The sequence below is a fragment of the Bufo bufo genome, chromosome 1 (assembly GCF_905171765.1).
Source record: "Bufo bufo chromosome 1, aBufBuf1.1, whole genome shotgun sequence".
Lineage (NCBI taxonomy): Eukaryota > Metazoa > Chordata > Amphibia > Anura > Bufonidae > Bufo > Bufo bufo.
Genome location: NC_053389.1, coordinates 426,357,957 through 426,502,135, shown reverse-complemented (window position 1 = coordinate 426,502,135; position 144,179 = coordinate 426,357,957).

The window sequence follows — 144,179 nt, the reverse complement described above, 5'->3', positions numbered from 1 at the left end:
GTCCTTCCAATTCCTTTGTAATGGTGTATTATTGGGAATAAAAGTACAACAGAAAGTACCAAAAATTTTACAGACACCTCCTCTCTCAGCTAGTAACATATCTAGGGCCATCCTGTTCTGCCATGCCATCAGAGAAGTAGGACCCAGTTGGTCTGCTATGCCCTTTATCGCATCTATTGTATAATTAACAAACCTTTGTTGATTATAATAGATATAATTAATCCAGTCAGCATTCTTATTTACTGTTACCCACCAAAAGAATACAGATTCAAACCCTGCTGCAATCTGATTTCGGGCCTTAAACTCATTTGGCACCCCTCTAGGTAGCCCTATTTCATCAATATATACCTTATAGTCAAAGGATCTTCTAGGAAGTGATCGCTTATAGGGATATATATGGCTTTCAGGACTTTTCCTCACCTTCTCAACCTCTGTGGCTGAAAATAAATGGAAGTGAATAAGGATCTGAGCCAAAGTACAGCTTCCCTAGGCCTCAGCTTCCTATCACCACACAGCCACCAAATATCAGTCCTGGCGTTTGTCTGGCTAATAAACCAGCTGGAGGAATAATTCTTATTATCGTAATCAATCCTTATGGTTCTTTCACAGTATTCTTCAGTAAGGTTCCCTAATTTCCTACCTGGTCCGTTTCTCATGAAGCAGGTGTAGTTACCTGGGTAGGCAACCTCTAAAGGAGGAACTTCGTCTCTCCCCACAGGTGGATACAGTAAAGAGAGTGTCTGACATAAACTATCATCTGGATTATGTGAGGCATTATATAAAGACAATATGCATTGCAGACCTTCTGCGCTTTCCTTATCTGATAGCCTGAATGGTATAGTATCTAGATGTGGTCTAGCCTTAGCACAAGCTTATACGACAGTTCAATTATTCTGTATCGCAGTGTATCTCATCCACGTTAACCATTCATTTTTATCACTATATCCTGTTTCTAATGTAAATTTATCCTCATAGGTTAAATTAGACAGGTATCGTATTCCTGGGCTAGGTTTTTTTATCGGGATTGTTAATCTGAGTTTCAGAGGAGGTGTAATTTTTTAAGGTTTTAATACCAATTTTCCCAAGGGATCGGTTCTAGGGATGTATGCACCTATCACATATGTTCCCATATCTATCTCTCCAGGGTCCTTTATAGTTATTACTATAGGATTACATTAATCTTTGATACACCCTGGGTGGAACTGAACCTTTTACCATGGTCATTCTATGTAACAAGTTCTGACCATACCTTATATTCTTTTGGGCTATATGCGGTGCATAGCCCCCAGCTTAGGGATCCTGTGTTCCATCCTACAAATCCCCATTTCTCTACAATTTTATCCAAATCCTTTTGTTGATCCAGTGTAAGAGATATATTTATCAGCCCGCTGTAGCTGTTCCTGCCTATCGTCAGGGCAAATGGCAACCCTACCAAAGTCTATTTCTATGACAAGCGGGTTTATAGTTATATCTACCCAAATTGTGGTTATTTTAGTGTTTTCTATGATCCCGAGATACAGTGCTACTATTACTATAACTTGCTTCATCCTGCCCTATCTCCCTCCCAGGCTCTGGATGATTTTTTCACTGAAATTTGAGACCAGTCACTTCTAACAAATGACCACCCTTTGTAATCAGACTTTTGTAGCCTAGGAGTATATTGGCAGTTCCCTAGCTATCTTGCAGTGTGACAAGTGTGTCCAAGAGGTACGCTCAGCTATTTTTACTGCAGTAGGTGTGGTGAGTAAAACCTGATATGGTCCCTCCCAACGGGGATGATGCCAGTGTTTCCTCTTTATTACTCTGATCAGCACCCAACTTCCTGGCTTCACAGCCTCGCTCTCATGTGTAGGGTCATCTTATGTAGCTGTATGTAGTTCACTTCCAATCTCTGGAACGGGTAATCTGCTCTTGTGGTGCTCTTCCTGGGTACTTGGGTAGGCTTATCAAGGATATGCCTTGCACATGTAAGGCATCCCTATACAAAAAAAAAAATTCAACCGCATTCTGAAACCCTGGGGCAAACTAGTTCTGTAAAGCTATGGCCCTTAAAGTTATGGATCACTGACTGAGACATGGTGATTATCATGGAAAACAAACAACAGGGCGGACAGACCTTAGTCTGTATACACCAGAACCCTCCTAGGCTTACCTACAGTGCTCAAGAAACTGTGGCTCCGCCAAATGGCTCCAAAGTCATGTGCTACACCGAACGCATACCTCGAGTCCATATGGATGTTCCCCTATTTTCCCTTACCCAGATTACACACTGCAGTGATTGCCTTCAGCTCCACATCTTGTGTCAAACAACTAGAAGTGAGTGGTTTCTATATTTTTTGCCTCACCATTTTGGACTAGGGCATACCCGGCGACAAATCTTCCTTGGTCCTTGTCCCCTGTCCCTCAGCAGAAGGGTTATTGAGTGGGACACCAGTAAAATTTGGCAATCCACTTGTTTCCATACCTTCCAATGCTCGACTATCATATTTGTGTGTCATGTTAAATGGGCATTCCTCACTGACTAATTGAAAATTAGACTGGTTTTCACCTTTTCTCCGCCACCTTGTTCTCTGCTTCGCCATGCTCTCCCCCTTTTCTAAATCCACCAGCAGCAAGGTGGTTGTATTCAGAACATTGCAAAACTTAAATATATTGGAGGGTAAGAGAAGTGAAACCTCATATTTGGTGAATCTAACCTTGGAAAAGGTGTCTGGTCTAGCTGTAGACGGGTGTCTGATTTGGTAAAATTTCAGACATTGCATGGGGCTCTTGCAGCTTTTTAATGAGTTCAGCTGCAGCCACAACTGTTCATACATAAATGGAGATTCAATGATTACAGGCTCCAGAACCACTGAATAATACCCCCAACAGTCTATACCTGCCTCCATGGTCTTGGTTAAGGACTCATCTAGCTTGTCCTACTGGTTCATGGCAAAATAATACAAAAAAGTCTTGGCGTTATGGATGCCTAGTGCAAGGGGCTGTGATCAATGCACATTTCATGGTATAAAAGGCATCTAATGCCTCTGGAACAATGTTGGTCCAACTTAAGATATGCAAACAATGGACCCTTGTACTAGAAGCACAAGATCCAGAGGAGACAATGCTGCAGTGGATCCGCGCGACTCCCAAGTACCCAGAAGCCCCACAGTGAACAGGGAGGGGGAGGGGGGGTTAGCTGCTCCCTTTCCTCTATGTTATCTAAGTCCATCCCTCTTGGTTAGGCTTTTGTTACCTTTCTCTACGAATAAGTTTTCCATTTGGCAAAAAAAGGGATGAAAATGAGCTCTTAACAAGCTCTGCCTCTGATGCCACCGGATGTAAGGCAGCTATCCTATAAGTCAATGTTCAACCCTTTATATAGGCCTTGAAACATATATTGGATATTAAATAAGCCAACGCCTCATCTGTAGACAGATGTTTATGGGTGATTGCCCCTCAAGCCGATTAAGGCGCTTGTCAATTGCCGGGGGTCCAAGGCAGACCTCCGGTACAGGGAACCGGTTTACATGAAAATACAGACCAAGGATACACACATATTCATAGGTGCACTACATGGAACAGTCGGTGTGGACCCACTGCGCCACTGACTGGCAATACTCTGGAGGGGCGTGACTAAGCAACACCTGGCATTCACTAGAGCCTCAGATTTTGAGGATAGGCTTGGGGCGAAGGTAGTTGCCAGGGGCTACTCCAGAGCATAAACTGAGTCAGTGGCAGCTGGTCCAGACAGACAGACCAGGAGGTACCTTGAATAGGTACCGGCAGAAAGCATAACATACAAGACATGACACAAGGCAAGGTAAAAAGCATGGTCAAGGTATATCAAGGTGCAGGACATGGATGAGGAAGGGCGTGGAACAAAAAAAGAACAAGGCATAGCGAAATACAGGACATGGATGATGTATGGCATGAAACAAGACATGGACAAGACAGAGAAAGAAAATGGGCATTCCCCTTCCGGGGAACACAGGAACCCTTTTCCGAAGGTAGGACAGAAACAAGGTAAGGCAAAGAACAAGACATGGACAAGGCAAGGCATAGAACAAGACATGTACAAGGCAAGGCATAGATCAAAACATGACAAACACTATACAGGACATGGAACTGGAGCACAGACACTTGATGCAAAACCAGGCGATACCATGCAGAAGGGTAGATGGAAAACCCCCAGGAACAAAAGAGAGGTGCTAACCTAACAGCCAAGCATGGACAAGGTATGGCATGGTACAGAACTGGACCAGGGCATGGCATAGTACAGAACAGCCTTAATTAACAGATCTGATCACACTGCATACAGACCGACCAAGACTCCCCCCCCCAGAACCACAGCTCACAGGACTATACAGGGAGTGCAGAATTATTAGGCAAGTTGTATTTTTGAGGATTAATTTTATTATTGAACAACAACCATGTTCTCAATGAACCCAAAAAACTCATTAATATCAAAGCTGAATATTTTTGGAAGTAGTTTTTAGTTTGTTTTTAGTTTTAGCTATTTTAGGGGGATATCTGTGTGTGCAGGTGACTATTACTGTGCATAATTATTAGGCAACTTAACAAAAAACAAATATATACCCATTTCAATTATTTATTTTTACCAGTGAAACCAATAACATCTCAACATTCACAAATATACATTTCTGACATTCAAAAACAAAACAAAAACAAATCAGTAACCAATATAGCCACCTTTCTTTGCAAGGACACTCAAAAGCCTGCCATCCATGGATTCTGTCAGTGTTTTGATCTGTTCACCATCAACATTGCGTGCAGCAGCAACCACAGCCTCCCAGACACTGTTCAGAGAGGTGTACTCTTTTCCCTCCTTGTAAATCTCACATTTGATGATGGACCACAGGTTCTCATGGGGTTCAGATCAGGTGAACAAGGAGGCCATGTCGTTAGATTTTCTTCTTTTATACCCTTTCTTGCCAGCCACGCTGTGGAGTACTTGGACGCGTGTGATGGAGCATTGTCCTGCATGAAAATCATGTTTTTCTTGAAGGATGCAGACTTCTTCCTGTACCACTGCTTGAAGAAGGTGTCTTCCAGAAACTGGCAGTAGGACTGGGAGTTGAGCTTGACTCCATCCTCAACCCGAAAAGGCCCCACAAGCTCATCTTTGATGATACCAGCCCAAACTAGTACTCCACCTCCACCTTGCTGGCGTCTGAGTCGGACTGGAGCTCTCTGCCCTTTACCAATCCAGCCACGGGCCCATCCATCTGGCTCATCAAGACTCACTCTCATTTCATCAGTCCATAAAACCTTAGAAAAATCAGTCTTGAGATATTTCTTGGCCCAGTCTTGACGTTTCAGCTTGTGTGTCTTGTTCAGTGGTGGTCGTCTTTCAGCCTTTCTTACCTTGGCCATGTCTCTGAGTATTGCACACCTTGTGCTTTTGGGCACTCCAGTGATGTTGCAGCTCTGAAATATGGCCAAACTGGTGGCAAGTGGCATCTTGGCAGCTGCACGCTTGACTTTTCTCAGTTTATGGGCAGTTATTTTGCGCCTTGGTTTTTCCACACGCTTCTTGCGACCCTGTTGACTATTTTGAATGAAACGCTTGATTGTTCGATGATCACGCTTCAGAAGCTTTGCAATTCTAAGAGTGCTGCATCCCTCTGCAAGATATCTCACTATTTTTGACTTTTCTGAGCCTGTCAAGTCCTTCTTTTGACCCATTTTGCCAAAGGAAAGGAAGTTGCCTAATAATTATGCACACCTGATATAGGGTGTTGATGTCATTAGACCACACCCCTTCTCATTACAGAGATGCACATCACCTAATATGCTTAATTGGTAGTAGGCTTTCGAGCCTATACAGCTTGGAGTAAGACAACATGCATAAAGAGGATGATGTGGTCAAAATACTCATTTGCCTAATAATTCTGCACGCAGTGTATAGCTGGGTAATGAGGCACCTGGAAAGCCACACCCAGGCACAGCAGACAGGGGAGTTAACCACATCAGAACTGTAACTCAGAACAGCAGGATAATGAACCAGGTATTGTCCCTGGCAACTGGCACCACTGACAAACAGAAGCATCATGGGGAAACAACCCTCCTGTGACACCGTAGAGAAGGAGAGAGTAACCATACACAGGCAGTTCACAACAGACCCCGCAGCCAGCACGCAGCCCCTAGCAACCGGCCAACACAGGATTTAAGCCTGCAGCCAGTACGCAAGGGCGCATGCAGCCAGCTACACAGAAAAGGTCGCCGTGAACTGCACTGTGACAGCGCTCTTTCCCCAAGGAGAGATAGCACCCCCAAGTCTATTTGGCAGCACATGAGGTCAGAACTCTGGTCCACACAGACATAGCAAGGAACAAACACAACATTCAACCTAGAACAGACAAAGAAACATTATCTGGGGTAGTGATGGACGAACATCAGCCAGGACAATTCTCGAACGCGCATTCGCGAACAAATGTTCGCAAACCTCACGTTCGCGGCGGGCCCCATTCACTTTAATGGCAGGCGAAACTGAAAAACCTTTACTTCATATTTGCAGCCACCAAATACTTACTAGAAGTGCAGAAATAGTCCCACAACATGGACAGTGACATCCCACAAAAAATATGTATTTTAATCAGGGGCCATTTTTATGTGTCTTAAAGGGAAACTCTCAAAAATGTTCCCTGCTGGAGCCTAGAAAATTTTTACTTTAGGCCACGGGAGTACGGGGCCTAAAAATTAGGCATTCACCTGACAGAAAATAACAAGTGATTATGTGGCTGGAGGTATATTAGACGGTCAGTGGATAACAATTTTAATGTAGGCCAGTGGAGTACAGGCCCCAAAAATTATGCATTCACCTGACAGAAAGAAAACAAGTGATTATGTGGCTGGAAGTATATTAGACGGTCAGTGCATAACAATTTTACTGTAGGCCAGTGGAGTACAGGCCCCAAAAATTATGCATTCACCTGACAGAAAAGAACAAGTGATTATGTGGCTGGAGGTATATTAGACAGTCAGTGGATAACAATTTTACTGCAGGCCAGTGGAGTACAGGCCCCAAACATTAGGCATTCACGGACAGAAAAGAACAAGTGATTATGTGGCTGGAGGTATATTAGGCGGTCAGTAGATAACAATTTTACTGTAGGCCCCAAAAATTATGCATTCACTGGACAGAAAAGAACAAGTGATTATGTGGCTGTAGGTATTTTAGGTGGTCGGTGGATAATAATTTTACTGCAGGCCAGTGGAGTACAGGCCCCAGACATTAGACATTCACCGGACAGAAAAGAGCAAGTGATTATGTGGCTGGAGGTACAGTGCCTTGCAAAAGTATTCACCCCCATTGACTTTTTTCGTATTTTGGTACATTACAGCCTTAAGTTCAATGTTTTGTTAGTCTGAATTTGATGTGATGGATCAGAACACAATAGTCTAAGTTGGTGAAGTGAAATAAGAAAAATAGATAAATAAAACTATTGTTTAGAAATAGAAAACAGAAAATTGGCATGTGCGTATGTTTTCTTTGTTAGGAAGCCCATAAAAAGCTCTGGTGCAACCAATTACCTTCAGAATTCACATAATCAGTGAAATGATGTCCCCCTGTGTGCAATCTAAGTGTCACATGATCTGTCATTACATATACACACCTTTTTTGAAAGGCCCCAAAGGCTGCAACACCTAAGCAAGAGGCATCACTAACCAAACACTGCCATGAAGACTAAGAAACTCTCCAAACAAGTAAGGGACAATGTTGTTGAGAAGTACAAGTCAGGTTATAAAAAAATATCCAAATCTTTGATGATCCCTAGGAGCACTATCAAATCTATCATAATCAAATGGAAAGAACATGGTACAACAGCAAACTTGCCAAGAGGCAGCCGCCCACCAAAACTCATGGACCTGGAAAGGAGGGCATTAATCAGAGAGGCAGCAGAGACCTATGGTAACCCTGGAAGAGCTGCAGAGTTCCACAGCAGAGACTGGAGTGTCTGTACATAGGACGACAATAAGCCGTACACTCCATAGAGTTGGGCTTTATGGCAGAGTGGCCAGAAGAAAGCCATTACTTTCAGCTAAAAACAAAAAGGCATGATGTGAGTTTGCGAAAAGGCATGTGGGAGACTCCCAAAATGTATGGAGGAAGGTGCTCTGGTCTGATTAGACTAAAATTTAACTTTTCGGCCATCATTTTCGAGCAGTTTTGCAAGGAGGAATGGGAAAAAATCCCAGTGGTAAGATGTAACAAGCTCATAGAGACTTATCCAAAGCGACTTGGAGCTGTGATTGCCGCAAAAGGTGCCTCTACAAAGTATTGATTTTAGGGGGGTGAATAGTTATGCACATTGACTTTTTCTGTTATTTTGTCATATTTGTTGTTTGCTTCACAATAAAAAAAAAAAAAAACTTCTTCAAAGTTGTGGGCATGTTCTGTAAATTTAATTATTCAAATCCTCAAACAATCCATGTTAATTCAAGGTTGTGAGGCACCAAAATACGAAAAAAATCAAGGGGGATGAATACTTTCGCAAGGCACTGTATATTAGGCGGTCGGTGGATAACACTTTTACTGCAGGCCAGTGGAGTACAGGCCTCAAAAATGATGCATTCACTGGACAGAAAAGAACAAGTGATTAAGTGGCTGGAAGTACATTAGGTGGTCACTGAATAACAATTTTACTGTAGGCCAGTGCAGTACAGGCCCCAAAAATTAGGCATTCACCTGACAGAAAAGAACAAGTGATTATGTGGCTGGAGATATATTACACGGTCAGTGGATAACAATTTTACTGTAGGCCAATACAAGCCCCAAAAATTAGGCATTCACCTGACAGAAAAGAACAAGTGATTATGTGGCTGAAGGTATATTAAGCGGTCAGTGGATAACATTTTTACTGCAGGCCAGTGGAGTACAGGCCCCAAAAATTATGCATTCACTGGACAGAAAAGAACAAGTGATTATGTGGCTGGAGGTATATTAGACGGTCAGTGGACAACAATTTTACTGCAGGCCAGTGAAGTACATGCCCCAAACATTAAGCATTCATCGGACAGAAAAGTACAAGTGATTATGTGGCTAGAAGTATATTAGGCGGTAAGTGGGTGACAATTTTACTTTAAAATTAGGCATTCACCTGACAGAAAAGAACAAGTGATTATGGGGCTGTAGGTATATTAGGCTGTCAGTGGATAACAATTTTACTGTAGGCCAGTGAAGTACAGGCACCAAACATTAGGCATTCACCGGACAGAAAAGTACAAGTGATTATGTGGGTGGAAGTATATTAGGCGGTAAGTGGATGACAATTTTACTTTAAAATTATGAATTCACCGGACAAAAAAGAACAAGTGATTATCTGGCTGAAAGTATATTAAGCTGTCAGTGGATAACAATTTTACTGTAGGCCAGTGAAGTATAGGCCCCAAAAATTAGGCATTCACCTGACAGAAAAGAACAAGTGATTATGTGGCTGGAGATATATTAGACGGTCAGTGGATAACAATTTTACTGTAGGCCAATACAAGCCCCAAAAATTAGGCATTCACCTGACAGAAAAGAACAAGTGATTATGTGGCTGAAGGTATATTAAGCGGTCAGTGGATAACATTTTTACTACAGGCCAGTGGAGTACAGGCCCCAAAAATTATGCATTCACCGGACAGAAAAGAACAAGTAATTATGTGGCTGGAGGTATATTAGACGGTCAGTGGACAACAATTTTACTGCAGGCCAGTGAAGTACATGCTCCAAACATTAAGCATTCATCGGACAGAAAAGTACAAGTGATTATGTGGCTAGAAGTATATTAGGCGGTAAGTGGATGACAATTTTAATGTAGGCCAGTGAAGTATAGGCCCCAAAAATTAGGCATTCACCTGACAGAAAAGAACAAGTGATTATGTGGCTGGAGGTATATTAGATGGTCAGTGGATAACAATTTTACTGTAGGCCAGTACAAGCCCCAAAAATTAGGCATTAACCTGACAGAAAAGAACAAGTGATCATGTGGCTGGAGGTATGTTAGGTGGACAGTGGATAACAATTTTACTGTAGGCCAGTGGAGTACAGGCCCCAAAAATTAGGCATTCACCTGACAGGAAAGAACAAGTCATTATGTGGCTGGAGGTATATTAAGCGGTCAGTGGATAAAAATTTTACTGCAGGCCAGTGAAGTACGTGCCCCAAACAATAGGCATTCACCGAACAGAAAAGAAAAAGTGATTATGTGGCTGGAGGTATATTAGGCGGTCAGCACTTAATACAGACAGAGTCAGGGTCACCTAGAATCAAGCCAGCAAGGAAACACAATACATGAAAAGACTTATCTAAGCAAACAGCAGCAGCAGCCTCAAGCAGTGACCACTTCATCCAGGAAGTAGTATAAACCGCAAAGTGAGGCAGTATGGGAGGGAATATAAAGGGAGACAATTAGTCTAAATAGGTGACACCTGGGAGAAGGAAAGGAGATGACAAAGTGAAACCAAAACAAAGAACGTCATGCAAGAGGTAGAGAAGGATGTCTGCCAGACCTTCTCACAGAACTGGCGGTGACAGTACCCCTCCCTCTATGGGTGGACTCCGGACTCTAAGAGCCCACCTTCTCAGGATGAGACCTATGGAAAGCCCTGATGAGACGAGTGGCCTTAATGTCCGCCACTGGGACCCACATCCTCTCCTCAGGACCATAACCCTCCCAATGAACGAGGTACTGGAGAGAACCGCGGATAATGCGAGAATCCACAATCCTAGAGACCTGAAATTCAAGATTACAAAGAGGAGGGTACAGTGGGTTGGACATAAGGTTTTAATAGGGACCTGTGAAAAACATTATGGATCTTCCAAGTCTGAGGAAGATCAAGACGGAAGGCAACGGGATTGATGACCGACAAGATCTTGTAAGGCCCAGTAAACTTAGGACCCAACTTCCAGGATGGAACCTTCAGTTTGATATTCTTTGTAGACAACCACACCAGATCACCCACATTCAGGTCCGGACCAGGCACACGTCTCTTATCCGCTACACGCTTATATCTCTCACTCATCCTCTTCAGATTACCCTGAATCTTTTGCCAAATAAATGACAAAGACGAGGAAAATCTCTCCGCATCAGGTAAACCAGAAGACCCCTCTCCAGAGAATGTCCCAAACTGCGGATGAAACCCATATGCACCAAAAAATGGTGACTTATCAGAGGACTCCTGGCGACGGTTATTTAAAGCAAACTCAGCAAGGGACAAAAAAGAATACCAATCCTCCTGATTCTCCGCCACAAAACAGCGCAGATATGTCTCCAGATTCTGATTGACGCGTTCGGTCTGACCATTTGACTGCGGGTGAAAAGCAGAAGAGAATAACAACCGAATCCCCAAGCGAGAACAGAAGGCCTTCCAGAATCTGGAAACAAATTGTGTGCCCCTATCAGAAATGATGTCTGAAGGAATGCCATGCAATTTAACAATGTGATCAACAAATGCTTGCGTCAACGTCTTAGCATTGGGTAACCCAGGAAAGGGAATGAAATGCACCATTTTGCTAAAACTACCACCAGAATCACAGTCTTCCCCGAGGAACGAGGCAGATCCGTAATGAAGCCCATGGACAGATGCGTCCAAGGACGGGAAGGAATGGGTAACGGGAGGAGAGAACTCGATGGCCGTGAATGAGGGACCTTGGCACAAGCGCAGGTCTCGCAGGCTGCCACAAAACCCTCAACCGTCTTACAAATAGCTGGCCACCAGAATTTATGAGCAATGAGATCTACTGTGGCTCTACTCCCCGGGTGCCCAGCAAGGACAGTATCGTGGTGCTCCTTAAAAACCTTGTGTCGTAAAGCGAGAGGCACAAACAACATCCCAGGAGGACAAAGATCAGGAGCCTCTGCCTGGATTGCCTGAACCTCTGCCTCCAAATCAGGATAAAGAGCAGAGACGACCACCCCTTCAGCCAAAATAGGACCCAGGTCTTCAAAGTTCCCCCCTCCCGGAAAACAACATGACAGGGCATCCGCCTTCACATTTTTAAAACCAGGGTGGAACGTGACAACAAAATTAAACTTAGAAAAGAACAAAGACCATCTGGCCTGTCTCGGGTTCAGACGCTTGGCCGATTCCAAGTAGGCCAGCTTCTTATGGTCGGTAAACACGGTAATAGGGTGTCTGGCTCCCTCTAACCAATGGCGCCATTCCTCAAAAGCTAATTTGATGGTCAACAACTCCCTATCTCCCACATCGTAATTTTTCTCTGCAGAGGAGAGTTTCCTTGAGAAAAAGGCACACGGTCGCTATTTGGCAGGAGAGGGACCCTGAGATAGGACCACACCCACTTTAGAAGCGTCCACCTCAACAATAAAAGGTAGAGAGACATCAGGTTGTACCAAAAGGGAGCGGAAGCAAAACTCTTTGATACTAGAAAAGGCTTTAAGCGCATCTACCGACCACGAGAAAAAATCTACCCCCTTTTTAGTCATATCAGTGAGTGGCTTAACAACAGAGGAATAATTCAAAATGAACTTTCTGTAATAATTGGCAAAACCCAAAAACCGCATCAGCGCCTTCTGATTCTCAGGAAGCTCCCAATCAAGCACAGCGTGGACCTTCTCAGGGTCCATGCGAAAACCAGAAGCGGAGAGAAGAAAACCAAGAAATTGAATCTCTGGAACCGCAAACACACATTTTTCCAGATTAGCGTATAATTTATTCTCCCACAGAATCAGCAAGACCTGACATAGGTGGTCCCGATGAGTCTTGAAATCAGGAGAAAAAATCAAAATGTCATCTAGATACACCAGAACAAATTTCCCCATTAAATGATAAAAAATGCTGTTCACAAAATGTTGGAAGACGGCCGGAGCATTCATCAAACCAAAGGGCATAACCAAATTCTCGAAATGACCTCAGGGGTATTGAAGGCCGTCTTCCATTCGTCCCCTTCCCTGACCCTGACTAGGTTGTATGCCCCTCTTAAATCCAACTTAGAAAAAACTTTAGCCCCAACAATCTGGTTAAACAGGTCCGGGATCAGAGGAAGCGGATATGGGTCACGAATTGTGATACGGTTCAGCTCCTGAAATCCAGACAAGGTCTTAAAGAGCCATCTTTTTTCTTAACAAAAAAAAAACTGCGGCAACAGGTGACTTCGAGGGTCGGATGTGTCCCTTTCTCAGGCTCTCAGAGATATAAGTACGCATAGCGACTCTTTCAGGTTGGGAGAGATTGTATAAACGTGATTTTGGCAGCTTGGTGCCTGGGATGAGATTAATAGGGCAGTCGTACTCCCGTTAAGGGGGCAACTCCTGGACACCACTCTCGGAAAACACATCCGAAAATTCAGAGAGAAAAGATGGTACAGTCTTGGTAGAAACCTCTGAAAGAGATGCCATGAGGCACTTCTCTCTGCAAAACTCACTCCAACCATTTATTTGCCTTGCTTGCCAATCAATGGTGGGGTTATGTTTAGGACGAAACATGACTTATCCTCAACATGAGCGTCACCCACAGTCAAACGGATATTGTGAACTATGCCCTTTAACGATCTTTGAGAAAGTGGAGCGGAATCGATAGCAAAAACAGGTATATCCTTTTCCAAAGTGCATACCTGGAAACCATGCGTTATTACCCTCAGAAAACTCCATGAATCTCCTAGAGGGGCAAACATTAGCCAAATGGTTTATACCCCCACAACAGAAACAAACCCTCCTCTGAGAGCTGAATCCTCTACTATCAGAGGCAAGCAAACCCAGCTGCATGGCCTCCTCCTCAGAGGGGATTGAGAGAGACTGAGACCCCTGCGCATGGAATGAGACAGCCCCACTGTCCTTGGGCTGAATATGACAGGAAGGAGTAGTCATCTCTCTCTCTATAAGACGCCTGTCAATACGAACAGCTAGAGACATGGCAGATTCTAACGAGGCTGGTCTCTCATGAAAAGCAAATGCATCTTTCAATCTTTCCGAAAGACCATGGCAAAATGACTTCGGAGTGCAGCATCATTCCAACCAGTATCAGCTGCCCATCCCTGAAATTCAGAACAATATATCTCTGTGGACTGTTTACCCTGGCATAAAAGACGCAGTTTAGATTCAGCCAGAGCAATACGATCCGGGTCATCATATATCTGCCCTAGGGCTACAAAAAATTCATCCACCGGAGGGGCCGTGCCACCACCAGCAGCGAAAAGGCCCAAGACTGAGCGTTATCCCTGAGCAGCAAGATGATGATCCCCACCCTCTGCTCCTCATCACCAGAGGAATGGGGAAGTAGGCGAAAATGGAGTTTGCAAGCCTCTTTAAAGCGAACAAAATTCTCACTACCCCCGGAGAACGTATCCAGAAGCGAGATCTTAGGCTCGGAACAAACTCTACGAACGCCAGCAGAACCGGTCACCTGAAACTGAGACACAGTTTTACGGAGATCTGCTACCTCCACCGAAAGACCTTGCATGCGGTCAATCAAGGCTGAAACTGGATCCATGCTTAAGACGGTTACGGCGGTTTATAATGTCACGGATGATGTTGCGGATAGCTGGAACTTATGAAAAAATGTCCGACTGGCTTGATCCCAAACTAAGGAGCATATAGGTGAGCCGTATAAAACCCTAAGAGCTCTCCCTGACTGCTATGCCCATGCAAGGGTCTCAATGGTAGACGATTGCATGCCCACGTACCTAAGACGGTGTGACACCTGTAAACCCTATAATAGTGAGGGGACACAACCACCGGCTCCCTGCACTTAATACAGACGGAGTCAGGGTCACCTAGAATCAAGCCAGCAAGGAAACACAATACATGAAAAGACTTATCTGAGCAAACAGCAGCAGCAGCCTCCAGCAGTGAACACTTCATCCAGGAAGTAGTATAAACCGCAGTATGGGAGGGAATATAAAGGGAGACGATTAGTCTAAATATGTGACACCTGGGAGAAGGAAAGGAGATGACAAAGTGAAACCAAAACAAAGAACGTCATGCAAGAGGTAGAGAAGGACGTCTGCCAGACCTTCTCACAGAACTGGCTGTGAGAAGTACATGCCCCAAACATTAGGCATTCACCGAACAGAAAAGAAAAAGTGATTATGTGTCTGGAGGTATATTAGGCTGTCAGTGGATAACAATTTTACTGCAGGCCAGTGGAGTTACAGGCCCCAAACATTAGGCATTCACCTGTCAGAACAGAACAAGTGATTATGTGGCTGGAGGCATATTAGACGTTCAGTGGATAACAATTTTACTGTAGGCCAGTGAAGTATAGGCCCCAAAAATTTGGCAGAAAAGTATAAGTGATTATGTGTCTGGAAGTATATTAGGCGGTAAGTGGATGACAATTTTACTGTAGGCCGGTGGAGTATAGGCCCCAAAAATTATGCATTCACCGGACAAAAAAGAACAAGTGATTATGTGGCTGAAGGTATATTAGGCTGTCAGTGGATAACAATTTTACTGTAGGCCAGTGAAGTATAGGCCCCAAAAATTAGGCATTCACCTGTCAGAACAGAACAAGTGATTATGTGGCTGGAGGCATATTAGACGTTCAGTGGATAACAATTTTACTGTAGGCCAGTGAAGTATAGGCCCCAAAAATTTGGCATTTACCTGACAGAAAAGAACGAGTGAATATGTGGCTGGAGGTACATAAGGCAGTCACTGAATAACAATTTTCGCAGCTCTCTCCCGCGAGAACTTGAGCTCCTACTTCCTGGCTAAGAGCTGGTCTCTCTGATTGGATGTGCTCGCAACCAGGGGGAAGATAACCGCGCCCAGGAGAAATACAAGTCCACGCCTAGTACAACCGAGTCATCTCATTAGTATATGAAGGCAACAAAAGATACGGGGACCACAGCGGACGAACGGGGGTTCTTTAGAGAAAAAAAAAAGTGCCAAAAAAGTGCCAAGACATCAGTGGGGGCCACACTGTAAGGTAGGATAATAATTAGATTACGGATATCCATGTGAAAGGTCCTCTTTAAGACTGGCGACTAAAACACCGGTCTTCATAAATGTGCCCCAATATGTTTTCACTGTGATGTACATACTTCCATAGGGCAGACAACCACTGCGAAGGGATCAGTTTACTTAGCCCTACTGCACAAACATCTTTCCACTGGTAAGTGAGGACACAGACTGTTCAAATCATACAGATAAATCACATAGGGAGATGTGCTGCTGCTAATTGTGCACCTTTCATCTAGATGAAAGAGGCAAATTAGGAGGAAAAACAGTGTCTGATCAGTGGCTGATCAGTAACACTATTATACAGGAAAATTATAGTCAACAAGTGTTCACATGAAAGCTTGTTTCTCATAAATGGAGCTTGCTTGAGCTGTTGACAACATTTGCAAGTAACAATCATGCTCCGGTGATCACTTATCCACTTATGCAATCATTGTATTTGGGCACCAGATCTCTACACAGGATGATCTATTGTTCAGAAATGATGATATATTCTGCATCACCTATATCAATGGAGCTTAGTACCGAAACTATAACCACAAGGTGTTGTTTGTATATACTAGAGATGAGCGAAGTTTTCAAAAATTTGATTCGGGCGATTCGCCAAAGTTCTTCAAGAAATTCGATTTCTAATGAATTTATTTGTCAAAAATTGTGATAAATATGGTATACCCAGGCACTCTTTTAGAACCCCCATTGATAAAAAAGACAATTCTAAGGCACTAGAGAGCGCACAAGGAAAGATAGTACCCCTCAAATCCTGACCTAGGCCTCTCACCCAGTAAAGCCAGTACTCTCTGTTCTGCAGAGACATCTGCAACATCTGTCTGCAGATGAGGTGCTGGCTTACTTGTTACACAAGTCATGTCTCAAGGCCTATTTAAAGGGCCGAACCTTGACTTACAGGAAAGCTACCTTTCATTTGGTGGCAGAGCTTGCTAAGAGCTCATTTGCATCCATTCTTTCCAGTATTCCAGAGGCATACGTATGGCCTATAAGCCTCATCTTGCTGATTAAGGCTGTCTGTGCAAGGAGAGATAGTACCCCCCGACTTCAGGTTTTTCCAAAAGAGGAGTTAAAAAATCAGGCCTTGTTTAAGACAGTCTGGACTAAATGGATCATAGAAAGTATGATTGAAAGAGTCATTAATGGCAAAAAAAAAAAAACGATACCTAGAAAATGTGCTTCCAGCACTTTGCTAGTGATTGTTACAAATATGATGGTTGTAGAGTTATGTTTAAACAAGGATACAGGACTTCCGATTCCGGCGCCATCAAGTGAGCAGCATGTGTTAGGAGCTCCGTCACTTGGGGCACAGCGGACACAAAACCACAGCTTTACTGGCTGTCAACTTGATTCAGACGGCCAGAATAATCACCCAGAGAGAGAAGAGTTCCTGTTTATGGACCGCTTCCTCATACACATGGGGAACAAATCAAAGAAAACCCCAGCCAAGCCTAATGCTGCATGGCAGATGACAAGATGGCGCCGACGACGGCTGAAGCACAACAGCCTAACTCCTCATCATGTGAGGATCTGATGGAGCACAGCACGGTTCCGGAGCTAGATAATACAGATCTGGACTACAAACACCTTGCGATTGAGGTAGCATCGAGTATCCTTCCGGACCTGCAGGAAGCTTTATCGTCTACCATCGCACAATCGTTTGCAGCGCTACAGGCTGAAGTGACACTCCATTCCAATAAGCTAGACGAGCTGGAGCTGAAAGTGCAAGAGGTAGAAGCGCGAACTGAATGTCTGCAGTCGCAACTACAGAAAACCCTAGCCAAAAACAACAGGTTATGGGACAAATTAGACGACCTCGAGAACCGATCGAGATGCAGCAACTTGAGAATTGTTGGTCTCCCTGATACCATTCTGGTTAAAGACCTGATCGTGATCTGTGAGTCGGAAATTCCTGAGGCCCTGGGCATAACAGTCCGCTGCAAAGCTGAGAGAGCCCATAGAGTGGGCATGAACTCACCTCCTATACCGGACCCCAAAAGGTCTTATAGTGACGCGCTACAAACGCCCAAGAAAGCTAGACCGAGACAGGTCATAGTTAAATACTTGGACTATTCAGATAAGGCTGCTATCTTGAGGGCCTACAAGCAAAATGGCAGCCAGCTCTCAATAAGAAACCAATGCATTCTAATATTTGGGGACTTCTCCGCGGAAGTATCTAGTCGCAGAAGAACCTTTATACCTATTTGTTCTGCGTTGGTTAAACAAGGAACTCGCTTTGCAGTAATGTTCCCGGCCGTCTTGAAGATCTTCAACCTCGATGGATCCACCGTGACATACCTGGACCCGGAGACGGCATCGAAAGAGCTAAAAATCTTCTATCAAAGATCGTCGAACTTACCGGCACTCACTTTCACGGAGGCACCGGACTCTCCGCGGGAGGCCTTGCCACAACGCAGAAGACCAGACCTACGTCCACGACCTCCCAGATCCCCTCGCCCTATGGACAGGGACACTGCATCTGTCCTGGACAATGGAGCGGGTTGATGTTTCTGCGACATGACATCGTTTTGTCGGATAAGTACTTATTTAATGAAGCTATAACTTAAAGGGTGGTAGGGATTTTGTCCCCCCTTTATCGTTATGAATATCTCAGTGAGACTCTTATTCTCTCTTTTCACTTTTTGCGATGCGTTATTTTTATTAATCATATGATAGTAAAATGCTTACAGGCTCGAAATGAGAGAGGGGTAGAGGCGGGAATGTATTTTGGCGCCGGCGGGAATATGCTCACAATCTGCTCATCATTGAAGCTTTCCTAATTGCATTTAAGTAATGTGTATGGGGGATGATAATGCTTAATGATGATGAGATTAACAAGTTTGCTCCCCTTTATTAGTGTTATGTGATTACGACTGGGGTTCTTTGGCATGTGGTTTTACTCACTCAGGGTGCACCTTGCACCGAATTTGGTATAACGATACATGTCTCAGACCCCTGGACAATACGGAATTCTTCATCTGGCTTTATGACATATCTATTGTTGTCCGTTGCCCCATGAAGAATTTACACTTACGAGCGCAGAATGTGCTCCTTGATGGAAAAAAGTGAAGAACGAATTCATGGTTTGGAATTTATGTTTTTGCAATTGAGGGCAGAGGCGAAGGTTATTGCCTCTTATACCTTCATACAGTTACTACTATGTGGTAGTGTTAAGGGGAAGGAAGAGGGGGGGTGGGTGGGGGTTTCTCTTTAGTATATCGGAATAGCATGTCCTATCTCAATTATATATTCTCAATGGCTGAACACGTAAAGATAGTTTTATGGAATATCAAGGGCCTCAGATCTCCATGCAAAAGAATGATGATCCTGAAACACCTGAAACGTCTACACACAGACATCGCACTGTTGCAGGAGACACATCTGACACTCGCTGATTTTCCACGAATGAAGCGCCTATAGGTGGGAGAAGTCATAGGATCACCTGCAGATGGAAAAAAAGCAGGGGTTCTCATTTTACTGAGGAAGGGTCTTACATATAAGGTGGTGAACCATGACTGTGACGATAAAGGCCGGATGTCACATATTCATCTCGCATCCCCATCAGGTGACCTGAGTGTATACAATATTTACGGCCCTAACACTAATGATGCTGGTTTCTTCACAGCCCTAATTCACCGCATATTACAAGACCCGATGAATCAAAAAATTGTAGGGGGCGACATGAATACAGTACTCAACCATTTGGAGGACAGGCAGAGGGGGAATGTTTCCTGTAAGCTTGCATCTCCAGGGGATAACAGATTGGCGGCCTTTCTGAAAAATACTGGTCTGCAGGATATGTGGAGAACTTTCAACCCTGAGGGCAGAGAATACACTCATTTCTCTCATGCACACGGTTCATGGTCGCGCATCGACTACATTCTAACTAACAGGGACAGTATTGGCCAATGTTCCAGACCTACTATAGAAGAGATGGTAATCTCTGATCATGCACCAATATCACTTACTACACAGGAAGTCCCCTAAGGGCACAGATTTTATATGGAGATTTCCCTCATCCCTAATCCAAGATTAAAATTTTAGAGACCTTCTCAGGGGATGGTGGCTTGAGTATAAGTCAGATAACGAAGAATCTACTAGTCCCCAATTGCTATGGGATGCAGGAAAGGCGGTCCTTAGAGGTCGAATCATGGCATATATGTTTAACAAGAAAGCAACCCTTAAAAAAAGAATTAGCCAACTAAGCGACAACCTAAACACCTCATACACAATGTTTAGAACCACCCCTTCTCCAATGCTCCTGAAAAAATGGCAAGCGGCCAAGTTGGAATATGAAACCACTCTTAGAAATTAGGAAAATATAGCCCAATCTAAATGGGAAGCCCATCTCTTTAGACACGGCAATAAAGCTGGCAAACTACTAGCCACCTTGGCAAAGGGTCATAAACCAATGACAAATATTGCCACCCTTAAGGACGACTCAGGGAAAATTTGTTCTGACCCCAAAGGGATTAACACCATATTAAAAGATTTCTATGCGGCATTATATAAAAACCCAGGACAACAAGATCGTAGATTAGGGGAATGGCGGGAGGAGGTTGCTCTCCCCACACTCTCAGACCTAGATAGGGAAGCACTCAATGCACCAATAACAGTAGAAGAAGTCACCCATACTATTAAAAACACTGGGAATCACTCGGGAAAGCCCCGGGTCCAGATGGGTTTACGGGAGAATTTTTTCGAGTCCTGTCCCTTGATATTGCCCCAACGCTATCCCGAATTTTTACTGGATACATGCAGGGATCCGATATACCTCCGCAAACAAATACGGCCCACATAAAGGTCCTCCCGAAACCAGGTGAAGATCCCATTTCAGCAACTTCCTACCGACCAATATCGCTAATCAACGTAGATTTAAAAATCGCCTCAAAAATTTTAGCTGATAGGCTGGCACGCGTCATGCCTTCATTGATTTCTCCATCCCAAGTGGGGTTCGTGCAGGGGAGAGCGGCAGTGACTAACTTATGTAAGGTTTTAACGGTGCTGGATGAGGTGAAACTAAGTCCCCTAGCTCACCCATCCGTGGCCATAGTATCTATAGATGCTGAAAAAGCATTTGATAATGTGAGCTAGGGATGACTGGGAACCGTGATGGACCACATGGGTTTCACTGGTCCTTTCCGTAAATACATCACAGCTTTGTACACAAATCCACAGGCTAGAATTTACACGCCAGGTTTCCTCTCACCCTCTTTTAGTCTCTATAAAGGAACTAGACAGGGCTGCCCACTCTCCCCTCTGCTGTTTAACCTTGCAATAGAACCCCTTTCACATAAACTTAGCACTAGCAACCACGTAGAAGGTATCAAAATAGGCAAAATCTCTATTAAGCACGCACTTTTAGCCGATGATCTATTGGTCTTTTTAGAAAAGCCTGAGAGAGATTTAGCCAATGTATTTAAACTCCTGGAGGACTTTGGCTTAGTATCGGGATACAAAGTAAACGCCACTAAATCTGAAATCCTGTTCTTAAGAAATAACTCCCACAGGAAGAACCCCCGCCAACTTAATGTACCTATTCAAATAACCCTAGTATCCATAAAATACTTGGGAATCCACATTGGTAGGCAGCCAGAATCACTATACCATCTAAACTACCCACCGCTTTTCAAAAAAATTCTCTCTGATATGGAGAGGTGGATGAACCTCCCCCTTTCCCTGGGAGGTAGGTGCCAACTTCTGAAAATGATTGCCGTCCCAAAACTCCTCTATCCCATGCAGACAATACCACTTCTTCTCAAGCATTCAGACACCAAGACGCTAGAGAGAGCTTTTAGTACATTTCTATGGGCAGGGAGAAAATCGAGAATAGTGCTGTCGAAACTGCAGCTTCCCAAACTAAAAGGAGGTATGGCATTCCCAAACTTACGACTTTACAATCTGTCGAGTCTCATGAGACATTGTATCGATTGGCTATTCAATACCAATTTCTACACCAATGGACCATTAGAATCCCAGCTTGTACATCCTTGGAACCTAAAGGCCCTAATGCATGCCAAATACTCAGCTCCGCCGCCATTGATAAGATCGAGTCTTCTAATAAAAGATACCATAGCAACTTGGAAAGAATCCCGCAAAATTTTCTAATTGCCCTTTTTACTTTCTAAACACATGCCTTTGTGGGGTCATCCAGAATTTCCAGCTGGTGTACAAATCAAGCACTTTAATGCATGGAGGGAGGCGGGCATTACAAAGGCTTTAGACTTATGGAACACACAAGACCAATGTTATTATTCATATGCCGAGCTGCGGGAAAGGTTCTCTTTAAGTAGCCCACAACATGTACTTGCTTTCCTTCAGACCAAGAGTTTCCTATATACTAGAATCCGTGATCCAAGGGAAGCATTCTCTGTAAGTAGGTTTGACCATATGATAGGGCAAGGGGCAACTAAGAAGTCATTATCTGAACTCTACCAAGAGATTAGTGAGGCCAAACAAAAGCCTCTTGCGGAGACTCTCTTTTCATCCTGGAAAAGAGACTTCCCGAACATTGAAATACAACAAATAATACCGCAGGGGTGGGAAATGATTAGAAAAGTGGTTTTTAATGAGTGTTGGAGGGAAACGCAGTTCCGACTGATGCACAAAGCAATATACGGCTTTCGCTTTTCCTCTCAAACCCAAAAACAGAATAGATTGACTTGTTGCCCAAAGTGTCACCTGGAAGGGTCTTACATGATACACGGAATTTGGTCATGCCCCGAAGCGACGAAATTTTGGGGAATAATGCAAAAACAAATTAAGAGGCATTTAGGAGTAAACATCCCCATCACCCCTGAGTTTATCCTGTTTCCTCCAGAACATAGGCACATGCACCCAATTGTACACATTACTATTCTGGCAGCCAAGCGGAGCCTACTCAACAGCTGGCTCCGACCACAAATACCTTCAATAAATGAGGTATTTCAACATATCAAAAAATGCTTTGATTTAGAGAGAGTGGAGGCGGATTCCCTTAGAGGTAAACGCATTGAGATATTTTTCAAAAGATGGGAAGATTATATGCAAGTGGTGTATACGGACTTGGAGTTGAGGGAGCTGATGAAACCTTTTCTGTCCTCGGAATGGTACTTAAAACGTAAAATTGCAGGGACTTTAGGGAGATTGCTATCTGATTGAAGTATAGTAACTATTAAAATCCGATATACTGAGAGACATATAAGTTATGTGGGGGGGGGGGGGGGGGGGGGAGGTTATCCTTTAACTGTTCTAGTTTATAAAACTAGCTTTGAACATCAAGATTTGGAAAGAATATGCAGTGATGCATTATATTCATAATACCAGTTGTACTATCGCTATGTGCAAATATATTTATGTTCAATATGCTTCAGATATAATGTATAACGTGTTATTGCCTGTCAAACCTTCCTATTTTTGTGACATCTTATTGGAAGAAAATCGATAAAAGCTAATAAAGATATAAAAAAACAAAAAAAACAAGGATACAGTTCCAACTATTTTTACTAAAGAATCGCCATTTTTGTTGACAAGTGATTCTTCAGAAGTCTTAATTTCAGCTGCTGTGAGTTCACCCAGTACAAGCTCTTATTTCTCCATTCGAGGGAAATGTTAATTTGGAATGTTTGCCATGAGGATTGGACAACCCTTTTTTAGTACTGTTTAAAAAATGTAATGGATTGTACAGAAGTGATTATAGAAAATAGTATGCCAAATAAACCACAGGGGAGCTCTGTAATACTGACTACTGATTACTTTCTGGAATATTTTTCATCATCCAAACAATGTAAGCCTAACATACCGGCAGGTACAGTATCATACACTATAGAGTTGATATCCGACACAGTCTACAAAATCATTCCTACACTAAACACTAAAGAGAGGCTTCAAGGCTTTCTCCCCCAAAAATACTGGTTATTCACTATGTCACATACTTTTTTTTAAGCAAAGCTTAATTTTGATGGCACAGATCCAATGTTTTCCCCAAAAAAATTCTAAATTCAGGCCAAGCCTTTTAATGAGATATAAAACTATTATGCGTTTCTTATTATTACTACCTACTGAATCATCAGAGGAGGAAACAGCATTATATCACCTGAAAAAAAAAACTGGTTATGTCATGGACATGTTTTCTGCAACTATATAAGGCATTGCTAACATTGATAAATGTATAGAATAAATTACTGTTCCTTTGTTAAATTTGACGAACTGTAATAAAAAAATTATTCTAGCTAAGCCAAATATCCAAATACCCTGAACAGCTTTATATTGATGGATATGTAGTTTGGCTATTTTCCTCTGTTATGTACCAAGGCCTTTTAAAAAAGTAGGATTTTGACTCATAGAGAGCCACTGGTCACTGGTGCTGGCGAGATGGTTATCTTTCCTTGGGAGATACCTCTTTGCATATGGTTTTCCCATGGAGCATAGCCAATAAGTCTCCATATTATTGAGCACTTCCAGTAAGTCTCCATACAGGCTTATCTCTTTAAGGAGAGCCAATACCCTACCTCAGCTAATTCTAGCTTCCAAAAGGGAAAAAATCATTGAGGACTCTAATGACTCTAGTTTTCAGATTAGGGATATTAGTGACAAAGAGTCAGATGAAAGTGACTCATACGGAAAAGAAGAAGGTTTGGATGATAAAGATGATTTTTTAAGAATTAGAGCGATCAAATATAAATGCATAAATGCAGTAGATGAAGAAAAAATTTATGTCTTCGAGTCATGTCTGTGCACGTTTCTCCAGAAAATATCTTGTCCAGCTAAGAAAAATGTAGTGCTTCATTGGTCAGTTACCTGTCACTTGATGTTTGTTGCCTTATTCGACAAACCATTTCCTTATGAGAAAGTTAGCCACAGCATGGTTTAAAACCTCTAGGTAATATTTTAATTACTTCCACAATTCTTTTTAGTGGTTCAATCTTTTCGAAAGTAAAACAGATCTTCATAGCAAAAACAACCTATTACAATTATCAAAGAACCTGTTTTTATCTAGCAATCAGTGAACATTGGCAAACTAAACAGAAACAAGTGTTTTAGGATCTTCACATACATTGCAGTGCAGACGCACACCTGTCTCTTTTTGAGCACTGATCTTCCTCTTCTACAACAGCGGCAGATTACTTTCTAGAATATTTTTCGGCATCCATACAATGTAAGCCTAACATAAGCACAGTATCATAGAGTATAGAGTTGATATCCAACACAGTCTACAAAATCATTCCTACACTACCCAGGAAACTTGTAGAGAGGATTCAAGGCTTTCCCCCCCAAAATACTGGTTATTCACTATGTCAAAGGTGAAAATACATACTTTTTTTTAAAGCAAAGCTTTATTTTCTACTCTATTATGTGTTTCTTATTATTACTACCTACTGAATCATCAGGGGAGGAAACAGCATTATATCACCTGAAAAAAACTGGTTATGTCATGGACATGTTTTCTGCAACTATGGAAGGCATTGCTAACATTGATAATGTATAGAAGAAATGATTGTTACTTTGTTAAATTTGACGAACTGTAATAAAAAAATTAAACTGTTACTCACCAACAACATAGTACATCCATCAAGGATACAGGTTTGATCGAACATCAAACATCAACAACAAAAACGTAATCCTACAAATGTTAAAAATTCTACTAATAAGTGGTAATTTGTTTAATACATCACTATCACAAGATTTTGAATTTCCATCCCCAATTACCACTCCCAGTGGACCAATGGTTGGAGCACTGCATCTTTCCTAATCACAGTCTATTTCTAATTCTAGCTAAGCCAAATAAAACAACCTATTACAATTATCAAAGAACCTATTTTTATCCAGCAATCAGTGAACATTGGCAATCTGAACAAAAACAAGTGTTTCAGGATCTTCACATACATTACAGTGCAGACACACGCCTGTCTCTTTTTGAGTGCTGATCTTCCTCTTCCACCTTCCCTAACAGTGGCACCAGTTTGATAAAGGCCAAAATAGGCCGAAACTTAACTAATATCAGCCTCAGATTCAATAAAGCACGTAATATTCATTAAGCAATAAAATATTTTTGGAGTGTTTTTATACAGTACTTGATGGGGTGGGAACCCAACTCCTAGAAATCTAAACAACATATTAAGCAGGGTGCGACTAAGCTACTCTTCAAATTTTGGTACACATATGTCGTGCGCCATAATCGGTGACTTTATTACATCAGTATAGTGGCATAAAACGATTAGTAAATGTCCTCCATTGTGTCTGTGTGACCAGAAATCAGGGTGCATGACTTGCAGAAACACGGAGCATCCTTGGCATCACTGTGCTGATTGGTGGGAGAGTTCAGACCCCCATGATCAGTATTGATGGCCTACAATAGCGCTCAGCAACCTTTGGCCAGGAACAAAGCTTTAGTGTCGCTATGTCCTATTCTTGTCCATATGGCAGAGAAGGACAGGCATTGTTACAATACATCCGTATTTTTTGTGTATCAGTGTTTTGCACATGATTGTATGTATTTTGTGGTCCGCAAAAACCAGATCCGCAAAAAACGGAACAGAACAGTTGGCCTCTAATAGAACAGTCCTATCCTTGTCCATAATACGGACAATAATAGGACATGTTCTATTTTTTTGCAGAACAGACATACGGAACCGGAATACACACAAGGTAACTTCCATTTTTTTTGCGGACCCGTTGAAAAAAAAATAAAAAAACGGAACGAACATGGAAAGGAAATATGTTTGTGTGCATGATGCCAAAGTGTCAGGGTTTGGTCGGTATTAAGGTTCGGGTCAGTTTTAGGGCTCATGCACACAAACGTATTTTCTTTCCGTGCCCATTCAGTTTTTTTGCGGACCGCATGTGGGACCATTCATTTCAATGGGTTTGCAAAAAAAAACTGAAGTTACTCCGTGTGCATTCTGTTTCCATATGTCCGTTCAGCAAACGAATAGAACATGTCCTATTATTGTCCATATTACGGACAAGGATATGACTGTTCTATTAGGGGCCAGCTGTTCCGTTCTGCAAAATACGGAATGCACACGGGCGACATCGGTATTTTTTGCGGATCTGTTTTTTGCGGACTGCAAAATACATACGGTCGTGTGCACGAGCCCTTAGGGTTACGATTAATAATAGGGTTAGTATTACAGTTACCGTTATTAGGGTTGGTATTACAGTTAGGAGTCCGGATTAGGATTAGTAATAAGGTTAGGGTCAGTATTATGGTTAGGCTCTATATTAGGATTAGGGTTATTATTACAGTTAGGGTCAGTATTAGAGTAAGGGGTCAATATTACAGTTTGGATCAGTATTAGGGCCAGGGGTCCGTTTTCGGGCACATGAACAGAAAAGGGAAGGACGGTCTCAGCTAACCTGTCCCAGAGGGGTCACACGATGATCATGCAGCGATGCAGACAGGCCTTTTTTGGCAGGTCTGCTCTGGTGTAATGTCGCAGGCGGTGCAATGACATCACCTATGTCACAGAAAAGCGCCCAGAATGGAGAGACGGTGAATCGTTTACTTCTTCTGCTGGAGCTGCCAGATGCTCAATTGTATTTGCATCTGGTGGACGCAGATACAATTCTGGGGCCCACCCTATAGCTACATGGAAATATTAGGGTACATCATGTCACACTGGACATAAACGCTGTAGATTTTCTGCACACAAGTTTATGGTGGCAGGTGGCAGGACTTCACACACATGAAGACTGCACCACACAGAACTGTATTGTGCACTGCCATATATCAATATCGTAGGCTGGGGATCAGCAACCTCCGGAGCTCCAACAGTTCTGAAACTACAACTCCCAGAATCCTCCTTTTACATCTATAGGGAGTTACAAGAACAGTTGAGTAAATGTGCATGCTGGGAGTTGTAGTTTCACAGCAGCTGGAGTGCCAAAGGCAGTGGCATAGCTAAAGGCTCATGGGCCCCGGTGGAAGAGTTCATGTTTGGCCCCCTTAACTCAGGGACAGGGAAGCACATAGCCTTTGTGGTGCCTGAGGCAAAAATTGAAATGGCAACACCTACCCAGTAGGGTTTGAATTTAACTCTATTTCACGTCAGCCAGGTTTTACTATTGCTGTAGTTATTAGTTTGGTAATAGCACCATCTAGCGGCTTTAAAAATAGTTTTTCTGTTAATAAAGATTATTGTATTTGTGGGTGGTGCATGGCATTGTGGGAGTGTAATGCATTCTGGGAAAGAGAAGCCCAGTCTCCAGTCTTCATGTTACAGAAAATCAGCAGTGCTGTCTCCTGCATATCTCCTTTTCCAACCCCACAATCCTTGTACAAGCATATCTGGTAAGACTTCTACCTCTGTCTCAGGGATATTGTGTTATGCAATGCTGTTCAGCTAGATATATGTGTTACTTAGGGAAAGAGGTTGTAACTGTTAGATGCTTGAACTGTATAGGCAGTCATTTTGGTCATATGCTCTCTCTGTTAATGTAATATTACTGTACATGCCATTCTATATGTTTTACTTATACAAGCTATTTGTATTCTTATAGTTTTACCAATCTTAAATACTCCTGTTTTGCCAATAAACAAGTTAGACTACAAAGAACAGTCCTCTTATTTGGAAGACAGGAACGGTTTATGCTGAATGTCAGACTGCACACTGTGTGAACGTGTATGAAGAAGGAACAGTAAAAAAAAATGCTAGTCACCAGTGATAGTGGATCTGACTACACAGAGCCGCCATCACACACGCAGTCCTGCTTATAAGATTGCAGTGGCTGCCATACAGTCACAAGAAGTGAGAGTGCAGCCCCCAGCAAGTGCAGCATGGTCCAGACCACGCTGAAGTCCGTTTCCACAAAGACTGAGTCCGCACAAAGACATTAAGTAGCCAGAAAAAGCCACATAATGTCCGCTAGCCAGGCATCATCATACAGGACCAGGTCACAAGCAAGCTGCTCTAGCAAGTCCTCAATAAAAGAAATGGCTGCTCTCGCCCATGCAGAAGCTGAGGCTGCAAAAGTAAGGTCTTCCTTTGCTGCACATGAGATGCAACTAAAGAAAGAGAGAGTGTCAAAGAAAAAAGAGAAAGCGTTAAAGAAAGAAGAGACAGCATGCCTGCAAGCATTACTGGAAAAACTAGCCGCAGAGAAAGAAGTAGCAGCCGCAATAGCCAAATCATTGTACCTGGAAGACATGGAGTTCCCCGAATCTGAGAAACACAGTCAAGTTCTTGGGCCAGACCTAGATGAACAAGATCCAACACAGCGTGTCTCAAAATATGTTCATCAGCATCCCAAGACAGATGACAACTGTAATCCAGTATATCAGCCAGTTTATACAGAGTGCCAAAGATCCTACCTTGAACCACAGTACCTAAAGCAGGATGGTATACGACAAGGCGATGCTGACCACAACTACCGCCCTACAGAACAAAAGCTACAACCTTTGCTTTGACTTAAAGGGACACCCTTCGCATCAGAACGGTATTATAGAGACTTCCCTAAGCGAGAAACCCCTAAAAAGGTATGGTGATACACCACACATGCAGCATAGCAACAAATCACAGGGTAGTATTGGCGTCAACCAGGCTTCCATGGACATCGCTAAGTTCTTTGCTAAATGGGAGCTGGTTACCAAAAAACGTATAAAGTTCACCAATCTCCCCAAGAACTATAGGGCATGGCGAGCCTCCTTCCAGAACACCATAAGAGACTTAGATCTTTCCTATAGTGAGGAGTCTCTCTCTTGGTAAAGTGGCTTGGAAGTGAGTCTGCTGAACACGCCAAAAGAATCAGAGACATTAACATAAACTATTCTGCAAAGGCCTAAAGATGGTGTGGGAAAGACTTGATGAGTGTTATGGGTCAATAGAAGCTATAGAAAATGCTTTATTAAGGAGAATTGATAATTTTCCCAGAATAGTGGGTCACCAGAAGCTCAGGGAACTCAGCGACTTGTTAATAGAGGTACAGGTTGCTCAGGCAGAAGGAGATCTGCCAGAGCTAGCATTCCTGGAGGTGTCAACCCGATTGTCCAAAACCTCCCTTATAACCTCCAGGAGAAGTGGGTCGCGCATGGTTTTCATTATAAGCAGGTTCATAATGTACCATTTCCACCCTTTGTGGTGTTTTGTAGACTTTGTTACTCAACAGGCAAGGATCAGAAACAATCCCAGTTTTGACTGGGTGTCAAATCCCCTGGTGTCAAATCTCAAAACACCAGTGACAGTCCACAAAACTAACATTGCCTCCACAGGTTCTCCGTGCAGGTCGTTTAAGTGTTCTCAAGAAGAGAACATACCCAAAAATCTTACTAAAGAACCACATTGTCTACTAAAATGCAGAGCCTTCAGGGAGAAGTCTTTAGAGGACCGCAAAGAATTCCTCAAAGAAAACAACATCGGCTTCAGGTGCTGTGCTGCAACATCGCACTTTGCCAGGAGCTGTAAGGTCAGTGTGACATGCACAGAATGCGGTAGAATAGAACACAACACGGCTTTACACCCTGGACCACCCTCTCAGGTATCATCCCAAGCAGAGGAGCATGACGGAAAGCAGATAGACACTGACAGAGACACCGCAGTAGTCACTTCTCACTGTACAGAGATCTGTAAAGGACTTCCGAGATAGAAGTCCTGCTCAAAAATCTGCCTTGTCAGAGTTTACCCGGCCGCTCACCGGAGTAAGGCGAGCATGGTATATGCAATCTTGGATGATTAAAGCAATCGGTCTTTACTCTGAAGCTAAATCCACCTTCTTTGACACCTTTAACATCGTAGGTCCCGGTTCTCTCTACTCCTTTTTTTAAATTTATTTTTATTAATTAATTTTTATTTTATATCCACAACATATAAATTATTCCGAAAACATAATGTTACACATATATAATAATTATCCACAAAATTTGCACCCCACTTCCATCATGAATACAGAAATAGTATGTATAAGAATAAAGGACCTATTTATTCCTCTGCCCCTGTCCCCTCCCCCTCCCTCATTATCGCTGCCTCGAGACCTCGAAGCACATCCACACCAAACAGGGCCCTATGACCATGTCGACCAGGTTCTATCCCATCTAATTTTCTGGGTCATAGTGGAACTGGTGAATTTCTCATATTTCTTCACTTTATCCACCAAATGATACCATTCAGATACCGACAGGGGACTATTAGAGCCCCAATTCCTAGCAATTACCACCCTGGCCAGCATCAATGACTTAATCCAGAGCATATTTTCCCGTCCCTGCTCATCAAGTAAAGAAGCACCTAAGACTCGGTTATTATATCTACATCATAATTATATAAGGAACACCTCCGTAGCTCAGAAACAACATTAGTCCAGAAATCTTGAATCATAGGACATGACCAGACAAGACAAGGTGACCAGACAAGGTGTATAAAATCTGCTCGATGGGCCTGGCACCTGCGACATCTATCTGAAGCATCCCTATAGAACCGAGAGAGAGAGAGGGGCGTGTAATATAGACGGTGTAAAATCCTAAACTGGATTAACCTATGATTCCCAGATATATAATTTTTCCGAAAATTCCTGTAAATCAACTCCCATTTTAGTGTTTTATTATTTCCTATATCTTGACCCCATTTTATTTCACTTCTAAATTTATTCTTTTTACCCATTTCCAATCTCCCTACTCCTTAAGGACATGAGCAGGTACCGTTGAGACGGCGGGGAGGAAAGAAACTGGGTACAATATGGAGTCCATAGATGGTCAGACCTGCTTGTCCCTGCCAACCATATTGGAGTGCAATCACATTCCTGACAATAGTTCTGAGATACCTACATCAGAGGTAGCAGTATATCACCTCCATCTGAAGCGTATAGCTCACCTGATACCGGAACTGAACCCAGAAGCCCCGATAGTCTTACTCCATGGAAGAGACACACTTGAAAATGGACATCCTTCCCTATTCCAGCCATGTCACAGTACCATAGTTTCCTGATAAAAGAATTGCCACACAGTGCTCCTGTGCCTTATCCTTTCGCACATACCTCCTGTGAAGACCACGCCTTCGATAGTGAGCAAGATCACTTAGGGTGCACAGTCTTCCACAGGACACAAGAAGAAAACAGGGTCGCAATGTCCATAGAAGACAGGCTGTTCTTGGAGATCATGGATCAAGAAATAGTAAAAGACAAGTAAAAAAGCTGGGTCGCACCTTTACCGTTTAAACCCCAGAGACAATGCTTACCTAACAACAGAGAACTTGTCTACAGTCAATTTATCTCCCTCAAACACAAACTTCAGAGTATACCAGAGATGAAAGAACACTTCTATACTTTCATGGTACTTACCCATATTCGACGTGTATCATCCTAAAAAGCCAGGGCAGATAAGAGTAGTATTCGACTCGAGCGCCAGGTGCGAAGGCTTTTCGCTAAATGATGTCTTACTGTCTGGTCTAGATCTCAACAACAGACTTCTAGAGGTACTTCTACGCTTCCGCAGAGATTCTGTAGCATTTATGGCCAACATACAACAGATGTTCCACTGCTTCCTCGTCAAGAAAGAACACAGAAACTACTTGAGGTTCTTCTGGTACCGCAACAACGACCCCATTGAAGACATTGTAGAGTACCAAATGAGAGTGCACATCTTTGGAAACAGTCCTTCCTCTGCAGTTGTTATCTATGGTCTCAGGCATTCAGCCCGAGAGGGTGAAGTAAAGTATGGGTCAGATGTCAGATCCTTTGTGGAAGAAGATTTCTACGTGGATGACTGCTTGAAATTAGTGTTGATCGCGAATATTATAATCGCTAATTTTATTGCAAATATCGGTACTTCTAGAATTTGCGAAAATCTAGAATATAGTGCTATATATTCGTAATTGTGAATATTCTATTTTTTTTTATCAGTACTACTGCTTCTTGCTTGTAGGCCAATGAGAAGGCTGCAATATTTTTGTCAGAGCTTAGCAACATCCCTAGCAACCGATAGGAAAGTTGCCTACCCCTTTTCTATATAAGAAACTTCCCATTAGCCATTTTCTGCTTTTTTTTGCAGTTCTGAGAGAGATAGCAGTGTCATTGCTGTGCTCTGTGCTTTGCAGACTCATCTGGATCCTTATTTAATTACATTAGATAGTTAGCTCATATATAAAATACAGATAGTGTAACGCTCCAACGGGTGTGGACCCGCTGTGCCACTTACCGGTTTAGCTTTGGGACAAACTTGGGAGCGGAATCTAAGGGTTCGCCTGGTCTTCACCCTTTATCCCGCTCCAAGATGCAGAAGCTGGTCTTAGCTGCAGGGAGACACCAGGTCGCTACCGCAAGAGTGGTCCCGGTTAAGTGGCAGCTGGCCGAGCAGGCCAGAACGCCCTGGTGCAAGCACTGGGGATACAGGCAGGTGGATGGAAGAAGCGCAGCAGCAGAGTCAGATGAAGGAGAGTTGAGTTACTGATTAAGAAGAGCTGGAGCTGTTAGAACAGCAGAAGAGCTGAATAGCTCAGGTGCAGCAGGTGTAACAAGCTGAACAGCAGACAGAGGCGTGGTCGACAAAATCTGTCTACCACTACCCAGATTACGGAACAGCCAGCAGAGGATGGGAGATCTGTGATAAAGTCCATAGCGATGTGCTGCCAGGGAACTTCAGGAATGGGTAACGGTAGTAGCAAGCCCGTGGGTTTCGTTCGGGAAGCCTTGTTGCGGGCATAGGAAGTACAGGCAGACAAACTCCCGGACATCTTTGGGTAGGGTCGGCCACCAATAGTGACAGGACAGCAAATGAAGGGTCTTACGCACCCCAGGGTGACCAGCATACTTGGAGCAATGTCCCCAAGAAAGAATTTTCCTCCTTTTGGCCTGCGGAATGAAGATCTTCCACGGAGGAATATTTCTCACATGGACTGGCGCGACACAAACAAGACAAGACTGTTCTATGATATGTTGAGGTTCTTCAATCTGATCCGCTGCATCGAAAGAACGGGAAAGTGCATCAGCCTTTACATTTTTATCAGCCGGTCGGAAATGCAGAAGAAAATTGAATCTGGCAAAGAAAAGTGCCCATCGAGCCTGATGTGGATTTAGACGCTGTGCAGACTGTAGATATGTCAGATACTTGTGGTCAGTGTATATCACCACAGGATGCCAGCAGCTCTCTATCGCCGATGGAATAGTTTCTGTCCGCAGAAGAGAAGAGCTTGGAGAAGAAATCACACGAGACAAATCTCCCTTTGGAGTCCTTCTGTAGCAGGAAGGCACCTGCTCTAAAGAGAGGAAGCATCCACTTTAAGGAAGAACTGTTTGGACGGATCCGGATGATGGAGAACAGGAGAAGCGGCAAAGCAGTCTTTGAGATGCAGGAAAGCAGACTCAACTTGAGGGTTCCACTTCTTCTTTCTTCGTCAGAGCAGAAATAGGAGCTGTGAGGGAAGAGAAGTTCGGAATGAACTGTCTATAGAAGTTGGCAAACCCCAGGAACCTTTGAATGGCATGGAGACCTTGAGGACGAGGCCAGTTCAGCACGGCTGAGACCTTGTCGGGGTAAATTTGCAGACCAGAGCAGGAAACAATGTATCCCAGGAAGGGTAAGGTGGACTGCTCAAAGACACATTTTTTGAGCTTAGCGTACAGACCATTCTCCCTTAATCGCTGCAAAAGCAGGCGCACTTGCTTCCGGTGCAAGTCGGGAGAATAGATGAGAATATCATCGAGATACACCACTAAACAGTTGTACAACAGGTCCTGGAAGATATCGTTCACAAATTCTTGAAAAACTGCAGGTGCGTTGCATAAGCCGAACGGCATGACCAGGTACTCATAGTGGCCATCATGGGTATTGAACGCCGTCTTCCACTCGTTGCCTTCACGGATTCGGATCAGGTTATACGCACCACACAGATCCAACTTAGAAAATATCTGGGCGCTTCGGATATGGTCGAACAGTTCAGAAGTCAGAGGCAAAGGGTACTTGTTCTTGACCGTGATCTTGTTCAGCCCACGATAATCTATGCACGGATGGAGTGACCCGTCTTTCTTGGCCACAAAGAAGAAACAGACTCCCGCCGGAGAGGTAGACTTTCAGATAAATCCCCTCTGGAGGTTTTCCTTAACATACTCGGCCATAGCCTGAGTTTCGGGCAGAGATAATGTATAAACCCTTCCGCGAGGTGGAGAAGTCCCAGGTAGAAGATCGATCGAACGGAAAACGTCCTCATATGCCACATATTGCGGAGGCAGACCAGACAGTTTCATAGGGACCGGACGAGGAGACGTTGGGTGAACCACCGGCAGACAGGAACAATGGCACTGAGGACCCTAGCGGAGAATATCCCCCGTACACCAGTCTAAGACGGGAGAATGCTGCTGTAGCCAGGGCAATCCCAGAAACACTGGGTCTGTGGAATCTGGCAGGACATAGAAAGATATTTCTTCAGAATGTAGCACCCCGACTTGGAGTTTAACAGGAGCAGTGATAAACTGAATAGGTCTGGGCAGGGGTTGTCCATTTAAAATAGTTGCCACTAGAGGCTTCGCCAGACGAGTAGTGGATAATTGGCACTGGGGCTTGACTAACACAATTGCTATCTGTGCCGTAATCCAGGAAGGCAGGTACAGATATACTGTTTTTTCCAGAGGACAAGACAACAGGAACAAGAATTGGGAGAATTGTCTCTTTCACCTAGGGTCACTTCTCCCATAGGGCCTAGGCACAGAAATTTTTCCGCCTTCTAGGGACAGGTACGAACAACGTGACCCTTTCCGCCACAGTAGAGGCACAAGTCTTCTGCTCATCACCGCTGGTGCTCCTGGTCAGAGAGCTTCAGGCGTTCCACCTGCATAGGCTCTTCAGGCGGAACTGCAGCAGGAGTCTGAACAGTCCTCTGGAAGACAGGTGCAAGTCTAGATGTCCGCCTCACCCTTGCGGCTTGAGAGAAACGTTCTCGAAATCGCACTTCAATACGTGTGGCCAATGTGACCAAAGCGTCCAGAGAGACAAGAAGGTCCCTTCCCGCAAGTTCATCTTTAATATGGTCACTAAGACCCTCCCAGAATATGGCTTGTTAAGCTTCATCATTCCAGGACAGTTCTGCGGACAGAGTATGGAACTGAATTGCGTATTGTCCCACTGTCATTGCGCCTTGACACAGACGAAGGAGCGCAGAGGCTGCAGACGAGGCACGACCTGGTTCCTCAAACACCGTACGGAAAACAGTTAGGAAGGTCTTAGGTCCGCTTTGCTCCCATATAGGATTAGCCCAGGCTAGAGCTTCTCCAGAGAGCAGAGAGACTATGAAAGCTACTTTCGCTCGGTCATAATGGAACTTGTCTCCATGTAGCTCAAAGTGGATTAGGCACTGATTCAGGAACCCTCTGCAGGCTTTCGGATCGCCACTGTAGCATGGAAGCAAAGGCAGCTGGACAGTAGTTATGCCATGGTGTGAATACGATGCAACCGGATTTGCAGGAGTTGCTGGCACTTGTGGTACGGCAGGAGCAGGTGTAGATAGCGCATCCAGATGGGCGGATATCGTGTTCAGACATTGCAGCAGGACATCTTGGCATACGCTTTGGCGTTGTAGCTCTTGGTAAAAATTTTGCACCACAGGCTTGGACTTGCCAGCGGGGTCCATGGCCTGAGCAAACTGTAACGGTCCAACGGGTGTGGACCCGCTGTGCCACTTACCGGTTTGGCTTTGGAAGCGGAATCTAAGTGTTCCGCTGGTCTTCACCCTTTATTCCGCTACAAGATGTGGAAGCTGGTCTTAGCTGCAGGGGAGACACCAGTTAGCTACTGCAAGAGTGGTCCCGGTTAAGTGGCAGCTGGCCGAGCAGGCCAGAACGCCACGGTGCAAGCACTGGGGATACAGGCAGGTGGAGCAAGCTGTCGCTGGATGGAAGAAACGCAGCAGCAGAGTCAGATGAAGCAGAGCTGAGTTACTAATTAAAGCAGAGCTGGAGCTGTTAGAACAGCAGAGCTGAATAGCTGAGGTGCAGCAGGTGTAACAAGCTGAACAGCAGACAGAGGCGTGGTCGATAATCCGAATCATACACTTTAGAGCAGCGAGGTACAGGAGGATCAGGCAGATACGAGGTCAGGATACAGGCTAAGGTCGGAAGCAGGAAAACAATACAGGAACTACGAGCTGGAACCTTCACTGTAGAAAACTACAATATTGCTCAGGCATCACAGGAAGGGGGAAGCACCCTTATAAAGGGGGTGCCTGGCCGGCATTGGAGAGAAGGCGGAATCAGGGGCATGCACGAACCCTCAAGAAACAGGACGCGTGAGGCTCCTACAAGGTGCAACTGAAGCTGTAGCTGCCTGCGACAGTGTAGGAAAGCGGGTCCGGTGCCTGCAGTGGAGAGGAGGAGCCTTGTGTGCAGTTCGACTGCAGTTCGACCATTTTTACAGATAGTTAGTGGGAGATAGTCAGTGTAGGTTAGATAGTGATATAGTGTAGCTGATAGGTTCCAGTGCAGGGTGTTAGGTAGTGTGATAGGAATTACTGTGCTGTGATAAGAATTAGTGTCTCTGTTAGACACAGTGCTGTGATGTCACAACAATACTTAGTGCACCAATCAGTAATATCTACTCAGACCTGATAAAATGTGAAGTTGCATGTATTGCGCAAAAAAATGAGCATCATTAGTGCCGATTTGCGCAATCACAAAAATAATGACTGGAGATCACAAATTCTAGAATTCGCTCATTTATTGCGAATATTATGCAAAAAATTAGTGAAATATCGCAAAAACAAATATTGCCTATACTGCTCATCACTACGTTGAAATCCACACCCACAAACGAGACCGCAATCAGTCTCCTGAAAAGGGCTCAAGAGATGCTCGCTTTATCCAATTTGATGTTGCACAAAATCGCCTCCAACAGTCGTGAGTTAATGGAAACCTTCTCACGCCAAGACCATTCAAGTGATCTAAAGGACTTGGATCTTAGCTCTCTTCCCATGCAACGAAGCCTCGGTTTGCTCTGGGATTTAAAGGGACACTGACAGGCCTTCTGAGCATAGTTAGCTCTTTATATGCCCCCCTAGGTCTTATAATAAGTTCCCAATTCATATAAGTATTATCCCTGTGCGCATTATAAAACGTTAAAAATAATCTTTATAATGACCTCTCCTTTCTGCCCAAGGGGCGTTCTTTGTGGCACATTTGTGCCCAGCCGCGTCCCAACTGCCGGGTCCTTAGACACGCCCATCTCATTAGTATTCACTTCGCTGGGCGGTATTTCTCAGTCCCCGACATTCGGAGATCATGCGCATGCGCCCGGCACCCTCGCTCGCCGGGATCACATTGCGCCAAGTGAATACTAATGAGATGGGCGTGTCTAAGGACCCGGCAGTTGGGACGCGGCTGGGCACAAATGCGCCACAAAGAACGCCCCTTGGGCAGAAAGGAGAGGTGATTATAAAGATTATTTTTAACGTTTTATAATGCGCACAGGGATAATACTTATATGAATTGGGAACTTATTATAAGACCTAGGGGGGCATATAAAAAGCTAACTATGCTCAGAAGGCCTGTCAGTGTCCCTTTAAAGGCAGACACATTCACCTTCTAAAGTAGCGAGGAAGAAAAGTCCTTCACACGCAGAGGAGTTTTGTCCACCATAAACAGCTTATATGATCCTCTGGGATTCGTAGCGCCTGTTACCATCCAAGGCAAAATTATGCTAAGTGACTTCACCACAGAGACGTCTTATTGGGATAATCCACTTCCCATGGAGAAAAAGGACAGGTTGGAGGAAGTCTCTGGAAGCTTTGACCAGCTTTCATGTAGCACGACAATATGCTTCTGTGCCATGTATTGAAGTCAAGATGCAAAGACTATACATCTTCTGCGATGCTTCAGTCAAAGCGATTGTTGCTGTAGCATACTTACAGACCATTGACGTCAAAGAACAATGCCATATAGGATTTGTCATGAGCCGGACCAAACTGGCGCCACTCCCCGAACACACGATTCCCAGACTGGATCTCTGTGCTGTTGTGCTTGCAGTGGAGTTGGTTGAACTTATAACATCAGGAATGAACATGGAAATCAAGGAAGTTGAGTTTTACATGGACAGCAAGGTAGTTCTAGGATATATTTGCACCAAAACCAGAAGTTTTTACGTCTATTTCTGCAATCGGGTGCTAAGTATCAGGAGATCCACTTGTCCTAGACATTGGCACTATGTGCCCACAAAGCATAATCCTAGACAAGATTCTTCGCACCAAGCCACTTTAAGGACACAACATGGTTTATGGGTCCTGCATTCCTGTACCGTTCAAAGTCTTACAATATCGGATCCAACACATTCAAATTGGTGGACCCAGATACAGATGAAGTCCAACCTAAAGTATCTGTTCTACATACAGTGACTTCGGACCACCAACTTAAATCCCATCGATTCGTCAGGCTCTCCACCTGGATGTTGCTCTTTTGTGCAATAGCCTATGTAGTCCATACAGCTCAGACATTACCTGTTAGCCAAAAGCCCTGCAAAGGTTGGCATCACTGCAAACATTCCTTTACCGCTCCTAATCTGGAAAGGTCCAAGAACATAATAATTTGCACTGTACAACGTGAATGTCATGCAAAGGAAATAGATTACCTCAGCAAAAGCCAAACAGTCTCTAAAGGTAGCATTTTTGAAAAGCTTGATCCTATCATTGACCAAAATGGGCTGCTAAGAGAGAAGGACCCAGTAGTGGCGTCTGTTGACGCCAGACAGAGAGTGTTCTGCCCAGCAGGGTTTGAATTTAATTCTATTTCACGTCAGCCAGGTTTTACTTTTGCTGTAGTTATTAGTTAGGTAATAGCACCATCTAGTGGTCTTAAAAATATACTACAGCTTGTTTTTCTGTTAATAAAGATAATTGTATTTGTGGGTGGTGCATGGCATTGTAGGAGTGTAATGCATTCTGGGAAAGAGAAGCCCAGTCTCCAGTCTTCATGTTTCAGGAAATCAGCAGTGCTGTCTCCTGCATATCTCCTTTTCCAACCCCACAATACTTGTACAAGCATATCTGGTAAGACTTCTACCTCTGTCTCAGGGATATTGTGTTATGCAGTGCTGTTCAGCTAGGTGTAAGTGTTACTTAGGGAAAGAGGTTGTAACTGTTAGATGCTAGACATTCATTCCTATGTATATGCTATGCTTTCTCTGTTAATGTAATATTACTGTACATGCCATTCTATATGTTTTACTTATACAAGCTATTTGTATTTTTATAGTTTTACCAATCTCAAATATGCAGTAATGTCAGACTGCACACTGTGTGAACGTGTATGAAGACAGAACACCTTCTCTTCAGCCAGAGGAGTGAATTGACCAGCATGTACTTTGTATAATACCGGTGTCTTTTTTTGCAGCACAGGAGTCTTTGGACTCCCTCAGGCTCCTGGGCCCGGTAGCGACTGCTATATCTGCACCTCCTATAGCTATACTCCTGGCCGAAGGTTGATGAGCTGTCACGGCCAGGCCCATGTCCGTGACTTCTTACCGCATGCAGTTGCCGGCGGTTTTGCATGGGTCTTCAACCACGGGTGAGGGCCGCTTGTCTGTGGCCTCACTTGTGGTTGCCGCGGGCAACCAGTGTTGGGGTTTAGCAGCAGAGCAGCCTGAGCGTTGCTAGGCAGCTTGCTGCCCTGGCATGCGGTCACACCTAGCAACCTTTTGTTAGGTGTGTGTGTTGTGTGCACTGTGTTGTATGTTATTGTGTGCACTTTCCCTTATGTATGTGTGTTTCCCTTCTGTGGCATTGGAAGGGTTAACTTCCTTCCCAGTGTGGGTGTGATGTCACTGGGTGTGTCTTACCTTTGGGTGTGGCCACTTTGGCCTATATAAACCCTCTCTCTAGCAGGGCTCAGTAGGTTGCTTCAGTCTTGCTAGCTGAAGCAGTCTCCTGTGCTTTCCATTCCTCTGTGAGAGCCACCACTGTGGTCATAGGTTTAAGTTCAGGTTTTATGTCTTATTAAGTTTATGCTTACCTGTATGTGTCATGTCTGGGTGATGGTCTGTTGGGATTTTCCTATGTTGGTTTGTGCAGCTAATGGTTCTGGATTCTCTGTGTTAGGGATCCAGTCAGCAAGGCTGCGGCAGGTTGGTTGAGCTACTGAGTTCACCTGCCATTTCCGTTAGTCTGTTTATGTTTCCCCTTTTTCCCAACAGCTTGGCCGTTGAGACTCCTGCTCCTCCGTGCCTAGGAGGAGTAGGTCGTCTTACCCTGACTCCTAGCGCAGGGACCGGACGGAGGGTGAGTTAGGGATCCGAGGTTCCTGCGCATGGGTCCTCCTACCTTTAAGGTCAGGAGTTAGGAGTTAGGGTCAGGGTAGGGACGCTGTTAGGAGGTGACCTGCTCCCTATCCTGTTCTCCTGGGTCAAGCAGCCATACCATCACCTGGCTGCACACGGCTGAGGATTTCCCCCATCCTCAGCCGTGACATGAGCGCTATTGTAGGTCATTAATACTGATCATGGGGGTCTGAACTCTCCCACAATCAGCACAGTGATGCCATGGATGCTCCGTGTTTCTACAAGTCATGCACCCTAATTTTTGGTCACACAGACACAATGGAGGACATTTACTAATCGTTTTAATGCCATTATACTGATGTAGAAAAGTCACCGATTATGGTGCATGACATGTGTACCATAATTTGCGACTTTTTAAGCTTCTTGGCACTTTTCTGGAGCAACATCCACCTTGTCCTCACTCAAGTATGGCAGAGAGGATTAACACCATAGATGCTGTGGGTGATTAGGCACCTAAATGAAAATAAGGGGGTAGTAACGTGTTAAAACCTAACTTTTATTAGGATAATTAGAAGTCCCAATGATGGGAAGGGAACCCCTACCAGACAACAAAACACACAACTACAGGGGACCTGATGTGGTAGGTTGCCTGATGGTCAGATACACGTTCACGTCTCTGAGTAAAGCAGGAGGTGAACTGTATGACCTATAGACATGGACAAAAAATGAAGACCGTGGCGTGTCTGCCGTGGTCTATAACATGCCAAAAGGCAGGATAAGGGTGGGTCTTACCGGTGGTGGACGAAAGGACCGTCAAGTCCAGTACCCAGAAGGAGGTGTTCTCACGTGTCGATACGTCCTCCAGTTGGCGGTCACTTTATACAGGAGGGCCACAGGGAAAGGTCTGTCCCTGGTAATGCCCTACTTGGCCTATCAAGCCCTAAAGTGCCTGCTTACACGGGGTCCTATCCCCACAAGGGGATGCCCCTAGATGGCCCTGTGAGGACAGGGGAATGGCCCAGTGGGGCTAACGGACCAGGGTAAACTATTCAGGTGGAGGTGAAAACTAGTATACAGATATGCTCTAAGTCCCAATTAGGCACCACAACATCTATGGGGTTAAGGCACCACAACATCTATGGGGTTAACAGGGCAGCAGAATTGATGATATAATCATAATCCTAGTATAATTCACTCCTCAAAAAGAGTGTGGCATCTATTAGAATCATAAACTTATCCTATGAATTTGGCACAATTCTAAGATTTCAATGTCAATGCACCATCTATTGAAATTGTAAACTTGATCCTGTGTTTGCTGTTGGAAATGTGGAGAAGCACAGCGCCTTCTAGTAGACATACAGAGTCACTGTCTCTTCAGTCAGGAATTAAATAACAGCATTCTTCATGCTGCACCACACCCACTACTGCTCATTTAAATGAATCTGAATGTCAGTACAACGTTAAAATGAAAATTCAAATGGGCTTTATATTTCATTTGACTTTTGGCAGAGAAAATGCCTCCAAGAGATGAAATTTAAATCTCAGTCTATTATTTTCAGCTTCTACATGGTGTTTTCATTTGATTTATGATTTTGACATGAAAAACCCACTATAGGAAGAGGAGAATTAATTGACAAGGTGGAAATTTCAAATGCAAAAGACAATTTATTTTTACATTTATTTTTGGAACTTATGACCCACACTGGAGAATTGTGGCATGCATTTTGCAGACACTAGATGAAATTAAAATGTTGAAATGTTATTTTAATTATAATTTTAGGTTTTTCAATTTCACTTGAATTTTGGCAGGTTTTACCTCCCATAGGTCATCAGCAGCCTCCACTCATACTGGGGATGGACTGCACATGCGCTATTTCCCCAGTGTAATTGAATGGAGGTTGCTGATGGACTTGACCCTCCATCAGTGGATATTTACAGAAATGAGGACTGGCGTTCAGTGAGCCTGCGTGAAAACATGAATTAATCTATTTAAACTAACGGATATCGGTACAGATACTTTAATAATGCTTATTAACGCTAATAAAGTAAACTGGCCAACTCTTTTAAGGAAAACCAGCAGTAACATGCATTCTCCCTCCCAGAGTCAAAAAAGTTTGAAGAAGTACAAAGTCGCATACATATACTACATACATGCCATATTTTATCAACTATGAAACATGGAATGGGAATTTGATTGCCCTTACCAAGAAATCTGTACAGCATGCTGATAAAAGATCTGTGCACAATGAGCCTACAATAAAATATTCAGCCAAGGTGCAAAAATGCAAAAATTGCAGCAATCAGGCCACTGTTAAAATCCCAGAGTTTATTGCATCATCTTAAAATCCATTAGCCGACCGGAGAGCATAAGACTTTATGTCGAAACGCTTAGACCACTTTGCTCTCCTGTCGGCTAATGGATTTTAAGATACTGCAATAAACGCTGGGATTTTAAGAGTGGCCTGATTGCACTTTGGCTGGATTGCTCCCTGGTCTGGGGTTTCCGTGCACAGCCATGGCATGTGAGGGTGAGCTGAAATCATTTATTTGTTTGTGTACAATAAAATATTATTTTAAATGTTTTATTGAACTTGTAAATACATAATTTTTTAAATGTTCTACGTTCATCAGGAGAATGGGGCTAGGTGACTGTTCCCATATTTAACTAGTTTAAGAGCATTCAATTTGTGTGCTGGTTGCAATCAACAGACTGCTTGATGTGAATGTTACACCTGTCAATGAGCTAGCAAGCAAATATACAGGTTGCCATTCTGGTCAGTGTGCCTGAGGAGCCTGTTCTTAACGGGTCTTCCCTCCACTGAGACGATTGGTTGTTGTGACCAGTGTAACTGTCATTATCATCATCCTCTACTTACCACTCCTCCTCCTCCAGTGCCAGCTCTTCATCCTCCAACTCCTCCATGTGAGTTTCTCCTTGAGGGTCCCGAAAAGCCACAGGATAGACAGCAGGATGCTATAGCTGTTCTTCGTCTGCCATCATCCCCTGCTGCATGAGCATCAGCATATGTTCTAAGATAAATATGAGGGGGATGAGATCATTCATGCCACAGTTGTCACTACTGAAAAACTTTGTGGCCTTTTCAAAGGGCTTCAGCACCCAACAGACTTCTCGGATGAGCTGCCACTGCCTGAACTCTAAGCAACACATGCTCTCTGCTGAGGCAGCCTGGTGCATGACAAAATCCTTCACGGCTTTCTGCTGTTTGTACAGATGTTTTAGCATGTGCAATGTTGAATTCCAGAGAATTGGAACGTCACAGATTAAGCAGTGTAGCGGCAGACCATTCAGTCTCTGCAAGTCCAGCAGAGCAATCCTTGCCACAAAAGAATGGCTGAAATGCAAAGAGAGTGTTTTTGACATGAGAAAGCCAGTTTACTTTTTTTTTTTTAAAGCGTTTTGAAGTAAAGACAGAGGGGATGGCACTGAAAGGCTTCTCTAAGGATGCAAGGAGAAAGAGCAGGAGGATTGCTATAACCCCTTGCTTCAAGGCATAGTTTCAGACTCAGAAGCCACCTCCACGAGGAGTGAGCCATCCAATCCACAATTCCATCCTCTTTCTCCTCAATGACAATGTTACGCTTTTCTGAAGCCAGGGAGAACTCTGACTTCCTACTACCACTTCTGGCCGGATAACTGGTGCTGCTACTATCCACATTCTGGCTCTGGGAGAGGAAGGCCTGGCCATTGGTCTTTTGTTTGGAACCCTTCAATTTCCCTTTCTACAAATCCACTGAAGACGGATCTACTGACAATTTACTTTGGGAATAATCCACTATCAACGCTACCAACAGATTTAGACCAAATGCTTATGTGCGTTCAAATATGCAGGTGCCGAAGGAAGCTTTCTTTAGTGTAAAACAGAAGTTATCAACCTATTATGAGTAAAGATGAGCAAATTTCACAAAAATTGATTTGGCTGATCTGAATTTATTTGTAGCGAATCGTGTTAAAAAAATGGCTATTTCCTGGCTGCAGAGAGCCTTTATAGTGTTGTAGAACATTGTGCCTTACAGTAACACGCATAGGGAGTCTGCTGTGGTAGTGAAACAATACTGTGAGTCAGTATGACATGTAGATGACCGGTGTCGCTCTTAGAATCACTGCACACTTCACTTATTTTGGCAGTTACGGGGTAAAAAAACTGACCAAATAACTCAAGTGTGAACTCAGCCTTACAGGTCAATGTTAGCACCAGGTATAAAGAAGATAAACGCCCAAGATCCTACTATAGAGTGAAAAAGCGCACTCCTTTTACACCAATTCACTGATTCCACATAGATTTCTACAGAACCTGTTCTGAGTGTCAGCAGTACGTTTGAGATTAAGGTAACTGACTATTTTGCCCTTCCTCTGATCCATCAGTACAATAACCCCCCAAAAAAGGATCCTGTCTGTGGAGCATCCGCCTTCACTTGGTCAGCATTTTGTCAGTAATCCATCAGTATTGCTAAAGCCCAAAAAAACCAGGAGTGGATCCAAAACAGAGATGACACGTAAATTGAATATTTGCATGTCTTCAGTGTTTTGTACCCAATCCTGCTTTTCGCTACCAAATCATAAACCAATTCTGATGCAAAATAGGGACCATGTCATGCAGGCCTTACAGCTGTTACATAGACAGGATCTGTTGTGCGTCTCATTTTTCCTTACTTCTGACAGATCAGAAGAAAGGTCAAATAAATGATGATGTCAGCAAGGCCGAAAGGCAAAATAGTGGCCCAGTCATGAAGTGGGGAGGGTGGGAACAGCATGAGGAGACCACAGAGTGGTACAAAGACAGTGTGGAGGTGGCAGCAGCAGCATCAGGAGGCAACAGAGTGGCACAATGACAGTGTGGGGGAGGCAGCATCAGCTTCAGGAGACCTGAATGGTGAGGTGGCCGCAGCATCAGGGGACCACAGAGTAACTCGTTGACAGAGTGGGGAGGTGGGTGGCAATACCAGTACCAGCTGAAGATGGTGGGTGAAAGAATGAGAACTTGGCATCAGATGTGTGGCATCAGGTGGGGGGAAGCATCAGAATAGTAGCTGAGGCAGGTAGCCAGAAGAAACCGGTCTCTTTTGTCAAAGTGTTGGTGTGGCACCATGGATGATCTAGTCTGATGCATCAGGCATTGGTGGGTGGAAATCCTGGCTGATCCACACCTGATTCATCTTGACAAAGGTCAGTCTCTCCACATTTTGGGTGTACAGGCGAGTTCTTCTTGGGGTAACTATGGCCCCCGCCACACTAAACACCCGTTCCGATTCCACACTTCTGGCCAGGCAAGACAGCTTTTCCAGGGCAAACTCTGCCAGTTGCGGCCACAAATCCAGTTTGGCTGGGTGCTGGGTGCTGTCCAAATATGCCACCACCTGCTGTTTCAGGCCCTGCTCAAGGTCTAGCTGCTGCTGGTGAGTAGTTTCTTCACTAGGTGGGTGAAGAAAGCTGCTCATCAGTGACTCTAGACTCACGTTGCTGCTGATGGAGCTGGAACTGCTCCTACCCCCCCCCCCCCGCCACAGCAGCCATGGCAGAGAAATGTGAGCGCAGAGGGCCCCCCCAGTCAGACCGGCAAGAGGATGGAGGATGGTGCAGATAGACAGTGGCTAACTGACTACATAGGATGTCTCTATAGTAGTTCAGTTTGTCCTCCCTCTCAGCTGGTGTGAAAAAGGCACTCATTTTGGACCGGTACCATGGGTAGGTAGAGAGCCATAAATCAACCCCCTGCTGAATGGTGACAATTCAGCTGTCACTACGCAAGCAAGTGAGCATGCATCGGGCCATTTGTGCAAGTGACTCGGCGGGACTTCCTGCCTCCATCTCGACTGCATACTGCCACGGTATGTCAGGGTCCTCTGTCTCGTCTTCCTCATCGCCCTGTAGCTCGTCTGGCTGCTCCTGCTCCATCTCTCCTGTAACCTGTGTATAAAAACCACCCATTTCGCTACAAATTGCTTGTTCTCCAATGTCCTCCTCCTCCTCCAGTTCAGCCCCCACAGGGCTCATGTGGCCGTGAAATCTAGGTGCCACATCTCCAGTCCCCTGATGAGCCAGATTTACCAGCATCTGTTCCAGGACACGAAGCAGTGGAATTACGTTGTTCATCCCAAAGGCCTGGCGCCTGACAAATATTGTGTCCTCCTCAAGGGGCCTGAGCAAACAGCAGGTATCACGTATGAGCTGCCATTGGCTGACATCGAAGTAACACAGGGGAGTACTCCTATCCGCTTGGATCATGAAGAAATTGTTTATGGCTTTTCTCTGTTCGTATAGTTGGTTTAACATATGGAAGGTGGAATTCCAATGGGTGGAAACGTTGCATATTAGCCTATGTTGGGGGATGCCATTCTACTACTGCAGCTCAAGGAGGGTGTGTTCTGCGGTGTACAAGTGGCTGAAGTGCATGCAAAGTTTCCTGGCCATTTTTCTTGCAGATGGGTGAAAGACTTCAGGAACCGCTTGTCAACCAGATTTAACACGTGTGCCATGTAGGGCGCTTGGCTCAGCCCTCCTTCTAGCAGCGCCGACACCATTTTCTTCTCGTTGTCGGTAACCATGGTTCCGATTTTGAGTTGTCACTGAAAAAGCCAGGATTCGATTACTTGATAAAGGACATAGAGCAGTTCCTCCCCTGTGGGACCCCGTTCGCCTAGGCAAACGAGGTGCAGAACAGAGTGACACCGCTGTGCCCTGCACATGTGGTATGCTGGAGGGGCGCTGTGAATTGTCCCTGTAGTGGAGGCTGAGGACACGGTGGAGGATGAGGAGGCAGAGGCGGACATTGCATGGAGGCGGAAGTGGTGTCACCTGGCCAAGTTGCTGTGCAGGAACCACATTCACCCAGTGGGCCATAAAGGATATGTATTGTCCCTGATGGTAGTTACAGCTCCACACTTCGGCACTGCTGTGCACTTTGGCAGACACCAACAGGCTCAAGGACTGGCCCACCTTCTGTTCTACACATTTGAGCAGGGTTGGTAATGCCTTTTTGACAAAGAAATGACGGCTTGGGATTCTCCACTTCAGCTCGGCACAAGCCATCAGTTCTCTGAAAGGTGCAGAGTCCACCACTTGGAAAGTGAGGGACTGCAGCACCAGCAACTTGGCCAGGAGCACATTCAGCTTCTGTGCCGTTGGATGAGTGCATGCATACTGTTGTCTCTTGGCAATCGCTTCAGTGATTCATTGCTGATGGAATGACTGACAAGGAGTAGGAGGAGGAGCAGGAGCATCAGGACCAGCAGATGATGGGAATCACAGACAGCTCCCTTCGGCTAAGGTGGTGGAGCCTTGACTGCTTGAAATCGGGTGCGTGCCACTGGGTGATGCAGTGGTTGCTGCGGCAGACTGGACCACCACATTAGAGCCACGGTTCTCCCAGGCCACTTTATGGTAATGCTGCATATGTTGGCACCCTGTCCACGCTTCACCTTCTGCCCACAGATTCTACAAATGGCCATGTTTACCTCCTCCAGCGGCTTAACAAAAAACTGACACACCGCCGAGTAGGTGATTTTACCCCCAACACACCGCACTGACTGACTGCTACCGCCGCTGCTTCCGTGAACCCCTGCATCACTACTTTCCGGGCAGGTAGGCTCCTGCAAAGCGGGTGGTCTACCCTGGGCATGTTTGGCTCCCGAACTCCCACTGCTGCCACCCTGCTGACTCCCGGCCACGCTAGTGACTTGCTGGCTCCACTGCTGCCTCACGGGCAAGCTGCCACCCTCTTCTTCCGATGATGATGAAGCCCCTAAATTAACCGGCTCCCAAGTGCGATAAGCTATATCATCATCATCATCATCGAGTACTGTCTGCAAGTCACAGATGTCCTCCTCAACGGTCTCTGCGTCAGGAGCCTGACCGCTTGCAACACCAGCTCCCACGCCACTCTCCTTATCACTACTTGCCTGCCTACAGGAGGAAGCGGCGGGTGTCTCCTCCGCATCTTGGCTGGCCGGTAGCTGCTGACTGTTTTCTAGTAGCTTGTCCTCGCAGCCTAGTGGAGCTGAGCCCACAACATATAATACTTTTCTGGCTGAGGGAACAGAAAAGGCAGGTTGAGGACAGGTGAGGGCACAGGGCCTGCTCCTGGGCCGTGCCAAATAAGGGTTGTGTCTGACGAACTCACCGACTTTGGCTGGGTGTGTCTGATGTCACTTGGGACGAAGTGGATGACCGCACCATTCAAGAACCGCTGGGTTGCTGGTCAAGACACGACTGCTAGATGACACCGGGAGCTCAGGCCTCTCACTGCGACTCCTGCTGCCACGCCCCCTTACTCTGCTGCGACCTGTGCCTGCGCCAGAAACATTTAGGCCTGTGCAGGGCCTGGCACTTCTCTGTCTGACATACTGTTAGATCAAATAAATAAAAAGGAAATTAAAACAACCCAAAAAAGTCTGTAATTTTCTCACTTCACCACACAAGGGATAATAAGCCCTTTTTTTCCACTAATACATGCCAAAAAAGGCTTTAGAACATATAACTGCAACGCTTTTAAGCAAATAGGCCCTTACTTTTTTCTACTTATACACTCCACAAAAGGCTTTAGAACATATAACTGCAGCGCAGAACAGCAAATAATACACTGCTCAAAAAAATAAAGGGAACACAAAAATAACACATCCTAGATCTGAATTAATTAAATATTCTTCTGAAATACTTTGTTCTTTACATAGTTGAATGTGCTAACAAAATCACACAAAAATTAAAAATGGAAATCAAATATTTTTCAACCCATGGAGGTCTGGATTTGGAGTCACACTCAAAATTAAAGTGGAAAAACACACTACAGGCTGATCCAATTTTGATGTAATGTCCTTAAAACAAGTCAAAATGAGGCTCAGTAGTGTGTGTCGCCTCCACTTGCCTGTATGACCTCCCTACAACGCCTGTGCATGCTCCTGATGAGGTGGCGGACGGTCTCCTGAGGGATCTCCTCCCAGACCTGGACTAAAGCATCTGCCAACTCCTGGACAGTCTGTGGTGCAACGTGACGTTGGTGGATAGAGCGAGACATGATGTCCCAGATGTGCTCAATTGGATTCAGGTCTGGGGAACAGGCGGGCCAGTCCATAGCATCAATGCCTTCGTCTTGCAGGAACTGCTGACACACTTCAGCCACATGAGGTCCAGCATTGTCTTGCATTAGGAGGAACCCAGGGCCAACCGCACCAGCATATGGTCTCACAAGGGGTCTGAGGATCTCATCTCGGTACCTAATGGCAGTCAGGCTACCTCTGGCGAGCACATGGAGGGCTGTGCGGCCCTCCAAAGAAATGCCACCCCACACCATTACTGACCCAATGCCAAACCGGTCATGCTGGAAAATGTTGCAGGCAGCAGAACGTTCTCCACGGCGTTTCCAGACTCTGTCACGTCTGTCACATGTGCTCAGTGTGAACCGGCTTTCATCTGTGAAGAGCACAGGGCGCCAGTGGCGAATTTGCCAATCTTGGTGTTCTCTGGCAAATGCCAAACGTCCTGCACGGTGTTGGGCTGTAAGCACAACCCCCACCTGTGGACGTCGGGCCCTCATATCACCCTCATGGAGTCTGTTTCTGACCGTTTGAGCAGACACATGCACATTTGTGGCCTGCTGGAGGTCATTTTGCAGGGCTCTGGCAGTGCTCCTCCTGTTCCTCCTTGCACAAAGGTGGAGGTAGCGGTCCTGCTGCTGGGTTGTTGCCCTCCTACGGCCTCCTCCACGTCTCCTGATGTACTCGCCTGTCTTCTGGTAGCGCCTCCATGCTCTGGACACTACGCTGACAGACACAGCAAACCTTCTTGCCACAGCTCGCATTGATGTGCCATCCTGGATAAGCTGCACTACCTGAGCCACTTGTGTGGGTTGTAGCCTCCGTCTCATGCGACCACTAGAGTGAAAGCACCGCCAGCATTCAAAAGTGACCAAAACATCAGCCAGGAAGCATAGGAACTGAGAAGTGGTCTGTGATCACCACCTGCAGAACCACTTCTTTATTGGGGGTGTCTTGCAAATTGCCTATAATTTCCACCTGTTGTCTATCCCATTTTCACAACAGCATGTGAAATTGATTGTCACTCAGTGTTGCTTCCTAAGTGGACAGTTTGATTTCACAGAAGTGTGATTGACTTGGAGTTACATTGTGTTGTTTAAGTGTTCCCTTTATTTTTTTGAGCAGTGCATATATTTTTTTGCCAGTAATACATGCCAAAAAGGGTTGTAATTCTCACTTCATCACACAACGGCAAATACTTTTTTTTGCCACTAATACACGCCAAAAAGGGCTTTAGATCATATAACTGCATTGCTGAATGGCAAATATATATTTTATTGCCACTAACACACGCCAAAAAGGGCTTTAAATTTCTCACGTCACTACACAATGGCAAATACTTTTTTTGTGCTACTAATACATGCAAAAAAGTACTTTAGAACATATAACCGCACCACTGAACGGCAAATATATAGTTTTTTGCCACTAATACACACCAAAAAGGGCTGTCATTTTCTCTTTTCACCACACAACAGCAAAAAAAATAATTGTGCCACTAATACACGCCAAAAAGGGGTTTAGAACATATAACTGCACCGCTGAGCGACAAATAGGCCCTTACTTTATTCCACTTATACATGCCACAAAAGGCTATAATTTTCTCACTTCACACAACGGCAAATATATATTTTTGTGCCAATAATACACGCCAAAAAGTGCTTTAGAACATAACACTGCACTGCTGAATGGCAAATAGGCCGTTACTTTATTCCACTTATACATGCCACAAAAGGCTTTAGAACATATTACTGCACCGCTGAACAGCAAATAATATATTTTTTTTGCCACTAATACATGCCAAAAAGGGCTTTAGAACATAACTGCACCGCTGAATGGCAAATAGGCCCTTACTTTATTCCACTTATACATGCCACAAAAGGCTTTAGAACATATTACTGCACTGTTGAATGGCAAATAATATATATATTTTTGCCACTAACACATGCCAAAAAGGGCTGTAATTTTCTCACTTCACCAAACAACGACAAATACTTTTGTTTGTGCCACTAATATACGCCAAAAAGGGCTTTAGAACGTATAACTGGATTGCTGAACGGCAAATATTTTTTTTTTTTGCCGCTAACACAAGGGCTGTAATTTTCTCACTTCACCACACAACAGCAAATACTTTTTTTTTTGCCATTAATACACGCCAAAAAGGGCTTTAGAACATATAACTGCACCGCTGAATGGCAAATATATATATATTTGCCACTAATACACACCAAAAAGGGCTGTAATTTTCTCACTTCACCCCACAACGGCAAATACTTTTTTTTGTGCCACTAATACACGCAAAAAAGTGCTTTAGAGCATATAACTGCACCGCTGAACGGCAAATAATATATATTTTTTTGCCACTAATACACGCCAAAAAGGGCTTTAGAACATATAACTGCACCGCTGAATGGCAAATAGGCCCTTATTTTTGTCCACTTATATGTTCTAAAGCCTTTCGTGGCGTGTATAACTGCACCGCTGAACGACAAATAATATATATTTTTTTGCCACCAACACATGCCAAAAAGGGCTTTAGAATATATAACCGCACCCCTGAATGGCAAATTATATATATTTTTGCCACTAAAACACGCCAAAAAGGAATTTAGAACATATAACTGCACCGCTGAACAGCAAATAATATATATTTTTTTGCTACTGATACACGCCAAAAAGGGCTTTAGAACATATAACTGCACCACTGAACAGCAAATAGGCACTTTTTTTTTTCCACTTATACATGCCACAAAAGGCTTTAGAGCAGGCATCCTCAAACTGCGGCACTCCAGCTGTTGTAAAACTACAACTCCCAAAATGCCCTGCTGTAGGCTGATACCTGTAGGCTGTTCGGGCATGCTAGGAGTTGTAGTTTTTCAACAGCTGGAGGACCGCAGTTTGAGGATGCCTGCTTTAGAGCATATAACTGCACCGCTGAACGGCAAATAATATATATATTTTTTGCCACTAATACACGCCAAAAAGGGCTGAACGGCAAATAGGCCCTTTTTTTTTTCCACTTATACACGCTACAAAAGGCTTTAGAACATACAACTGCACCGCTGAACGACAAATAATTTATAATTTTTTGCCACTACTACATGCCAAAAAGGGCTTTAGAACATGTAACTGCACCGCTGAACGGCAAATAATATATATTTTTTTGCCACTAATACACGCCAAAAAGGGCTTCAGAACATATAACTGCACCGCACAAGGGCAAATAGGCCCTTATTTTCTTATACACGCCACAAAAAGCTTTAGAACATATAACTGCACCACTGAACGACAAATAATGTATATTCATAGCCCAACACAGAATGACATTCTGCTATTCTGCTTGATCCGCAAGGGCACCTCTGCCTGCTGCAGCACTGATTGGTTCATCCAAGCTGTCTGTCAGCCTGTAAGCCAAACAAGGCAAGCCCTCCCCCTTACTTCTACTCATGGTCATTTGAGCGTTCTTCTTTCTCCATCCTGGTATTTCCAGCCAACATATGCAGTAAAGTGACACTGCGTGCCGTTTTACTGAATTTGTCCGAAATTAACCTTGCAGACAAATTTTTGGTAAGTTCATAGCAAACCTGGTTTGTTACAAAGTGATTAGTTCATCTCTACATTGCACACCATTATGTTAATGATATCAACTTAAAAATTATGCTCTCCAGCTTCGTTACTCCCTGTTCTGCAGTTTTGGCCTCTTCACTTTCTGTGGGCAACTTGTTACATGTGACCATCAAGCAACTGCATCTCCCAAGAGTGCAATTCAGTCAGACCTCACTAAACCTGACTTCTCCAGTTGCTGAAGCTCTGTTCTCCTGTGTTTCTCACCTACATAAAAAAAATCCCTCACACACAGCTACAACAATGCCAAATAAATTGCACTATAGTATGTGATTGTCTCCTAATTTCCGTCTCTGCTGTCTAGAGAAAGATTAAAAGATATATATATATATATACACTGCGTGCAGAATTATTAGGCAAATTAGTATTTTGACCACATCATCCTCTTTATGCATGTTGTCTTACTCCAAGCTGTATAGGCTCGAAAGCCTACTACCAATTAAGCATATTAGGTGATGTGCATCTCTGTAATGAGAAGGGGTGTGGTCTAATGACATCAACACCCTATATTAGGTGTGCATAATTATTAGGCAACTTCCTTTCCTTTGGCAAAATGGGTCAAAAGAAGGACTTGACAGGCTCAGAAAAGTCAAAAATAGTGAGATATCTTGCAGAGGGATGCAGCACTCTTAAAATTGCAAAGCTTCTGAAGCGTGATCATCGAACAATCAAGCGTTTCATTCAAAAGAGTCAACAGGGTCGCAAGAAGCGTGTGGAAAAACCAAGGCGCAAAATAACTGCCCATGAACTGAGAAAAGTCAAGCGTGCAGCTGCTAAGATGCCACTTGCCACCAGTTTGGCCATATTTCAGAGCTGCAACATCACTGGAGTGCCCAAAAGCACAAGGTGTGCAATACTCAGAGACATGGCCAAGGTAAGAAAGGCTGAAAGACGACCACCACTGAACAAGACACACAAGCTTAAACGTCAAGACTGGGCCAAGAAATATCTCAAGACTGATTTTTCTAAGGTTTTATGGACTGATGAAATGAGAGTGAGTCTTGATGGGCCAGATGGATGGGCCCGTGGCTGGATTGGTAAAGGGCAGAGAGCTCCAGTCCGACTCAGACGCCAGCAAGGTGGAGGTGGAGTACTGGTTTGGGCTGGTATCATCAAAGATGAGCTTGTGGGGCCTTTTCGGGTTGAGGATGGAGTCAAGCTCAACTCCCAGTCCTACTGACAGTTTCTGGAAGACACCTTCTTCAAGCAGTGGTACAGAAAGAAGTCTGCATCCTTCAAGAAAAACATGATTTTCATGCAGGACAATGCTCCATCACACGCGTCCAAGTACTCCACAGCGTGGCTGGCAAGAAAGGGTATAAAAGAAGAAAATCTAATGACATGGCCTCCTTGTTCACCTGATCTGAACCCCATTGAGAACCTGTGGTCCATCATCAAATGTGAGATTTACAAGGAGGGAAAACAGTACACCTCTCTGAACAGTGTCTGGGAGGCTGTGGTTGCTGCTGCACGCAATGTTGATGGTGAACAGATCAAAACACTGACAGAATCCATGGATGGCAGGCTTTTGAGTGTCCTTGCAAAGAAAGGTGGCTATATTGGTCACTGATTTGTTTTTGTTTTTGAATGTCAGAAATGTATATTTGTGAATGTTGAGATGTTATATTGGTTTCACTGGTAAAAATAAATAATTGAAATGGGTATATATTTGTTTTTTGTTAAGTTGCCTAATAATTATGCACAGTAATAGTCACCTGCACACACAGATATCCCCCTAGAATAGCTAAAACTAAAAACAAACTAAAAACTACTTCCAAAAATATTCAGCTTTGATATTAATGAGTTTTTTGGGTTCATTGAGAACATGGTTGTTGTTCAATAATAAAATTAATCCTCAAAAATACAACTTGCCTAATAATTCTGCACTCCCTGTATATATATATATCTTTTAAAGTATGGATGGATGAATGAATGATAGGTATCTGGGCTTCTTCGCTATGAGATAATCATGCTAGCAGTGAGAGTAGGAAGGGATCAGAGAAGCTACTGAGCATGTCGGTCCACCATAGAATGCGGGGAAAGATGGGCCACAATTTTGGTCACAGGTGAAAAAGCAGGGGGTCCAACCAGATGGGAAAATGTAATATACATAAATAATGCTTCATTTGAAATGCCCTATTCATTGCATAGTAATGGGTTACTTTAAGAAATTAATTAGCACAAATTGTATGACCTAAAACACCATGGTGTTACGAGGTAGAAATTCATTTTAATTATCGCACCATTAGTAAACTTTGGAGACCAGACAAGAGCCTTTAATAGAAAACCTTTTTAAATACATTCCTCCTTTATTTATCCTGGTACATCACACAAACAGTTTTCATTCTTCTTCATCTTCTTTTGCTGAACTATTCACTTCTGTAACCCTCTTGCTAGCTTCTTCTTCCCAAGACATATTTTAGATTTATAAGACTGTCATTCAGAATGATTTAACAATTTTAGACCTCTTGCACATGAACGATACGGATTAGTTCCGGATGCGTTTATGGTGCGTAAACTCGCACCATTTCGCAAGCAAGTACATTCAGTTTTGTTTGAGATTGCGTTCAGTTATTCAGTTTTAATCACGCGGGTGAAATGCGCATTGATACGTTTTTCACGCACGTGATACAAAACTGAAGGTTTACAAACATCCCTTAGCAACCATCAGTGAAAAACGCATCGCATCCGCACTTACTTGCGCATGCGACGCGTTTTTCACACAGCCCCAATCACTTCTATGGGGCCAGGGTTGCGTGAAAAACGCAGAATATAGAACATGCTGCGATTTTCTCGCAACGCACAAGTGATGAATGAAAAACAACGCTCATGTATACAGACCCATTGAAATGAATGGGTCTGGATTCAGTGCAGGCGCAATGCGTTCGCATCACGCATCGCACCCGTGCAGAAAACTTGCTCATCTGAAAGGGGCCTTACTGTTCTGAAGACATGTAGGAGTACATTGCAGTGAAACCTGCTTATTAAAATGAAACATTATATTTTTAATACTTTTTCTGGTAATGTAATTTCATGTAATATATAAAGGGGTTGTCCGGGTTCAGAGCTAAATCATGCAGGGCAAGGGCTTTTTCTGCAGATCTGGTGACGTACCTGTCACGGATGGTTATGCAGAAAACTAGAAGTCACAAATAAAGATCCAACTGACTTGATCCCAAACTAAGGAACATATGGGTGAGCCCTACAAAAGCCCTAGAGCTCTCCCTGACTGCTCAGCCCATGCAAAGATCTTAATGATAGAAAGTTGCATGCCCCCATACCTAGACTGAGTAACACCTGAAAACCCTATAATAGTGAGGGGACACGACCACCGGCTCCCTGCACTCAATACGGAGGGATCAGGGTCACCTAGAATCAAGCAACAGGAAAACACAAATAAAGCAATAGACTTATCTGAGGAACCAGCAGTTGCAGCATCTAGCAGTGAGCACAATCCAGGAAGTGGTATAAACCGCAAAGTGAAGCAGTATGGGAGGGGATATAAAGGGAGGCGATCACTGCTAATAGATGACAGCTGGGAGAGGGAGGAGAGATGACAAAACAAAACCAAAACAAAAGAACATCATGCAAGAGGTACTGAAGAACGTCTGTCAGAACTTCAGAGATCTGGCGGTGACAGTATCGGGTCTCTGCTAGGCGGAGGCTTCCACCCTAGTAGTGAGCCCTGTGACATCCCCGACACTAATGGATGGGCTTTAGCACTGCCGTAGCCTGTAAAACAGCTAGGGCACTGCTAAAGCACGCCCATTCGTGCCAGGGACATCACCAGGAACACTGCTAGGTGGACGCGTCTGCCTAGCAGTGTAAAAATGTAAACAAAAAAGCCTTTGTCCTGCGCTATATCGAGTGCTTTGATGCTCATGTCAGAGGGGTTGAGTGAGTGAAGAAGGGGATATGTCTGAACCCGGACAACCCTTTTAATAATTTGCAAAGCTTAATTTTTATCGTTTACTATGGTGTTTGGTTGTATGAGCATTAAAACAGGTATAGCTGTATTAACTCACTGGCTAAACAATCACAATTGAATTCCTCTTTATCAAATACACTAGGAGTAATTTCATAGGAAGACAATTTACAAGTAAAGCCAATGTATCAGTATATTTTTGGAGTACATGCTGAAAAAACAGGAATCAGAGGTTAAACGTACAAACTCTTTACTTATGCTACCTTTGATGTTGTATGGCAAGAGTGCTCTAACCACTGAGCCACCACATGGCCGTGCGTGGTCATACAGTGTTCAAAAACTGTTTTAGGCGTAATCACATGAGGATAATATGGACTAAGTGATAAAACTACTACATCAAGATTAAATATGTATCTCCAATGCCAACCTCAGTTTTAAAACAGGAGATGCTTATATACTACAGAAAATCTGCCATATATTGACTTTCCATGTTCCATTCCTAATGTTTTCTCATCTGCATGCTGTGTAAATCTTCACAGAACATCCTCTGTCCAGTCATAGCTTCTATATCTACTATGATTCCGCCATGATATATGTAGCTTATTGACTTTAATGATGGGCTTGTTATAAATAACTAGAAAAGCTACAATTTCTGGGGAAATTGTGTTAAGTGTTCTTGCCTCCACCAGTAGTCTACAACTGGAGTGGGCGGAGTAGCTGGGTGGAGTGGCTTGAGTAACTGTTGTGTGGTTGGAGTAACTTTGGAAAGGTTGGACTCGGCAGAGTAACTTTATGGAGTGAGCAGAGTAACTGTGTGGAGTGCTTGGAGTGAGTAAAGATAGTAAACATTACACTAACCAATTGATTGATCAAATTTAAAAAGTGCACATGGCAAGCTTGATAGAGTGAGAAATGCATTTCAACTTTTATTTATTTATATAGCACATTAAATTGCAATGTTGTTGCCCAAAGCGCTTCACAGTTACATTAAAACTTACATTTATGAAAAACATTAGCAGCCGATTTGTGTAGGTGGGCTTGAAAATGAGGGAGTGGTGGCAGTTTAGAAATCATGTCCTGATTTTTTGGCTCACACTCTAGCTTTTGTCACTCTACTGGCTGCTCACACATGGGTTCTTATGGCAACTCACTCTACAGGAAGGGCAGACAAGAGCGGTTAAAAACAAACTGCTCCAACTTGCTCACTTCACTGGCGGTTGCCATCTTCAAACAGTTGTAGTTTAAAAATTATAAATCCTACAGCGAATAGCTTTATATTGTGAGAATCAAAAGACCCAGACCTACATTTTGATGCATAGTATGTCTCTGAAATATTAAAAATGAAGGCACAGTCGCAGTTTAGAAATTGAAAAATTTGAGGTGGCTAGAGTGGAGTTTCAATGAAATGTCAATGGGCGGTGTGAGTTGCAAACAAATGGTCATATTGTGAAAACTATCAGGACTATGGCTTAGCCGTGGATATTTTTAGTGGCAGTTTTGATACAAGATTTGTGTAGGTGGGCTTGAAAATGAGGGAGGGGTGGCAGTTTTAGAAATCATGTCCTGATTTTTCAGCTCACACTCCTAGCTTTTGTCAGCTCCCACTCTAGTTTTGAACATTCCGTTATTCATTCCTATGGGACCAATTTCGCCACAAAAACACAGATATTTCGTGAACCATTTGGTGAAATGTTCCACAAGTAATAGCACACCAATTGGGAACAATCCGCACGTTTCGGTATATTACTGTCTATGTAGTCTAAACTGTGGGAGGAGTTAGGGTGGTAAATTTGACTATAATAATAAGAATATATATGTGAGATAACAGTAAGTGGTCTTGCCATGCAAGAACACTTAACTATGTTACAGCACAACTAGGTAGGCATAGAGAAAATATTGTGATAGGTTGAACTTTGCTTAGCTGGGGAAACAGGATAAATGGGAGTATGGATTTACATAACTGGAGAAGCAGAACCAGGACAAAGCATTTTGGTGCCCTAGGCAGATAAGGCCATAGAATTCATTAAAAATTATTGGCAATTTGGTAACTGGTAGAGAAGAGCCAATGGGAACAACATTGGTTGGTTAAGTACCTGACGTCTATAAAAAAAATAAAACATTAAAAACAGATTGACAAAAAAGTATCTTGTGTCCAATGCTTTACTCATCCCCTCAAGCTCCAGAGTTGCCTGTACCCTGATCTCAGGTCCACAATGCTGTCTGGATCTGAGAATGCAGAGATTGTGCCATACAGGCAGCTTGTTTTCAGTGGCAACATCAGGTTCTGAGATTCTGAGAATAGGTGTAATAAGCATGCCCAAAGGTTCTTCAACATATGAAAACATCAAACAAAATTATTTTAGGACCCTTAAGACTTAGGGGGTGTGATTATCAACTAATTAATATCAAGGGATATTTTGTCACTATCTTTTCTATCTACCCTCTTTTGAGGGGAACTCTCTTTGTTTAGGGCCTCCTAGGGTCAGTTAGGGAAGGTACGAGGACAGGGAAATCCCACCATCAGGGATTGTCCCTGGGCAGAGGCATAGTTAGGGCTTGTACAGGGAGAGTTTTTCCTCTTTTTCTCCCCTGCACTAATATTATTGCCCCCAGGCCTCTAATTTCTGTCACTGGTATCGCCCTAGGTATTGCCCTTATCTAAGCTACTCACACATTCCATTACTGGAACTATCCAGTGGTAGTTAGGCCATATCTTTGCCTTTGTTTATTTAATTTCATCCGCCTTGGTATATAGGGTGTTTTTTATCTTATCTCTATTAAAAGTTAAGTCTTAAGGGCCCTAAAATAATTTTGTTTGATGTTTTTGTACTTTCTTCAGAAGGACACTGGAAATATCTTTAGGACTATCTATACTCAGTGTTTTGTTCTTCAACATATGCCCACCTTTTACATAGACCAGTGATGCCCAACCTACGGCCCGCTGGCCAAATCCAGCCCGCGAAGCTGTGTCATGCAGCCTATGCGACACCCTGAAAAAAGTCTAACAAACCTTAGACTTTTCCCCCACATTCATCAGCGCAGTGAGTGCTGTGAACGACACAGGCAGCTCAGCGATGCTGCCTGTGCCTGAAATAACTGTAGTGTCCCACTACGTAAAGGTAGGCACTACTCAAGGGTCAATTGGGTCATGTTGTTCTCCACCTCCTGTGGAACATGGTCATGGTATTTTGTATTGCATTATAATGTGTATTTTCATGTTATTTCCTGTGTACCAGGCCTGTTAGGGGTGTAGTTTCAAGCTGTAGAGGGAGCTAGGGAACCCCCTACTATATATAGACAGGTCAAGTCCAGGAAAGGGTGTGTGTTGAGAGGCCAAGAGTCACTTCAGCCAGGGAGTAGCTGAGGTCCAGCTTCTAACATGCAGCTAGATAGCCCAGGTCCCTAACCTGCGTCCAGGAGAAGAAGTTTCCTCCTGAAGTTATCCTGCATCAAGCAAAGTACAGAGCAGTGCTAATTGTACCCAACCAAGTAGAAAGCTGAAAGGCAGAAGTTTATTTACAGCAAGAGGACTTATACCAGAGGAAGGTTTCCCTACCCAAGGATAAAGCCAGCTATTAGGCATTCGGGCCTTGGAGAAAGTCAGACAGGATTCTGCAGAAAGTACAGCCTGATCTGTGAGTTTATTCCCTCTGAGTTATCTTGCTAGGATTCTACCTGCCATTTATGTAAAGCCTTCCTGTTACCAAATCTACTTCATATGGAACTGTCTGAAACTTGTATATAGTTGAACTGTTCAGTAAAGAGGAATTCTAGTTCACTACAATCGTGTGTACCTCCATTATTCCTCCTAACAAATCGGTGTGCCACCGTTACCGGCACTGGCGTCACGAACTGTAAGGGATCTTGCCACAGGCACGCTAAGCTTTCAACACCCAGGGCACCTCACCAATCACCCGGCCTGGTCCCTATATCTAGAGAGTGCCCCAGAGGATCTACGTGCCAGCCTCTTCATCACTGCTGTACTCCTGCCCAGGGTATACTACAAACTGTGAGTACTAAGAGCAACCCTCGGTCTGCCTATTAACCCGTGACCTCACATTCGCTCACCCTGAAGGACTGGCGTACTGCATAACCAATAGCAAAGCTTCTTACAGCAAGGAGCTTTGTTATTGGTTGGTATAGGCGCGTGCCGGAGCGATACAGGTCCTGAAGCTGGTGGGAGCTGGAAGGCGGAGAGGCTGGCTCCCAGGGTGGCTGTTGTAAGGAGAGCTGGGCACACTGCCCGAGGACCTTGGGAAACATGACAGGGCCACTGAAGAGGTAAGGAGCCATGGACTCATGTGACTGGTCCCCAGTGCTCCCACCTCCTCCTATCATCCCAACTGTGACCCTGCTCCTCCTGTCATCTGTATATGAGGGGGGATGTGACAGGACCCTGTACATGAGGGGGAGATGTGACAGGACCCTGTACATGAGGGGGAGATGTGACAGGACCCTGTACATGAGGGGGAGATGTGACAGGACCCTGTACATGAGGGGGAGATGTGACAGGACCCTGTACATGAGGGGGAGATGTGACAGGACCCTGTACATGAGGGGGAGATGTGACAGGACCCTGTACATGAGGGGGAGATGTGACAGGACCCTGTACATGAGGGGGAGATGTGACAGGACCCTGTACATGAGGGGGAGATGTGACAGGACCCTGTACATGAGGGGGAGATGTGACAGGACCCTGTATATGAGGGGGAGATGTCACAGGACCCTGTATATGAGAGGGAGGCGTGACAGGATCCTGTATATGAGGGGGAGACGTGACAGAACCCTGTATATGAGGGGGAGACGTGACAGAACCCTGTATATGAGGGGAGACGTGACAGGACCCTGTATATGAGGGGGAGACGTGACAGGACCCTGTATATGAGAAGGAGATGTGACAGGACCCTGTATATGAGGGGAAATGTGACAGGACCCTGTATATGAGGGGGAGATGTCACAGGACCCTGTATATGAGAGGGAGGCGTGACAGGATCCTGTATATGAGGGGGGGACGTGACAGGATCCTGTATATGAGGGAGAGACGTGACAGAACCCTGTATTTGAGGGGGAGACGTGACAGGACCCTGTATATGAGGGGGAGACGTGACAGGACCCTGTATATGAGGGGGAGACGTGACAGGACCCTGTATATGGGGGGGAGACGTGACAGGACCCTGTATATGAGGGGGAGACGTGACAGGACCCTGTATATGAGAGGGAGATGTGATAGGACCCTGTACATAAAGGGGGAAATGTGACAGGACCCTGTATATGAGGGGGAGATGTGACAGGACCCTGTATATGAGGGGAGACGTGACATGACCCTGTATATGAGGGGGAGATGTGACAGGACCCTGTACATAAAGGGGGAAATGTGACAGGACCCTGTATATGAGGGGGAGATGTGACAGGACCTTGTATATGAGAGGGAGGTGTGACAGGACCTTGTATATGAGAGGGAGGTGTGACAGGACCTTGTATATGAGAGGGAGGTGTGACAGGATCCTTTATTTGAGGGGGAGGTGTGACCCAGCTCCACCTTCCTCCTGTCACCGCGCAGGGAAGAAGCTGAACAGACGCCACCGACTATGATGGGATCCGTTCAGTTTCCGTTCGGGATCTGTCTTTTTACCGGACACAAAAGTGCTGCATATGAGGCTTTTTCGTCTGGTCTTTCGACAGAATCTGCAACAGAGGGTCCAAACGCAGCCTCTAATGTAGATTTCAACAAGTGTAGGCCTACGTATTATGTATTTTAGTAATGCTCACCTGTGACCCCTCACAGTGTTTGCATTTCTTTCTGGAAAAGCTACCTGGTTCTGGCCTGCGAAATTTATACCATGTCTAGTGCGGCCCTCAGAGGAAAAATGGTTGGGCACCACTGACATAGACAATTCCCCTAAAAACTGCAAACGTGCTGCATTCCAAGCACAAGTAGTGTATATATCCTTGATCACACACCAGAATTAATAAAGACCCCTGACCAAACCCCAGAATAAATAGACCCCAAAATCAGTACAGTCCCCAAAATAAATACAGACTAGAGATGAGCAAACTTCTTGAAATTTGTTTCGTGCCTGATTCATCAAAATTTAAAAAAAAATTGATTTGTGTCTTAATTGATTCTAGAAAAAAAAAACGTGCTCTAATTGCCCTGAAAATTGGTGTACGACTCAGTCAAAAAACATTTGATATGCATTTTAATATTAGAAACATTCTAAAGATTTTCCCTTATTGGTGTTTATATTGTGTCATCACAAAAAAACTGTGGCTTGTTTGAAACAAACATCCCAAAATTATGCCTTAATGGGGGCAGAATGCCTGCTCTTAGCGAGTGTTAATTGTCAGAAGAAACAGCAGCTTGTTCTGCTAAGCAAGCGGTCCCCTAGCTCCCTCTGAATCCTCCCCCTCATGGCAGTCCAAAAGCTAACTGTTCTTATACAACTCATCCACAGGAAGACTCTCTTGAGTATATTTCATAGTGTGTGGGACTTTGTTGCTTCTTCCTTTGAAAAAAGAAGGTGATCTACTAGGAGGGGGCAGTGAAGACAGAGATGACCATCCAAGTGAAAGGCTTTTCTGGGGTAGCAAGGAGGAGCAGGAGGAATGCTGTGAACCCTGGCTCTAAGGCACAGTGTCAGACTTAGAGGTACCCTCAACATCATTCTACTGTAACTGAAAGGAGGCATAAGCCATTCAATCCACAATCTCATCCTCTTTGTCCTCAAAATTAATGGTTCTTTGGTTATGGTTATTGGAATCGAGGGGGAACGGTGGCTTGCTGCTACTAATATTACTGGTCAGATGGCTGGTGCTGCTTCTGCAGTTAGCACTACTACAGCCACCCACATTCTGAGTCTCAGATGATGAGGCCTGGGCCTTTCATTTTCCACTGTTCTGTTTAGCAGACATATTATTATCAGGGCTATAAATGAAAAGTCACTGGTTTGGTTCACAGATTGTTAAAGGACATCTGTCAGCACATTTGTACCTATGAAGCTGGCTGACCTGTTGCATGTGCAGTTGGCAGCTGAAGGCATCTGTGTTGGTCTCATGTTCATACTACTGACAAACATTATGGGGGAGATTTATCAAACTGATGCAAAGGAAAACTGGCTTAGTTGCCCATAGCAACTAGTCAGACCCACCTTTAATTTTCCAAAGTAGCTCTAAAAAGGAAAGGTGGAATCTGGTTGGTTGCTATGGGCAACTAAGCCAGTTTTTCTGTACACCAGTTTTGATAAATCTACCCATATGTTTTAATATATGCAAATGAGCCTCTAGAGGCAATAGGGGTGTTGCCATTACACCTACAGGCTCAGTTTACTCTGCAGCTGCTATGCCCTCTGCACTTTGACAGGGCCAGGTGTTATGACTAGGGATAAGCTGCATAGGCAATATTCAAATTCAAGATTGCCAAAAATCTGTAATGTACACACACTATTTCATTACCTATAACAAACAGCCAATTACATAAAGGCTATATGCCAAAAACCACACATGTGTGAACCAATAACCTATCCATAAAACAGGAACAGTCAGCATACCTTACAATGGCAGCCTTGTGCACTATGAGACATACAAATCCAGCTCTAATCTGACTGAGAGCCAGTAAGCCTCAAAGTTGCTTGATTTAAGTTGGATGGCTTGGGGGGACCTGCGCACCTAGATCATTATCATTAAGGTGACCAAAAATTGTAAAAAAAAAAAATTGGGGATGCCTGCTAACTCTTCTCTCACTGCTTAGGAGGGCTGCATAAAAAATATCTGTTTTCCAATTGTCCTGATATTATATTCAATAACTTTCTATACTGTTTTGTCATGTAAACTCATTTGCATAAACTTGAATATGGGAAAGATATACTATTTGCATATCTTTCCCATATTCAAGTATATGCAAATTAGTTTACATGACAAAACAGTATAGAAAGGTTAATTAATATAATATTATGACAATTAGAAAACTGAACATTTTTATGCAGCCCTCCTAAGCAGTGAGAGAAGAGTGAGAGCTGGCATCCCAAAAATTGTTTTACAATTTTTGTCACCCTGATAATGATCTAGGTGGGCAGGTCCCCCCAAGCCATCCAACTTAAATCAAGCAACTTTGTTGGCTTGTTGTCTCTCAGACAGATGAGAGTTGGTCCTGGCAATATCATAGCCCATGAGGTGTGATTATTGCTAGATTCCTAATAGGGCACAAGGCAGCTATTGTAAGGTATGCTGACTGTACCCGTCTCATGGATAGGTTGTTGGCTTGCACATACTCGGATTTTGGCATACAGCTTTTGTGTGATTTTCTGTAGAAGAACAAACCATAGGGAGTCCAGCTTCCAAAAATATATTAAAACCCAACATGGCAACCCGGTCTCTGCGTTTCAGATCTGCTAATACCGATCCTTACTGATGACAGGTTGCAAGCACAAAAGCTAGGGCTTATATAGCTAAAATTGCTAAACAGAGCGCACCCCCATTGACATCACATTAAAAAGTTGGAGATACCACATTGATATAGAAACATACCTTTAAAAAAAAAAATATAACTCATCAAAACAAATACGAATACAAATATAATGAGAAGAATCAATAATGCAAAATTAAATCATGCTTGCAATTCAGACCTTGCGGGACACGGGAGCCTATGCAAAAGATCCAGTAAGTTTCCCTGTTCAGAAGCTTGCTCTTGTGGTCTCCACCCCTGACAGGTGGATTAACTCTTTCCAAACCCTGAATGTGGAAACCTGCGGTATTACCCTGGTGGACAACCGCATAGTGAAGACTGACGGCTGAAACATTCCTTGTCCCAGGATGCGGAATGTCCGATAGGTGTCTGCAGATTCTGACTTTTAAACTGTTTGTGGTACAACCCACATATTGAAGGCAACAACTAGAGCAGGTAATACAATAAACAACAAAGCTGGGCTATATAAGCTATATAAGCCCTAGCTTTTGTGCTTGCAACCTGTCATGAGTAAGGATTGGTATTAGCAGATCTGAAACGCGTAGACCGGGTTGCCATGTTGGATTTTAATATATTTTTGGAATCAAGTACAAATCGGATTCCAAAAAAGTTGGGACCCTAAACAAATTGTGAATAAAAACTGAATGCAATGATGTGGAGATGGCAAATGTCAATATTTTATTTGTAATAGAACGTAGATGACAGATCAAACGTTTAATCCGAGTAAATGTATCATTTTAAAGGAAAAATACGTTGATTTCAATTTTCACGGTGTCAACAAATCCCAAAAAAGTTGGGACAAGTAGCAATAAGAGGCTGGAAAAAGTTAATTTGAGAATAACGAAGAGCTGGAAGACCAATTAACATAAATTCGGTCAATTGGCAACATGATTGGGTATAAAAAGAGCTTCTCAGTGGCAGTGTCTCTAAGAAGCCAAGATGGGTAGAGGATCACCAATTCCCACAATGTTGCGCAGAAAGATATTGGAGCAATATCAGAAAGGTGTTACCCAGCGAAAAATTGCAAAGACTTTGCATCTATCATCATCAACTGTGCATAACATCATCCGAAGATTCAGAGAATCTGGAACAATCTCTGTGCGTAAGGGTCAAGGCCGTAAAACCATACTGGATGCCCGTGATCTCCGGGCTCTTAAACGACACTGCACCACAAACAGGAATGCTACTGTAAAAGGAAATCACAGAATGGGCTCAGGAATACTTCCAGAAACCATTGTCAGTGAACACAATCTACCGTGCCATCCGCCGTTGCCAGCTGAAACTCTACAGTGCAAAGAAGAAGCCATTTCTAAGCAAGATCCACAAGCTCAGGCGTTTTCACTGGGCCAGGGATCATTTAAAATGGAGTGTGGCAAAATGGAAGACTGTTCTGTGGTCAGACGAGTCACGATTCGAAGTTCTTTTTGGAAATCTGGGATGCCATGTCATCCGGACCAAAGAGGACAAGGACAACCCAAGTTGTTATCAACGCTCAGTTCAGAAGCCTGCATCTCTGATGGTATGGGGTTGCATGAGTGCGTGTGGCATGGGCAGCTTGCATGTCTGGAAAGGCACCATCAATGCAGAAAAATATATTCAGGTTCTAGAACAACATATGCTCCCATCCAGACGTCATCTCTTTCAGGGAAGACCCTGCATTTTTCAACAAGATAATGCCAGACCACATTCTGCATCAATCACAACATCATGGCTGCGTAGGAGAAGGATCCGGGTACTGAAATGGCCAGTCTGCAGTCCAGATCTTTCACCTATAGAGAACATTTGGCGCATCATAAAGAGGAAGGCGCAACAAAGAAGGCCCAAGACGATTGAACAGTTAGAGGCCTGTATTAGACAAGAATGGGAGAGCATTCCTATTTTTAAACTTGAGAAAATGGTCTCCTCGGTCCCCAGACGTCTGTTGAGTGTTGTAAGAAGAAGGGGAGATGCCACACAGTGGTGAAAATGGCCTTGTCCCAACTTTTTGGGGATTTGTTGACACCATGAAATTCTGATTCAACATATTTTTCCCTTAAAATGGTACATTTTCTCAGTTTAAACTTTTGTTCTGTGATTTATGTTCTATTCTGAATAAAATATTAGAAGTTGGCACCTCCACATCATTGCATTCAGTTTTTATTCACGATTTGTATAGTGTCCCAACTTTTTTGGAATCCGGTTTGTACATCACTTTTTGGAAGCTGGACTCCCTATAGTTTATTCTTCTGCATGCTCAAGTGTGCTCTCAATCCCAGGGCAGTCCGTGCTTCCAATTCAAGTGGAATTAGGTAAGCGCAGCTTTGGACTTTTCTTTTTTGTGTGATTGTCTGTTATATGTTGTGTATTGTATATTATATGTAATGATTTAATAATATGACATCTATAAAAAGAAATTATTAATAATGGGTAAAAACACTTCTAATAAAAATGTATTAATGATCGGTAGAATAATAACTATAAAAAAAGAATTGGTAGATAGCATAATAAGGATTAAAAAAAAAAATCTAGAATATTTACAGTTACGAAGATACAGCATTATATTCTAGATCTTTGCAAATTCTCGAAGTGCCGATATTCGCAATAAAAATTTGCGATTACAATATTCGCGCTCAACACTAGTTTTCACTGCCTGGACCTGTCAATCAGAGTGGAGAGGGCACAGCATTGGCAGTGAGAACTGGGCTGTTGCTCCTAGAGGCTCATTTACATATATTAAAATATCATTTTTTCTCAGCAATGCAGGCACATATGCACACATGCAATAGGTCAGCCAGTTCAATAGATACAAATTTGCAGACAGATACCCTTTAAACGATACTAGCAAATTGCAAATGATTTTTTTTGTAATTTAAAGACAGAGGCACAAGTAAATGTCCAAACCCCTCTACAAACACACTGCACACTGATTTTGAGGATTTACAGTGGTAATAATAATAGCAACACAGTTTTTGCAGTAAAATGTGTTTGCTCTAACTACTCAATATCTTGAAATAATATAGCACGTTCACTGAAAACGGGTATAGTTTTTCAGGTTTTGCACTAAAAAGCATTTATCAACATGAGTATCGTAATGCAGTCTTTGCAGTAAAATGTTTTTGCTTTAACTACATGATACCTTGAAATAAAACACGTTCCCTAAAATTGGTATAATAATGCAGTTTCTGCAGTAAAATGCTTTTGCAGTAACTACATGGCATCTTGAAATAATACGACACATTCACTAAAATGGGTATATTGATGGACTGAAATGCGCTAAAATGACCATTTACAAACAGCAGGTAAACTGAAAACAAGAGGGAAATTGCTCAGTGTTTGCAGCAGTGTATATGTTATTGGGATGTAGGCAATAAGCCTATGAACTGTAGAAACTTTGGGTTTAAAAAAAAAATAATGAACTCATGTCTCTATAGCTGGCTGGCAGTTTTTATGCAGAAAAAAAAAGTTTGTTGCAGGATTTTGTAGTGCAGAAAGCTGTATTAAAAAAAAACACAACTCTGTGTGACTAATCCCTCACTCTAAGCCTCTGTGCTTTCTCTGATAAAACCATAAATCTGCCAGAATCCTGCCCCCTGGTTGGCAGTCGGCCTCTGAGCCAATCAGGGCAAGCCCTCTCCCCCTTCCTCCCAGTGTCGTGTGATCCTCCCTCCTCTTTTTCCTCCCATCCTTCCCTCCTCTTTTTCCACCAATTTCCACAGTGAAATGGCGCTGGGCAATATTTTTGCGTGATTCATGCAAAGCATATTGCCAAAACTTTGTATTTGATAGACAAATGTTTGCAAAGTTCATAACAAATCTGATTCGTTTAATTCAATATATACTCTAGAATAAATACAAACCCCATATTAGACCCCAACATAAATACAAGACCCAAAAATAAGGCAAATCAGCAGTACAATCTCTTAGCAAAGTTTTTTTTGGTACAGTTAATGTAACAAATGGTCATGAACTGCTTAGTACATGTGGGTAAATGAGTCCATGATACTGTGCAATGTAAAATTGTTAAGATAGTTTGATGTTGATTTAGATATAGAAATCACAATCCTTTAAAGGGGTTGTCTCACCATGTTATTTTCTAGCTCCATCGCGGCTCTCAGGGTCTCGATTCCCTGCTTGCTGGGGCAGAGCTGAGCACTGATGAGGTGGCCGGGTGGGGAGTGACTGTGCATGTACAAGAATATGTGCTCACTCGCTCCTGTGAAACCTGGCCACGAGATCAGCCGGCCGAGCTGCTGATAGTGTTACTGTGCGGCCACTGCTGAGAACATTACAGCGGTGGCCCGTAACCCTTAGAAACGAGCCTGAAATTTGGGGCTGTTTGAAGGAGAAGACAAGGCGACAGAGGTATAATTGAAAAATGAACTACATGGAAGAAAGGATCCTAGGACTACAAGGAAGTGATTAAATGCTGATTACTTAGATGAGACAACCTCTTAAAGATAAACTACATGCAATATATCAGAAAAAATAAATGCACTATATATATCATATTTAAATTCCCCTAAAATTACGTAAAATATGCAATGAGGGATATTTTCAACAGTAAAGGAAAACAAGATGAAACGCTAAGCGGCCTTGAAATCAGACACATACTTATAATTCTTAAACATCAAATCTCCAGAGCTTTCAAGAATGGATGGCTGTTGAGTGTTTTGAATGGACTCTGATGTGAATAAATTACATATTAAAGGCAGCCACCAGAGATCCAGTGTCAGTTACAAATATATGACAAGCTGATTGACATAATAAGAAAAAGTACAGATGGCTGAATATAAACAGTTCTTGTAGGAGGATAAAGTGTGCCACTGAGATATTGGAGTGGTGCCTGAAAAAAATTATTATAATTTGAATCTACAGTAGGTAACATTCTCTGCATCCTGACTCTCATGACAGTATTATAATGGTAATGTGAACTGTACATAAAACAGCAGGTAAACCCGGATTATTTTGAAGGAAACCTTTCTGCAGGAATTAAGGCCCCCATACACATTAGATAAGGTTATCATTGTCTGAACACACTGATTGTGGTGGGACTTTGAACATGGCACATACTATATTCAAATGACTTGTAGGGAGCAAACGATAGGTGGAACCACTGCTAGGAGGAGTGATGCTATCCAGCCCCCCTCCTAGATTTAATGAGGTCCCACAGGATAGGCACATCATCACAAGCCATTTCTAGTGGCATCCAGTGCATGCACAGTAATAAAAGAACATCTCTTCAGAAGATTCACTCCACCAGCATGACTCTTTACAGGTTAAATGCATATAGCAAGCTCTTTTTTAAAAGGTAGAAAGTAGAATGACATTATTGTCAATGTCTTATCTACCAACCTGATTGAAGGAGGTCCAACCTAGCGCAGTATCAGATTTGCAAAACTTATTTTTCCACTTAAATAGAGCTATTTTGCTTCTTTTTCCCCCGCAAATTACCTTATTGGTTTGTTTGCACTGTATAGGGACAACCAAAAGGAGCTTCCACTATGTTGTTCAGGGCATCAGTACAGGGCATCAGTACCCCACTGATCATATACTATGATATAGAGTACTTATATGAGTCTTCAGCAGTATCTCTATGTCTCTCTACCTCTCTCTCACTCTGCAGCTGCTTGCTCGTTCCCCAACCCCTCTCCATAGATTTCTATGGACATCCCTCTGTAACGATGTATTTAGAAGTGAATCAAGGGTGAATGATAAGTGCTGAATGCACTTGAGGAGAGAGAAGAAGTGGCTCAGAAGTGAAGAAAGTGGCATTTTTCTCTGTAGATGCGTAAGGGTGAGAAAAACCTTTAGAAGTCAGAAAAGTGTCACAACCATATTTATTGTTGAACAGTAAATCATAATTTTGAATAACTTCATACAATTAAATGTATGTAGACAGATTTGTTATTATTGTTCTGATACAATCATCCACCCATACACTCTTTGGCACACTGCAGAGGAGTACAACTGTCACTTGTAATAGAATTTTGTTGTAAAATCTACTCCCACATCTAGGACTAAACATCTTTCATAACACCTGCTGAAAGTAAGTGATGCCAACAACACTTCAAGAAAGCTATATTCACATCTTGTAATGTAAGGAAATAGAGCACCCAATTCTTAATATAACATTTGTAATGCTTTTTCTTTCACATTCTTTAGGACATGTACGTATTGATCATTTTGTTGAAGCATAATTGGTTGATCCCTTTGAACCCAGAGAGAAAAAAAAGGAATCTGGTTTGTGAGCTGCACTTATACAAGCTGACAAACAATGCGGGTTTGTGAGCGTTCGGGTGTTTGTTAGCAAGTGTGTGTTTGTATTAAGTGTGTGACTTTAGATTACATGAGGGAGTATCTGCGAGAGCTAAATTATTTGTGTGCATTGCTGAGCTGTGCATTGACTGTGCCTGACTTTATTGTACTCTATACCAAGTCAGAGCAGTGTAATCTAGTTTAAACACTGTGACTTGCTTTTGCTGCCAGTAAGTTATATACTTATCACTGCACCATATCATATTTTTCTCTTTTCTTGCATAATACCCATTTAGTATGTGTTTCATTATTGACAACGCAGTCCAGTGCACATCTTGTCTAATGTATGCAGTCCTGGAACAGCCGTTTGACGGTGCATATCTTTGTTCAAAATGTGAGCAAATTGCCAGTTTGGAATCGCACATTGAGTATCTAAATGGGCGAATTTCAACACTGAGAAGCATTGACAATTTGGAAAAGAGTTTGTTGCTCACTGAGCAAGCACTCTATGGGGTAGATGTGGGGGAGGGTAGTAGCAAGGAGGCGGAGGAAAGTGAGGGAGCTAGCTGGGTAACGGATGGAAAGTGGGGTAGAGGGAAGAGCCAGGGAGGCTAGCCCTGATCTGACACACCCCAACAAGTTTGCAAGGTTGGCAGATGAGGGGGATGTCGGTTCAGAGAGAGCACTGCTGCAGCCAGACACTTCCTCTGCCAGTCAGGGGAATGTCAGCTCCAGTAAGCAGGGGACCAGGAGAGCAGGGCAGACCAAACAGGTGCTGGTAGTGGGAGACTCAATTATTAGGGGTACAGATAGGGCGATCTGTCACAAAGACCAGGATCGTCGAACGTTGTGTTGTCTTCCTGGTGCTCGAGTTCGGCACATCGTGAATCGGGTTGACAGATTACTGGGAGGGGCGGGAGAAGATCCAGCAGTCATGGTCCATATCGGAACCAATGACAAAGTTAGAGGTAGGTGGAGCGTCCTTAAAAATTATTTTAGGGATTTCGGTCACAAGCTTACGTCAAGGACCTTAAAAGGTAGTGTTTTCCAAAATACTACCTATACCACGAGCCACACAAGAAAGGCAGCGGGAGATTAGGGAGGCTAACAAGTGGCTCAAGAACTGGTGTAGGAAGGAGGGGTTTGGGTTCCTGGAGAACTAGGCCAACTTCTCTGTCGGCTACAGGCTCTATCGTAGGGATGGGCTGCACCTCAATGGGGAAGGGGAAGCTGTATTGGGGGAAAAGATGGCTAGAAGGTTGGAGGAGTGTTTAAACTAGGGACTGGGGGGAGGGTAATTACATTATAGGATGGGACGATAGTGCAGATAGAGACCTGGGGCAAGGTAATTGGACTGGGGCAGGAATGGAAGGAGGGACTAGAACAGTTCAGAAGGAAAGGTGTAGGGTAAAAAGCCGGAATTAGACTTACCGGTAATTCATTTTCCACGAATCCACCATGACGGCCCAGAGAGATTGACCCCTGACCTCTGTAGGGGCAGGAACAGAGATAGGTTTAAAAGGACCCCTCCCACCACCATTCACCAGTGAGTTCCAGATTATAGTGCCACAATCACCAGTTAACAAGTGAAACCACAAAGTGTTTTTTTTTTTTTTTGGTATTAAGTCCTACCAAATTTTGGAGTAAAATTTATTTTCGGGGTGGGATATCATGCCGTCATGGTGGATTCGTGGAAAATGAATTACCGGTAAGTCTAATTCCGGCTTTCCACTTCACCACCATGACGGCCCAGAGAGACAAATTATATACGTCTTAGGGTGGGGCAATAGTTACTACTTTTGGTAAAAACGTTGGATCTAGCCTCAAGGTGACACGGTCGTCCTGTATTGTGAGGTATGGTTGTCTTATTGACAATGCTTGGATCTCGCTCAATCTTTTTGCTGATGTTATAGCAATAAGAAAAGCCACCTTCTGGGAAAGATGCTTCAGAGAACTTGAGTCCAAGGGTTCATAAGGCGGACCTGTGAGTCCGTTAAGGACCGTGTTTAAGTCCCAGGTAGGCACCTTTGATTTGAGAGAAGGTCTTAGTCTGGCTGCAGATCTCAGGAATCTTTGGATCCATCTATGGCTGGCTAATTCGGAATCTAAATATGCACTAAGTGCTGAGACCTGGACTCTAAGGGTAGAAGGACTTAACCCAGACTCTAGGCCCTCCTGCAGGAAATCCAAAATCTTCAGTATATTCAGTCTGGTTTGGTCTGGGGCTTCGTCGCCTGACCAGGTACGGAACTTTTTCCAGATCTTAAAATAAATGGCGTTTGTCACCTTCTTTCTGCTGGCCTTCAAGGTGGAAATAACCCCCTCAGAGAGACCTCTACGTCTTAGAAGGTTGGACTCAGGATCCAAGCCGAGAGACTGAAGATTTCCGGATGGGGTTGGAGAACCAGCCACTGGATCAGGATATCCTTCGTCTTTGGGAGAATAAAAGCTTCCTGAGAGGAGAGTTTGGTTAGAACCGAGAACCAGCTCCTCTTGGGCCAGTACGGAGTGACCAAGATTACTCTGGCTCTGTCACTGATGATTTTCTGGAGAACCCTTGGGATTAATGGGAACAGAGGGAAGGCATATGCAATGTCCCAGTTCCAGTGTAGGGAGAAGGCGTCGATCGCTAGGGGCCTGTCCCTTGGGTTTAGGGAGCAAAAGGTTGATAACTTTGCGTTTATTCTTGTAGCAAATAGATCTACCAGAGGGAGGCCCCACCTCTGGACGATCAGATTGAAGACGTCCCTGTTTAAAGACCATTCCCCCTGGTCTATGGTAGTCCTGCTGAGGAAGTCCGCTGCACAGTTTAGGCTTCCTTTTAAATGAATCGCAGATATCGACCTTACGTTCTTTTCCCCCCAGAGGAAGATCTTTTTGGACAGACCCTCTAGTTTCTGAGACAGTGTGCCCCCCTGATGTTTGAGGTAGGACACGGTCGTTACATTGTCTGAATAGACCTTTATATGTTGATTTCTTAATTTTGGAGCGGCTACCTGTATTGTCTCCCAAACTGCCCTGAGCTCCCTGTAGTTTGAAGACTGAGCTGCAATACTTTGAGGCCAGTCTCCCTGGTGGAGATCGGAAGAAATTTTTGCGCCCCACCCCTTTACTCTGGCGTCGGTATGAATAAGCACTGCTGGGGATCTGAACCAGACCATGCCCTTCGTTAAGTTTTTTGTTTGAAGCCACCACCGTACTGAGGATTTTGTGTGGCCCGGGATCAGGATTTTCCTGTCCAAAGAGGATAGATTTTTGTCCCACTTCCTTAAAAGCCAGGACTGAAGGGCTCTGTAATGGGCCTGGCACCAAGGGACTGCTACTATGCATGCTGTCATCTGACCTAAGAGACTCATTGCTTCTCTGCACGAGAAGGATCGACGTCCCAGGAAGGCCCTGATAGCTGACTGCAGGTTCTGAATTCTTTCTGCTGGAAGAAAGTTTGTTAGTTTTTCTGAATCTAACAGAACCCCCAGGAATTTTACCCTGGTCTTTGGAACTAGGGATGACTTTTTTAGGTTTATCACCCACCCCGGAGATGTCAGAAGGGAACAGAAGATGTCTCGGTCTGCTATAGACTGATCTACCGAGTTGGAAATTAGTAGAAAGTCGTCTAGGTAAGGAACGACCGTCACACCCCAAGACCTCAGGGAGGCGACCATCTCTACCACCAGCTTCGTGAAAATCCTTGGGGCTGAGGCCAGCCCGAAGGGGAGAGCCACGAACTGGAAGTAGTGAACAGACCCTCTGTGATCTCTTATTGCAAACCGCAGGAGCCTTTGAGACTGGAAGTGAATAGGAACATGATAGTATGCGTCCTTTAGGTCGATTGTACAGAGGGACGCATCCTTTTGAATTAAAGGAATGGTGGAATTTAGAGATTCCATCTTGAATTTTTTGTAGGTAACAAATTTGTTTAGCCTTTTGAGGTTTATGATCATCCGGAAGGAACCCCCCGGTTTCTTTACTAAGAAAAGGCTGGAGTAGAAACCCTGCCCCCGTTGAAGCTCGGGAACAGGAATTACCACTCCCAAGTCCCGGAGGTTCTGAACCTCCCTCCAGATCTGGCTGTGCTGACAAGGAGATGGGTGGTGAGAAACCAGAAACACATTTGGAGGGGGAGAGATAACTATCCTGTAACCGTTTCTGACAAGATTTTGAGCCCAGAGACTGGGAGAAGTCTGTTGCCACTGAGCAAAAAAACTGGGATAGTCTTCCCCCCATCCTGGCGTCACTGTTTGTCACCTCCCTTGTTTTGGGGATTAAGGAGGAAACCTCTACCCCTCCCCCCTTTTGGGTAACTCCAACGTCCGGATTTACCCCTACCACGAAAGGAGCTATTTTGGGAAAATTGGCTACGAAAGGAAGTTTTCCTTTTAGCGGTCTTCTCTTCAGGGAAACCCTTCTTTTTATCTGTAGCCTTCTCAAGGATCCTGTCCAGTACAGGACCAAACACATATTCCCCTGAGAAGGCTATAGAACATAACTTCATCTTGGAAGAGATGTCACCCGACCAAGATTTCATCCAAAGTGCCCGTCGGGCAGCATTGGACAAAGCGGCGTCCTTGGCTGAGAACCTAATAGTCTCTGCAGAGGCGTCCGCTAGAAAACCCGTGGCGGATTTTAGTAGGGGAATAGTATAGAGTATCTGGTCCCTAGATGTTTTGTTAACTAGATGACCTTCTAATTCATTCAGCCATAGGTACATAGACCTGGCGACTGAAGTAGCAGCTATGTTTGTCTTGACGCTAAACATAGCAGCCTCCCAAGACTTTTTTAATAAACTGTCAGCCTTCCTTTCCATAGTGTCCCTTAGCTGACAGGAATCCTCAAATGGAAGTGAGGTTTTTTTATTGACCTTAGCCACCTGGACGTCAATTCTAGGAACCTCGTCAAAAATCTTAGACTCTGACGGGTCAAACACAAGGCGGTTCCTGAACTCTTTGGAAATTCCCAGTTTCTTTTCAGGATGGGCCCATTCATCTATCATCATTTCCTTAATGTTTTCATTTATGGGGAAGACCCTGGAGCGTTTGATCTTCAATCCACCAAACATCTCCTCCTGAACCGTATGGGGTCGCTGGATATCCTCCACCCCCATGGTATCCCTGACAGCCTTCACTGGAGGTAAAGAAATATTTCCTAGCGTCCTCGACGATCTCGCCCTCAGATAGGGGGTCGTCGTCCTCTTTTTTAGAGGATGAGGCATCGTCCTCTAAATCCTCGGAGTCAGAAATATCCGCCATCCTGGGCCGTTTAGGTGGGCGAGACCCCCCGATATCCTCACGGAGGGAGGCCAGGGAAGACTTAACCTCTTCCTGAATCATGGATCTGAACTCCTGCATAATTGAGGGCTGTTCCTCTCTCACTAATTTAGCGATGCAATCCCTGCAAAGTTTTTTTGTATAGTCATCAGGAAGCCGGACGGAGCACTGGATGCATCTGGCGGTCTTCTTTGACTTTTTTAAAGGTAATTTGGCCTAAAGTGAGAGAGGCAGTCCATTAAATTATGCCAGTCAGGTATAGGAGCATAATATAGATGCAGTATACCCGCAGACCCCCAGGGGGAGGGAACAGTGAATACACTAGGGTGTACATACACCCCCCCCCCTCCCCCTGCTATCTGTGAAGCTGCCGGCTGCCCAGGTGGGCTACTCACGCAGGGGCGCTCTGAAGCGGTCTGCTCCTTCAGCTGCGGCTCCTTTTGCTGCGGCTCTTTCTCCCTCTCCTGGTCCGACATGTCCGGTGGGCGAGCGATGCAGAGAGCGCAGCGGGGAAGAGTGCTGGGACCATTTTTGTAGAGGCCCCGTCTACTTCCGGGTTTCACCGGCAACCCGGAAGTGACGTCAGATGCGCGCGACTGCGCAGAACGTCCTTCCGGTCGACTCCCCCACAGGGCGGCAGCTCAGGGCAGGCTTCCCTCCGTAGGGAGCGTGACCCCGGCGTCACCCTGCCAGCTTTGGAACTAGTCCGCCAGAGAGCAGGGGACGCTTTCCAGGATGATGGACCCGTAAGGGAGGCCACAAGGACCGCTGATGCGGTCACCCAGGTACCTTAGAAAAAAAAAAGAGGTCCACTTCACCTCCCTGAAGCCAGAGAGGACTTTTCTCTGTCCTGGCCGCTATAGGGGCAGGAACACACTGGTGAATGGTGGTGGGAGGGGGTCCTTTTAACCACCTCCGGACCGCCTAACGCAGATTCGCGTTCCGGAGGTGGCAGCGCTGCGCACAATCACGCATATACGCGTCATCTCGCGAGACGCGAGATTTCGCTCCAAGCCGGCCCGCGCATGCGCATCCCGGGCCGGCAAAAGTTAAAGAAGAAGTTCGTCACCAGCCTGCCAGCAACGATCATTGGCTGGCAATTTTCAAAAAATCCAATCACAAGTCATATAACAGATCATATTAGTAAATATGATCTGTTATATGGCTTGTCTGCTCCTCTGCTGGTCCTTTTCGTCGGTTGGATCCAGCAGAGGAGCAGACTGAACTGTGAGTACACCAAACACTACACCTTAGCCCCAGATCACCCCCCTGCACCCCAATTAACCCTTTGATCACCCCTTTGATCGCCCCTGTCAATCACTAGTGAAAGGAAAAAAAGTGATCAGTGTAAACTGTCACTTTTTTTTTTTCACTAGTATTGGCTGTTAGGTTTTAGGGATAGTTTAGGCCCCTTGGTTAGGTAGTTTAGCGTGAGTTAGCGCCCAGCCCACCGCACCGCAGTCACTTATTCGCTGTTTAGCGTATATAGCTAATCAGCATTTGTACTTTTATAGTATCTGTAAGTGATCAAAACTGATCACGGTCAGATCTATAATAGTATTAGTGTCACCTTAGCTCGCCCTCCACCCAAAACGCAGTGTTTGCCCGATCAGGCCTGATCGGTCGCCCACACGTGCGTTCGCCCACGCCCGCCCCACCGCAGTGACAAAATATATATATTTTTTTGATCACTGCACATTCATTTTACACGCACTGCGGCGATAAAAAAAAAAATCAGTTTTGATATTTTTTATCAACCGCAGCGGCCTCCGGTACTTCGCTAGCCTCCCCTTTGTAAGACAGGCTTGCTTTTTTTCTTGGGTAGTCTCAGGGAATACCCCTAAATTTAGTAGTCCAAAATGTCAAACAGGGGGTATTCTTCTGAAGAGGCCTACAGGATTCTGACCCAGTCGGATGAGGAGTGGGAACCCTCATCTGACGAATCTAGCGGGTCAGAATATGACCCTGTAGAAAGCAGTGGCTCTCTGACCCAAAGTTCGGACGAGGAGGTTGAGGTCCCTGGCAGCACCAGGCGTACCCGGCCCCGTGTCGCTAGACCACAGGTTATGCAGGATCCGCTTCAAGAGCAGCAGAGTGGGGCTGTCGCCGCCGGATCACGTGGTGAGGCATACACCAGCAGCTCAGCCCTCCCTGGACCTAGTACCAGCACTGCATTACAACATGGTGACGTGGCGAGCACCAGAAGGGCAGTTGAAGCTGGTACGGTGGCACGTGCAGTAGTTACCCCATCGCAGCCACCGCACAGACAGGCCCGTAGAGCTCCTAGAATCCCTGAGGTGCTGGCAAACCCTGATTGGCAGTCACCAACTTCAGCTGCACCTGTAGTTCCCCCTTTCACCGCCCAGTCTGGAGTTAGGGTTGAGACGGCTCAAATCGGTTCGGCCCTGGGATTTTTTGAGCTGTTCTTGACTGCGGAGCTCTTGGACTTAGTCGTGGCAGAGACAAACCGGTATGCCACACAATTTATATCCGCCAACCCGGGAAGCTTTTATGCCCAGCCTTTCCGGTGGAAACCAGTCCAAGTTTCCGAACTTAAATTTTTTTGGGCCTTCTCCTCAACATGGGCCTGACAAAAAAGCATGAATTGCGGTCATATTGGTCCACGAACCTGATTCATCACATGCCCATGTTCTCTGCTGCTATGTCCAGGGCACGATTTGAGGCCATCCTCAGTTTCCTGCATTTTAGCGACAACACCACCTCCTGTCCCAGAGGCCACCCAGCTTTTGACCGGCTCCACAAAATTCGGCCCCTCATAGACCATTTCAACCAGAAATTTGCAGATTTGTATACCCCCGAGCAAAACATCTGCGTAGATGAGTCCCTAATACATTTTACCGGGCGCCTTGGCTTCAAACAATACATTTCAAGCAAGCGTGCCCGGTATGGGGTCAAATTGTATAAGCTCTGTGAAAGGGCCACAGGCTATACCCACAAATTTCGGATCCATGAGGGAAAAGATCAGACCCTGGAGCCGGTCGGTTGCCCTGACTACCTGGGGAGCAGTAAGAAGACAGTCTGGGACTTGGTGTCACCCTTATTCGGCAAGGGGTACCATCTTTATGTGGACAATTTTTACACAAGTGTGGCCCTCTTTAGGCATTTGTTTCTAGAACGGATTTGCGCCTGTGGCACCGCGCGAGCTAGTCGCCTGGGCTTCCCCCAACGGCTTGTAACCACCCGTCTTGCAAGGGGGGGGAGAGGGCTGCCTTGTGTAACGAAGAACTGCTCGCGGTGAAATGGAGAGACAAGCGTGACATTTACATGCTCTCCTCCATTCACGCAGACACGACAATCCAAATTGAGCGAGCAACCCGTGTCATTGAAAAGCCCCTCTCAGTCCACGACTATAATTTGCTCATGGGAGGGGTGGACTTCAATGGCCAGATGTTGTCTCCGTATTTAGTTTCCCGCAGAACCAGACGCTGGTATAAGAAGGTGTCTGTATATTTAATTCAATTGGCGCTGTATAATAGTTTTGTTCTCTACAGTAAGGCTGGGAGAACAGGATCCTTCCTCAAATTCCAGGAAGAGATCGAGAACCTCCTATATTTCCCCAGTGTCGTTCCTGGTACCTCAACCCAACCGTCACCCCGAAAAAGATGTCGTGTCTGTAGCAGGAGTGGAATAAGGCGTGACACCCGCTATTTCTGTCCTGACTGTCCTGACCACCCTGCCCTATGCTTTGGTGAGTGTTTCCGGAAGTACCACACACAGGTACACCTAGCATAGGGATTGCATCTCACAGGACAGGCACACAGGGCTATTAGGGCCCTTTTACTCACAGCTGCTGCAAACCTCTCCTTTCACCTGGGATAAAGTGCATAACGTACTTTGCCACATCTTTGGGCGATTTGCGCGTTGCACATTGTCCCATGGGGAAGGAGAGGTTTGTTCTATAAAGGTAAAAAAAAACTAAAAAAAAAAATTACCGGTAAGTAAAAAAGTTAAAAAAAAGTTAATATGTTCTGTTCTAAAGTTAATAAAGTTGTTGCGTTGCGGCCTGGTTTTTTCTTTTTTGTTTTGTTTTTTTTACCTTCCAGGTGGACCAACCGATCGACTAGCTGCAGCACTGATGTGCATTCGGACAGAAGCATTGCGCTGCTGTCAGATTACACGCAAGTCAGTGTATGCGGCACTGCAAGACGAGATTTCTCCTCTGCAGTAAAAGATACGTTTGCCGAGGCATATGAGCTGAGGAAGTGGCGGTGTTCATATACTTTGGCAAACACTTTGTATATATAAAAAAAAAAATCCCGGCAATGATTTATTCATCCACATCGATTGATGTGAATGGAGAAATCGGGTTTGCCAGGGCATACGAGCTAAGTGGGTATGGATGTTGGGCGGAGCTCCTATGTCCTGGCAGACGCCTTTCCCCTCCTTTTTCTTTTTTTGGCAGAGATTTTTTCATCCACATTGATCGATGCGAATGAAGAAATCTGTGCCGTTCATTTATGCTCAATATAAGGAGAATAGCAGAAACTCCTAATGCTGGGCATACATGTAATGATTGCGGAGACCCTCAAATGCCAGGGCAGTACAAACACCCCACAAATAACACCATTTTGGAAAGAAGACACCCCAAGGTATTCGCTGAGGGGCATATCGAGTCCATGAAAGATTGAAATTTTTGTCCCAAGTTAGCGGAAAGGGAGACTTTGTGAGAACAAAATCAAAAAAATTCATTTCCGCTAACTTGTGCCAAAAAATTCTTTTTTCTATGAACTCGCCATGCCCCTCATTGAATACCTTGGGGTGTCTTCTTTCCAAAATGGGGTCACATGTGGGGTATTTATACTGCCCTGGCATTTTAGGGGCCCCAAAGCGTGAGAAGAAGTCTGGTATCCAAATGTCTAAAAATGCCCTCCTAAAAGGAATTTGGGCACCTTTGCCCACCTAGGCTGCAAAAAAGTGTCACACATGTGGTATCTCCGTATTCAGGAGAAGTTGGGGAATATGTTTTGGGGTGTCATTTAAATATACCCATGCTGGGTGAGATAAATATCTTGGTCAAATGCCAACTTTGTATAAAAAAAAAATGGGAAAAGTTGTCTTTTGCCAAGATATTTCTCTCACCCAGCATGGGTATATGTAAAATGACACCACAAAACACATTCCCCAACTTCTCCTGAATACGGTGATACCACATGTGTGACACTTTTTTGCAGCCTAGGTGGGCAAAGGGGCCCACATTCCAAAGAGCACCTTTCGGATTTCACAGGTCATTTACCTACTTACCACACATTAGGGCCCCTGGAAATTGCCAGGGCAGTATAACTACCCCACAAGTGACCCCATTTTGGAAAGAAGACACCCCAAGGTATTCCGTGAGGGGCATGGCAAGTTCCTAGAATTTTTTATTTTTTGTCATACAAAGTCTCATATTCCACTAACTTGTGACAAAAAATAAAAACTTCCATGAACTCACTATGCCCATCAGCGAATACCTTGGGGTCTCTTCTTTCCAAAATGGGGTCACTTGTGGGGTAGTAATACTGCCCTGGCATTCTAGGGGCCCAAATGTGTGGTAAGGAGTTTGAAATCAAATTCTGTAAAAAATGGCCTGTGAAATCCGAAAGGTGCTCTTTGGAATATGGGCCCCTTTGCCCACCTAGGCTGCAAAAAAGTGTCACACATCTGGTATCTCCGTACTCAGGAGAAGTTGGGGAATGTGTTTTGGGGTGTCATTTTACATATACCCATGCTGGGTGAGAGAAATATCTTGGTCAAATGCCAACTTTGTATAAAAAAAAAATGGGAAAAGTTGTCTTTTGCCAAGATATTTCTCTCACCCAGCATGGGTATATGTAAAATGACACCCCAAAACACATTCCCCAACTTCTCCTGAGTACGGAGATACCAGATGTGTGACACTTTTTTGCAGCCTAGGTGGGCAAAGGGGCCCACATTCCAAAGAGCACCTTTCGGATTTCACTGGTCAGTTTTTACAGAATTTGATTTCAAACTCCTTACCACACATTTTGGCCCCTAGAATGCCAGGGCAGTATAACTACCCCACAAGTGACCCCATTTTGGAAAGAAGAGACCAAGGTATTTCGTGATGGGCATAGTGAGTTCATAGAACTTTTTATTTTTTTGTCACAAGTTAGTGGAATATGAGACTTTGTAAGAAAAAAAAAAAAAATCATTTTCCGCTAACTTGTGACAAAAAATAAAAAGTTCTATGAACTCACTATGCCCATCAGCGAATACCTTAGGGTGTGTACTTTCCGAAATGGGGTCATTTGTGGGGTGTTTGTACTGTCTGGGCATTGTAGAACCTCAGGAAACATGACAGGTGCTCAGAAAGTCAGAGCTGCTTCAAAAAGCGGAAATTCACATTTTTGTACCGAAACCATTTTTTTTTTACCCAAACATTTTTTTTTTATCAAAGACATGTAGAACAATAAAAATTTATATATGGATCTCGTTTTTTTTGCAAAATTTTACAACTGAAAGTGAAAAATGTCATTTTTTTGCAAAAAAATGGTTAAATTTCGATTAATAAACAAAAAAAGTAAAAATGTCAGCAGCAATGAAATACCACCAAATGAAAGCTCTATTAGTGAGAAGAAAAGGAGGTAAAATTAATTTGGGTGGTAAGTTGCATGACCGAGCAATAAACGGTGAAAGTAGTGTAGGTCAGAAGTGTAAAAAGTGGCCTGGTCTTTCAGGGTGTTTAAGCACTGGGGGCTGAGGTGGTTAAACCTATCTCTGTTCCTGCCCCTACAGAGGTCAGGGGTCAATCTCTCTGGGCCGTCATGGTGGTGAAGTGGAAAATATACTTAATTGTATGTATACTAATGCCAGAAGCCTGACTTATAAAACTGGGGAACTGTAATAAGTGATGTGTGAGGAAGACTATGATATAGTGGGAATAACTGAGACATGGCTGGATGATCGCTATGAGTGGGCAGTTAATGTACAGGGTTACAGTCTGTTTAGAAAGGATCGCCAAAACTGGAGAGGGGGAGGGGTTTGCCTTTATGTAAAGTCCTGTCTAAAGCCCACAGTTCGAGAAGATACAGTATAAGTGAATGACATGAACATGTGGAGTCACTGTGGGTAGAAATACATGGAGGCAAAAGCAATAATAAAATACTAATAGGAGTTAGTTATAAACCACCTAGTATACCAGAGTCCACAGAAAATCTACTTAACGAGATAGACGAGGCGGCAAATCATTATGAGGTGGTTATTATGGGGGACTTCAACTACCCAGATAGACTGGGAAACTGAAACCTGTATATCTCAAAGGAAACAGGTTCTTGTCAATAACCAAAGACAATTACCTTTCCCAACTGGTTCAGGACCCGACTAGAGGGACGTCCATTCTGGACTTCGTATTAACCAATAGACGTGACAGAACAACAGATGTGCAGCTCGTGGGACAGCTGGGAAATAGTGGCCATAAAGTAATAACCTTCCAATTGTCATTCAAAAGAGTGTTTCTTCAGGGAGGAACAAAAATAGCAAACTTCAAAAAAGCAAGGCCGGTAAGTTTAACATCTGTCTTGGGAAAACAGTTTGAAGGTTTTCTAAGAGTTGTTATCTTGGAGTACCTCAATGAAAATAACCAAATAACGCCATATCAACATGGCTTTGTGAGGGATCGGTCATGTCAAACTAATTTAATACGTTTCTATGAGGAGGCAAGTCCTAGACTTGACAGCGATGAATCAATGGATGTCGTATATATCTAGACTTCTCCAAAGCATTTGACACTATACCGCATAAAAGGTTAGTATATAAAATGAGAATGCTCGGCCTGGGAGAAAACGTCTGTATGTGGGTAAGTAACTGGCTGAGGGATAGAAAACAGAGGGTGGTTATTAATGGTACAAACTCAGATTGGGTCACTGACACTAGTGGGGTACCTCAGGGGTCAGTATTGGACCCTATTCTCTATAATATATTTATTAATGATCTTGTAGAAGGCTTGCACAGTAAAATATAAATTTTGCAGATGACACTAAGGCCCCTTTCACACGAGCGAGTTTTCCGCGCGGATGCGTTGCGGGAGGTGAACGCACAGCATCCGCACGGAATCCTGACCCATTCATTTTTTATGGGGCTGTTCACATGAGCGGTGATTTTCACGCATCACTTTTGCGTTGCGTGCAAATCACATCATGCTCCTCTGTGTTTTTCACGTAACGCAAACCCCATAGAAATTAATGGGGTTGCGTGAAAATCGCAAGCATCCGCAAGCAAGTGCGGATGCGGTGCAATTTTCACGCATGGTTGCTAGGAGACGATCGGAATGGGGACCCGATCTTTATTATTTTACCTTATAACATGGTTAAGGGAAAATAGCATTCTGAATACAGAATGCTAAGTAAAACAGCGCTAGAGGGGGTAAAAAAAAAATTAAAAATCATTTAACTCACCTTAGTCCACTTGTTCGCGATGCCGGCATCTCCTTCTGTCCCCTTTACTGAATAGGACCTGTGGCGAGCATTAATTATAGGTCAAGGACCTTTGATGACGTCACTCCGGTCATCGCATGGTACGTCACATGATCTTTTACCATGGTGGGCACTATGGAGAAGAGGGGGAAGCACTATGGGGGTCCTATATACTGGCACAATATGGGGGGCACTATAGAGAAGAGGGGAAGCACTATGGGGGCCCTATATACTGGCACAATATGGGGGGGCACTATGGAGAAGAGGTGAAGCACTATGGGGGCCCTATATATTGGCACATTATGGGGGGAACTATTGGAGCCCTATATACTGGCACATTATGGGGGGCACTATGGAGAAGAGGGGAAGGAGCACTATGGGGGCATCTACTGGGGCCCTATGTACTGGCACGCATTATTGGGGGGGGGATCTATGGAGAAGTGGGGGGGGAAAGGAGCACTATGGGGGCATCTACTGGGGGCCCTATATACTGGCACGCATTATGGGGGGGCACTATGGAGAAGTGGGGGAGAAGAGCACTATGCGGGCATTATATAGATGCATTTAATACTGGCATCCATTTTGGTGCCACTGTGGGGAAGGGGGGAGAGGAGCATTATGGGGGCATCTATAAGGGCATTTTATACTGGCACATTATGGAGGACACTATGGGTATGGGGGAAGAGCACTATGGGGCATCTTCTGGGGGCATTATATAGGAGTATTTTTTACTGGCACAAATTATAGGGGCACTATGGGCACCTAAGCTCAACTGGGGGGCACTAAGTGTTTTTTCTAGTGGCACTCAGTACGGGTCTTTGGAACACATGAGGGCATTCTGGGGACATTGGCTCTACTGGGGGCACTATGAGATGTTTGTTTTTTTACTGACACACAACAGGCATTTTTTGTACTGGCGCACATTATAAGTGGACGTTGTTTTACTGTCACACATTATAAAGAGAATTATTACTACCAGGGGGATTATGGTGGGCTTTATTACAACTGGGGGACTAAGGGAGCATTATTACCGTACTTCTGGGACACAATTACTGTTGGGGGCAGTGTAGGAGCACTATTACTAATAAGTGCACTCTGGCACAGAATTATTACTATTGTTGAGATTTTGGGTGCACTATTACTGTGGGGGCACCCTGGCACAGTATCAGCTTAGCACAGTTATTTTTGGGGACATTATGGTTACACTATTAGTGTCAGGGACACTATTTGCTGGGTGTAGTTAATTTTTAGAGCATTGTGTTCAAATAATTATTGAAGGGGCCGCTATCTGTGTGTAACTAGTATTTTCCGGGGGTTTTAATCAGTTTATGCAGTATCGTTTTGGGGGTGCATGATGGCATGTTGAGAAGATGGAAAAGTAGGAAACTAAGATGTCTGTCAAACTCTGCAGAGAGAAGAGATGGCTGAAAGAAATCATCATGGCGGTCTGGTCTGAATGGAGAAAATAAAGAGAACATCTACATCAAAGTAAACGTCACTATATGTAAGAGGTATGTGGCGCTGTATTAGGCTACTTTCACAACTGCGTTAGTGATTCTGGCAGGCTGTTCCAGCAGAGAACAGCCTGCTGGAATTCACTGGATCCGGCACTGCTAGATGCAGACTGAATGCCCGCCGCCCCCATCAACTACAATGGGGTACGGCAGAGATCCGGCCACAATCTGGGGGGGGGGGCAGTGGTGCTTTTTTGATCGCCCTGTTGGTAAATTTCCCTAGAAATTTCCCAGGGAACGTTCCTGAGTGTCCCTGCCTTCTAGATCGCTGTATCGTTTAGCGAAGTGTATACAGATCAGGAAGCGCTATGCGCTTACTGTCCCGATCCGGTGGTCATGTGACCGCCGGGGCAGGGAGAGTGCAGGAGCTGTTGGGTCTTCAATAGACCACGATCACCCCTGCATTGAGTTAAAAATAGAAAAATAAAATTGACATATTTGGTATTTCCGCATCTGTAACGACTGGCTATATAAATATAGCGCATGATCCACCCTGTCCGATAAACACCATAAAAAAAAAAAAAAAAAAAAAAAAAAAAAAAAAGTCAAAAAAGCCATTTTTGTCACCTTACATCACAAAAAGTGCAACTCCAAGTGATCAAGAAGGCATATGTCCCACACAATGGTACCAATAAAACCGTCACATTATCCCGCAAAAAATGCAACCCTACATAGGAAAATCGCTCAAAAAAATAATAAAAATATAGCTCTCTATAGATATATTTGGTATTGCCGCGTCCGTAACAACCAACTATATAAATATATCACATGATCCACCCGTCCGATAAACACCATAAAAAAATGAAAAATTCTAATTTAGAAAATAGCTAATTTTTTCTAATTTTCTGTAAATTTTGCATTTTTTTATGAACAATTGTAAAACACATGGACCAAATTTACCGTTAAATTGAAGTACAATGTGTCCCAAAAAAACTATCTTATAATCAGTTGGATAAGTAACAGCAGTAGCACATAAAGGAGAGGATTGCGGAACATCTAAAATCCCATTGATTGAAAGATGAAAAACAGCATGGGTTTACTTCAGGGAGATCATGTCAAACTAATCTTATTGATTTTTTTGATTGGGTGACTAAAACAATAGATGACGGAGGTGCAGTAGACATCGCTTATCTAGACTTCAGTAAGGCTTCCGATACTGTCTCACACAGAAGGCTTATCAATAAATTGCAGTCTTTGGGCTTGGACTCCCATATTGTTGAATGGATTAGGCAGTGGCTGAGGGACAGGCAACAGAGGGTTGTAGTCAATGGAGTATATTCAGACCAAGGTCTTGTTACCAGTGGGGTACCTCAGGGATCTGTTCTGGGACCCATATTGTTTAATATCTTTATCAGCGAAATTGCAGAAGGCCTCGATGGTAAGGTGTGTCTTTTTGCTGATGACACAAAGATTTGTAACAGGGTTGATGTTCCTGGAGGGATACACCAAATGGAAAAGGATTTAGGAAAACTAGAGCAATGATCAAAAATCTGGCAACTAAAATTTAATGTGGATAAGTGCAAAATAATGCAACTGGGGCGTAAAAACCAAAGAGCAGAATATAAAATCAGTGATACAGTCCTAACCTCAGTATCTGAGGAAAGGGATTTAGGGGTCATTATTTCAGAAGACTTAAAGGTAGGCAGACAATGTCACAGAGCAGCAGGAAATGCTAGCAGAATGCTTGGGTGTATAGCAAGAGGAACTAGAAGGTGTAGTTTCTGAAGAAACCACAGGATGTTGGCTTGAAATCTGATTGGCTGTTGGTGGCTCCACCCATCTGAACCTAAGGGTCGGGGTGGTTGCACCTAAGGGTCGGGGTGGTTGCACCTAAAAGTCGGGGTGGTTGCACCTAAAAGTCGGGGTGGTTGCACCTAAAAGTCGGGGTGGTTGCACCTAAGGGTCGGGTGGTTGCACCCAAGGGTCGGGGTGGTTGCACCCAAAAGTCGGGGTGGTTGCACCTAATCGTTGGGGTGGTTGCACCTAAGGGTCGGGTGGGTGCACCTAATCGTTGGGGTGGTTGCACCTAAAATTCAGGGTGTGTGCACCTAATCGTTGGGGTGGTTGCACCTAAGGATCGGAGTGGGTGCACCTAAGGGTCGGGGTGGTTGCACCTAGAAGTCGAGGTGGTTGCACCTAAGTGTCAGGGTGGGTGCACCTAATCGTTGGGGTGGTTGCACCTAAGGGTCGGAGTGGGTGCAACTAAGGGTCGGGGTGGTTGCACCTAAGGGTCGGAGTGGGTGCACCTAAGTCATTAAATGGTTGGGGTGGCTCCACCCACTTTTTTGAATTTGAATCCCAGTCCTCCAGTGACCAACTGTGCCAAGTTTGAAGACTGTGCCAATCAAAGTCTAAGATCAGTGGCAGTTTTAAATTTCTTCATTAAAACAACTGACTAAATTTTGATTGGCCGTTGTAGACTCCGCCCACTTTTTATAAATTGTAACCTTTGTCACACACTGACCCACCCTGCCGAATTTGGGTGCTGTGGCTTAAATACTGTGAGAATGACAGCTTTTTAAAGGTTTCTCATTGAAGTCAATAGGGAAAATCTGATTGGTTGTTGTAGACTCCGCCCACTTTTTAATGTCCCCAAAATGTGACATAAATTTTCAGGTTGACCCTATGACTAAGTAACCCAAGTTTGGTGAGTTTCACTCCGAAGCTGTATGAGTGACAAATGTTTGCATTTTTCCAATAAAACTCTATGGGAAAAAAAAAAAAGAGGTTTTCGGGGGCCCGCCCCAGGGGCCCGGAGGGTGGGATCGGTTAACAAAGCACAAGCAAGATACTCGGGTATGTACCGACCAAGAGTGCAAAGTTCGGTATTTATACTCCTAAATCTGTGGGAGGAGTAGCAATTTGAAAGTCTCATTATAGTCAATGGGGAGAATTTGATTGGTTCTGTGTGGCCCCGCCCACATTTTAGGGTCTCCGAAATGTTCTAACAAATTGCGCGTTGACCCCATGACTAAGTGACCCAAGTTTGGTGACTTAAGCGTCAAAGCGTGGCGAGTGGGAGCGATTTGAAAATGTACCCTGTCAAAGTCTATAGGAAAAAAGGGGGCTTCCGGGGCCCGCCACGGGGGCCCCGGGGGTGGGATCACTTATAAAAGCACAAGCAACTCGAGTCGCTATAGGTCGAAGAAGTGTAGAAAGTTTGGGGTATGTAGCCCAAAAACTGTAGGAGGAGTAGCGTATAGAAAACGCGGCTAAGAATAAAAATAATAATAAGCTGAAACGCTTTTTGACTATCGAATAACAAGATGTTGGCTTTTACAAGCCAACATAATAAGCTGAAACGCTTTTTGACTATCGAATAACAATATGTTGGCTTTTTCAAGCCAACATAAAAATAATAGGCTGAAACGCTTTTTGACTATCGAATAACAATATGTTGGCTTTTTCAAGCCAACATAAAAATAATAGGCTGAAACGCTTTTTGACTATCGAATAACAATATGTTGGCTTTTTCAAGCCAACATAATAAGCTGAAACGCTTTTTGACTATCGAATAACAATATGTTGGCTTTTTCAAGCCAACATAATAATAAGCTGAAACGCTTTTTGACTATCGAATAACAATATGTTGGCTTTTACAAGCCAACATAATAAGCTGAAACGCTTTTTGACTATCGAATAACAATATGTTGGCTTTTTCAAGCCAACATAAAAATAATAGGCTGAAACGCTTTTTGACTATCGAATAACAATATGTTGGCTTTTTCAAGCCAACATAAAAATAATAGGCTGAAACGCTTTTTGACTATCGAATAACAATATGTTGGCTTTTTCAAGCCAACATAATAAGCTGAAACGCTTTTTGACTATCGAATAACAATATGTTGGCTTTTTCAAGCCAACATAATAATAAGCTGAAACGCTTTTTGACTATCGAATAACAATATGTTGGCTTTTACAAGCCAACATAATAAGCTGAAACGCTTTTTGACTATCGAATAACAATATGTTGGCTTTTTCAAGCCAACATAATTACCAGTAGAAAGAGGGAGGTGCTCATGCCGCTCTACAGAGCACTAGTGAGACCTCATTTGGAGTATTGTGCGCAGTACTGGAGACCATATCTCCAGAAGGATATTGATACTTTGGAGAGAGTTCAGAGAAGAGCTACTAAACTGCTACATGGATTGCAGGACAAAACTTATCAGGAAAGATTAAAGGACCTTAACATGTATAGCTTAGAAGAAAGACGAGACAGAGGGGATATGATAGAAACTTTTAAATACATAAAGGGAATCAACAAGGTAAAAGAGGAGAGAATATTTAAAAGAAAAACTGCTACAAGAGGACATAGTTTTAAATTAGAGGGGCAAAGGTTTAAAAGTAATATCAGGAAGTATTACTTTACTGAGAGAGTAGTGGATGCATGGAATAGCCTTCCTGCAGAAGTGGTAGCTGCAAATACAGTGAAGGAGTTTAAGCATGCATGGGATAGGCATAAGGCCATCCTTCATATAAGATAGGGCCAGGGGCTATTCATAGTACTCAGTATATTGGGCAGACTAGATGGGCCAAATGGTTCTTATCTGCCGACACATTCTATGTTTCTATGTTAGAGTTGCAAAATTACCCTCTGTCCATAAAGTGAAAACTGGCTTTATCCTGAAGGACTTAAAGATAGATATAAAGATAATCTGTATTGACATTTCTTTTTCCTAAGGGCTCATTCAGATAGCCGTATGTCTCTTGCAAACTACTTTTATAAATATAATTATGTTTTAAAACTCAGTTTCAAGAGAAAGTCTACCTTTTTTTTTTATTGATCAATGTAGTAAAAATTGCAACTTTTCAAACAGTGTATCATTCATATGTTCTCACAGTTCTCACCCAGACCTATATATTTCCATGATAAATAATGTAGTGCCTGTGGTAAGTGTGAGGCAACAAGGATGGGGAAAGAATTAACCTGGCACAGTCATGAAAGTGCCTACCAGCATCCAGAGAATGAGCAGTGCGCAGATGAAGCCAAGCTCACTACAACATTCTTCACAGCACATGCTCTGTATGTGGTTGGACTCTTCTCCAGAGAGATATATATATATATATATATATATATATATATATATATATATATATATATATATATATATATACACACACACACACACACACACAGTGTGCCCTGTATGTATACTTCCTTTTATACATGACTAGCTGAAGGACCCAGCTTCGCACAAGTATATTTCATCTATTTCATTTAATGTTTGTGTGTGCCGTTAAAAGATAGCATCCACTATAACAGTGACATCTACAGTACCCTGCCCCCTTAACAGTGACCCCCACAGCCCCCCAGTACCCTGCCCCCTTAACACTGACCCCCTTCCACAGTGCACTGTCTCCTTAAAATGGGACCTTCACAGCAGCCTGCCCCCTTACCGCACCCCCTTTACAGTGACCTCCACAGGGTCCGCTTCCTTAACATTGACCTCTACAGCACCCGGCCCTTAACACTGACCATAGGTTACAGTCCCCTTAACTGACCTCCACCATTGCCGGCCCCCTTAACAGAGTCCTCCACAGTGACTGCCCCTTTAACAGTGACTGCCACAGTACCCCGCTCCCTTAAAAGTGACTTCACAGTACCCCACTGCCTTTAACACTGACAAATGTAAGGTTATACACATGGGAAGGAATAATGAAAGTCACCCTTACATACTAAATGGTAAAACACTGGGTAACACCAACATGGAAAAGGACCTAGGAATTTTAGTGAACAGCAAACTAAGCTGCAAAAACCAGTGTCAGGCAGCTGCTGCCAAGGCCAATAAGATAATGGGTTGCATCAAAAGGGGCATAGATGCCCGTGATGAGAACATAGTCCTACCAATTTACAAATCAGTAGTCAGACCACACATGGAGTACTGTGTACAGTTCAGGGCTCCTGTGAACAAGGCAGACATACAAAGGGTACAGAGGAGGGCAACTAAAGTAATAACTGGAATGGGGGCACTCCAGTACCCTGAAAGATTATAAAAATTAGGGTTATTCACTTTAGAAAAAAAGACGACTGAGGGGAGATCTAATTACTATGTACAGTGTATAAAATTGGCTTCTACCTCGGTTTTTTTTTGCCTTACTCTGGATCAACTTGCAGGATAACAGGCCGAACTGGATGGACAAATGTCTCTTTTTGGCCTTATATACTATGCCTTAATAGTGACCTCACAGTACCCCACTGCCCGTTTAATAGTGGCCTCCACAGTCCCCTCCTCCCTTAACATTGACCTCTACAGCACCCGCACCATAACACTGACCATAGGTTGCAGTCCCCTTAAATGCCTAGTATATAGACAGGCACTCTACATCTAGTAGCACACCGAGAAAGAGTTGTTCAGGAAAATACCTATTTTAATACATAAGATAAAATAACACAAATATCTAAAATGACCCCTAAAAACACACAAATAGTCGCTAAAAATACAAAATCGTCCCAAAGAAGGTCAAAGGACCTGCAAAAGAAAAAGTAAAAGAAATTGTGGCCATCACACTTTAGACCTATATAGGTTGATGGTGAAATACATATGGTCGATCAACGGCCGTAACTATGGCTGAATTAAATATAAACCAAATGATAAGATATATAGTGTATACAAATAACCCTTTGGACGATGGGTATTTCCAATATCCAATCTCTATTTGTTGAGAAGTAACGAAATAAATAAATAAATAGTCTTATTGTGTCCACCTAATTAAGGCTGCGACGCTGTCATCAGTGCTGTTGGCAATGCAGTATTGCAACAATGTAATAGCTTGGATCAATAGTCACTCCTGTTGGTTCAGCTGAGTATGTTGCAATGTTCACACTATAAAATATAGCTTCATTGCTCATATGCCCAGTTCATCAAAGTGTATATTTGTGGTCGGATCGGCGATCAGAAAGGTGAACATAACCTATCTAACCCTATCTACAACGAGCAGTAGTATTATGCCATAACTGCTGTGGAAGGGCAGCCTAAAGGGGCCACCATAATGTGAAGTGACTAAGATGGTGTGGGTGGGTGGGTGAAATCAGCTGAATCGGCGCCAGCCTGGGCCCACAGGTGCCTATAAATAGCCTAGTAATCAGCCAGTCTGGGCCCACAGGTACGTATGAATAGCCTTGTAATCAGCCTCCCCTCCCACAAATGCAGCAATATCTTGCTTATACTTGTGGTCGGATCGGCTATCAGAAAGGTGAACCTAACCTATCTAAGCCTATCTACAACGAGCAGTAGAATTATGCCATAACTGCTGTGGAAGGGCAGCCTAAAGTGGCCAAAAAGAGCAGACCTTAGTTTAGAGTAATATATACATACCGTTACGACACCCACTTTGAACGAAAGACCTTTCACGATGAAGGTGCGGAATATACCGTATATAACACAGTGACTTCCATCTACCTTACCTCTTTGTCCTGTGCATCGGCACATCGTTCTTGGAGATGGTTAATGCTGATGCGATTGAAAGAGTGGCCGGTAACCAGAAATGATTTACTCCTATGTACACTAACACGTGACCATACAACGAGAAGGTCTGAATCCTGAGAGCTGCAGACTGAAACAAACAATGGTGAATCTGTTGGAAGGGCCTAAATTAACTCCAACCATTCGCCAAAGGCCCTGATAGGACACCAACTGTTCCTGGTGGCAAAATACTTCATCGCTACTTATTCCCCAGGCCACACTTTATTTTAATTTTTTTATAAAGGAGCCAAAAAATTAGAACATGGCGTATGCAGTCTTACTCTAGTAGTAGATTAATTGAAATGTGTAAACTCACCAGGCCTGGGGAACCACAGACAGGAATACATGCCTATTTCGATTAACGAGCTAATGTTGCCTGTAATAAGGACAGACGTACACCATACCTGCAGTTGTAACAGAAAATAAGCTTAAGGTAGTGATAAACTATGTATACTGTGCCTGTAGTCGTGATATGCTTTGTCGTGTCTGTAGACGTGGCAGACTTCGTAAATTGCACCTTATTACTGTACCTGCTACTGGAAGACAGACCGATACCCAGGACTTAGGCCGGACACCAACGTCTCAGCCCGAGTTTGTAGATGAAGTAAGCCTGCCTGGGAGAAGGTGATGTCCGCAAAGGCAGGCTCGGGATGATGGCTTATAAAGAAAACAATGATTTCCTTTTATACCCAACAACCTAGAAATTAAAAGTTAGAGAAACAATAATGTGACACGAGCCACCACAAGAAATTGTATTGCGAGCCACAGATGACAGCCATGCGAGCGGGTCTGAAGGCAGAAAAAGACATGGAACCTACTTGTGGTGGGACCACGCAGCCGGCCTCGAATGGAAGAGTTTGTGTGTAAAATCTAAACGGAGAAGCCATGCGCGGCAGACTCTAATGGCTGAGCCATGCGTGAGGGACTCTAATGGCGGAGTCATATGTGTAAACCTAAAACGGAGAAGCCATGCGTGAGAGACTAATGGCGGAGTCATGGGTGTAACTAAAACGGAGAAGCCATGCATGAGAGACTCTAATGGCGGAGTCGTATGCGTAAACCTAAACGGAGAAGCCCTGCGTGAGAGACTCTAATGGCGGAGCGATGCGTGAGAGCCTCTAACGGCGGAGTCGTATACGTAAACCTAAACGGAGAAGCCATGCGTGTGAGACTAATGGCAGAGTCATCCGTGAGACTAATGGCAGAGTCATCCGTGAGACTAATGGCAGAGTCATCCGTGAGACTAATGGCAGAGTCATCCGTGAGACTAATGGCAGAGTCATCCGTGAGACTAATGGCGGAGTCATCCGTGAGACTAATGGCGGAGTCATCCGTGAGACTAATGGCGGAGTCATCCGTGAGACTAATGGCGGAGTCATCCGTGAGACTAATGGCGGAGTCATCCGTGAGACTAATGGCGGAGTCATCCGTGAGACTAATGGCGGAGTCATCCGTGAGACTAATGGCGGAGTCATCCGTGAGACTAATGGCGGAGTCATCCGTGAGACTAATGGCGGAGCCATGAGCAAGAGACTAATGGCGGAGTCATATGTGTAAACCTAAAAACGGAGAAGCCATGCGTGAGAGACTAATGGAGTCATCCGTGTGAGACTAATGACGGAGTCATCCGTGAGAGACTAATGGCGGAGTCATCCGTGAGAGACTAATGGCGGAGTCATCCGTGAGAGACTAATGGCGGAGTCATCCGTGAGAGACTAATGGCGGAGTCATCCGTGTAACTAAAACAGAGAAGCCATGTGTGAGAGACTAATATATGTGTAAACCTAAAAACGGAGAAGCCATGCGCGAGAGACTCTAATGGCGAAGTCATATGTGTAAACTAAAACTGAGAAGCCATACGTGAGAGACTAATGGCGGAGTCGTCCGTGAGAGACTAATGGCGGAGTCATACGTGTAAAACTAAAACGGAGAAGCCATACGTGAGAGACTCTAATGGCGGATTCCTTTTTTTTTTTTTATAAAATATAAACCACTTATGCAGCGCCAGTATGACTTGTGGACTCGCATAACCCATGACCCTCTCCGATAATAAACCTAGGACGCTAACCAGCCTACAACCATATTGTACACCTAACAAACATGAAGAACGGTCATCGGGCCCCCGAGGCCATGAAGCCCCCCGAAGCCAAGAGACTGAACTGAATGACCTTACAGTGACAAGGAATTAAAACGTGACCCAGACCTAAAGAAAAATGCATAGACATTAGTGATCTGAACTACGTGCATAAACGAAACATTAAACCGACCGCGAAATTGAAACAGATGGGAGAAAAACAAGAGCCAGAGGCATTGCAGTTCGCTAAGAGAAGACCCTAATCGTGACAAACGAATGAACTACTGTGAAAACATAGTAGGGGCTTACTCCTATTGGCCCACTGACCGCTGGGGAGCCATTTGGTTAACTGGGGCAGGAGACCAATCTGAGTGAATACGAACCAGAAGTCAAGGAGACCAGTCTTAGTGAATGCAAACCAGGACTAAAGAACACCACAAAATTATTATATTTTTTTTTTTAAGTGAACAGAAAAGTAGACCTATGAAATGTAACAAACCACCAAGGAAAGAAAACGTAAGTCTGAAAGGAAAGCAGCTATGTTTATCGGAAAAGTAGTATCAGAGCGGTGTGCAGTTTGCCCTAGTAAGAATACTGAGTAACCATGATGTAGCAATGAAAAGAAATGCAGCTTTAAGTGGAAGCAGAGTATAACACGTAATGTAAGAACAAGTGGGTGAATGCAGCTCTGGATGTGAGTGGTGTCTAAAACATGGTAGGGGCACAGCTCTGAGTACGAGCATGAAGAGCATGGTATAAAGCAGCCGTATGAATGCAATCTGAAAGTGAGCAGAGTATTAACGTAATGCAACAGCGGACGTATGAACGCAGCTCTAGTAGCGAATGGTGTATAGGACAAAATGTAAATGCAGACACACAGACGTAGTTTTGAAGGTAACAATCCTAACCACAATCATTCAACCATTAGCGCCAACCCCCTTCGTCCCAGAACACTGCAAATCGCGGACCGCAGTGTGAGTCCTGTGCAGCAAGGTCGATGCTACCGTGAGCGCCAGCATTCACATGGCACCTTTTGCTGTTTACCCAGATGTGAATGAGCTGCCACACAATGCTGCCGTTTTTTTTTTTTTTTTTTTTAAATCGACCATTGATCCATATTTACCATCACTTAACACAGCGTGCATAGCTTGAGCCCCCTGCAGACACACGCCCCGCATGTAAACCAGGTATCGGAAAACATACAACCATGCCTACTCTAAGCACATGCTACCCCAAAAACTGTATGCAATGGCCCCACCAGGCCTCTGAATAGCCAGACAAACAATACTAACAACCATCATTTGACCATTAGCGCCCAAACTCTGCTTCATCCCAGAGCGCTACATGTCGCGGACCGCAGCGTGGGTCCAGTGCAAACAACTCCGATCCTACCATGAATACTAGCGCCCTCCTGAGACATTCTGCCGTCGCCCAGCCATAAGGAGCCTCCACACCATGCTGCTGTATCCTAGAGCTGACCCAGAGGTAGTTGAATCAGCGTCAGCCTGGGCCCACAGGTGCCTATAAATAGCCTAGTAATCAGCCAGCCTGGGCCCACAGGTACGTATGAATAGCCTTGTAATCAGCCTCCCCTCCCACAAATGCAGCAATATCTTGCTTATACTTAGCTGTATATACACTGCTCAAAAAAATAAAGGGAACACAAAAATAGCACATCCTAGATCTGAATTAATTTAATATTCTTCTGAAATACTTTGTTCTTTACATAGTTGAATGTGCTGACAACAAAATCACACAAAAATAAAAATATGGAAATCAAATTTTTCAACCCATGGAGGTCTGGATTTGGAGTCACACTCAAAATTTAAGTGGAAAAACACACTACAGGCTGATCCAACTTTGATGTAATGTCCTTAAAACAAGTCAAAATGAGGCTCAGTAGTGTGTGTGGCCTCCACGTGCCTGTATGACCTCCCTACAATGCCTGTGCCTGCTCCTGATGAGGTGGCGGACGGTTTCCTGAGGGATCTCCTCCCAGACCTGGACTAAAGCATCTGCCAACTCCTGGACAGTCTGTGGTGCAACATGACGTTGGTGGATAGAGCGAGACATGATGTCCCAGATGTGCTCAATTGGATTCAGGTCTGGGGAACGGGCGGGACAGTCCATAGCATCAATGCCTTCGTCTTGCAGGAACTGCTGACACACTCCAGCCACATGAGGTCTAGCATTGTTTTGCATTAGGTGGAACCCAGGGCCAACCGCACCAGCATATGGTCTCACAAGGGGTCTGAGGATCTCATCTCGGTACCTAATGGCAGTCAGGCTACCTCTGGCGAGCACATGGAGGGCTGTGCGGCCCTCCAAAGAAATGCCACCCCACACCAGGGCCGGACTGGGGATAAAAACCAGCCCTGGAAAAAGTTGCACACCAGCCCCACAGCTTTGCGTCATTATTTACTTGTTTATAATAGGAGAAAGCATTCATTTTAAAACACGTGTGTAAACACGAATATGAACTTTGCCCCACGATAGCTCTTTTGTAGAACCCCCATAAAAACTTACAGTTACTTGACTTGGCCCTTGGGGATCTCGGACGCCACTTCAACCCTTGGCCGCGGGCTCGGCGGAGCTGATGTTGTGCTTTATCCTAATGAGAAAGATTTCATAATAAGGATTTGGAGAAAGGGCAGAAGGATAGCAGAGCAGGGAGAGGCTGGTGCTGCTACTAGGGGGTCATACCATGGGGGAGTAATAAAGCCCACTATAATGCCCCCCCCAGTAGTAATAATTCTCCTTATAATATGCAAAACATACCCCTTTGTATTGCCCCCAGTTGAGCTAATGTTCCCATAAGGTGGCAATATAAAATACCCCTTCTCAGTGCCCCCTAAGATGACCCCCATAGTGCTCCCCCCCTTCCCCATAGTACCCACCATAATGTGTCCCAGTATAAAATGCCCCTATACAGAGCCCCCATATAAAATATCTTCTTTTTAGCCTCAGTAGATGCCCCTATAGTGCCCCCCAATAATCTGCAGTAAGATGTGCCCCCATAGATGCCCCCAATCATGTGCCAGTAATAAGAGCCCCCCCACCATCATGTGCCAGTAGCCAGAGCCCCCCCATATCATGTGCCAGTAGCCAGAGTGCCCCCAATCATGTGCCAGTAGCCAGAGTGCCCCCAATCATGTGCCAGAAATAAGACCCCCCCACCATCATGTGCCAGTAGCCAGAGCCCCCCATATCATGTGCCAGTAGCCAGAGCCCCCCCCCCCCCCCCATATCATGTGCCAGTAGCCAGAACCCCCCCATATCATGTGCCAGTAGCCAGAGCCCCCCCCCATTATCATGTGCCAGTAGCCAGAGCCCCCCCATATCATGTGCCAGTAGCCAGAGCCCCCCATTATCATGTGCCAGTAGCCAGAGTGCCCCCATATCATGTGCCAGTAGCCAGAGTGCCCCCATATCATGTGCCAGTAGCCCCCCCAATATCATGTGCCAGTAGCCCCCCTTATCATGTGCCAGTAGCCCCCTTATCATGTGCCAGCCCATGAGTCCCACTTATCATGTGCCAGCCCAGTAGCCCCCCTTATCATGTGCCAGCCCAGCCCAGTAGTCCCCCCTTATGTGCCAGCCCAGTAGCTCCCCTTATCATGTGCCAGCCCAGCCCAGTAGTCCCCCTTATCATGTGCCAGCCCAGTAGCCCCCCTTATCATGTGCCAGCCCAGCCCAGTAGTCCCCCCTTATGTGCCAGCCCAGCCCAGTAGTCCCCCTTATCATGTGCCAGCCCAGTAGCCCCCCTTATCATGTGCCAGCCCAGCCCAGTAGTCCCCACTTATGTGCCAGCCCAGTAGCCCCCCTTATCATGTGCCAGCCCAGCCCAGTAGTCCCCCCATTATCATGTGCCAGCCCAGTATTGTACCTATCAAAAAAAAAAAAGAAAAAAAGAAAACACTTATACTTACCTCCAGCGATGTGATGCGATGCAGGCCGCCTCTTCCGTCTGTGTCCCTCGCTATACGGCTCAGGCGACGCGATGACGTCATCGCGCCGCCTGCACCGGCCTCTGATAGGCTGCCAGCACTAGGCCGGCAGCCTATCAGAGGAACAGGAGGGGACACACCTCTCCCTCCTCTGCCGCAGCACAGGCATCTGTATTGCCGTCCTGAGGACGGCAATACAGATGACTATGGAGATGAGCGTTTCCACAATGGAGGCGCTCATCTCCTGCTCTGCCCTGCCGCCGGCCGCGGCCGCCCCCACTTGTCACCAGGGCCGCGGCCTTGCGGCACTCAGGCTTGCCGGCCTACCAGGAAATTTCCCGGTATCCCGGAAGGCCAGTCCGGCCCTGCCCCACACCATTACTGACCCAATGCCAAACCGGTCATGCTGGAGGATGTTGCAGGCAGCAGAACATTCTCCACGGCGTCTCAAGACTCTGTCACGTCTGTCACATGTGCTCAGTGTGAACCTGCTTTCATCTGTGAAGATCACAGGGCGGCAGTGGCGAATTTGCCAATCTTGGTGTTCTCTGGCAAATGCCAAACGTCCTGCACGGTGTTGGGCTGTAAGCACAACCCCCACCTGTGGACGTCGGGCCCTCATATCACCCTCATGGAGTCTGTTTCTGACCGTTTGAGCAGACACATGCACATTTGTGGCCTGCTGGAGGTCATTTTGCAGGGCTCTGGCAGTGCTCCTCCTGTTCCTCCTTACACAAAGGTGGAGGTAGCGGTTCTGCTGCTGGGTTGTTGCCCTCCTACCGCCTCCTCCACGTCTCCTGATGTACTGGCCTGTCTCCTGGTAGCACCTCCGTGCTCTGGACACTACGCTGACAGACACAGCAAACCTTCTTGCCACAGCTCGCATTGATGTGCCATCCTGGATAAGCTGCACTACCTGAGCCACTTGTGTGGGTTGTAGACTCCGTCTCATGCTACCACTAGAGTGAAAGCACCGCCAGCATTCAAATTGACCAAAACATCAGCCAGGAAGCATAGGAACTGAGAAATGGTCTGTGGTCACCACCTGCAGAACCACTCCTTTATTGGGGGGGTCTTGCTAATTGCCTATAATTTCCACCTGTTGTCTATACCATTTGCACAACAGCATGTTAAATTGCTTCCTAAGTGGACAGTTTGATTTCACAGAAGTGTGATTGACTTGGAGTTACATTGTGTTGTTTAAGTGTTCCCTTTATTTTTTTGAGCAGTGTATTACTGTAGGCTGTATAGCTGTTGTACTAGCAGCCAGGTACTATCATGTGCCTACTGTGGCGTCCCACATGGCATCAGTACACTGACTGTTGTTACCTTTCCCGTTGTCTTCGCGGTCTACTGCTGCTTGTATGCAGCCGGCCCTCCGTCCAAACTTCACCGTTGGTGTCCCATGTGGTTGTGGTGCCGCTGCCTTAGTATCCCACGTGTAGTGTGACGATCTGTTCAGTGAGCTCAGGGCCAGTGGAGACGAATGCCGGCAAAGTGAAGCGCTTCCAAAAGAGTAGTTAAACACTGTTCATCATAGGGTAAGATATGGGGGTACAGTATTATCTCACCAGACGCATTTCGGAGTCTGAGTCTGACTCCTTTATCAGTGGTTACCCGCAGTTCTCCATCTCACCCTTCTTATACTCTTTATTCGGCTAAACTGAAAGCCCGGAATGGATATCATTCCTTATTTTTCTTATTCTTTCTTTTGCTTGTTTAAGCTGATTATGTTAAGGGCTTATAAATTTATTTCAGTTTGAGTGATTACAATCCATACTCCCTTAATCCATATATCGCTATAACAGTTTGGATTTGTACATCATGTTTTTTTTGCGGCATAGCTGCGTTTTGTTCTTTTGCATGCAATTTTCTGTTTATACAGTTCTGATCAAAAGTTTAAGACCACTTGAAAAATGGCAAAAAATCATATTTAGCATGGCTGGATCTTAACAAGGTTCCAAGTAGAGCTTCAACATGCAACAAGAAGAAATGGGAGTGAGACAAAACATTTTTTGAGCATTCAATTTAATGAAAACAACGAATAAACTGAAACAGGCTGTTTTTCAGCTGATCAAAAGTCTAGGACCACACCTCCAAAAAAAAACGAAACCCCCCAAAACAGAAATCCAACTTCCAAACATGAACTCAGTAATGAGTAGCTCCGCCGTTATTGTTTATCACTTCCAAAATTAGTTTCAGCATGCTTGATGCAAGTGTTTCCATGAGGTGAGTGAGAACATTTCTCCAAGTGGTAAGACGGCCGCACGAAGGACATCTACTGTCTGGAACTGTTGTCCATTTTTGTAAACTTCCCTTGCCATCCATCCCCAAAGGTTCTCAATTGGATTTAGATCAGGGGAACACGCAGGATGGGCCAAAAGCGTGATGTTATTCTCCTGGAAGAAGTCCCTTGTCCTGCGGGCATTGTGTACTGTAGCGTTGTCCTGTTGAAAAACCCAGTCGTTACCACACAGACGAGGGCCCTCAGTCATGAGGAATGCTCTCTGCAACATCTGGGCATAGCCAGCGGCCGTTTGACGCCCCTGCACTTCCTGAAGCTCCATTGTTCCACTGAAGGAAAAAGCACCCCGGACCATTATGGCGCCCCCTCCACTGTGGCGCGTAGAAAACATCTCAGGTGGGATCTGCTTGTCATGCCAGTAACGTTGGAAACCATCAGGACCATCAAGGTTAATTTTTTTCTCATCAGAGAATTAAACTTTCTTCCACCTTTGAATGTCCCATGTTTGGTGCTCTCTTGCAAAGTCCAAACGAGCAGTTCTGTGGCGTTCAAGGAGACAAGGTCTTTGAAGACGTTTTTTGTTTTTGAAGCCCTTCAGTCTCAGATGCCGTCTGATGGTTATGGGGCTGCAGTCAGCACCAGTAAGGGCCTTAATTTGGGTCGAGGAACGTCCAGTGTCTTGACGGACAGCCAATTGGATCCTCCGGCTCAGTTCTGATGAAATTTTTTTGGGTCTTCCACTTGACTTTTTTGTTCCATAGCCCTCATCATTTAAGAAATTCCAAATGACTGTCTTACTGCGTTCCACCTCAGCAGCGATGGTGCGCTGTGAGAGACCCTGCTTTTGCAGTTCAACAATCCGACCACGTTCAAAAAGGGAGAGTTTTTTTGCCTTTGCCATCACAACGTGTGGCTACCTGACAGAAAATGACAATGAATCCACATTGCACAGATTTGGCCTTTTAAAGGCATGTGGTCCTAAAATTTGGATCAGCTGAAAAACAGCCTGTTTCAGTTTCATCGTTATTTTCAATTAATTGAATGCTCAAAAAATGTTTTGTCTCACTCTCATTTCTTCTTGTTGCATGTTGAAACTCTACTTGGAACCTTGTTAAGATCCGACAATGTAAAATATGATTTTTTACCATTTATCAAGTGGTCTTAAACTTTTGATCAGGACTATATATGACATTAAATCCTCCTTATATTGGTGGATACAAATTTTTTTTTGTATGTAGATTAAAGTTTATAACAGAATATATAATTTTCTAACAAGGCTTGTAAGATATAGAAAAATGTTGAAAATAAATTGCTGATGATATAAGCATATATTCATTATATGTAAACGGTGAAGAATATCTTGAAATTTTTTAAAAATATTGTTAAGATTATTATAAAAATTACAGGTGGGATTAGCTGATGTCCTATTTATTCTATTCTTCTTTTACTATTTGTATTCAGATGTATGTTATATATATATATATATATATTCATATACAGTAACTGATCTCCACCATTCCCGGCCCCCTTAACAGAGACTTCCATAGTGACTGCCTTATTAACAGTGACTGCCACAGTACCCCGATCCCTTAACAGTGTCCTCAGCTTTATATATTAGACTAGCTGAAGGACCCGCCTTCACACGAGTATATTTCATCTATTTCATTTAATGATTTTGTGTGTCGTTAAAAGATACAGACAGTATCCACTAAAACAGTGACCTCCACAGCCCCCACCCGTTAACACTGACCAAGCCCCCCACAGTGCCACAGAGTAAAATGTGACCTCCGCAGCAGCCCACCCCCTTAACTTTTACCTTCATAGCAGCCTGCCCCTTTAACAGTGAGCTCCACAGCACCCCACCCTCTTGACAGTGACCTCCACAGGGGCCCGCCCTAGCAGTGACCTCTACAGCACCTTAACACTTAACACTGATTATAGGTTACAGTCACCTTAACTGTGACCTCCACCATTCCCCCTTAACAGAGACCTCCACAGCGACTGCCCCTTTAGCAGTGACTCTCACAGTACTCCACTCCCTTAACAGTGACCTCCACTGTACCCCGCTCACTTAACAGTGATCTCACAGTATCCCGCTGTCTTAACAGTCACCTGACATTACCCCGCTGACCCTTTAATAGTGGCCTCCACAGTCCCCTCCTCCCTTAACAGTGACCTCCACAGTGCCCGCCCCTTTAACAGTGACCTCCACAGTGGCCTGCCCCCTTAACAGTAACATTCACAGCGCCCTCCCCTTTAACATTGACCTCCACAGCATCCGCCCCCTTTATTAGTGACCTTCAGAGTACCCCATCTCCTTAACAGTGATTTCCACAATAACTCTCCCCCTTAACAGTGACCTTCACAGAGCTCCGTTCCCTTAAAATGTGACCTCCTCAACACTCCACCCCTTAACACTGACTTCCTTAGTGGACCGTCCCCTTAACTGTGACCTCCACCATTCCCTGCCCCCTTAACAGATACCTCTACAGAGCCCACCCCTTTAACAGTGACCTCCACAGCATCCCGCCCCCTAACAGTAACCTCCACAGCATCCCACCCCTTTAAAAAGTGACCTCCACAGCGGCCACCCTTTTATTAGTGACCTCCACAGTACCCCGTCTCCTTAACAGTGATTTCCACAACACCCCGCCCCCTTAACAGTGGCCTCTACAGCAATCTGCCCCTTAGCACTATCCTCCCTAGCGGACTGTCCCCTTAACTGTAACCTTCACAGCAGCCTGCCACTAGGGTGGCCAGAGGTCCAGTTTTAGGCCAGACAGTCCGGCTTTCAGACTCCCTGTCCTATGTCCGACGCAGGGCCTGGACAGACACAGGGATGTCCTTTTGAACAGATCACTCTCAGACAGCAGCACTATGCTGTCTGAGCGTGAGCTGCAGGGAGAAAGTCACCCTCCCTCCCACCCCTGCAACTGACAGAAGTAGATTTTTACCTTCATTTTTTCAATCCCTGTTGGCTGCGGAGTGTGGGCGTGGCCTAACCAGGATGGGGGCTTGGCTTAGCAGGGCCTGGGGTCGGGGTTTTTAAGTACGTCTATTAAGGGTGGCCTAAATGGCCACCCTATCTGCCCCCTAAACTGTGACCTCCACAGCACTCCGCTCCCTTAACAGTGTCATCCACAGCCCCCTGTGCCTTTAAATCTGAACTACAGCAGTGAAGAAAAATGGCTGGGTTGTTATGGAAACGTGGTGTAAAACTGTGTGTACTTGGAGAATAAGGCTTACGAGTTTCTATTGGCTGATAAGGGACATGTGACCATGTGTATGGCAGACTTTTATTGGCTAATGCATTTTTTGGGAATATTTCAGGAACGTTACGTGCTAAAGAGATGAGACCCGGTCTAAAACCTTCCCGGACACCTGATTTACCTGTGTGCCAAATTCTGTGATTGTAAGTGCGACGGTGCGGATTCATTTAGCGGACATACACATATGCACTCAGCTTTATATCTTAGATAATGCTATAATGGAGAGGACAGTGGCATGATTAGCACCGTAAACCCCTGCAATGTTTTAGAAGTTAATAAAATAAATAAAAAAGCGCTCCAAATAGGCAGCTGAAAAAGGAATATACCAAAAGAGAACCTGGATTTTAGAGGCTGATTTCTGTTGAAATCAGTTCTGTATCAGCTTTGCATGTCTCAGTTTCAAAATTATATTGTGTGAACCAGAGGCATAAATACCATAGTGGCAGACAATGCGACTGCTATGGGGCCCAGGACAAGAGGGGGCCCAGATGGGATCATCTCCTCTTCTACTGGAGGTGAAAACTTGGTCAGGACTCTACCCTCTAAAGGAACAACTTTTAGCAAACGAGGCTGTGGAAACAATGGCCCAAGGGTCAATGAAAAGAGTTAATGACATCACTGCAGGTCTTTTTGCAGGTCCTGAAGAAAAGAAGATACCGGCTGCGCGATCAAGTGGATGAGGTGAGTTTATTTTATTTATTTATTTTCCCCTCAATAGACATTTTATCTAGCATTTTGTTTTAAGAATGCTATTATTTTTAGTTATAACCATGTTATAACGGAAAATAATAAAATCACCCGAACACCGAACCCGAACGTCAGTGAAAAAGTCCGGGTTTGATCCTTGCTTTGGGGCCCTTAATTCTTTATGTATGCCACTGGTGTGAACATAGTGTAAGAATGTATTTGTGGCCGAGCTTCCCTAGATAAAAACAAATTAAGCTATTTTATTTTATATGGATGTATAATTTCTTGCCAGATTTTATAAGAGGCTCAAATGTTGCATTCCTTTTTTATATTGTTTAAAAATATAGAAACCAGACCAACAAAGTTCAGCACACATGAGTCAAACAAACATGACAAAGACAAACAATGTAACACGACACGTGTCAGACCCTAGCTGTATGGATCGCATCCTGTAGTGTAACTATAAAATGATGATATTAGACCGAAGACTGAAAATGCATGTTCAGTGAAAATGCTGATCCTGGATATATCATGTCACATCTCTGGAGCACTCTGTGATGTTTTCTGTAATGTCTTGAATACTTCTTCAGCCAAGAATGTGAGTCATCCTTTGTAAATCTTACAAATTTATAATTAAACAATTTTATTTCTTTCAGGGTGCATACTGCAATATTAACTCTATAATGGCCTTGATCTTACAATATCACTTACATAGTGCTGAAGTGACAATTTTAAGTAATACATAGTTCAGGCAGGGGCTGATTGGTAATGTATCCTAACTGAAATTTTCCCGTTGGCCTGACTGTCTTTCATATGCATATGTTTTCTTTTTACTGAGAACACTGTATCCACTCCTGCTCTGCTTATATAGAGTCATCCTTCGGGTATCCTCAAACACTGTTAGCATTCTGACAATGTATGAGGGTACCCCTGTACTGTATATTTAACATTTTTCCCGGCTCTACTTTTAAACTGAGAGGTTCTAACTCACAACCTCCTGCTTGAGAGACAGAAGCCTTACCACTTGTGCTACAAAGGACACTGTTGTGTATGGGAAGAATTTCCCTAGCTAAAAACCTTCCTTAGAATGAATGTACAATTCACCGGTATTTACAGATACATCTCTGTATACAAGGGCATTGGGATAACAATATAAGCCTATTTTTTTTTTTAGCTATCTTTCTTTAAAAATCTATTTACTGTGGACTTTTATAGTTAGCTCACTGGTCCGAGCAAGTCCAATGCTATAGAGACCCAGACAAACTTTAAGGTTTCAAATCGCGGTCCTTTCCGGCATTTATTGTCAGCGTAAACAGGCAGCACATGCACAGGATGCACGGTTCCAAAAGAAAACATAACATAAAGAAATTCCTGCTCGTCCGAGCACTAACTAGACAGTAACGTACCTGACTGTCCCAAATAACACAGAGTAACAGCAACCTGTACCTTCTACTCGCACAGAGCAACTACCCTGTTTGGCTCTCTCTCACATAATGCTCTTTTTAAATAGGCCCAGCTGCTTTAATCAAGTGGCTGCAGAGTAAGTTGTTCCAGGGCTAGGGACAGAGCCTCTCACCATGTATAGGTGAGAAACCTAGGTGGAAAATATACGCCATTTAACACTTTACCTGCTGCCACCTTACATACCCTCTCCCTCTGCTCAGACCTGTGGGGAAGAGCACCATGTGCCCCTAGACAGTGGACCCGTGACAACGAGTCTGCATTGCCTTGCTCTGAGCCTGAGCGATGCTCAACCAAAAATTTGAAGTCTTACAAAGCCAAAAACCACCAAGTCACTCTTCCATTCTTCCCTTTATTTTGTGCCATCCATTTTAATGGAGAATGATCAGTGATCAGCCTAAATTGTCTCCCCAAAAGATAGTACCTAAGGGACTCAATGGCCCACTTAAGGGTTAAGCATTCCCTTTCTATTATTACATAATTATTTTCTGCGGAGGATAACTTTCTGCTAAGGTACATGATGGGATGTTCCTCCACATTAACCACCTGAGAAAGGACGGCTCCTAACCGAACATCTGAGGCATCTGCTTAAACCAAAAAAAAAATTCTGAAGTTGGGAGCCATTAACACTGGCCTTTTACACAATACCTCTTTCAACCTTTGAAACACTTGCTCTGCCGTCTCACTCCATTTTACCATGGTGGATTTGGACCCCTTGGTAAGATCAGTGAAAGGAGCTGCTAATGTGGCAACATTTGGTACAAACCTTCTATAATATCCAGCTATCCCTAAGAAGGCTTTGACCTGCTTTTTGGACACCGGGCGAGGACAGTTTTTAATAGCCTCAATTTTGTCAATTTGAGGCTTGATGACGCCTCGCCCAATGTTGTAGCCTAGGTAACGAGCTTCTTCTGGGCCTATGGTACATTTTTTTGGATTCGCGGTTAAACCAGCTTCCGAAATTGAGTCCAGAACCGCTTCGACTTTTTCTAGATGGTGTTACGGCACCCCGGGCATAAAAGGGGGTAAAAGCCGTTTAAGAGATATTCCCTTTCCAGATGCAAAGGCAGCTACTAAAGACGCCAATCTCCCGAACTGGAAACCATATGAATGCTGCATACAGCCGAATAGGAAAAACTATATGAAAGGTTTACACTCCTAGCAGTCGAACTAGAACAGCATACAATTCCCCCAAGAACGAGACCAAGCTCTGTGTTGAGGGTAAAGCAGTGGACAGCCAGAGCTGTGTGTTTATTGTTCTTATATACACATTCTTACACATTAGTACCACCCACAGGGTTTTGTAAAACAACCAGTAACCCCGTACAATACACTCAGACACTCCCACACAAAATCCTCCCCTGTGCCTGTGATACAATTACCTTACACAATGGGTTAATGTAATTATCACAGGCAGGGGAATACACAGTTTTACACAATGTCTTCTGTCCTGGAGACAATTGGGAAGTAATCCAATTTATCTCCAAGGGCAGAGGCAAAACTCCATTAGCCACATGGTAGCAAAAGACCATAAAAGACATAAGAATATTTAACTGTGCAGCTATTGCATAAAACATAGACATTTAACATATCCCCAGATAGCTCAGGTCTGAGTGCATTCAATTATTAGGTGAATGGCACTCAGACTACACGAATACAGTTCAATTGCATGGAGCCAAATTCTTTCACATAGTCTTTGCAGGGGAAAATCAAACGTTTCAACATGGGGCCATAGTCTAAAGGAAGCAGGCGGCAACCAGGCTTCTCCAGCACCCATTGGCGAGGTTGGTTTCGCCACAAATGGGACTCCCAGTCTGAGCTGAAAACAACGACATAATCTAAATATGCAGCTGCATACGCTTGGTGAGGCTGTAAAATAAGGTCCATCAGCCTCTGGAAAGTGGCTGGGGCACCATGTAAGCCAAATGGGAGGACAACATACTGGAAATGGCCATCGGGTGTGGAAAACGCTGTTTTTTTCTTGGCCTTTTCAGTAAGGGGAACCTGCCAATAACCTTTAGTGAGGTCAAGAGTTGTTATATATCTGGCAGGCCCTAACCTCTTAATCAACTCGTCGACCCTTGGCATAGGATAGGCATCGAATTTTGATATTACATTTAACTTCCGGAAGTCATTACAAAATGTTAGACTACCATCAGGTTTGGGAATGAGAACTATGGGGCTCGACCAGCCACTTTGTGATTTCTCTATCACCCCAAGAGACAACATTTTTGTTTACTTCCTCTGATATGGCTTTTGTCTTACCTTTTGTCCAGGCTCAGTCACAATGTCATGCTTTATGACAAGGGTTCTGCCTGGTAATTCTTTGTAAAAACTCCCTAACCTCTTGAGTCACAACTGCTGACAGGGTTTCTGCGATACAAACCTCTGGTATATCATTACTAGAACCCTTTCTTGGCTGATTTCTAGCTATAAGAACCTCCCGATCCTTCCAGGGTTTAAATAGATTTATGTGATATATTTGAAGGGGTTTTCTTTTTCCCAGTTGATAAACCCTGTAATTTACTTAATTTACCTTATCACGGATCGCATAGGGACCTTGCCACTTGGCCAGACACTTACTTTCTACCGAGGGTATTAGTACTAACACACAATGTCCTGACCTTGGCCAACCTATTGTAAACCCGGGCTTGTGCTTCCTGGGCCTCCTGCATATGCTCTCCAACAATCGGCATAACTGCCACAATTCTGTCCTGCATTTGAGCGATATATTTAATAACACTTTTGTGGGGGGTATGCTCTTGTTCCCAGGTCTCTTTGGCTATGTCCAAAAGCCCTCGAGGATGTCTATTATATAGGATCTCAAACGGGGAAAACCCTGTTGACGCCTGTGGCCCCTCCCATATGGAAAACATGAGATAGGGCAACAGGCAATCCCAGTTCTTTCCATCTTTATCAACCACCTTTTTAAGCATACCTTTAAGTGTTCTATTGAAACTTTCAACCAGACCATCAGTCTAGGGGTGATATACTGAGGTACGTAAATGCGTAATTTTTAACAGCCGACATATTTCCTTAGTAACGTTGGACATAAAAGGTGTTCCCTGGTCTGTTAGAATTTCTGTTGGGATACCTGTACGGGTGAACATTTGGAACAGTTCTTTTGCTATGACCTTAGCGGACGTGTTCCTGAGAGGTATGGCTTCGGGATAACGGGTGGCATAGTCTAGTACAACCAAGATGTTCTGGTGACCTCTGGCAGACTTAGGAAGTGGGTCGTATAAATCCATAGCAAGGCGCTCAAAAGGAACCTTAATTATAGGCAGCGGTATTAGGGGGTTACGAAAATGCGGCCTAGGGGTGTTGATTGGACACTCAGGGCATGAATGGTAGAAATCCTCTATAGCCTTATAAATATCGGGCAATAAAAAGTTCCGTTCAATGCGCTCTTTTGTTTTTTCCGCCCCTCAATGCCCTCCCAGAATATGGGAATTAGCTAGTTCCAATACCATATGGACATAGGACTTTGGTACAACCAGTTTCTCTACAACCTCTGTTTGTGTTTTCTTTACCCTGTAAAGTAAATCATTATGTACAGTGAAGTGGGGGTACACCAAACTCATACCTGGGTCCTGGGGTACCCCATTAATTACTTTCACATTTTTCCAGGCACTCGCTAGACTGGGATCCCTCATTTGTTCAGTACCAAAGCGGCCGAGACTTGTAAGTTTGAAAACTCTGTCTCCGGAAGAGATTCCTCTGGGTCCCCTGCCAGAACCTCTATTGGGAATTTATCAGGCTCCCCAAGCCCCAGAGCTACTGCATTATCAGGTGCCACAGAAACATCACCTATATTATGCAAGTTATCCCCCACCTTAGATTGCTTATTTTCCCATAAATCCCAAAGCAAAGGAAAATCACAACCAATAACAGCACAGTGTAACAGGTTTTTAACCACACCCACTTCATGTGCCACTGACCCACAGGCGGTTTCCACGGTTAGCACCGCAGTGGGATAGTCTTTTGTGTCACCATGGACACATACCACCCCTAATCGGTGGGACTGTAGCCTCTCAGAGTCGACAAGACTGGGGTGTACTAGGGTCACCAGGCTCCCAGAGTCCAGAAATGCCATTACAGGGTGTCTCTCGATTTTGACTTGACACACTTGCCTGTCGGTTCTACTGTCCGCATGAGCTGTACAGGATGGTTTAGCGAAGTAAGACATATGCCTTCCCAAGTCACATTCCATAGGCTCACAAGCTAGTGGGCAGTTAGCTGCAACATGTCCCAACCCTTGGCACCGCCAACAGAACTATTGGGCCCCGGGCTCTTGGTCCAGTGTCCCTTTTTGGACTTGGGGCCCTTACACCTTGGCCCTCTGCATGTGTGCCACCCTCTTCCTTAGGATACAGTCTCACCCCTTTAGAAAATGGAGCAGTCTTACCTACAGATGGACCTCTCTTGCTCCTAGGAGCCACCCCGGTAGGATTCAGATCCTGGAGGTATTCCTCTGTAGCCATGTATCGCTCCACCATGGACACAAGCTCATCCACACTTTTTGGATCGGTGTATCCAATGCATCGTTGTATCTTCAGAGGGAGGGCCCATATAAAACAGTGACAAATGACTTACTCCACAATTTGAGCTGAAGTAAGTTCCTCTGGCAGCAACCATTTATTGGTGAGGTGGAAGAGATCTAGCTGGCTTTTCATGATCATATACCCAGGCGTAGACCCTCTGTGCCTGGACCTCTAGGGTAACCCCCCAGACGGGCTAGGATTTCAGCCTTCAGTTTGGCATACACCTTAGCATCTTGTACCCTCAGGTCAAAGTAAGCTTTTTGGGGTTCGTCTGTTAGGAAGGAGGCCAGCACATACGCCCACTGGTCGTCTGGAAGCCTTTCTCTCTCTGCAATCCTTTCAAAGATGCCCAGGAAGGCTTCTATATCATCCTCCTTCACCATCTTTCTCAGGGCACTCTGCACCAACTGCCGAGGTGCAGGCTGGGTTCCTTGAGATACCTTAGGTCTCTCCAACAAGGCTTGGATCTGCTGCTGTAGAGATTGGTTCACCTGCTGTTGTTCTTTCACCGAGGCTTGGTGCGCTTGAGCCAAAAGACGATTAGTCTCACTCTGGGCTTCATAGCCATCTCATGCATCTGTCGATGAAGAGCATTGGCTTGTTGCTGAGGGCCTGTTTCTGCTGAAGGCTGATATTAGCCTGAACCATCTGCTTTATAAGTTCCTCCAGGTTTACGCCAGGAACAGGTGAGCTGTCTCTTTAAGAGTACTGTCTCTTTAAGGATTTGCCCGCATCCTCCACCATATGTGGACTTTTCTAGTTATCTCACTGGTCTGAGCAAGTTCAATGCTATAGGGACCCAGACAAACTTTAAGGTTTCAAAGCGCAGTCCTTTCGGCATTTATTGTCAGCGTAAACAGGCAGCACATGTACAGGATGCACCGTTCAAAAATAAAACATAACATAAAGAAACTCCTGCTGATCCGAGCACTAACTAGACAGTAACGTACCTGACTGTCCCAAATAACACAGAGTTACAGCAACCTGTACCTTCTGCTCACACAGAGCAACTACCCTGTTTAGCTTTCTCTCACATAATGCAGCCTGGCTCTTTTTAAGTAGGCCTCAGCCCAGCTGCATTAATCAGGTGGCTGCAGAGTAAGTTGTTCCAGGGCTAGAAACAGAGCCTCTCACCATGTATAGGTGAGAAACTTAGGTGAAATATATAAGCCATTTAACACTTTACCTGCTGCCACCTTATAATACATATATACAACAATATGTATATGGTAATTTATCTTGCTCCATTATATTTTGGTGAATACTACATAAAGTAGACTTCTGGGGTCATTCCAGGATTCACACCCACAAATGTTGTGTATGGAAAACCAGCAGGTTACCAACGTACTACAGGGTACACTGATATTGTACAAAATAATTTCTCTAAGGGCAGAGCGCCAAGGGAGCAGGCAAAACTGTAATCAGTGATAGGCCAAGGTCAGGGCACATAGCGTTTATGCAATCCGACAAACAGTCTGAGGTCAGGGTGGGCAGCTCAGGGACAGAACAGAGATCAGGCAGAGGTCAGTTACTGAAGGGTCAAATGGGGAAAACAGAACCTATTAGAACCTATTGCTAGAAGCTATTGCTCAGGTACCTTAAGTACCCCAGGATAACCATTCATTGGGTAAGAATAGGGTGTGTGTGCTTTTCCTTTAAGAGCCGGTGGAGGAGCTCGGTTACCTACAGGCAGAGAGAGGTCTAGCTGGCAAGAAGAAGGCTGCTGTCACAGCCTCTGTTGTGTGCGCCGTGACACGGTTGCCGTGCATGCTGTTGCATGCATCAATGCGTTGCAGCATGTAGGTGGCTCCTCCTTTCCCCCGGGTCCTTCCCTGTCTAGTGCTGGAGGGGTTAATTATCTGGCTGGTGTGGATTTAGGTGTGTCTTGGGTGTAGCCTCTTGGCTCTTTATATGTTGTGTTGTGAGTTTGAGGTCAGTTGCCCTTCAGCCTTTGTGAGAGCTGGAGTACTGCTCCTATACTGGATATACCATCTGTCCAGTGGGAGGGCCTCCTAGCTAGACATCAATGTCACATTGATGTCTCCCCTATGTTCCCTATGTCTTTACCTTCCCTTGTATCTATGTTTGGTGTGGGTTATGTGCGGGGTCTGTTGTATGTCTAGTTGTCGTTACATGTCTGGCATGTAGGTGTCGGTGTTCCAGCATGTTTGCTAGACATTTCCTCTGTGAGCCGCATTACCTCCGGAAGGGGGTGTCAGGGTTCCCCATAGGGGGAACCACAAGTCGGTGAGCAGCTCTGCATGGGGCCGCTATGCTTCCTGTCTGCATGGGGGTCCAGTGGTTGTTGTGGCCACGGCAGGTAAGTGCATGTTGTTTCTGGGCTCTTACCTGCTGATCCAGTGGCTGTTCACTGGCTGTCCCTTTCCTTGTAGCTAGTTCAGTGGAGACTCCTGTTCATCCACGTCTGGGATGAATATATCGTCTCCTGCTCCTAACCTCATTGCAGGGATCTACAGTGCGACTCAGGGTCTGAGAATTGTATGTAATGGCAGTGGACATGAGTGACTGCCTTTCCATTGTAAAGGGTGCAAAAGAAGCCCCAGTTCTCATGATCATAGGAGGACCAAGTGGTTGGACCCCTTGGAAATCAGACGCATTTCCTTCTCTATGAAAAGAGGATGTGTGTTTTGTGGGACAACCCCGTTTAAGGGGTTAAAATGTCTTAAAATTAAAGCACAGATTAAAATGTATTTTTGTAATGGATGTTTCTCAAATCAACACAAGAGGGCAGCATTAGCTTTTTCTATCTAAGTTTAACATCTGTTGTGGGTAAACTGTTTGAAGGTTTTCTAAGAGATGCTATTTTGGAGTACCTCAATGAAATTAAGCAAATACCGCCATATCAGCATGGCTTCTTGAGGGACATGTCATGTCAAACTAATTTAATCAGTTTCTATGAGAAGGTAAGTTCTAGACTTGACAGCAGCGAATCAATGGATGTCGTATATCTGGACTTCTCCAAAGCATTTGACACTATACCGCATGAAAGGTTAGTATATAAAATGAGAATGCTTGGACGGGGAGAAAATGTCTATATGTGGGTAAGTAACTGGCTCAGTGATAGAAAACAGAGGGTGGTTATTAATGGTACACACTCAGATTGGGTCACTAGTGGAGTACCTCAGGGGTCAGTATTGGGCCCTATTCTTTCCAATATATTTATTAATGATCTTGTAGAAGGCTTGCACAGTAAAATTTTCTTTTTTGCAGATGACACTAAACTATGTAAAGTAATTAACTCGGTAAGAGCAGTGAGACTATGGAACTCTCTGCCTGAGGAGGTGATGATGGTGAATTCACTAAAAGAGTTCAATAGGGGCCTGGATGTATTTCTGGAGTGTAATAATATTACAGACTATAGCTACTAGAGAGGGGTCGTTGATCCAGGGAGTTATTCTGATTGACTGATTGGAGTCGGGAAGGAATTTTTTTCCCCTTAAGTGGGGAAAATTGGCTTCTACCTCACAGGGTTTTTTTTTTTGGCCTTCCTCTGGATCAACTTGCCGAACTGGATGGACAGATTACTTTTGCCGAAGTGGATGGACAGATGACTTTTTTCGGCCTTATAAACTATGTTACTAAGTGTAACGGAACGCCTAGCACCCCGACCGGGTACCTCCGTCGATAGATGCTCCTAGTGCTTCCAGAGGATTCCAAGCACTCCACTTGACACCGTCAGCACTGCAGACCCCACGAACCGCCGAAGCTTGGTGGAGGTCTCGCCGTCTCCTACCCACCCTGGACCTACGACAAGGCTCCAGTGGGTGAACCTCTCCTAAATCCAGAGACAGGAACCAGGAGCAAGCTCTTACAAGAGCTTATACTCATGGGAGTATTGTGATATAGCAATCCCCAAGAGTGTAGTTATTCCATCCCCCAAACATGAGCCAAGACTTCATGAAGGTATAAAACAGGAACTCTTTTATTGAGGGCTACCCGCCCGTATTTATGCAGGTCCCCATCTGGTGGACACGCCCCTAGGGGACCAGAAGGAAGACTGTGACACAGGACAGATATGTAGCACTCAGAATACACAGACACAACACATCCCCACAATGCATCATGGTTTCCTCCTCTCTGCCCTGGAGACACCCGAGGAGCAATTCAATTATCTCTCAGGACAAAGGGAAATCGCCAATACACATGTGGAGACAACAGAACAGAAATCACCACCCAAACACCCAATGTCACACCCCCACAGCAAACACAGACATTTAACATAGCCCCAGATAGCTCAAGTCTGAGTGCATATCATTAGGTGAATGGCACTCAGAATACACAAATACAATAAAATTAGCTATCTGGGTACCCTCACATAACAAAATACCATTCCAAAGACAGATTTAAGCTGTGTCTGTCTTCTCCTTTAAAGTTAGTATGGGCCATAATCCTGAGGCAAGAGGCTGGTAAACAGGCCTCTCCAAAACCCAGTGGCGAGGTTGGTTTCGCCACACATCTCCCCCTCCCAGGGAAGACTAACCAGATTAGACTAAAACAAGCAAGTGGAAGTAATGTATCAAAATATAATTTATTATAAAATATAAAGTATGGGGAAAAGACAGGATGGTATACAGTGTACAGAGAAGCAAAGGGCCTAGCGACACCAAATCATACACCTATCAACCTATGCATGATAAAACACAGGATAGCATAGCCAATAAACCGGGGCATTAGCTACGGGACAACCGGTATTGCGTAACACAAAATAATCGCCACAATGGGGCTATATGCAATTAATGCAGAAAGTCATACCTGGTTGACCATGAGCTATCCCACACATCCCAAGATACATAGGCAACAAAACTGACCAGTATGAACAATGAACCCTCAAATAAAGTCAGTATCTAGATCTCAAGAAAGTGGCAAAAATAAACCTGAAATATCAGGGACTCACTATGGATGTAATAGAAGTGCCATATGGGGATGCCAGGCTGTACTAAACACAGGACGTACCTGAAGACATGGTGAATAGATGGATGCCAGACCCTAAGCGCGAGACCTCGACGCGCGTTTCACCTCAGCGGCTTCGTCAGGAGGTACTAAATGGTATGCAAGCAGGGTATATATAGGCTAAATGGGGGTGGGAGGATAGGGAGGTATTACCTGGATTCGAGCCACCTGCGGTCCACTCTAACGGGCGCGGAAAACTTGGTGTCGCTAGGCCCTTTGCTTCTCTGTACACTGTATACCATCCTGTCTTTTCCCCATACTTTATATTTTATAATAAATGATATTTTGATACATTACTTCCACTTGCTTGTTTTAGTCTATTTTGGATACTGTACAAGTGGTAATTGTAGCTGTCTAGTTTGACAGAGAGGTTTTTTGTAGGTTTAAGACTAACCAGATACCTGACCTCATGCCGGTCAGTATCTGAGTTAGTCTGGCAGTCCACCCACAACCCAATACTGGACCTGTTGAATTTTGGGGCCTGGCTCTGTTCTGTATGTCCCCAGCTGTTGCGGGGGCATCTGCTACTCCTTGCTTCCTTGTTGCTCTCTAGCTTGGAGCTGTAGGTAGTTGGTGGGCAGAGGCCAACTGCGCTGTGATGCCAGCTCTTCCGCTGGGGTAGCCTGTGGAAAGTCAGCCTCTGGAGAAGAGGATAGAGGAGGGCAGAGGCCAACTGCGCTCTGCCCAGATGCCAGCTCTTCCACTGGGGTAGCCTGTGGGAAGTCCGGCTCTGGAGAAGAGGATAGGGGAGGGCAGAGGCCGACTGCGCTCTGCCCAGATGCCAGCTCTTCCACTGGGATGTGGTCAGGGAATCCTATCCCCAGGACCTTGTTGCAGATCGGCTGTGGAGAAGAGGATAGGGGAGGGCAGAGGCTGACTGCACTCTGCCCAGATGCCAGCTCTTCTGCTGGGGTAGCCTGTGGGGAGTCAGGCTCTGGAGAAGAGGATAGAGGTGGGCAGAGGCCGACTGCGCTCTGCCCAGATGCCAGCTCTTCCGCTGGGATGTGGTCAGGGAATCCTATCCCCAGGACCTTGTTGCAGATCGGCTGTGTAGAAGAGGATAGGGGAGGGCAGAGGCTGACTGCGCTCTGCCCAGATGCCAGCTCTTCTGCTGGGGTAGCCTGTGGGGAGTCAGGCTCTGGATAAGAGGATAGGGGAGGCCAGAGGCCGACTGCGCTCTGCCCAGATGCCAGCTCTTCCGCTGGGATGTGGTCAGGGAATCCTATCCCCAGGACCTTGTTGCAGATCGGCTGTGGAGAGGAGGAATTGCTTACCTCCTCCTCCTGGCATTCCTGCAGGGTTGGTGGGGGATCTGAACCGGCAGTCCAGCATCCCGGTAGGCCTGGTGCAGAGACCGCGGTCCCATCTGCACCATCCGAGTTAGGGTTGCTGTCCCCCTGTGGTTGGGGAGAGAGATCAGTGGGTATCGCAGGCTCATCCCCTGCCCCCAGAACTCGGTTGGGAAGTAGCTGGGAAGGGGAGGGCTCGCTTACCTCCTCCTTTTGGTATCCCTGCGGAGATGGCTGGGGATCTGGACCGACCGTCCAGCATCCCTGTAGGACTGGTAGAGAGACCTCGGTCCCATCTCCACCTGTCATCTGTGGGTCCTCCCAGGACCAGTCTGTGAGGTCCCTCAACATTTGCGAGTAAGGACCACCTGCGTCCACACCTGGCAACTCCGGCTGCTGTTGAGGGTCTGGGCCAGCTGCCCAGCATCCCGGTGGAGAGACCTCGGTCCCGTCTCCACCTGCCTGTTCTGGTTCCTCACAGGACCAGTCTATGAGGACCCCTACTTCGGGTTCCTCTGGCCACCTCAGGGGGAGACTGCTAACCTCCTCGGATGCAGCCTCTGCTCGGCTGCTGTAACACTCCTTCCGCTGGGCAATTTCTCTCTCTTTCGCCAGTCGGAATTCTCGTTCCATCCTTGCGTGTCGCTTGGCTGTGACCTGGTTCCAGATGGCCTGGTATATATCCATGGACACATTATCTCCATACTGGGCCACTCGCTGTCTCACCTCGGCCAGCCAGTCATCTTCAGAGCCTTCCTGTCACGAGGGTGTCAAGAGCCACGCCTGACTCCGTTATACCCGGGGTCAGGAAGTCGCAGCGGGTGGCTGCGCGCTCTATGTCTAAAGACAGTGCTGTTTATTAATGGTAGTTTTCTGGGTTTGCCTTGCAATCCTTTTTGGCTCACTCAGGGATCCGTAGCTTCTCCTCCTCAGCTGTTTCTTGTCCAGCAATCCCAACCTCCTTATATTCCCATCTCTCACTTCTCTGGTTGCCAGATATAGAGCTTCCTGCCTGGACTTCTATACTGACCCACTGGAGCTGTGTAGCTGTGTTCCCTGGTTGTTGTTCCAGAACGTTACCCTCCGGATCCCTGTTGGGCCTTGGTGGTCTGCTGTTGTCGCCCACCTGGGATTATATGTTTGTCTGTATTGTCTGTCCTCTCCTTGGTGTTTTCCTCTTAGTGTCAGTGGTGCGGACTAGTGATCCCACCGCCCCGTTCACTACATAGGGCTCATCTTAGGGAAAGCCAGGGTTTAGGCACGTGATCGGCGTATGGGTGAGGAACCCGTCTAGGGACGTCAGGGCAGTCAGGTGCCAGCCTCAAGGTGAGTCAGGGGTCACCATCTTTCCCTCTCCCTTGGACAGGGCCTTCCCATTTCCCTCCCTTTGCGTGACGCTGGTCATTACATTATATCTGGCCCTTATTTTGTGTAGGTTAAAAAAAAAAAAGTAAAAAAAAACTTTTTCTTTCTACCTACTTAGAATCCAGTATGGATCCAATTGCTGCTTTGTCAGAGCAACTTCAAGGCCTGTCTTTGGAGGTGGCAGGATTGAAGGCGTCGGTCCTCCAGCAACAGCAGCAATTGCTACAGACCGCAAGCCCAGTGGTTGCTACAGGTAACCAGGTTGTTGCGGAACCCAAGGTTGCTCTTCCTGACAGATTTTCTGGGGGAAGGGACAAATTTGTGACGTTCCGTGAGGCCTGTAAATTATATTTTAACCACCTCCGGACCGCCTAACGCAGATTCGCGTTCCGGAGGTGGCAGCGCTGCGCACAATCACGCATATACGCGTCATCTTGCGAGACGCGAGATTTCCTGTGAACGTGCGCACACAGGCGTGCGCGCTCACAGGAACGGAAGGTAAGAGAGTTGATCTCCAGCCTGCCAGCGGCGATCGTTCGCTGGCAGGCTGGAGATGTGTTTTTTTTAACCCCTAACAGATATATTAGACGCTGTTTTGATAACAGCGTCTAATATACCTGCTACCTGGTCCTCTGGTGGTCCCCTTTGTTTGGATCGACCACCAGAGGACACAGGTAGCTCAGTAATATGTTGCACCAAGCACCACTACACTACACCCCCCCCTGTCACTTATTAACCCCTTATTCACCCTTGATCACCCCTGATCACCCCATATAGACTCCCTGATCACCCCCCTGTCATTGATAACCCCCTGTAAGGCTCCATTCAGAGGTCCGTATGAATTTTACGGATCCACTGATAGATGGATCGGATCCGCAAAACACATACGGACGTCTGAATGCAGCCTTACAGGGGAGTGATCAATGACGGAGGTGATCACCCCATATAGACTCCCTGATCACCCCCCTGTCATTGATAACCCCCTGTAAAGCTCCATTCAGATGTCCGCATGATTTTTACGGATCCACTGATAGATGGATCGGATCCACAAAACGCATACGGACGTCTGAATGGAGCCTTACAGGGGCGTGATCAATGACTGTGGTGATCACCCCATATAGACTCCCTGATCACCCCCCTGTCATTGATTACACCCCTGTCATTGATCGACCCCTTGTAAAGCTCCATTCAGATGTCCGCATGATTTTTACGGATCCACTGATGGATGGATCGGATCCGCAAAACGCATACGGACGTCTGAATGGAGCCTTACAGGGGCGTGATCAATGACTGTGGTGATCACCCCATATAGACTCCCTGATCACCCCCCTGTCATTGATTACCCCCCTGTCATTGATCAACCCCCTGTAAAGCTCCATTCAGATGTCCGCATGATTTTTACAGATCCACTGATAGATGGATCGGATCCGCAAAACGCATACGGACGTCTGAATGGAGCCTTACAGGGGCGTGATCAATGACTGTGGTGATCACCCCATATAGACTCCGTGATCACCCCCCTGTCATTGATTACCCCCCTGTCATTGATCAACCCCCTGTAAAGCTCCATTCAGATGTCCGCATGATTTTTACGGATCCACTGATAGATGGATCGGATCCGCAAAACACATACAGGCGTCTCCCTGGATCCTTCCAGGGGGGGTGATCACCCCATATAGACTCCCTGATCACCCCCCTGTCATTGATTACCCCCCTGTCATTGATCACCCCCCTGTCAGGCTGCATTCAGATGTCCGTATGATTTTTACGGATCCACGGATACATGGATCGGATCCGCAAAACACATACGGACATCTGAATGGAGCCTTACAGGGGGGTAATCAATGACAGGGGGGTGATCACCCCATATAGACTCCCTGATCACCCCCCTGTCATTGATCACCCCCCTGTCATTGATCACCCCCCTGTAAGGCTCCATTCAGACATTTTTTTGGCCCAAGTTAGCGGAATTTTTTTTTTTTTTCTTACAAAGTCTCATATTCCACTAACTTGTGTCAAAAAATAAAATCTCACATGAACTCACCATACCCCTCACGGAATCCAAATGCGTAAAATTTTTTAGACATTTATATTCCAGACTCCTTCTCACGCTTTAGGGCCCCTAGAATGCCAGGGCAGTATAAATACCCCACATGTGACCCCATTTCAGAAAGAAGACACCCCCAGGTATTCCGTGAGGGGCATATTGAGTCCATGAAAGATTGAAATTTTTGTCCCAAGTTAGCGGAAAGGGAGACTTTGTGAGAAAAAAATAAAAAAATATCAATTTCCGCTAACTTGTGCCAAAAAAAAAAATTTCTATGAACTCGCCATGCCCCTCATTGAATACCTTGGGGTGTCTTCTTTCCAAAATGGGGTCACATGTGGGGTATTTATACTGCCCTGGCATTCTAGGGGCCCCAAAGCGTGAGAAGAAGTCTGGTATCCAAATGTCTAAAAATGCCCTCATAAAATGAATGTGGGCCCCTTTGCGCATCTAGGCTGCAAAAAGTGTCACACATCTGGTATCGCCGTACTCAGGAGAAGTTGGGGAATGTGTTTTTGGGTGTCATTTTACATATACCCATGCTGGGTGAGAGAAATATCTTGGTCAAATGCCAACTTTGTATAAAAAAAATGGGAAAAGTTGTCTTTTGCCAAGATATTTCTCTCACCCAGCATGGGTATATGTAAAATGACACCCCAAAACACATTCCCCAACTTCTCCTGAATACGGCGATACCACATGTGTGACACTTTTTTGCAGCCTAGGTGGGCAAAGGGGCCCATATTCCAATAAGCACCTTTAGGATTTCACAGGTCATTTACCTACTTACCACACATTAGGGCCCCTGGAAAATGCCAGGGCAGTATAACTACCCCACAAGTGACCCCATTTTGGAAAGAAGACACCCCAAGGTATTCCGTGAGGGGCATGGCGAGTTCCTCGAATTTTTTTTTTTTTGTCACAAGTTAGCGGAAAATGATGATTTTTTTTTTTTTTCTTACAAAGTCTCATATTCCACTAACTTGTGACAAAAAATAAAAAATTCTAGGAACTCGCCATGCCCCTCACGGAATACCTTGGGGTGTCTTCTTTCCAAAATGGGGTCACTTGTGGGGTAGTTATACTGCCCTGGCATTCTAGGGGCCCAAATGTGTGGTAAGGAGTTTGAAATCAAATTCTGTAAAAAATGACCAGTGAAATCCGAAAGGTGCTCTTTGGAATATGGGCCCCTTTGCCCACCTAGGCTGCAAAAAAGTGTCACACATCTGGTATCTCCGTATTCAGGAGAAGTTGGGGAATGTGTTTTGGGGTGTCATTTTACATATACCCATGCTGGGTGAGATAAATATCTTGGTCAAATGCCAACTTTGTATAAAAAAAATGGTAAAAGTTGTCTTTTGCCAAGATATTTATCTCACCCAGCATGGGTATATGTAAAATGATACCCCAAAACACATTCCCCAACTTCTCCTGAATACGGAGATACCAGATGTGTGACACTTTTTTGCAGCCTAGGTGGGCAAAGGGGCCCATATTCCAAAGAGCACCTTTCGGATTTCACTGGCCATTTTTTACAGAATTTGATTTCAAACTCCTTACCACACATTTGGGCCCCTAGAATGCCAGGGCAGTATAACTACCCCACAAGTGACCCCATTTTGGAAAGAAGACACCCCAAGGTATTCCGTGAGGGGCATGGCGAGTTCCTAGAATTTTTTATTTTTTGTCACAAGTTAGTGGAATATGAGAATTTGTAAGAAAAAAAAAAAAATCATCATTTTCCGCTAACTTGTGACAAAAAATAAAAAGTTCTATGAACTCACTATGCCCATCAGCGAATACCTTAGGGTGTCTACTTTCCGAAATGGGGTCATTTGTGGGGTGTTTGTACTGTCTGGGCATTGTAGAACCTCAGGAAACATGACAGGTGCTCAGAAAGTCAGAGCTGCTGCAAAAAGCGGAAATTCACATTTTTGTACCATAGTTTGTAAACGCTATAACTTTTACCCAAACCATTTTTTTTTTTACCCAAACATTTTTTTTTTATCAAAGACATGTAGAACAATAAATTTAGAGCAAAATTTATATATGGATGTCGTTTTTTTTGCAAAATTTTACAACTGAAAGTGAAAAATGTCATTTTTTTGCAAAGAAATCGTTAAATTTCGATTAATAACAAAAAAAGTAAAAATGTCAGCAGCAATAAAATACCACCAAATGAATGCTCTATTAGTGAGAAGAAAAGGAGGTAAAATTCATTTGGGTGGTAAGTTGCATGACCGAGCAATAAATGGTGAAAGTAGTGTAGGTCAGAAGTGTAAAAAGTGGCCTGGTCTTTCAGGGTGTTTAAGCACTGGGGGCTGAGGTGGTTAAACTGCGCCCTTACTCCTCTGGTAATGAAGAAAAGTGGGTGGGGGTTGTTATTTCCCTGCTTCAGGGGGACCCGCAATCCTGGGCGTTCTCTTTACCCACTGATTCCCAGGCTCTCCGGTCAGTGGATGAATTTTTTGGGGCCCTGACCGAATCACACTGGCTGAATCAAAGTTACGGAGACTCCTACAGGGAGAGCGGCCAGTAGAGGAGTTTTGCTCAGAGTTCCGTAGGTGGGCTACGGATACCCAGTGGAACGATCCGGCTCTCAGGAGTCAGTTCTGCTCTGGGTTATCCGAAAGGATTAAGGATGCGCTTGCGCTGTATGAGACTCCCTAGACGTCTTAGGGACAGATTGAAAAATCCGTAGCAACTGGTAACCCCTCCCAAGCAGCAGTTAGTCTGTACGGACTTAGACGAGCCTATGCAGCTAGGAGGAACTACTCGTCAGGTCCGTCCTCCTGAGGCTCGCCGTAGGCGTGGGGTTTGTTTTTTCTGTGGGGAGAGGGGTCATTTTATTAATGTCTGTCCTTCCTTTCTCAAAAACAAAAGACCGTTGGAAAACTACTAACCCCAGGCCGTTTCCTCCATGCGAACATCGCAATTTGTGTTGCCAGCGGTTGTTGTTTTTGGTGTTAAGACGGAGACTATTTATTTTTTTCTAGACAGTGGAGCAGGAGTAAATTTGATAGATGCCCATTTTGCCCAAAATATGGGTTTGTCTCTCTGTACGCTACAGAGACCTATTCCCATATTCGCTATTGATTCTGCTCCTCTGTCTCAGAGAAACCTCACTCACATTGTACATAACTTACACCTTCGGGTAGGGGACCACCATAACGAGTGGCTTTCATGTTATGTTCTGGAGGGGCTTCCCACTCCTGTGGTGTTGGGTCTTCCCTGGTTGGTAGCGCACAATCCAGTGGTGGATTGGCAGGCCAGGGAGATATTGGAGTGGAGTGAGCATTGCAGAGAAAATTGCTTAAATAGCAATCGCTTAGTCGCCTCCATAGCTACCCTACCTACATTTGTTTCGGACTTTGAGGACGTTTTTTCTGAAAAGGGTTGCCAGAAGTTACCACCTCACCGTCCTTATGATTGCCCGGTTAACCTGATTCCCGGTGCAAAATTACCCAAGACCAGGTTATATAATCTTTTGGGTCCGGAGAGACAAGCCATGAAAGATTATATCTCCGAGAGCTTGGCTAAGGGACACATCAGACCCTCTTCTTCACCCGTGGCTGCAGGGTTTTTCTTCGTTAAAAAGAAAGATGGGGGCCTGCGTCCTTGCCTAGATTTTCGCGAATTAAACCGGATAACCATCCGAGACCCATACCCTCTTCCTCTCATTCCTGACCTGTTTAATCAGATTGCGGGTAATAGGTGGTTCTCCAAACTTGATCTTAGGGGGGCCTACAATCTGATTCGTATCAAGGAAGGGGATGAGTGGAAGACAGCTTTTAACACCGCTGAGGGGCATTATGAAAATCTAGTCATGCCTTTCGGTCTGACCAATGCTCCTGCTGTCTTCCAACATTTCGTTAATGACATTTTTAGTCATCTTATCGGCAGGTTTGTGGTGATATACCTAGATGATATTTTAATTTATTCGTCTGATCTGAAAACACATGAGGTGCATGTCAGACAGGTACTGCAGGTCCTACGGACGAATAAATTATATGCTAAAATTAAAAAATGTGTCTTTGCCGTTCAGGAAATACAGTTCCTAGGTTATTTATTATCTGCTTCAGGTTTCCGTATGAATCCTAGGAAGGTCCAGGCAATTTTAGATTGGGATCTTCCTGAGAACCTCAAAGCACTGCAACGGTTCTTGGGCTTCGCAAATTTCTATAGAAAGTTCATTAAAAATTATTCGGTGATTGTAAAACCCCTTACTGACATGACTAGGAAGGGGACTGATTTTTCTAAATGGTCTGACGCCGCTAAAATTGCTTTTTCCTCTCTAAAAGAGAGGTTTACCTCGGCACCTGTACTAATCCAACCTGATGTCTCCCAGCCTTTTATTGTTGAAGTAGATGCGTCAGAGGTGGGAGTGGGGGCTGTGCTGTCTCAGGGTCCGTCTCCTGGCAAATGGCGTCCTTGTGCGTTCTTTTCTAAAAAACTATCTGCAGCAGAGAAGAACTATGATATTGGCAATAGGGAACTATTAGCTATTAAACTAGCATTTGAAGAATGGCATCACTTTTTAGAGGGGGCAATCCACCCCGTCACTGTGATTACGGACCACAAAAACCTTCTGTACCTCGAATCAGCTAAGCGTCTCACCCCTAGACAAGCTAGGTGGTTGCTATTTTTTACCAGGTTTAACTTTGTTATTACCTATCGTAAACAGGCCTCTCCAAAACCCAGTGGCGAGGTTGGTTTCGCCACACTAAGTTTCTAAGCAATTTTAATGATAATGACATGTATAAAACAATCCTGTAAAATACAATCACATTTAAACCCACATACAATTCATACAAACAAGAGACAAGACACCTTGAACTTTCTCTTTTTCCCCTTATTTTATTAATCACTAATTACATTAAGGAATGATATAACTATCTGAAATGATTAAATATTTATATAGATTGCTCACATTTGCTAACTCTAACATATCAATAATGTAATATTTCCAAGGCCGAACTTTCATGACAAAGGTTTGACAAATTAAGAGGTCTGTGCTTCTTAACACTTAGAGCAGCGGTCCCCAACCGCCGGGCCACGGCCCAGGACCGGGCCGTGGAGGATTGTTAGCCGGGCCGCGGCGATCAGGGCAGTCTTTAACTCTGTACTAATAAAGCGCTTCCATTATGGAAGCGCTTCATTAGTACAAAAGGACCAGGGAGCGGTGAAGGATCTGTACTCACCGCTTCCTGGTCCACGGCTCGGCTATCGGCTGTGCATGGCTGCGCACAGCGTGAGGTCTCTCTGTGACCTCACGCTGTGCGCCACTATACACAGCCAGCCGACAGCAGAATGAAGAGGATCGCGATGGTGACCAGGAGCAGGAGAGGTAAGTGGTTTTTCTATTTTATTTTATTTTATTTGCACTGGGGGCTGATGGCTGACCTGGGGGACATGGGGCTGACATGAGGGACATGGGGCTGACATAAAGGGGCTAATGGGGGGCTTATGGCTGACATGAGGGGCTAATGAGGGGCTAACGGCTGACATGAGGAGCTAATCATGGCTGACATGAGGGGCTAATTGGGGGCTTATGGCTGACATGAGGGGCTAATGGGGGGCTTATGGCTGACATGAGGGGCTAATGGCTGACATGAGGGGCTAATGGGGGGCTTATGGCTGACATGAGGGCTAATGGGGGGCTTATGGCTGACATGAAGGGCTAATGGGGGCTTATGGCTGACATGAGGGGCTAATGGGGGCTTATGGCTGACATGAGGGGCTAAAAGGGGGCTTATGGCTGACATGAGGGGCTAATGGGGGGCTTATGGCTGACATTGGGGGGCTTATGGGTGACATTGGGGGCTTATGGCTGACATTGGGGGGGTTTATGGCTGACATTGGGGGGGTTTATGGCTGACATTGGGGGGGTTTATGGCTGACATTGGGGGGGTTTATGGCTGACATTGGGGGCTGATAGATGGCTAAAGGTTTGGGGGTTGATCTGAGCCATTGGGGGTCTGATCTGAGGTCTGATTAACATTCGGGGTCTGATTGCTGGCCTGACCTGAGGTGTAATGAAAAATATTTTTTTCTTATTGTTCTCCTCTAAAACTAGGTGCATCTTATAGGGCGAAAAATACGGTACAGTGCAGCAGAGACCAGTGCAGCAGAGACCAGTGCAGCAGAGACCATAGTCAGTTTATATAGTCATTATATAGTGTTATATATTTTAATATGCACCTTGTGTTTTGTTATGCGCGTGAATCAGTCAGCCCCGCCCACCCCCTAAGCCCCGCCCCAGAACCTATTTCAAGTGCTGCTGTTAGAAGTGCATTGGAGATATTCAGGAGACTAACAGTCTAACTCAGAGTTTTTCCACTGTAGCAGATCTTCAGTGGTGTTTCTGGTGAATACACAGACACTGTGTTTCAAAAGAGGCTGCTATTTCAAGTGCTGCTGTTAGAAGTGCATTGGAAATATTCAGGAGATACTCAGGAGGTAATCTGGAGGTGGATACAATCTAAACAAGTAAGATTTGTTTGTTTAAAATCATTCCCCTCTTTACAATGGCAGATCTGGTTCTGTGCAGGAATTGTTGTGCTTTTATTTCAGGTTCCACTCTTCAAAGGTTTGGATACTGTCTGATCTGTAGACAGCTCTCCATAATGCAGCAGGAAATTACCTTTTTGAAATATGAGATTTTTAAATTAACCACTAAACAAACTCAGGCTGAGAACATTGCAATGCCACTGCCACAGAGGCCCCCTAGAAATGGAAGATTGGTTACTGTAGGTTCAGGTAGACTGAGAGTTGTGGATAGAAGACATGTCCCACAGTCTGTGGCTCTCCATAATTCATTTGCAGCACTTTCAGAGTGCAAGAGCAACATGGAGGATGGCTCAAGCACAGTGGGTGAGAAACAATCATCTCCCATGCCTAAAGTATGTAAGACTGCAGCCAAAGACAAAAAGGAGAAGGTGAGGATTGATAGTAAGCAGTTGTTGGTGGGCGATTCCATCATAGGAGGTGTGAAGTTTGAGGAGAATGGTGTTGTGAGATGTCTACCTGGTGCTACCGCTAGCAGGGATAGACGACGGATCCTAAATATTGTTAGGCAAGCAAAGCAGGAAAGGGAAGTGGATGTTATTCTCCATCTTGGGACAAACGATCTGGCTTGCAATGAGGTTTCAAAGGTGAAAGAAGCTTTTCATACACTTGGAAAGGATATACGGGAGGTTGCATCAACTGTTTCATTCTCTGCAGTTTTGCCTGTGCATAACCTTCAGCATGACAGGAAGATGCGCATTAAGGAATTCAATGTATGGCTTGGTGAATGGTGTCTGAACCAAGGGTTTGGCTTTGTGTCTCATGATAGCTCTTGTTGGAATGGAAAAGAACTGTACAAGAAAGATGGTTTGCATCTTTCTCTCAAGGGAACGAATGTCCTGAGTGAACAGTTCCAAGTATTTGCTAAGAAGCATTTAAACTAGGAAAGGGGGGCAAAAGAGTGATAATCCAGCAGTCCGACTGCCCCCCGGAACAATGCCAGAAGAGGCCAGTAGCACAAAGGTTAAGAAATGACAAGCTCAGAGTCTTGTCTACAAATGCTCGCAGTCTAGGGAATAAGATCAATGAGCTTGAGGCTATAATGGCATCTGAGAATATAGATGTAGTGGCTGTTACTGAGACATGGTTCAAGGGGAGTAAAGACTGGGATATATCAATACCAGGGTTCTCTCTATACAGGAAAGACAGAGAAGGCAAGAAGGGGGAGGGGTGGCCCTGTATGTGAAAGATAGCATAAAATCAAATTTGATACAAGTTAGCGAGAACAATTTAGAGTCAGTTTGGGTTACCTTGCAGCTTGATAATCATAAGGTAACTCGTGCAGGTGTTATATATAGACCACCTACCCAAGTCAAAGAATTAGATGATCTACTAGTTGAGGAAATAGCTAAAATGACATTGAAAGGGGAAGTTATCATTATGGGAGACTTCAATCTTCCAGATGTAAACTGGAAAACCAAAATAGCTAGTTCTGCCAAGAGTACAGATATTCTAAATTCCCTACTGGGATTATCTCTACAGCAAGTAGTGGAGGAGCCAACCCGGAAGGAGGCCATTTTAGATTTAGTATTCACAAATGAGAATTTGGTATCTGATATTACTGTAGGGGAAAGCTTGGGATCTAGTGATCACCAGTCAGTGTGGTTTACTATAAGTACAGTGACTGAGTCACACCACACAAAAACAAAAGTTTTAGATTTTAGAAAAACAGACTTTTCTAAAATTAGATTAGTGGTATACGAGTCCCTATCAGACTGGAACAGTTTAATTGGAGTCCAGGAGAAATGGGACTACTTAAAAGTGGCACTATTGAAGGCAACAGAAGATTGCATTAGGCTTGTCAGTAAAAGCAAAAAAAGGAAGAGACCACTGTGGTACTCAGCAGACGTGACCAAAATCATTAAAAACAAAAAGATAGCATTTAGGAATTATAAAAAAAAAAAAACGAGGATGACAGACAAATTTATAAGATTAGGCAGAGAGAGGCCAAACAAGTTATAAGAGCTTCTAAAGCACAGGCAGAAGAGAAATTAGCTCAGTCAGGGAAAAAAGGCGATAAGGCATTCTTCAGATACATAAATGAAAAAAGGAAACTAAAACAAGGAATTACCAAATTAAAAACTAAAGAAGGAAGGTATATAGAAGATGATAAAGAACTAGCTGACTGCCTCAATGAATACTTCTGTTCAGTTTTTACAAAGGAAAATGAAGGAGAAGGACCTCAGTTGGGAAAGAAGACTAATGAATCTTTTGACGCATGTGTCTTTACAGAGGAAGAGGTTCTAAGTCAACTGTCTAAAATTAATACAAATAAGTCACAGGGGCCTGATGGGATACACCCAAAGCTATTAAAAGAGCTCAGCGGTGAACTAGCAAAACCATTAACAGATTTATTTAACCAATCACTGGCAACAGGAGTCGTCCCAGAAGATTGGAAATTAGCAAATGTTGTGCCCATTCACAAGAAAGGTAGTAGGGAGGAATCGGGCAACTATAGGCCAGTAAGCCTGACATCAATAGTGGGGAAATTAATGGAAACCATACTTAAGGAGAGGATTGTGGACCATCTAAAATCCCATGGATTGAAAGATGAAAAACAGCATGGGTTTACTTCAGGGAGATCATGTCAAACTAATCTTATTGATTTTTTTGATTGGGTGACTAAAATAATAGATGGAGGAGGTGCAGTAGACATCGCTTATCTAGACTTTAGTAAGGCTTTTGATACTGTCCCACATAGAAGGCTTATCAATAAAGTGCATTCATTGGGCTTGGACTCCCATATTGTTGAATGGATTAGGCAGTGGCTGAGGGACAGGCAACAGAGGGTTGTAGTCAATGGAGTATATTCAGACCAAGGTCTTGTTACCAGTGGGGTACCTCAGGGATCTGTTCTGGGACCCATATTGTTTAATATCTTTATCAGCGAAATTGCAGAAGGCCTCAATGGTAAGGTGTGTCTTTTTGCTGATGACACAAAGATTTGTAACAGGGTTGATGTTCCTGGAGGAATACACCAAATGGAAAAGGACTTAGGAAAACTAGAGGAATGGTCAAAAATCTGGCAACTAAAATTTAATGTTGATAAGTGCAAGATAATGCACCTGGGATGTAAAAACCCAAAAGCAGAATATAAAATCAGTGATACAGTCCTAACCTCAGTATCTGAGGAAAGGGATTTAGGGATCATTATTTCAGAAGAGTTAAAGGTAGGCAGACAATGTCACAGAGCAGCAGGAAATGCTAGCAGAATGCTTGGGTGTATAGCAAGAGGAATTACCAGTAGAAAGAGGGAGGTGCTCATGCCGCTCTACAGAGCACTAGTGAGACCTCATTTGGAGTATTGTGCTCAGTACTGGAGACCATATCTCCAGAAGGATATTGATACTTTGGAGAGAGTTCAGAGAAGAGCTACTAAACTGGTACATGGATTGCAGGATAAAACTTATTAGGAAAGATTAAAGGACCTTAACATGTTTAGCTTGGAAGAAAGACGAGACAGAGGGGATATGATAGAAACTTTTAAATACATAAAGGGAATCAACAAGGTAAAAGAGGAAAGAATATTTAAAAGAAGAAAAACTGCTACAAGAGGACATAGTTTTAAATTAGAGGGGCAAAGGTTTAAAAGTAATATCAGGAAGTATTACTTTACTGAGAGAGTAGTGGATGCATGGAATAGCCTTCCTGCAGAAGTGGCAGCTGCAAATACAGTGGAGGAGTTTAAGCATGCATGGGATAGGCATAAGGCCATCCTTCATATAAGATAGGGCCAGGGGCTATCCATAGTATTTAGTATATTGGGCAGACTAGATGGGCCAAATGGTTCTTATCTGCCGACACATTTTATGTTTCTATGTTTCTATGACCTCAGGGTAATTGTCTGCTCAAGACTTCCTTATCAACTAGCAGGGCTGATGCAACGACCTGCAGACCAGTGAGGAGAGGTCCCAGTGTCAAAGCTCCTCCCACCAATAAGGTTATGGACTGCCTTACAACCACTAATAAGAGGCTCTGAAACCTGCACTTAGGATTGTGACTATACCTGTAATCCTCTCATATATCAACACAGATAAAAGAAGGGTAACAGACTTAACTTTGTAACCACATATAAGTTGCGGCACAAAAAGGGCCATGCCATATAGTGCACAGAACACAAAAATGGAGACTGGACTTTGCACCAGAGACTTTGTAAGTTTAGAATCCAAGAAGATCAGAATTGAAGAGGACCTCCGTGAAAGATACTTTTTGTTAGTTCAACGCAGTTATTTTTTATTTTTTTAAAGATCCAATGGTTCCAAAGTGGTTTTCTGTGAAAATATTAGGTTATATATGTAGAATAGGTCCTGATGTTGGTTGTTAATGGTTGTGAATTAAAGTGGAAGAACCACGGGTGGAATGTATTGTAAAGGTATTTTTAAGTACTGATTGGTTCTGTCCCCTTTAATTCTGTTCCCATTAATTCTGTCTTTTATATTACTTTTAGTATTCTGTGCAATATATTCCTTGTAATGTAGTGGGTTAGGCATACCCTCCCCCCCATTCAGTTGATATAACCACATTCCTGAGTTGTGATCTCAGAAACACATCTCAGGATATGTGTGATGCAGATCAGGGGCAGATCCAAGGTGTATAACTCTGGTTACACACATACTGTACGTTAGTGGGGACTCCACATCCTTGGTAGGATGTAAGTATTGATTTGCCCTATTTCTTGTATACCCTGGGGTGTCGGTAATGTGTAATAATATGGTAGACAGCCATGTGTTATAACATGGGCGACCAGATCCCTACCCCTAGGCTAGTTACATTTATTTTTTTATTATTCTGTATGTGATTTTTCTGTTATCTTATGTTTAGCAACACTTAGTAAATATATTTATTCACTTAGCCTGTGTAAGCTTATTCATTCTCAAATCTTTTGAATTCATGTTAAAACAGGAGGCTTTGTAGTATTAATGTTAAAATATTTTGATGAAGACACATATTAGAGATAAACCTTCAGAATATACCAAACTAATGTTACAGTAGTGCTCATGTCTCATACGATTAGTATATTCTATTTGCATTGAGCTAATAATAGTTTTTTTTTTAATGCTGGATAGTATGGAGGTAATTTATAAAAACTGAGGTACAGGAAAACTGGCTTAGTTGCCCATAGCAACCAATCAGTTTCAACCTTTCAAAGAAGCTCCAAAAAGTGGAAGGTAGAATCTGATTGGTTGCTAAATGGCATCTAAGCCAGTTGTTCTTCACACTGTTTTCCACCTCTTTCTCTACCATCTACCATTATGTTTATATATGCAAAATTGATTATATAGAAACTGTAACTGTACATCAGTTTTGAGGAAGAACAAATAAAGATGCTACGCAAAATTTGTGTGTTTTAATTATAGTATGTGTCGCAGGAGTAGCACATTTCCAGTGACCCCACTTAACCATGGCCCAATAGCAGCTTCTATTTGCTTGCTGACTAACATTTATTATAGCTGTAAGGGCCTATGTATAATAATACATAACTTAACTCAGTGTCTGGAAAGTTCAGATATGCTAGCAATAATAAGTAATAAATTCATTTGGGGTGCAAGGGTAGCTAACAGGCATCATTAATGGATACTTCTCTAAGGCTGGTTTCACACCAGCGACTTCAATGAGTTGAACTCGCAGTGCGTGTTTGAGAGAGCTCCTGTCCTGACCTTCGTAGCACTGATAGATCGCATAGCATTACCGGTATATTGATTTATTGTGCTATGTAACCCTAAGGCCTCTTTCACATGGGCGAGTTTTCCGCGCGGGTAAAATGCGTGAGGTGAACGCATTGCACCTGCACTGAATCCAGACCCATTCATTTCTATGGGGCTGTGCACACGAGCGGTGATTTTCACACATCACTTGTGCGTTGCGTGAAAATCGCAGCATGCTCTATATTGTTTGTTTTTCACGCAACGCAGGTCTCAAAGAAGTGAATGGGGCTGCGTGAAAATCACAAGCATCCGCAAGCATGTGGTCGTGAATAAGGATCTGTATTAGAGTAGACCTGATAAAAAACTCAAGGTTTACAAACAACATCTCTTAGCAACCATCAGTGAAAAACACATTGCATCCGCACTTGCTTCTGGATATAATGAGTTTTTACTGAAGTCCCATTTATTTCTATGGGGCCAGGGCTGCGTGAAGAACGCAGAATATAGAACATGCTGCGTTTTTCACACAACGCAGAACTGATGCGTGAAAAAAACGCTTATGTACACAGACCCATTAAAATGAATGGGTCAGGATTTAGTGCGGGTGCTATGCGTTCACGTCACGCATTGCACCCGCGTGGAAAACTTGCTCGTGTGAAAGGGGCCTTAGGGCTGTTTCACACCAGCGAGTCCATTGCGGGAATCACGCTCCGTGTGTGAGTGTGGATCCTCTACTCTGGACTTGCAGAAACACATGGCATTATCATGATTTATAATGCTATGTGTCTCTGCTTGACCTTATTTCTACAGAATCATATTGACAGCTTTATGCCACTATAATTATGTGGAAAAAAGGCCATGCAGAGACACATAGCATTATAAATCATGATAATGCCCTGTGCTCCTGCAAGTCCAAAGCAGAGGAACACACTCACACACGGAGCGTGATTCTCGCAATGGACTCGCTCGTGTAAAACAGCCCTTAGGCCCCTTTCACACGGGCGAGATTTCCGCGCAGGTGCAATGCGTGAGGTGAACGCATTGCACCCGCACTGAATCCGGACTCATTCATTTCTATGGGGCTGTGCACATGAGCGGTGATTTTCACGCATCACTTGTGGGTTGCGTGAAAATCGCAGCATGCTCCTCTTTGTGCGTTTTCCATGCAACGCAGGCCCGATAGAAGTGAATGGGGCTGCGTGAAAATCGCAAGCATTCGCAAGCAAGTGTGGATGCGGTGCGATTTTCACGCACGGTTGCTAGGAGACGATCGGAATGGGGACCCGATCTTTATTATTTTCCCTTATAACATGGTTATAAGGGAAAATAATAGCATTCTGAATACAGAATGCATAGTACAATAGGGCTGGAGGGGTTAAAAAAAATTACTTTTATAATAATTTAACTCACCTTAATCCACTTGTTCGCGCAGGCCGGCATCTCTTCTGTCTTGTTCTGTGAGGAATAGGACCTTTGATGATGTCACTACGCTCATCACATGATCTTTTACCATGGTGATGGATCATGTGACGGACCATGTGATGAGCGTAGTGACGTCATCAAAGGTCCTATTCCTCACAGAACAAGACAGAAGAGATGCCGGCTGCGCGAACAAGTGGATTAAGGTGAGTTCAATTTTTTAATATTTTTTTTTAACCCCTTCAGCCTTATTTTACTTAGCATTCTGTATTCAGAATGCTTTTATTTTCCCTTATAACCATGTTATAAGGGGAAACTAATAAAATCTACACAACTTTGAACCCAAACCTGAACTTCTGTGAAGAAGTTCGGGTCTGGGTACCACATTCAGTTTTTTATCATGCGCGTGCAAAACGCATTGGACCCGCTCGATAAAAACTGAACATCGGAATGCAATCGCAGTCAAAACTGACTGCAATTGCGTACCTACTCGCGCGGGTTTGCCGCAACACATCCAGACCTTATCTGAACACGCTCGTGTGAAAGAGGCCTTAGGCCCCTTTCACACGGGCGTTGCGGATTGGGGCCGGATGCGTTCAGGGTGCGTTCAGTGAAACTCGCACCACTTTGCAAATAAGTTCAGTCAGTTTTGTCTGCGATTTCATTCAGTTGTTCAGTTTTTTCAGCGCGGGTGCAATGCGTTTTGATGCGTTTTGCACACGCATGATAAAAAACGGAAGGTTTACAAACAACATCTCTTAGCAACATCAGTGAAAAACGCATCGCACCGCACTTGCTTGCGGATGCAATGCGTTTTTCACTGAAGCCCCATTCACTTCTATGGGGCCAGGGCTGCGTGAAAAACACAGAATATAGAACATGCTGCGTTTTTCACGCAACGCAGAACTGATGCGTGAAAAAAAACGCTCATGTACACAGACTAATTGAAATGAATAGGTCAGGATTCAGTGCGCGTGCTATGCGTTCACGTCATGCATTGCACCCGCGCGGAAATCTCGCCCGTGTGAAAGGGGCCTTAGGCCCCTTTCACACGGGCGTTGCGGGAAAATGTGCGGGTGCGTTGCGGGAACACCCGCGATTTTTCCGCGCGAGTACAAAACATTGTAATGCGTTTTGCACCCGCGTGAGAAAAATCACGCATGTTTGGTACCCAAACCTGAACTTCTTCACAGAAGTTCGGGCTTGGGTTAGGTGTTCTGTAGATTGTATTATTTTCCCTTATAACATGGTTATAAGGGAAAATAATAGCATTCTGAATACAGAATGCAAAGTAAAATAGCACTGGAGGGGTTAAAAAAAAAAATAATAATAATTTAACTCACCTTAATCCACTTGCTCGCGTAGCCCGGCATCTCCTTGTGTCTCCTTTGTCGAAGGACCTGTGGTGAGCATTAATTATAGTTCAAGGATCTGTGATGACGTCACTCCGGTCATCACATGGTACGTCACATGATCTTTTACCATGGTGAATCACCATGGTAAAAGATCATGTGACATACCATGTGATGACGGGAGTGACGTCATCACAGGTCCTTGAACTATAATTAATGCTCACCACAGGTCCTTCGACAAAGGAGACACAAGGAGATGCCGGGCTACGCGAGCAAGTGGATTAAGGTGAGTTAAATTATTATTTTTTTTTTTTAACCCCTCCAGTGCTATTTTACTTTGCATTCTGTATTCCGAATGCTATTATTTTCCCTTATAACCATGTTATAAGAGAAAATAATAATGATCGGGTCTCCATCCCGATCGTCTCCTAGCAACCGTGCGTGAAAATCGCACCGCATCCGCACTTGCTTGCGGATGCTTGCGATTTTCACGCAACCCCATTCACTTCTATGGGGCCTGCGTTGCGTGAAAAACGCAGAATATAGAACATGCTGCGATTTTCACGCAACGCATAAGTGATGCGTGAAAATCACCGCTCATGTGAACAGCCCCATAGAAATGAATGGGTCGGTATTCAGTGCGGGTGCAATGCGTTCATCTCCCGCATCGCATCCGCGCGGAATACTCGCTCGTGTGAAAGGGGCCTTAGAGTTCTGAAATGTATTGTATACTGACATAATGCTGCCCAGAACCAATGCAGCTGTATGAGGACGAGTGATAGCAGTAGTGATCCCTCATCCCCACACAGTGGAGGTGATTGCTACATGTAAATGCAGCTCTTCACCTCCACTGATGAACAGGCAAATATCGGAAAGAAACGCTTCCTTTCCTATAATTGCCTGCTCATCGGCCCAGTGTAAATGTACCTTAAATATTCTCCACAAATTGTATACTGTGCCTGTTAGGCTACATGCCATTTATCCACCAGCTCCACCTTCTTTTTTAGAGGTTGCCAGTTTAGAGATACCATGTACCCATTTTATTGCCACCTATTGGTCTCGTATTATTCATCTGATTGAGGAGGTGACGGGTTTTCAATATCCCAAACTGCCAGCTGTAGGCCCTTTGCGTGACAACCCCATAGGCATGTCCAATTGCACTTTTAAGTTGGCTCAATTTATTTTGCTGGCCAACAAAATTTATATTGCTTCTAGATAGAAAATCTGTACTTTTCAGCAGTGGTCTCATGAATCAATAATATGCTCTGTGAAAACACTGAATGCTATTAGAGTCGACACAGTAAATCTTTTTTATTAGGGTATGGTCTCGGTGCATGTCATCGGCCTACTCTCCTGATGTTCAATACTATAGTTCATATTTTGGACTGTGTACGTATTGTATGCATGTGCTGTTATTTGTATCAAAACCTGGACATCTTGAGCTTATGTGTACTAGGATTGGTGCTTTTTTCTTTTCCTTTATTATTGTGATTGATTATCATATGGACAGGACCGGCATTGGGGGGGCAAACTGAGCAATTGCCCTGGGCCCCCGTCACCAAAGGGGCCCCCTTCCAGTCAGTGGCAGATAACGTTCGGGTTGGCAGCCCCAGGCCCAACGCCGACCCGAATGCCCACATACTGCAGCCGGGCACGGGAGCGCATAGTTACCTGCTTCGCCGCCAATCACTGCCATAGACTTCAGGCCTAGTAGAACTGGCTTAGTTGCCCATAGCAACCAATCAGATCTCACCTTTTATTTTTGACAGCTCTTTTGGAAATCCAGTTCTACTTTACACCAGTTTGATAAATGACCCCAATTATGTCTATTAGGGTCACTATTTTTTCAGTAGGATAGTACCTGGGACATTGGGGAGCTCCATGGGCACAGTATTGGGAGTGGCAACAGGATGACACTGTGGAGACACTAGGATGGGGAGGTTGATGGAAAAATTTAGAAATCTAACGTGTCTGTGTTACAAACTCTATAGAGACGAGATTCGGCTGAAAGAATTTGTCATGGCGGTCTGGGTCAAACGGAGGAGAAGAGGAAAGAGAAGGTCTACATGACAGGAGATGTCCCTGGATGTAAGAAGTATGTGGTCACTATAACATGTAGAAAGTGTTTTTAAAGGAGAGTTAAACTTTAAAGGCTATACAGTATTTGTTTGTCTTTCCAACCTGCTTCTTGTTTTTTTCAGTTAAAAGGTTTACCTGGGAATTTGATATGAATGGTCTATCTTCAGGATAGGTCATCAGTACCAGATCAGTGGTGATCCGACTCCTGACACCCCTGCTGATCAGCTGTTTGAAGAGGCCATGGCGCTCACAGGAGCTCAAGTGAGCACTGTGGTCTCTTTATAGTTCACCAAGCACAGCGCCGTACATTAGACAGCAGCGATGCTTGGTAATGCAGCTCATCTCCTTTCACTTGAATGGGACTGAACTGCAACTAGGCCATGTGACTGATATATAGTGACATCACTGGCCTCCCAACAGTTGATCTGATATTGATGACCTATCCCAAATATAATCTTACACACCTGGCTGGTACTGTATTACACTGCAGTTTCTGAAAAAACATGTGTAATCCACAATCATTGCAGGCAGGCTATGTGTAAATGTGTGAAGGGCCTTAAAAGTCATAGTGTGTCCGCACATTTCAAAAAAGTGCATGATAAAAATCCAAAAGGGTTAAAGTTTGTCGGTATCGAGAAAGTAGATAGGAACTGGCGTGGTGGGGATCTGATAGCAAACATCAACCGTCGGGAGGTGGAATGGATTTATAAATTGGGGACCCTGCAGCCACAAGGGCTGAACATCGACTTTAATTTAAAACCCTGCTTAATAGATGAGATGATAGCAAAATTGAGGTTGCAAACCATCGACATGGAAGTTGCTATGAGCTATCTAAAGCAGGAATTGAAAGAGAGTAATATAGTCTGCAACCTGTGGATAAGTGAGTTTGAATTGAGCAAGATAGATCACACGACCAATTTATGATTGGAGTAGTAATTGAAAGGGAGTAAAGGTGGATTCCTCTCCAGCGTAGATCTTTATTGGTTGACTCGAATCATGTGTTGGTTTTATGAATGGGAAAGAATGAATGAGGGAATTGTCATTAGTTCTAAGTATGGGGATTACGAAGACAAGCAGGATTTGTAGGAATACATAGAAAAGGAGAGAAAGAGTGCTCCCTATGTATTTTTATGTATTTATGTTTTATATATAAGTTTTATGTATATCTGTAATGTTTTAAATGCGGGATTGCCACTGCAGTGGGTGGCAATGAAGGGAGGAGCTGTTAAGTCCTACCCCTATAAAATATACACCCTTTAAAGGGCAGGATATTCGCCCCTGAAGAAGCAAATAGGCGAAACCTAGGTCGGGCAGATCTATGCGGCTGGATGTATTTTTTTTCAATGCTTGTGCAATATTTCTTTTTGGGCCCCACTTCAAATTTTGCCCAGGGCCACACATATGGATTAATACTGATTCCTTTATATCTACTGCTATTTTATGGTATGACCTATATGGATATGTAGAGGAAAATAAACTAACCTAATTACAGTTCAGCCCACTCTATTTCATTGTGGAAGAATTTCCATTATCAGCAGTAGACATAGCAGGATTGGCGAGTGCTTCTAGAGCTAAATCTCTGTGGTTCATTTGAACATAACATGTTGCTTCTGATCCATATTTCATTGCCTTCTTTGCAGCTTTTAACTCAATCTCTCAAGGGTCTCACTTTCCATCCCAAGCATTCCTAATTCATATTTCTTTGAGCCATGAGCCTGGCACAGATCTGACAAACTGTAGTAATGTGTGCCCATTATCTCTCATATCCTATTCATGGAGTCCTTGACTAATGTCACAATAGCAGACCCTTCTATACAGGGAGTATTGGTGGGATCTAATTTAAAAGTCCATATACACAAATCTCAAACGCTCAACATCCGTCTGCAGTCTGAAGTGCCTTTTTAACCCTTATACCAGGAATGGCACAAGCTCCACTTATACTGGTTTGAGAGGATAAACATTACTTTTCAGATGGACCCTTGCTGGGGTGGAGGACTGGTTGCATGTGTTCAGTTCCATACGTTAACTGCCACGAGCCATATGTACTGTTAGAAGCTATGACACTCACACAGAGAGAGCTGCAGCAGAAAAAAAAAAAAAAAACTTTCCTGAGAATGGACACCCCCCCTGAACTGTGATAGGGAGAGAGCTGCAACAGAAAGGACACACTCCCTGGGCTGCCAGCCTTAGGCTCCATTCACACGTCCGCAACGTGTTTCGCGGATCCACGGATCCCCAAAACACAGACAGCGGCAATGTGTGTTCTGCATTTTGCGGACCGCACATTGCCGGCACTAAAAGAATATGCCTGTTCTTGTCCGCAATTGCAGACAAGAATGGGACATGTTCTATTTTTTTGCGGATCCGCAATTTCGTGTCCGGGCAGCACATCGTGCTGCCCCATAGAAATGAATGGGTCCGGAATTCCGTTCCGCAAAATGTGGAACGAAATTGCGGACGTGTGAATGGAGCCTTAAAGGAGTTGTGTCACTTCAGGAAATGGCATTTATCATGAAAAGACAGTTAATACAAGGCACTTACTAATGTATTGTGATTGTCCATATTGCCTCCTTTGTTGGCTTGATTCATTTTTTCATCACATTATACACTGCTCGTTTCCATGGTTATGACCACCCTATGATTCAGCAGTAGTGGTCGTGCTTGCACACTATAGGAAAAAGTTTCAGCCTCTCCAGTGCCCCGGACCGTGGGAGCGTGCATAATCCAGCACTTTTTCCTATAATGTTCAAGCACAGCCACCGGAGCTGGATTGCAGGGTGGTCATAACCATGGAAACGAGAAGTGTATAATGTGATGGAAAAATTAATCTAGCCAGCAAAGGAGGCATTTTCTGAAGTGAGACAGCACCTTTAAGAGAATCTACCAGAGCAATTGGAACAATAACTGGGGAGATCTCTGGATCCACAAGAGGTGTAGAGGTTGCTCTAGCTTTGTTAAAAAGAGGTTATCATGTACTTTATTATGTATGATTTTCACTTTTGACATCAATTGTGACATAACCCCTTTATTAATCACTGGGCCACTGTACTGCCCGGACACAGTTATACAGTGAGGAACAGAAGTATTTGAACACCCTGTGATTTTGCAAGTTCTCCCACTTAGAAATCATGGAGGGGTCTGAAATTCACATTGTAGGTGCATTCCCACTCTGAGCGACAGAATAAAAAAGAAAAAAAAAGAAAATCACATTGTCTTGCACTGCTGAACATCAGTATTTGAACACCTGAGAAACAGCAAGAATTCTGGCTCTCAAAGACCTGTTACTGTGCCTTTAAAAAGTCCACCTCTACTCCACTCATTAATCTAACTTAGTAGCACCTGTCTGAGCTCTTTAAAGACACCTGTCCACCCCACAGTCAGTCTACTACCATGGGCAAGACCAAAGAGCTGTCAAAAGACACCAGAGACAAAATTGTGGACCTCCACAAGGCTGGAAAGGACTACGGGGCAATTGCCAAGCAGCTTGGTAAAAATAGATCAACTGTTGGAGCAATTGTTAGAAAATGGAAGAGGCTAAAGATGACTGTCAGTCTCCCTCGGACTGGGGCTTCATGCAAGATCTCATGAGCTGGTACCACAGTTTCAAAGGTCACTGTCGGTAGAACACTACGCTGTCATGGTTTCAAATCATGCATTGCACGGAAGGTTCCCATGCTCAAGTCATCACATGTCCAGGCCCGTCTGAAGTTTGCCAATGACCATTTGGATGATCCAGAGGAGGCATCGGAGAAAGTCATGTGGTAAGATGAGACCAAAGTAGAACTTTTTGGTCTAAACTTCACACGTCGTGTTTGGAAGAAAAAGAAGGATGAGTTGCATCCCAAGAACACCATTCCTACTGTGAAGCATGGGGGTTGTAACATCATGCTTTGGGGGTGCTTTTCTGTGAAGGGGACACTGTACTGTACTGTATTAAGGAGAGGATGAATGGGGCCATTTATTGTGAGATTTTGAGCAACAACCTCCTTCCCTCAGTCAGAGCATTGAAGATGGGTTGTGACTGGGTCTTCCAACATGACAACGACCCGAAGCACACAGCCAGGATAACCAAGGAGTGGCTCCGTAAGAAGTATATCAAGGTTCTGGAGTGGCCTAGCCAGTCTCCAGACCTAAATCCAATAGAACAACTTTGGATGGAGCTGAAACTCCGTGTTGCTCAGCGACA